This window comes from Canis lupus, chromosome 8 (genome assembly GCF_011100685.1).
Source record: "Canis lupus familiaris isolate Mischka breed German Shepherd chromosome 8, alternate assembly UU_Cfam_GSD_1.0, whole genome shotgun sequence".
Lineage (NCBI taxonomy): Eukaryota > Metazoa > Chordata > Mammalia > Carnivora > Canidae > Canis > Canis lupus.
In genome coordinates this window covers 59563034-59707212 of record NC_049229.1, presented here as the reverse complement: position 1 = coordinate 59707212, position 144179 = coordinate 59563034, and the positions used below count along the sequence as shown (strand labels likewise).

The 144179-nt window shown below is 40.2% G+C and overlaps 2 protein-coding genes, 5 long non-coding RNA genes and 1 pseudogene across 13 annotated transcripts in view; 2 read left to right on the top strand and 6 right to left on the bottom strand.

The window, feature by feature from the left end:
- LOC102154975 overlaps nt 1-10754 on the bottom strand; it is an 18612-nt gene extending 7858 nt beyond the window's left edge. For 2 of the 3 annotated variants that reach the window (XR_005363649.1, XR_005363650.1), the window contains exons 1-2: nt 10693-10754; nt 2979-3104 (exon numbers count right to left, since the gene is read on the bottom strand). This is a non-coding gene — a long non-coding RNA (uncharacterized LOC102154975). Of the gene's footprint in view, nt 1-2974; nt 3105-10692 lie in introns of all 3 variants that reach the window. The other variant, XR_005363651.1, reaches the window with a different exon arrangement.
- Nucleotides 10755-14678: 3924 nt separating this feature from the next.
- Nucleotides 14679-17207, top strand: LOC102155033. The gene is made up of 3 exons (XR_005363648.1): nt 14679-14857; nt 16236-16382; nt 16854-17207. It is a non-coding gene; the product is annotated as an uncharacterized LOC102155033 (long non-coding RNA).
- Nucleotides 17208-29292: 12085 nt separating this feature from the next.
- Nucleotides 29293-45780, bottom strand: GPR65 (G protein-coupled receptor 65). 5 transcript variants are annotated; one of them, XM_038545491.1, is made up of 3 exons: nt 45762-45780; nt 40618-40694; nt 29293-30948 (listed from the first exon to the last, which is right to left on the bottom strand). In XM_038545491.1, exon 3 carries the CDS (start codon nt 30491-30493, stop codon nt 29468-29470), a length of 1026 nt encoding a protein of 341 aa, XP_038401419.1. In that variant the 5' UTR covers nt 30494-30948; nt 40618-40694; nt 45762-45780; the 3' UTR covers nt 29293-29467. The 5 variants fall into 5 exon arrangements, with proteins under 5 accessions (XP_038401419.1, XP_038401418.1, XP_038401420.1 ...); XM_038545490.1 differs by lacking the exon at nt 45762-45780 and adding an exon at nt 44787-45091; XM_038545492.1 differs by lacking the exons at nt 40618-40694; nt 45762-45780 and adding an exon at nt 38354-38426.
- A 77-nt stretch (nt 45781-45857) lies between these two features.
- On the bottom strand, nt 45858-49726 carry LOC111097131. The gene is made up of 3 exons (XR_005363653.1): nt 49567-49726; nt 46453-46738; nt 45858-45914 (listed from the first exon to the last, which is right to left on the bottom strand). It is a non-coding gene; the product is annotated as an uncharacterized LOC111097131 (long non-coding RNA).
- A 1906-nt stretch (nt 49727-51632) lies between these two features.
- Nucleotides 51633-55247, bottom strand: LOC102154577. Its single transcript, XR_005363652.1, has 2 exons — nt 52381-55247; nt 51633-52098 (listed from the first exon to the last, which is right to left on the bottom strand). It is a non-coding gene; the product is annotated as an uncharacterized LOC102154577 (long non-coding RNA).
- Nucleotides 55248-55522: 275 nt separating this feature from the next.
- GALC (galactosylceramidase) lies at nt 55523-112546 on the top strand. Its single transcript, NM_001003238.1, is given in 17 exon segments — nt 55523-55669; nt 64689-64757; nt 65001-65064; nt 66476-66589; nt 68500-68639; nt 71230-71268; nt 73898-74028; nt 85698-85853; nt 88049-88173; nt 90050-90177; nt 97052-97141; nt 97894-97980; nt 100126-100276; nt 102288-102468; nt 106431-106594; nt 107946-108022; nt 111767-112546. Coding segments are annotated over 17 exon segments (2010 nt in total). The 3' UTR covers nt 111914-112546.
- LOC610833 lies at nt 76748-77880 on the bottom strand (annotated as a pseudogene).
- A 16132-nt stretch (nt 112547-128678) lies between the features above and the next one.
- Nucleotides 128679-137309, bottom strand: LOC119873017. Its single transcript, XR_005362936.1, has 4 exons — nt 137159-137309; nt 136051-136112; nt 129983-130075; nt 128679-128860 (listed from the first exon to the last, which is right to left on the bottom strand). It is a non-coding gene; the product is annotated as an uncharacterized LOC119873017 (long non-coding RNA).
- Nucleotides 137310-144179: the final 6870 nt, after the last annotated feature.

Below are 144179 nucleotides of genomic sequence, written 5' to 3'. Positions count from 1 at the left end.
TCCTCTGCAAGTCAGGGAAACAGTTGGGCAGAAAAAGTAGAGCCAACAGGTCTAGTAAGGGCTTTAATGAGACCTTGATGGGAGTAGCATAGGAAGCCATTGGAGAGCTTTGACCACAAGAGTAGTGTGAGCTAACTTGGGTTTTAAAAGGATTGCTCTGGCTGAGGCTCTGGGGAGAATAGTTTATAAAGGAACAAGAGCAGAAGGAGAGGAAATATCAGGAGGCATATTGGTTGGGATGAAGTTTAGCAGTGACAATATTGCCCAAAGAACAAGTAGCTTTAAATAGAAGTCAGTTTCTCTCTCACTCTTAAGTCCAGAGCTTGAATTTCGATGTAGATGGTAGTTGTTTACCAAGTCCTCAGCAACTGGAAAACTTTCCAACTCATTGCTCTAAGGACTCAAGAATGCAGATAGAAAAGAGTAAGTATAAGGGTGCTTCTCTATGGGCTAAGGAGTCATCTGTGTACCAGAAAGTAGGGTGAGGACAAGATAAAGAAGCTACAAAGGGTATCTTACAACTACCTCTTAAGAAGGTTCCCAGAAATTCCATAGACATTTCTGCTTACATACCCTTGGCTACTCCAAGTTCTAAGGAAGGTTAGAAAATCTAAATCTGGAAGACCAGGTGCCTGGCTAAAAATTCTACTAGTATAAGGGGACGGGAGGAAGATATACATATTGGGAGGCAATGAGCAGTTTTGACCATAGGGCACTATTGCAGTAATCTAGGCGAGAGATGATGGTGATGGAGGTCGGGAGAAGTGGTCAAATTCTGGAAATAATTTGAACTAGAGGCAAGAGGAAATACTGATGCACTACCTTTAGGGTGTTAGGGAAAGAGAATAGTCAAGGATGATAAAGGTTTTGGCTTAAGCAGCTGAAAAATGGAACTAGGCTTAAGGATATTCTGAGTAAGCTTAAGGATAATCACAAGCTTGATTTTTGGGAAAGTTAGTTTTGACACTCAAGTGGAGATGTCAGGAAAGCAGTTGGATATACAAGCCTGGAGTTATAGAGAGACATCTGGCTTAGAAATAGAAATTTGTGATCTGTCTGCATAGATATGGTATTAAAAGCCATGATAACAAAAATCATCTAAGAATGAGTGTAGATAGGAAAGAGTAAACATAAGATACTGTGCCCAAGGCACTCCAAAATTTAGAGGTTGGGAAGACAAAGAAATGACCAGTAAAAAAGGCATAGAATCAAGACAGAAGACTCCCTAGAAGCTTAAGAGAGTAAGTATTACAAAAAAGAATAATACACTGTATCAAATTCTTATTGAGTAAGAAGAAGATTAATAACTGACCATTGGTTTTAACAACATGAAGCTTTTTGGTGATCTTGATGTGAACTGTTTCGATGAAAGAGTGAGGAAGAGAGCCTGCATGGAGTGGATTCAAGAGAGAAGGAAATTAGAGAAAGAAAGAGAGTGGGGCATCTGGGTGGCTTAGCGGTTAAGCATCTGCCTTTGGCTCAGGTCGTGATCCCAGGGTCCTGGGATTGAGCCCCACATCAGGCTCTCTGTATGGAGGCTGCTTCTCCCTCTGCATATGTCTCTACCTCTCTCTGTGTCTCTTATGAATAAATAAATAAAATGAGAGAGAGAGAGAGAGAGAGAGAGAGAGAGAGGAATCGGGCAAATACAGATGATTCTTTTTCCCCTGGGAGATACCTGTAAACATGAGCAAAGAAATGAGATAGTAGCTGGAGGAGGGCATGGAGTTTTTTTCCCCCCTTTTAAAAATGAGCTATATTGCAGCATGTTCTGTATGTTGATGGGAAAGATCCAGTGTGGAGGGAAATTTTGAAGACACAGGAGAGAAGGGAAAAAGTTGGACTAAATTCCCCAAGTAGATAAGAGGAGACAGTGCCCAGTGCACAGATGGAGGTTTTGGCTTCAGAAAGGAGCACAGACAATTCACCCAGGAGGGAAGGCAAATTACATGGGAACAGATGCAGGTAGGCAGTAGAGGCGGTATTGGGATCTAATGGAAATTCTCCCCTGATGGCTTCTGTTTTGTTGTTGAAATAGAATTCACACTCATCAGCTGAGAGTGAGGAGGAGGGCTGAGGAACTGGAGGTTTGTGGAGAGAACAGAAAATATGAAATAGCTCTGTGAGAGACTGGTCTGGTGAATGGACTATTGAAATATGATGGGATCCATGGGGCAGCTCTGTGGACCTGTGTTACGTCAGTGGTCATGAATTGAGTTTGTGAGTGTGGGAGGAGGTAGAGGTGGATGTCAGCAGAGTTGAGGATAAGCCGGGTTGGGGGCGGGGAGAGGGAGAAAGGAGTGGTTGGAGAGAGAGAAGAAGAGAGGTAAGAGTACATTGATTGAAGGGAATCATAAGGAAGAAGAGACCATACAATGTAATTCGGTCATGGGGTCCCTTGATAGGATGGGGGTAAGGGACAGTGGAATAAAGGTCTTGGATTCAATGGATCAACCATTGCCTTTCTTTGAAAAGTTGGCAAATCGTGCAAAATAGACATTGCTACTTTTTGACATCATGTGTTAGACTATTGTTGGATTGCAATGAAAATAATCCCCCAAATTTCAGTGGCTTAAAAAAACACAAAACCATTATGATAACATTCAAGTTAATGGCAGCTTTCCTTTAGATAGTCATTTAATGACCCAAGTTGATGAAGGCTCTGCCAACTCCAACATATGACATCTGAGGGGCGTCTCACACCTTGCCACATCGGGCAGACAGTAGTGAAAAAGAGCATAGAGGCACAGGTGTGAGGGGATTTGTGAGCCATGCTTGGAAGTGGCATGTATCACTTCAATTGGATTCCACTAAAGATGACTTAGTCACTTCTCTGGAGGAGGCACAGAGAAATGAGGTCTAGCTGTGTTCCCAGAAAGAAGGGGAGAGTGATTTTTGCAGATAATTCCTTTTGTAGCTAGCAATCCCTGTCATTAGCCCCTTTGGCCAGCATAATCCATTACGTGAAACGTACTCACATACTCCTGAAGAAGGAAAACCCAAAATTTTATACAGTTGTCACGTCAATTTCAATGTCTAGGATTCTCAGGAGATGCTCAGATCTTTCCTTTAGGTCCACATATGGTTCTTCGAGTTCTAGCATCCTTCGAATTAAAAGACAAGTCAACTGTACTCCATCTGCCCTCCCAGTATAAAAAAGTAGAGAGAATAACCACAATAAACACCCCCAAAGCAGTGCCTGATGCACAGCAATGATGTAATCCTACTGGGGAGATATTGGAAAGACCTTCCACCCCTATCAATAAAATGATTTGATAGACTCTGGGTTGGTCCTCTACACAGAACTTTCTTGTCCACTGTTCTCGGTGGCCCTGGGTGCGCATCTGCCCTTCTGGAGAATATTCTTGTTCATTTTCCCCATGTTCACATATGGAGTGGATATTGCTGAGTATGTTATTAGAAGCTGTACACCTTTCAGAACCCACTTTCTGCTGGTGCATGAGAGTAGTTTTATAAACATAAGCTTGTGGTTTCTAAGCAATAGAGTTTGTTCAAAAACTTGACAGGCTTCTGACCTGTTTCCAGTCAATTTCATGTGGTAGTAAATAAGCCCCCGGTTGTCTTCCAGACCTGACCTGAAGTCTCCTTTTCTTTCTCAGCACATCTCTCCTGCCCTTGTGGAATCTACACTGATGTCTGAAAGAGGCTATGGTGGCAAGGCCACATCCTCAATAACCTCTTTGCCACTGGAGCTGAGCCTCAATCTCCTTTTTCTTCTCTCTGTCTTTCTCTCTCTCTCCCTTGATCCACAAATCTTATTTTCTAGTATCTGGGGGTACAGAAACCATCAGTTATCTTAGCCCTCAGAAGCTCTGAATTTTGGAAGTCTTTTTATTCAATTCCACTTCAGCTGGAAAATAGTCCATTCTTGCCCAAGTTCTTTTTTTTTAAGATTATTTATTTATTTATTCATCACACACACACACACACACACACACACACACACGCACACACACACACAGGCAGAGGGAGAAGCAGGCTCCATGCAGGGAGCCTGATGTGGGACTCGATCCTGGGTCTCCAGGACCACACCCTGGGCTGAAAGCGGCGCTAAACCGCTGAGCCACCTGGGCTGCCCATTCTTGCCCATCATCTCTTTTTTGCGATACTTTGCTAAAAGTGAAAAATAGCAGCCAACATACACTAATATTAATTCTCTTTCCAACTGTTTTCCTTAGAGCTACAGACTTAATAGGCTTTTGGTCTGCCTTTCAAGTTATCATAGATGATAGTTTTACTTATTTTCCCCTGTGGATAACATAGGGCTTTAACTTTCCAGCTTTTGATATACATTTTCTTCCTTCAGTCTGAATGCTAAGCCATACTATACATTTCAGGTGTTTGTTATGGCACTCGTTTTTTTTCTGATTTCCATATTGATTGGGAAATATAGTAAACAAATAGACCCCTAACATTTGGTAGCTTAAACAAAAATGTGTTCCCCTCCGATGACAAGAGTTTAGGTCAGCAACAGTGGCATAATTTCCCAGGGATTCTTCAGGTGTGATAGTGAGTCTGCTATTTTTCACACTTGGCTGGCAAGGTAACGTGTCAGATAGCTATGGAGATGAATTCATGTAGACAAGACCAGATGAGTTTGTGATTCTTTCTCCTATTAGTTTTCAAGATAATGAGGTCTCCCAAATCCTTCTCCAAATACAACAAATTATTTGATAAGAATAACTATATGGATTTAAACATATCTGATATAGTAGGAATCTATTGTAGTTAATATGTTCCTTAAAAGTTAATATCTTTAGTTTTGATCTTGGGGAGCCTCTTCAAGTTGTTTCCTTTTAACGTGGGGTAACAACACGTTCCAGGATCATCTTGTGTATTTCTTGATGTTGTCCTGAGATTAGTCACATCTCCAAGAAGCCCTCATTTCAAATGAGTATTAGGGATGCTCAGTGCTAGTGGCTTGCGTTGTTTTTTTTTCCCAGAAATTTTCAGTGGCCAGATCTAGGACCAACTCATTGACACTGAATATCCTGTATACCCAGATTGTGATCCTGAAATGAGGGTTTCTTAAATATACATGCATATATATTCATAAGTATAACTTTGAATTATATCAGTATAAATTTATTCAATTCAAATTCAGGACAATTGAATTTTTATGTAACTTCTTCTAGCTTACATTTGTTTCTTCCTTCCTCTGTACTAAGCATACCTGTTATCTAGAACACAGGGAATGATAGAATTAATAGATCATAATTACTAACTTTGTTTTATCCTACATCATACACAATGTTTGTCCCACGATACTGATATCAATACAACTCCACCAAAGGATTATTGAAAAAATTTTAAAAAAAATTTGTGTATGCTCATTCCACTCCTCCCTCTACCATTTTTTAGTTATACTGTAATCACACTGTCAGAGCATCTAAATATTATACACTCTAATCTTGCATTATTAACTTTTTTATAAGTAATCTTTATGCCCAATGTTGGCTCATGAGCCCCACTGCCTATTTTCATTTCAACTTAGTTCTATAAGCAACAGTATACCAGCATTTATACTGATGTCTCTAGACATGTTGTTGTGTCTGAAGTTTGTTCTCCAGTAGATTTAGGAAAGGGACAAGGGAATTCCTTGAATTCTTAGAGGTTGCTAATAGTTTGTTTAGAGCCTTTGATATTGAAACTCAATTTGGCTACTTACAAAACCTGTGCCTACAATCTTTTTCCTTGAATGTCTTAAATACCTTTCATTTTCTTCTAGACCATTGTTTTTGAAGAGTCTGACAGCAGTCTAGTTTCATTTTCCTTATAAATCACTTGGTCATCTTCTCTAGATTTTTACAAATAAGTTTTGTTACACACAAGAGCCTGTTCCTAGCTCTACTTTGGGAATTATAAGAAAGGGTCATGTCCAAGTGTGGAGGGAATCTGAAAAGGTTATGAAATACATTAGGAGGTGAAGGGGGATATACTTGGCTTTGGAAAAGCAGTGGTCCAGAGCATAGGCTACAGGAGCAAGTGAGTGGCCCACCAACAAAGAGTCATTTACATCAATATCTTCCATGGAGTTGCCTGAAAATCTGTTGGAGAGTTAAACCCTGGGGAAGCATAGATTTCTGACAGTCCATGCAATCAGTAATCACTAGTAATCACTGTCTTGAGTACCAAAGAAAATAAAATATTATTTTGTAGTCATAGACTGCTGAGTCTGGTAATATGTTGGGTACATTTTCAGGAGTTTAGCAAAGTGATTAGAAATGAATGCAAGGATGCCTCCTCCTTTATATCAGTGTTGACCATCAAGATTATATAATAAAACAGAGGTCTCATGCACAATAGAGGAAAAAAAAATTAAAAAATACTCCAAGACTCTGATTCTAGAAAGCTGACGGATCAAGTTAATAACAAAAACTTCCATAACATGTAGACAGGATATTGTATATAACATATAGCAGGTTTTCAAAATATGCTTGTTGGCCTCATCATGAAAGGAAGAAAATCTGCAGGGGAACAAAGTCAACAAGGAATGAAAAAACAGAACTATCTATAGGGCCTGGTGACATTACAGCCAAGTTCTAACAATTCAAAAAACAACTAATTCTCACCCTATCCAAACTGGTCTAGAAGATTGCAAAGGAGGGAAAAATCTTCATCACATATTATGCCATATGCTAAGCTCTATAGATGCAAAGAAAGCATTCATAATACCAATCATAATTATAATGTTAATACTAATTCATAATGGAAGTTTATGACAAATTTCTTTAACCTGAGAAAGGAAATCATAAAAAGGCCAAGAGCAAATATTAAACTTAATGGTAAAACTTGACAAGGATGTCTGTTGTGCCCAGTTTTATTTGACATTATTCTGGAAGTCCTAGTTAGCACGATAATGTTTGGAAATAGTACAAATGAAAAGCCTAGGTAAAGAAAAACCAAACATTCATTATTTGTGGGCAAAATTAATATCTAGATAAAAATGAACACAATTTAAAGACAAACAACAGAATTAACAAAAGACCTCAAAGTTGCTAATACTAGATATCTTATATAAAATTAATTCAATGTTGTGCATCAACAACAAGCAATTAAAGGATAAAATTTTTCCCCAAGTTTTTATTTAAATTCCAGTTGGTTAACATATAGTGTAATATTAGTTTCAAGAGTAGGATTTAGTGATTCATCACTTATATACAACATCCAGTGCTTATCACTCTCTAATCCCCATCACGTGTTAAAATCATCCCTCTACCAAGCTCCCCTCTGATGACCATCAGTTTGTTCTCTATAGTTAAGACTGTTTCTTGGTTTGCCTCTCTTTTTTTTTTCTCCCCATGTTCATTTGTTTTGTTTCTTAAATTCCACATATGAGTGAAATTATATGGTACTTGTCTTTTCTCTGACTTTTTTCACTTAGCATAATACTCTCAAGCTCCACCATGTCATTGCAAATGGCAAGATTTCATTCTTTTTTATGGCTGAGTAATATTCCATTGTATGTATATACACACCACATCTTCTTTGTCCATTCATCAGTCAATGGACATTTGGGTTCTTTCCATAGTTTTGCTATTGTTGATAATGTTGCTATAAACATCAGGGTGCAGGTATCCCTTGAATTAGTATTTTTGTTTCCTCTGGGTAAATACCCAGTAGTGCAATTGCTGGGTTGTAGGGTAATTCTACTTCTAACATTTTGAGGAACCTCCATACTGTTTTCCAGAGTGGCTGCACCAGTTTGCATTCCCACTATCAGTGTATGAGGGTTTCCATTTCCCCACATTCTGGCCAACATCTATTGTTCCCTGTATTGTTAACTTAACCATTCTGACAGGTGGGAGGTAATATCTCATTGTAGTTTTGATTTGCATTTCCCTGATGATAAGTAATGTTGAGCATCTTTTCATGTGTTTGTTAGTCATCTGTATGTCTTCTTTGGAAAAATGTCTATTCATGTGTTCTGACTATTTTTTAACTGAATTATTTGTGTTTTGTGTTTTGAGTTTTATAATTTCTTTATATATTTTGGATACTAATCCTTAAAGGATAAATTTTTAAGAATACTATTTACGGTATCAAAAATCCACAAGTGACAAAATCTGGAAGCAGCCTAGCGATAAATCTAAATAGATGCTTAAGATCTTTGTGGAGAATATTATAAAACTTTATTGAAGGGCATAAAGGAAGATTTACATGAAATAGAAACATATGCTATGAAAATTCAGAAATATCTAAAATTTCCCAAAATTTATCTGCAAAATTCAATGGAGTTCTAATCAATATCTCAAAAAAGTTTTCTAAAAAAACTTGATAAATTGATCCTAAAAGTCCAATGGAAGTGTAAAGAGCTAAAAAGAAAGTATTTTTGAAAAAGAAAGATTAATAAGGAGAGGAGGGCTCTCTTTACCAGATACAAAAAAATTTATTATATTTTTGTATATATTGTATACAAAATGTATTATAAAAAATAAATAAAAATTTATTATAAAGTTACATGGTAATTAACACAGTGTGGTAATGTTGCAGAAATAGACACAGAAGCTCAATGGAAGAAAAGAGTATATATACAAACTTAAATGCAAATTGGTTTTAAGAAATACAGGGAAAGTGGCATTCATAGTGAGGGAGGGATGGCCATTCAAGAAATGGTGTCAAAAAATTTGCTTCCTGTTGAAAGAATATAAAATGTAAAAGTATAACTAGAGTGTGACCACACACACATACAGCATTTATTAAAATAAATTTCAGATAGTGTTCTAAATATTGATCATATACTCCCCAACCTAAGGAAGTGACATACTTGTAACCTACATGAAGATTTGTAACCAGTGAAGTAAAGAAATGGGGGCAAAGAGGGTCTCAGGCTGGAGGACCAGCATATGTCTGTTGCAGAAAGCAGCAAGGCATGGATGGCAGAGGAGACCACTGGGATGGAAGTTTTGGGAAGGGGGGTAAATAGCCAGAGTTAAGATTTGATGTGGTGTCAGGATTACTTCAGACTATAAGCTCTCTTGGGCCATGTTATAAGTTTTGGAATCCACCCTAAGAGCAATTGAAGCCAAGAGAGTTTTCAGTGGGACAAGTCCTGATCAGACTTCTGAAAGATCTCTCTAGTTGCTGTGTGAATAATGGGTAGGAAGGGGCAGGAATTGACATAGAGAGATCACACTAGAGGTTATATCAAGTATTAGGAGGGCTTGAATTATGGAGGTATGGTATTGTGAGAGAGACATTTTAGAAGGAGATATCTAAAATGGGAAAAGGTCTCATGAGAAAAAGTGTATTTTATTATAGTTATTTCTGTAACTTCACACAGGAAAACTGAAGCTCAAAATGCAATGAGCCTTTCAAACATTGCTGAGGCTAACAAAAGTGGTCTGCTTCTTTATGTTCAGAGCTGAAGGATCAAGGAGGCACACAGGCCTGTTTCATTAAAAGAGAGTTGAGATGAAGGAGAGAATGCTAGAATCCCTGGGAGAGCTCTGTCTATATTATATATACTCTGGCCACTCCAACCTTCTAATTCAGACAGAAGACATTTTATTTGGGGGACAAAGTTAGGTGAATTATTGAGAATTTAATATGGTAAAATCCAATCATATTGTTGTCTTACTACTTCTAAGAAAGGGTATGGTGACCATTCTTGGGTGATGGGACAAAGCTTGTTGCACTTATAAAGGCTGAGCTCTTCACAACCCCCAGAAAAACATTTTCTCTCTTGGGAGATCTCCAGTAGTCCATGATGAAGTAACAGGCAGAGGGAAGGAAGGTGGCAAACTTTAAGTCAGGGACAGCGGCAGGTGTGCTGGTGAGGACTGAGCAGGAAGACAGGGTGATAGCCTGGCCCCATAAAGGGCAGGAGCATCACGGCTAGACATTCAAGTGAAGGGTCAGAGCTGGTCAGCAACATCATGTGGGACTCAGGGCCTGGACCTCTCACCATTTTCCCGGCATCCTGTGGAGTAAAATGAGTCCCAAGAATGTTTTCTCAAACTGAGCATCCCTCTGTCCTTATCCCAGGCCTGCTGAGAGCATCATGGCTGTAGAAAATTCTGGAGCCTCTTTCTTAAGAAGGGAACTTTCCTAAAGAGGCCCCTTTTGGTAGGTTCTGAGTTTTAACATTTTCTCTAGGAACTTTGGAATGGCTTACATTTATTATCCAGTACACCTTCTATATTCAATCTGGAAGACTTCCATCCAGGCTCATCAAATCCTCACTTCACAGATGAGAAAGCTCAGCATTTGGCCAAAGTCACCTAGCAAGAATATGGCTTCACTGGGACTAGAATTCAGGTCTCCCATCTCCTACTGAATAACTACATCCATCAGACACTTTCCACTTCAGTAAAGGTAACTTGATCTGGAAGCACAATTTATTTCTAACCCCCTGCTGTTAAAATGTTAACTGCTTCTGAGTTTTCATTCAACTTATGGAATCACATCATGACTGTACAATGGGAGAAACTCGGCAGGATGAATTCTTTACTTTGGGTTCCCTACTGTTTTCACATATATTACTACAACTCCCAATAGGGAATTGGAGTTTCGAGGAGCCAGTGAAATAAATCCTACAGAGTCATTACATCATGTACAACCACTGGAGGATAAACATCTACAGAATACATTATGCATCTGCCAGGTTAACAGCTTATTTTGCAAGAGGTTTATTTCTAGCAAAAGATATTTAAAGGATAAACAACTTACTTTTATTTTTGATTGAAAAAGAAGGCAATTTAAAATGTGTTAGCGATGGGCAGCCCTGGTGGCTCAGCGGTTGAGCGCTGCCTTCAGCCCAGGGTGTGATCCTGGAGATCCAGGATTGAGTCCCACGTGGGGCTCCCTGCGTGGAGCCTGCTTCTCCCTCTGCCGGTGTCTCTGCCTCTCTCTCTCTCCTTGTCTCTCATGAATGAATGAATAAAATCTTAAAAAATAATTTTAAAAAATGCGTTAGCGAGTGTCCTTATGTACTTAGGCCTGGTCTCTTCTTGCAAAAAACATCAATGTGTTACCAGTCATTTGTATCTAGGTCTGTAGTGATGTCTCCCAAATGACTCTCAGGGAGTTTGGGTCTTGAGACATTTCATGAAAACATGCACAGAAAGTGACAGCCTATTCCTCCCTCTTGGGGTATCACTGCACCCATTTAGCATACTGAAGGCTTTGGAGATCCTTTTATTTAGTCCATTTGCAAGACATCCTTGGCCATGGAACCCTTGTTAAGTTTTTGCACTTAATATCCTTAGAACTCAATTTCCACAGAGCACTCTTCAGAAAGTGATGGTTCATGATTACTTTCCAGGAGCTTAGCCCTCTGGAGGGGCATTTTGGGTCATAATGGCTCTTTGTGGGGTCCCATAAATGTAGCTCTAGCTGTGAGCCTAACACCAAGGTGAACATCAGTAGACTCTCTTACATCACAATGCGACAACATCTTTCAATATCTTTTTCCAATTCCTGTATATCTACATTATTCTCAGTGAATATTAACCATTAATGACAGTTGAGACCCAGACCTCAGCAGGGACATTCCTGACCCTCCAGCTCCCGCTTTGATACTGACTATGTCACCTGGGCAGAAACCTTCATATTTATTCTGTGTCAACAAAGTGTCCTTACCCCAAGTACCAGGAGTTCAGTCCATGGAAGATTTGGATGCTTTACTCTTCATTCTTTTTTATCCCTCTTCATTCTCCTCTCCAACCCTTCAAAGGACATCTAATTTCTCTCTTTGTCATATGCATGCAATTTTGGAAACTACTTTGTTTTGAGCATGCCTTTTGGGAGGACTCCTCTTTTACTCTAAGCATCAAATACTTAACAAAGTGTTTCTACCAAACTGATGGAATTCTGATTACATTTTCCCATAACCTCATTATTGAAACTGCATGGATATTAAAAGAGAGGGAAGAGGCCAATAATAGTGCTTGCTCAATACATGCAAGTTCCTCTCTCCCTTCCTCTATCTTTTGGTCTAGAAGTGTCAAGCATCAACTCTGGCGGCACATTACAACCATGTGACAAGCTTTTAAAATATAGACATCTGGGCTCGACTTGTAGGGGTTTTGATTTAAATAATGGAGTCCACGCATCAGTTTTTAAAGCTCCCCCCAGGCTATTCAATTGTAGGTATCCAGGTAGTGTTTCACTGATTTGGAACATGAAATCGATGAAGGCGAAAAAGGCCATCACTTACTAAATTATCAGAAAAAAGGAAACACTGAAATATTTCACAGGCCACTAATATACCTGGTCACTTGCAGCATCTATTGAGCTATCTACCTGGCATTAATAGCTCTCCAGATACAGCTTTCCTACCAGATGCTCACAAGTGTGTGACAACATAGTGATTTACCTCTGTTTTTGTCCATTGAGCTCCAATCTAGCGAGAAAGAGAAAATAAATCTAGAACATTGGGGGCACTTTCCTGATAGCTGTCATTATTATGGTTTTACAGTTAAAATTTTACAGGCTGGGATGAATATTCAACCAATTCTTATGCACCCACTGCAGGGCACTAGTGACTACCACTCACAATATAGCTTGAAAATCCCATCCTGATGGTGGATTTTTAGGGCTACTCCTTATACCAACTATTTTAACCTGAGCTTCCTTGGAAGAACAACTTAACACAAAGGGCTTGCATATAATCCCGGAGATCATGAGTGAAGGACATGAAGAAAGTAGAAGGAACATGTGGAGAGCTAATATGAGGATTTGTTAACAAGCAGGTTGCCACTAGGTGTGATAATTGCTTAATTCTTACCCAGTAGGAAATTGATGAGCAGAAAACTTGATTATCCATTTTGTATGGATGACTGGTCTAGAGTCTGGAAGGCGCAGGACTGGAAAACTAGGGATAGAGTCTGGGAAGAGGTACGTAGACTCGCCCAGAGGAGTGGGCACAAAGTATGGAGCTAATTGCCCACAGAAAACATATGCTGCAAAGGGGTATCTCAACATCCCGAGGGCAAGGTTGATTCATCCTGGGTATATGAGGTAGTTTCTCTTGTCAGTTTGTCTCTGTGCTGGACAAAGGGCCCAGGAGCAGAGTGGTTATGTGGCAGAGACAGAGGCTTGCACAGGCTCCGTCTGACCGAGCTAATGCTACTCTTGCATGCCTAACCTGCTAGCAGCAGAGACCAAGGAGATCAGCCAACTTTTTAGGGTAGATGGATTATAATGGACATTCTGAGGGGGAAAAATTCCATTCTGAGGGGGAAAAATTGTCTTTACTGGAATTGATATTTAATATGAACATGAGTCTGCCATATGTAGAGTTTAATGGGCAAGATAAATCAGGGCTCAGCCTCCTCAGAGATGAAGGTCAATGTCATCTCACCAGCTCATCAACCCACACCAGGGTCCTCTTGGACAGTGAGGCAAGAGTAATTTCCTAAAGCACAATTTTGATCATGTCATTCACTTGCTTAAAACTTTTTGATGGCTGTTTATTGACCTTACCAAAAAAGTCCAAATTATTTATCTTAGTTAAGAGACTGTCTAAGATTTAACTTCTACTTCTTTCCCATCTTTATCTTTTGCCACTTCCTTCCTTGCAGTCAGTTCCAACAACACTGAACTACTTTCATTTCCTTAAAATGGAGCCAGGCTTTTCTATGTGCTGCCCCTCAGCCTGAAATACCCTCTACCAGTTGATTAGTGCCTACTCAGCTACCAGATCTCAGAGGAGGCAGCAAATGTTCTTGGACATTTTCCTGGATGCTGCAAGATTGAGCTAGCATCAGTCAAGCCCACCCACACTTCTTAGCCCCTACTGTAACACTCACTATGTTGTAGTGCATATCCCTGGATCCCCTATTAGACTAGAAGCTTTCCTATACTCCCAGCAGCTAGCAAAAATTAGGCATTTGACAAAAATATTGAAAGGATTAATAAATGACTCAAGTGTTTTTTCCTTCCTATTAAATTGTTCACTATCCTTATGATGTCATTTAAAACAAGAGCGTACTCTTTTTTTCCTCATACAGTTCTCCAAAGTACTTAAGAAGTAAATGAAAGTGCGAACAGCATGAAATTGAATGGGAACATAACCAGGAGTAAATTTTATATCATTGGGGTTAACCTCTTAGAGTCATTATGTAGGAAAAATAGGCTAAATTGCATATACGGACTAAATGCAGTTAGTCAGCAGAGAATGACATATGATTTCACTTGCTGTGGAATCTAAAAAACAAAACAAAATTTTTAAGTAGGTGATATAAATACAGAGAACAAACTGACGGTTATCAGAGGGAGAAAGGGGTGGGGGATGGGCTAAATGGGTGAAGGGAAGTAGGGGATATAGGCTTCTAGTTGTGGAATGAATAGGTCATGAGGATGAAAGGTACAACACAGCAGATATAGTTCATGGCATTGTAATCGTGTCATATGGTGACAGATGGTAGCTATATTTGCAGTAAGATGGTGTAATACATACACTTATTGAATCACTATGTTGTACACCTAAAATTAATGTTACATTCATTGTGCGGCAGTTATACCCCAATAAAAAATAACTTTCATAGATTCCTAACCATTTAGCATTCTCTTTTGTTTTTATTTTTAAAAATCCTGTGTTATATTTTTGTCATAATAGTGATTGTGAAGCTATTCTGCTGCCTCTTGACCATTTACCTCACTTACGGCCTTGAACTTTATGTGATATCATAATAATTAGAATGTAGACTTCATAGTGATTGACAGAGAACAACAATTCAATATGATTGGTCTCTGCTCTGCTGTCAACGTGGGGTCCTCAGGAGATAGTGACCGTTTCTTTCCCAGTAAAGTAACTGCACTGTATCAGTAACGCATACGCAAGTGTCTCCTGAAATTAGAGGAAGAAAATTTCTCCTGACTCCTGACCCTAGTGAGACCCATTTCTCAATAGTGATCAATCAGGTTTACAAAGAGAGAGAGAAGGAAAAAGAAACTGCTGGAACAAAATGGAAACAAAGTCTATCCAGTATGGTGGTTAGAGTCACAGGCTTTAGACTTAGATATTTGAGTTCAAGTCTTGTTCTGCCTTTAGCCTCTCCAAACTTTAGCTCTTTTATGTACAATGGACATAATCTATTTCATAGGACTGTGGTGGGGGGGCATTAAGTAAAATATCTGACATAGAGTTCTCAACACATGTATAACCTTGCTGTTCTCATGGAGGATATCACTGCTGAATTCCCAAAAAACTAGGACAATAAATTAATCTGATCAAAAGAGTCTTAGGAACCAGAATATTTAGAGAGGGATGAATGGGGTTGGGGGGTGAAGAGAAGGAAGGGGTGAGACAGGGTGAGGGGAATGGGGCCATTTTCTCTAATTTTTATCAAACCACCATTTCCAATCTGGGGTTTAGAAATCTAGGCAATCATCCCAGGAGCCCGTAGCGCAGAAATGAATTGTGATAAGCTCAGCTATATTATGGAAATCATTCTCAGCGAACTGCAGGGGAGAGATAGGAGAAGATCCATGGCCAATGTGCTGTTCTTAAAGGACTTTCATAATTCACTGGGACACATGGGGATGTTTTGTGCTTTTGCTTTGCTCGTAAATACATAATAAGCACAGTGACTCACTTGTCAGGCAGAAAACTTTAACTTTTATAGTAAATCATCTCGTTACTGCAAGTCTGGAGTAAATTGGAGGTTAATCTTTCATTATTCATTTCAACTTTCACATGGTAAAAAATACTGCCACATATGGAAAAGAGTCAAATGGGCTTTGGAACTTTTCCTGGTGTAAGAATTATAAAAATTCATACTCATAAATAAAACACATTAATATATTTCTTATGTTCGCATATAAATATTGAAATAATCAATATAAAATTAGTATTTCACCATTCTCCAAATCCTTTCATATCCAATTTTTCATTTGTACTGAGTAGCAGATATCATTAGATGGGCAGGGGAAATGTTATCTCCATATTAAAAATGAGGAAACTCCACCTCTGAGGGGTTATCTGGTTTGTTCAAGGTTTCATGGGGCTAGTAAATGAAGGAACAAAAACTATAACCCCAAACCAAGATGACACCTCAGTGGACGTCACAGATGCTGCTGTCACGTAGGTTCACAATCCCATTTACTTCAGGAGGTTTTTATTACAGATGTCTGGCAGGCAATGTTGCAGTATAGGAATTTAGACAATGGCATATGTTCTGACATCTCATGGATATTTCCCTCATTTGTCTCATGAATAGAATGTAAATATAATTGAGAAATGAAATACTTGTCTGTTCCTCTTTCAGATCCACTTTTCATCCTTCACCCAACTTTGCACTCCAGAAGCTGACCTTATGAGCTACAACGAGATTCCTTACCTCTGGCTTCCTGGAGGTTCATCAAATAGGGAGCTTCTGCAGAAAACCCGCAGGAGGGAGAAGAGGAAGTTTTGGGTATTTGTTCCTTACCCAGATCATATTTTCAGCCTATGTCCCTAATAAAGATCACAGCCTCAGTCTAGCCTCCTTCTGTGCCTCCAGGTTTGGGACTCATTCCCTGCCCTTGCCCCTTCAGGTCCAGGCATGGTGTATGAAAACCGAACACCATATACCTCTAACCATAGCTACTGCTTTAAAGTAGGGAACAAGGACAGGACAACCAGAATCATAACTTTTGCCAAAAGTATCAGGAAAGAGACTTTCTTCACATTGGAATTTTTAAGCTAAGGATCCTAAGCCTGGGGGTTCCAGGAGCCATCTTTGACATAATATAAAAGCTAGAATACAAACTGCAGAATGGGAAGATGGTGAGAATGTGTTCCTGGAAACATGAATTGAGCATTTATTTGAAGTAGGCCATACCTGAAATTGCCCCTGGACTTTTCTTCTCTGGACCAATAATCTTTTTTTTTTTTTTTCTCTCAGACAGTCTGATTTGTCATGGGCCTCCAGAAGAATCTGCAGTAAAGGAAAAACTCCTCACCTGGAAGACATGAAACTTACTCTAGTCTCTTTCAAGTAGAAATTGTGGGACCTTTGGTGAATTATTTTACCTTCCTGGGCTCAGATCCCTTATCCAAAACAGAAGAAATCTGATTTAGATGTTCTTCAAATGCCGTTCTAGAGTTGAATATGGAGGAGGTGAACAGTGGCCAATCTTCCAACTCGGGTAGAACGAGGAAGTAAGTTCTACTTACTTCTCATTCTCTGTTCCTGGCACTTTCAGGCTAGCAAATGGGCAGCCCTGTCCTCGACATAATAAAAGCTATTGCAGAAAAAGACCATGCTTAGACCTGGTTAGCCACATTGATATTCCTAAGAGATAGCATCTCATCTTCCCCACTTCAATTAAATCAACCAAATACACCACATAATTTTCATATCTCTCTTCAAATCTAATCAACATATCAAGTGACCAAATAAATATTCAGCACCTACTATAAGCAAGATGTGGTGCTAGGTATTGTGATTATTAGCATTCTGTTTTTATGCATATCCTCCTTAGAAGGGGCTTGAATTCATTCTCATCAAATGAATGCCAGAGAAACAGATAAGCTTTGCAGTAAAGAGGAAGGAAGTTTTGAAAAGTACTTAATCCTCCTTATTATCCACCCACCCATTCTTCTAGCACCTAATGACCAGGATATTGTTTCTGAGCTGTTGACAGTAATTCTATTTTCTGCTATTGTTTCCCAAAGGATGAAACTTCAGTTTAAGTAAGCTAGACTTATGTAAAAGTGAATGTAACAGCATAATCCCACACAATTTGCCAAACATTTGTTGAGTTGTGAGGTCACATTTTTACATACTACACTTGCATGTGGGAAAGAAGCTTATTCTCATGTCCCAGAAACTCAATTCCCACTGACGGTGGAGAAAAAACACTTAAATTCATACAAGGTATTTCAGTCTCTGCTGGCTTACATAGTCTCTTAAAGACTTAGGTAGTTATTTTTTTGGATGAATACACAGTCAAATGCAAGACTCACACTGCCTTAAGGAGTCTTCTTAGATGTCCATAAAATAGTGCCTTCCATGAGATGGTGCTTGGGTGGAAAGGAAAGCTTACCTGTTCTCTTTGCAGTGAGGAAAGTGGTGATGTCTACCTGCTGGTCTTGGTACTGTCCTCCTGGTCCTCTTTGGCCTTTGAGAAGATGTCCTGCCTATTCATTTGGCATCCCCTTGTAGGAGAAGCTGATCTCCAGTCAGCATGACTTATGATCTAGTGACTTAGTGGAGGTCTAGTGTTTCCCTTACCTGTGTCTTCACTAGAGCTGCAGATACTCTAAGGTCTCAGTTGCCTGCTCCACCCTGCCCCAGTTCTAGGTCCACCTACAGCCTCTGCCACAGGAATCACAGTTCCCCCACAATGATCCATGTTAGGCCCACTGGCTCTCCTCCCTCTTCCTTACCCTCTTACTTCTGGGAACATGTGAGAATGCTTGAATACCTTCCATGCCCCACATGAACAGACTAATCACCACATCTATTTGTTGCATAAGCATAGCATGCCCCATCTCTATTTTTCTGTTTCTTGCCATTTTTCCATTTTGTGTTTGGAGTTTCTTGAAGGTGGTCCCCTCCCTGGGTCCCAAACAGGGTATGGAGCAAAATCCCTCTCTGCTTCTGGCTTTTCTCATTGGCCACTCTAGGTTTGACCCCAGGGACGTGTCCTCTCTCTTGCTCTAGCTTTCTCCATCCCGTGACTTTCTTCTAGAATCAGAAGGTATATCTACTTCATCTTTCTGCCCAGTGAAGCATCACAAAGTAATATTTTCTTTGGGCATCTGTTGGTTGAGCATCCACTTTCAGCTCACTCAGGTCATGACCTCAGGGTCTTGGGATTGAGCCCCGCATCAGACTCCCTGCTCAGCGGGGAGTCTGCTTCTTCCTCTCCCTTCGCCACTACCCCCTGTTCTGGCTGTCTCTCAAATAAATAAAATAAAATCTTAAAAAAAAAAAAAACAACAAAGCAAGATCTTTTCATAAAATATGACTTTTGATACCCCTCATTTTTCCTGGGCAATAAACTGGCCTTTAATGATGGACAAGCATTGAGAGAAGGCCACTTATATGAGAATAAAAAGTGTAATCATTTTAATATCTTCTAAATATGATTCCTTTTTTACATCTAGACTATACAGAACTCTGTGCTTGCTTCCAGGAAGGGAGCCAAGCATGGGCTTGGAGGCCATACAGAAACAAATAAAACATGGTTTCTGCTCTCAAATAGCTTTTGACCTAGTGGAAAGGATATAGGTGGACACCGCTGGGAAAGGTGTGGCCAAGAACCACATGTAGCCTGCCCCACAGTGCCATGAGGTCAGAGAGGTAAAGGGCTATCCAGCTCCCTTAATCTGGCAGCTTTCAGTATAATTGTTTCTTATCAATTCTGCGAGCTGGAGACCACAGTCAGAAATCTTATTGGTCACGGTTTTTGAGCCTTGATGATTTCTGTCTCTTAGCAACCACAGGTTAGGACTGAACTTGACAGTGGAAGGGATCCACAAATACACTCCTTGCCTGTGGGCTGTATACCAGTTGTATCCACACTGTGGAAGAGGCTGTACCTTTTTCCCTGGTAGGGATAATTGATAAAGAAGAGCCTGGGATAAGGTTGCATTAGATTAGAGCAGGAATTCTCAAAGTATGGCCTACCCACATCAGTTACGGGGGAACTTGTTAGAAGTACCCCTACCCATTCCCACTGGATCATGGGGGTGGGAATGGGAAGCTCTGGGAATGGGGCTGTAAAGGAAAAACCTACTCAGTTTTTCCCTACAGTGTATGTCCCTTTTTTAATACTCACACAAAAGATTCTACTTCTGACACTTCAGTTCCTAGATATGTGAGGGTTTTTCCCTTCACAACAAGCTGTTCTGCAACATCAGCTCAGGATCCCACAATTTAGCACCATTCTGATGCCTTCTACTCAGATATAGGGTTCAATCCCACTGGTTGAGGACTCAGTTCCACATGACTGTCCCCAATCCACTTCAGATGCCATTTTAAGTAGTAGATTCGAGTTACTCACAACTTCTGTTCGATTTGGCTACAAAGGAGGTTCCTATCATCCCTTCTTGGGTTCCACTAATTTGCTAGGGCTGCTCACAGAACTCTAGGAAACACTTACTTACATGGACCAGTTTATTAATTTATTTATTTAGAGATTTTATTTATTTATTTGAGAGAGAGAGAGAGAACCAGGCGGGGTGGGGGGGGGGGCACAGGGAGAGGATGAGGGAGAAGCAGACTCCTTACTGAGGGCAGAGCCTGGTGACACTCGTCTCCACCCCAGGACCCTGAGATCATGACCTGAGCCAAAGTCAGACACTTAGCTGACCGAGGCACCCAGATGCCCCTACATGGACCAGTTTATTAAAGGATATGCTAAAGGATACAGATGAACAGCCAGATGAAGAGATTCATAGGGTAAGGGCTGGGAGATCCCAAGTGCAGGAATGCCTGTCCCCGTGAAGTTGGGGTGCATAATCCTCTCAGTGTGAATAGGTTTGCCTACCTGAAAGCTCTACTTGGAGATTTTTAGGGAGGCTTCCTCAGGTAGGCACAATCAATCAATAACTCCACTTTCAACCCTTTTCTTAAGAGAATGAGGGTGGGGCTGAAAATTCTAAACTTCTAATCATGTCTTTTTACCTCCAGTGACCAGCATTGTCTATGCCCCCATCTAGGAGCCCACCCTGTCCCCTCATTAAAACAAAAGACACTCCTATCACTTAGGAATTTACAAGGCTTTCAGGAGCCCTGTGCCACAGGGATGGGGTCAAAGATCAAATATCAGAACCAGAGATGCTAGTGCTTTTGTCACTCAGGAAATCCCAAGGGTTTTAGGAACTCTGTGTCAGAAACGGGGAAGAGGCCAGCTGTGTATGTCTTTTAGGAATCACAACATTGTAGAGGCATAGCTCTCCATTTTAACAAGCCTTCCAGATGATTCTATTACATGCAGAAGTCTGAGAACCATGGCTCTAGTGTCCAAAACTGCAATTCAACACCTGGACCCAGGGCCTGGCAGCGTCCACATCACCTGAGAATTTGTTAGACATGCAGCATTTCGGTGTCTGCCTCGGAATTATTGAACAAAGGTCTTTTAAACTAAACTAAGATTCCCAGGTGATTCTTATAAACATTGGAGTTTGAGAACCACTGCTCTAGTGATGGGACCTATACTCAACCTGGCTTGTAAGTCACAGGTAGGTAAGATTCCAGAAAAGCAGGTTTCCTTCTCTCTCTGTTCCAGCAGTCCCCCTCCAGTCAGAGCCTCGACACCTGAGAGGCAAGGCTCACACAACTACTCAATTGTGTACAGAAAAAGTAGCTTTATTTTTTTGTAACTAGTCTCTTCTTCCTTCTGTGTCATTAACCTGCTGGGTAGCAGGTTACAAAAAAATTATTGTGAATTAAAAATATGTCCCTTTCTTCCTACATAAAGTATCTAATTAGTTTAACTTAGCTAGTTTGGGGTAAACACTTAGTTTTTCAGAGAGATTTCACATATTCTAGCTCCACCCACAATGGCTCTGGAGTGGAAGAGGTTTACAGGACCTTGTGGTGGCAGGGGTGAGGCAAGGTTAAACTGTTCACACGGCAGTCTGTGCAAATTAGAAAAAAAAAATCCATCTTCCTTAAGACACTTTGCTTCCTGTCACGCTAATTTTGTTAGAAAACTTTGTGCCAATGCTCTGAAGCTGCCATGATACATGCACAAATCTACAATGTCTGTGAAATGAATGACGTTCCTTAGATATGGGTTTCTTGTGCGGTACTCAACCTGCACAACTGTATGCTAATCTCTATTTTTGCACCACATTGATATGCCTCAGAGTGAATATGGAGTTTCTCCCAGGGGCTTGTAGCTGTCTTTAGGGGAAGCAAGTCAAGAGCATTGACTATTCTCCTCCACTCACTCTGGAAGTTGCTACTACTCCTCAGGTCATGAGGTTGAACATTTGTCTCTAATGTATTTATTCTAATTCGTGTCTCCTCCCTATAGTCCACTGGGGTCAAGAGGCTAGGCTTTTCATTTTCTTGCATAACAAGAGCTTCATTTATATCCTGTGTCCTCACTTTCCTTGGCTTATCTAAGATTCCAAGTTTAAGTCACCTATTCTGGCATTTCATATGAAATGGGTGCCGAAGGGGTTTTAAAGATTCTTTTCTTTCTCCATAATGCCTAGCTTTTGAGACTTTGCTCACCAATGACTCACAAATAATATTGACTTATTTTTTCTAGCTGAAATTTACCCTTTTCCTGAAGCATGAAAACACACTGTGTCAGTGAATGGGCCCCTCAGGGTTGCAGTATTTACTAGATTTGAAAATATATCAGAAAAGGTCTCACAAAAATTGAATTATTTTACCTTTCTCTTGTGGAACCTTACTGAAGCTTGTAAAGAAAAGCTCAAAGACACCAATGTCTTTTTTTATTTTTAGCAATTCCCTGATGTGAGAGCCTTGGTAGGCATTTTCTGAGTCCCAGATTATAGCAAGAAACAGTTGAAACAGTTATTTAGGGGGCACCTGGGTGGCTCAGTCAGTTAGATGTCTGCCTTTGGCTCAGGTCACGATCCCGGAGTCCCAGATGGAGCCCAGCATTGGGCTCCCTGTTCAATGAAGAGTCTGCTTCTCCCTCTGCCCCTCCCCCTGCCCTTCTCTTTTCCTCTTTCTCAGATAAATAAATAAAGTCTTAAAAAAAATAGTTATTTTGCTAACCTTTTACTAACAGGGGTTGCTAACTTCACCAGCTGGATGTGTCCTCACACATCCCTCTCCATCATACCTCCTCAGCCCAGCTATTCAACAATCTTACATTATCCTCACTTCCATGTTCTAAATTCCATTTAGGACCCTTTGAGGTTTTAAAAAGGGAAACAAAAACAAAAACACCTGACTCAGCTGATTTGAAATACAAGGAGGCTTATTTGTTTCAGGTAGCTGCAATGTGCAGAGACTCATCACATCATGGGTCCCTGTTCCAGGGCTCTACGATTCCCTGAATTCTTCTTTCTTCCATGTGATGGTTATTTCATAACTACATGATGGCCACTGAGATTCCAGTACCTCATCTGCCGAGTACATCATCCAGAGCAAAAGCAAGAGCCTTTGTTCCAGTATTACAAGCAGGATAGGTCACATGCCCACCACTCAATGCATCATTGGTCCAGGGCATTGGGCTGCTTTGATTGGCTTAATTCAGGTGCATGCTCTACTCAGAAAGCCAAGAACACATGGATTTTGAAGGGAATGCCAGTCAACCTGATGCATAGGCATCCTCTCCTCAGCCTTGTCAATGAGTCCTGTGCCCCAGGATAGTGAGGCAGCCAGGATAGTGAGGTGCAAAGGACCATGATGACTTAAGAGAATGTCCTTGGTGATTGTTAGAGATTGGAAACCAAAGGCCCCTCCTCTATTTTCTTAGCATTGTAAACTTCCCCGATTCTGGTATGAACCTGAAAGAGGAGGGCAGCCCAGGAATGACTGTGATGGAATTTCCTATAGCTTGGTGGTATCTGGGCTGGGAGTTACAATTAAATGGACTTAAAGAAAAGGCAGTGATATTTTTTTCTAGTGCTGAATCAGTGAACAGACTCATGCCATTGTATAGTCTGCAATAAGATCAAGTCAATTTTTTAAAAAGATTTTTTTATTTATTAATGAGAGACACAGAGAGAGGCAGAGACACAGGCAGAGGGAGAAGCAGACTCCCTGAAGGGAGCTGATGTGGGACCTGATCTGGGATCATGCCCTGAGCCAAAGGCAGACACTCAACCACTGAGCCACCCAGGTGCCCCTATCTATATTTTTAAAAACACTAATAGAACCTAATAGATCTGGTACTCATGTGCAGATTTCTAAAGGCTCATAGTATACTTCTCTGTGGCATTTCTATAGAGACATTTTTTAGTCCATGATTTTAATCCTTTGATGTGATATAATTAACTGTGAAATGAAATCAGGGTTTCCAAGTTAATTCATTTGTTAGTAAGTGTCAATAGTCTGGAGCCAAGACCAGAAATTTAACAATAATTTCAAAAAGGATTCTTTTAGAAGGATGTTGTTGAGTTCAATTACATGTCCAAGAAGGATCAATGAAACGCCGAGAGCTCACGTTAATATTTTTCACAGCACTGGCAAGTCAAATCATCATAGAGCAAGATTTCTTGATTGTATTTGATTTGAAATTAATTGAGCACACATTTCCTAGATAACAAAATTTATATTTTTATTCTCAAGCTTACACTGAACAATATGGAGACTTCCTGAGCTCGTTTCTTTATTGGCTTGCTTTTTGAACACATAATTGCAACACCATTTGAGGAATCATAACCTATTCCCTAAATGCATAAAAATCCACTGGTGTTTCATAAAGGACTTAAGAAAATTATAGGCAAAAGAAACAGATTACAGGCCACTATATATTTAATGGTATGCAAATGCTGTTAAATTATGACTGTATTACTGTTCTTTGGAGAGGAACAGATTCAAACAACTCAAAATAACAGATACATTTGTAGTGCTGAGAGATAACAAAAATAAATTTGAAGTTGAAAATCATACATATATTGAATTGCACCTTGAATTTCATAGACAATAATTTTATCATAGTAGACAAAATTGCAAACTTCTGATAGCTCAAAAGTTTTGTTTCTACTTATGTTAAAGGCGGTATTTTCTTAAATGGGTAAGATAACTGAATAAGAACACATTATCCATGTTATAGCCACATCCTTCAGAAATTATGCAATTATGTTCTCTTACCTGTGGACTGATCAATTTTGAGCAGCTGAAAAAAATAGTACTAAAATGATACATTGAGGTTAAATCAAGTGAAATTATCTGATGATTACTGAGTTTTCCAGAAAGCAGAGAAACAAATGATGCAAACCGAATGTCAACATTTCCCCCCTTCATTTTCAATTTATAGGGGATATTTCTTGTTTCTTGGGTAGAGGAATATCACATTACTCTACTCTGCTCCTTGGGAGTGGCAGTTAGCCTGGGAAGTACAAGGTTCTAAACAGAACATGATGGACACCTAGTGGCCACCGGCAAGGCATCTGTGTGATTTTTCTTGGCCAGCAACAAATGATGTAGCGAAAACAAAGATTTTTGGAGGAGGAGGAATCTAAACACCCACATGGCTTCCTTCTCCCTTACCCAAGTTTAAACCCATTTTGCCATTGTCTGCTTATTCCTGCAAACAAGGGGCATTCAGTCCATGCAACTAAATAACATGAACTTAATCACCTTGTGCTTCATCTTTAAACTGTATGAAATACCAAAGAGTAAAAGGAATGAATGGTCAATTTTTTTTTTAAAGTTGAATCCAGTCAGGTGTTTCTATTATGAACAAAGAACAAAACAGGACATTTCTGCTTTCTTTTAGATTAACCTCTTGTCATCCTCCCCCATAGGTGTGTCTGCCTAGAAGATGTAAATGAAACAACCCAGTCGGAACTGGATTTTTCCAGAATAGTCCTTGGCAGCCACTTCTGGTTGAGGGAAAGAGAAAGAAGTAGGGATGGGCATGGAGGATCTCAACAATGTCCCCTCCACCACCCTGACTCCCGCCGACTGCTAATCTAGTAAACAAGAAAATGAAAACACCCACATGGTGCATTATTTCAGAAATTAAGGAGGTAATGTGTGTTCTAGATGGTATTAGATGTCTTACGCAATAATGCAAACATGTGCTGAAAGATCCCAGGAATTTTTGTTTTTTGACAGGGGGGAAGGTTGTTTGTATCTGTGAGTATGCGTTAATTTGTGTGTGGGTGTGTCTGTTGGAGGAATAGCCTACCGATCCATGGCAGGGTGACCCAATGGACCTAGAGAAAGAAATCTACCATCACAAAGGCCTTCTTGGGTCACGACGCTACAGTAGCTGCTGTGTTTCCATAGCAACCTGTGGATGAGTTTAGCCAGAAAAGAACAGAGGCCCCATGCATAAGTGACAGAAGGATGACAGTGTGGCTGGACTAAAGGAAGCCCAGGGCAAGATAAAAGTGTTGGAAAACAGAAATGCTTACATGCATGCACCACAGGTTCTATTTTAAAATTGGTCCTGCGTGATTCAAAATAAGTAAGTTGAATTCACAAAGTCAACAGAGGCAATTAGTAAATAATTGTTTACTTGATTTTAACATTACAGAATGGAACATTATGTTTTGGGGAGAATTTATGGCTTAAAGTGCAAAGAGAAAATGGAATCAATGGAATTAATGAGGTTGGGGAAGCAGATTTGCTTGGGTTGCCCCTAAGGAGATGATGCTATATCATTTGATACAAACGAGGTGGTTATTTCTGATGTGTTTTCACTTCCCCTTCTCCCATGAAGCTTCTTCAGACTAGGTAGGAAAGATGGAGATTTTAAAAATCTGTATTCAGTTGCCTCACTGGCCTATCTAATATGTCTAGCTAGTTCATTAGAATAAAAAGTAGGGGTGCCTGGGTGCTGCAGTCAGTTAAGCATCTGATTGTTTTTTTTTTTTTTTTTTAACATTTTGTTTATTTATTTGAGAGAGAGCAAGAGGGAGCATAAGCAGTGGGGAGAGAAGCAGGCTCTCCATCGAGCAGAAAGCCCAATGTGGGGCTCGATCCCGACACCCCAGGATCCTTATCCCAGCCAAAGGCAGATGCTTAACCGCAGTATCTGACTCTTGATTTCAGCGCTATGAGATCAAACCACATGTCAGGTTCCCTGCTCTGTATCAGGGAGCCCCTTCCCTCTGCCCCTCCTCCCAGCACATGTGCTCTCTCTCTCTTTCTCTCTCTCTAAAATAAACAAATCTTAAAAAAAAAATTCTGAAGAAGGAAATAAAAATCCAGAAAATATGAACAAATTAAAAAGGAGTGTCCACCCCTCTGTTCATTGTGATGTCCACAGTGGATCTCTCCTCAGCACTGTGACCCCTAGGAGCAGGCAGGATTGAGAACGTGCCACAGAGCCAGGAACTACCATCACCCCTAACTTACCTTCACAGTTGTGTTTATCCACCCCGGAAGAAGAAACCACAGCCGCGGTGTGCTGCAGCCAGCTGCCATCAGCTCATGTTGCCACATTTCTACCCCAATGTCCTGGGGACTTTTCTATCTCTTGGGTAGCTGTCCACTAATCCTGATAAAGATGAAAATAACTAATAATGAACATCTAGAAATCTCACCAACGTTTACAGTGGTTTTCACACCTACTTGTTAAAAGCTAGTATTGCTGTTGCCCCTGCAGCGTATAGAAACTGAGCCTTAGGGAAAACACCAAACTCTTTAAGGTCAGACAGTGGGTGGTCAGTGGTGTTCTAGTCTAGGTCTTCTACGAACCAAGTCCCAGGTGATAATAGCTACAGGGTCTTTCTCCTTCCAGATATACTTTCAGTTTAATGGAGGACTGTAGTTAGGAGCTTAAAAAGCTTTTCAAAACTGAAGGATTAACTTTCCAATGTCAAGACTGTAGAAAATTTTAGATCATATCTAGAGTGCTTTGTCCTAAAATTATGAGAGCATCCCGCCACTGGGGATTCTCTGAGGCCGGGCCTGCTCAGTCAGGATGGTGAGGCTGCTCGAAGATTTTGGAGGTCTGGTTCATTTTTAACTTATCCTACAGCATTCTGAACGAATGAGTCTGCTGTTAATCACGTAGGGCATTGTTATTAAGGGTGCCATGAATTTGTATGCTGCATCTCTTTATATAACCAACTGAGGCAAACTGCCTAACCAGTTCTTTGTAACAGATGAGCTTAGGTACTACCCGCATGATTTATTATGGTCCCAGAGGCATTCATTAATAAAATAACTCTCCTTTCCCCCCTTATCTTGATCTAAAGATCAAGATCAAGATCATGACTCTCCTGAACAACTCTTCATGCCTCTAAATCTTTTGCATCCCTAAAGAAAGAAATGATTGAAATGTTAAAAACAAACAAACAAATAAACATGAAGGAGGAAAAGTAACTCTAGAGGGTAGTCTGGATCTGGGGGTTCAAACCTGACCCTGCTTCCAACTTACTGTGTCATCTTGGACAGGATAATCAGCATTTTGGGTTTTCATATGTGGGTAAAATTGTTTTTGGATCTCTTGGTTTTACAAGTATTCAACTTATAGGTTGCCAATAACTTATCAATAATTAATCAAACGGCCTAAACTGTTTTAATTACTCTTCATTTTAATGGCATATCTTTAGCCTTTAAGCATACGTAAATGTATCTCAGTGTGACAAAACAGAATCTACTAAGTCTCCAAAAATTTTATGATCATAAAAATACAAAGAACAGGGTATACACATGACCTCAAAGCAAGGTGGTTTTCTCTTGTGTACCCAAACCATCACAAAAAAGTGTAATAGAAAATTTAGTCTGTTTGTGCACTCACTGGTTTTTCAGTGTGTGTCTATAAATTTATTACTGAAAAGATACAGTCTTTCTTGTTCCCAGGATGTTTGTTTTCTAATGTGAGGGCACCAAATGGTACCAGGACATTTGCTATCAGATCATTTTGCAGGGAGGGGGAGTAGAAGGAACAGATAAGAAACAGACAGGAAAGAGAAATAAGGAGAAGTGCATTATAAAAAAATTTTTTTTTAATCTGGAAAAATACTTTGGTTCACAAAAACATTTATCTAATGAATGCCTACTTAAAACTAGGCAGAGTAATTTCTACAAGTAATTATAAACATAAAAGAATGCATTATATCAACATTCTCTAAATATGTTAAGTCCAAAAAGAAGTCTCTGACTCTAAGATTTAATAGAATATGTGTCTTTGTTGTCTTTAATATAGCTTTTTGTCTAAACATTAAGCTTCTGGTAACTTTAGCTATGTTGTACTCAACTGTAAATTTTTTAAAAAAATTATGATTTTGAAGAAACTAAAGAATGTCTCTGAGTAGCTGAAAGAACATTCACGTAGCCCATAGCTTTATATCATGGAAGAGGCCTTCAGACTCCTATTTACTTTCTTTATAAAAAGCCTTACAAGCCCAATGACTAGGTTTCCAAACTGATGTAAGCTTCATCTGACTTCATGAGACCATTTCTTTTGTAACCCCAGTACTTAACACAAAGCTTAGTACATAGAGGGGGCTTAATAAATTTTTGTTACCTAATGAGAAGATTAGAAGCGATATTTAGGAGTTGGGGTTGTTGGAGATAGGTAACTACTTTTGGGAAAAGTGATAGTTGATGGTCTGAAATCCATAGAAAGAGTGACAAAAATCATGAAAACCAGACACAAATCTCACTGATTTAAGGACACGGAGTTCTGTACATCTACTAACTTCTGAAAGGTTATAGCATAGATTAAAAAAAAAAAAGATTTGCTATCGATAATAATGATCTTGAGTCATTAGGATTATATTAAACTTTGTTTAATATTCAATTTAACAAAAGTCAGGGAACTATACACCATGCTTCTAAAAGATTAAAATACTCAGTTGGAACACTTAGTCCTCTCCCATGTTTGATTTCCTCTTCAAAATATCATCTTGATGATACGCTACTGTGTACCTTATAAACATTATTTGCTCCTACTCCAAGATGTCTAATTCCATGGTATCTCTTGTAGACATAGAAAGTATCCTTTTTCTTTGTCCTTGTGAGTTATTAAGCTTCCCAGTACAGAATTTTAGTATATTCCACATATCAGATCTTCCTGTTTCAGTTACAAAACAGTACAGAATTGGATCTGCCACACAATTTAAACTTGTTAATGCAACTGTGATTCTGTACATTTTGTAAGTCTGCCTCCCAGACTTGTTGTGGTCAAAGATATGTTCATTGAAGTCCACATCATGCTCTAAGATGCTGCGAATCAGCAGCATCACATGAAACGGAGTAAAACACAAGACAAAAGTCAATGTGATACTCATAAGCAGTTTTATGATTCTCTTCTTTTCACCGTCTTCCGTGGCTTGATTATGCTGCACAGCTTGGTAGACTTTCTGGTTGCAAATCATTATAATGACCAATGGTATTGCATAGCCTGTACATGTCCTAAACAAGTTCAAACTGATTTGCCACTTCTCTAGGGGGTATTTGTCATAGCATAAAGTAAAATTAGACTTTTTGGCGTCACAATATTCTATAGCTGTTTCATCTTCCCACAGAATGACGCCATTGAACATGGTTTCCAATACCCAGATGGACAGGCTGGCCACGAATGCAAACCTTCTTGTTCTTACAAAAGAAAACTTCAAAGGGTGGACCACCGCTAAGTACCGATCAATGGCGATACAGGTGAGGAACGCTGTGCTGCTGTAAAAGTTCATGTACATGAAGAAAGCACTGCTCTTGCACAAGGCAGGAGAGAAAGTCCAGTTGTCGTTATTCAAAGTGTAATCAATCCATAGAGGGAGAGTTAACGTGTAGAGCAGATCTGATAGTGATAAACTGAAGAGGTAAATTCCTAGTTCATTCTCCTTCTTTGCTTGCAGAAAAGACACACACAGAGACCCGATGTTGGCTGGAACACTGGCTATGACCACAAAGATGTAAACGACTGGAAACAAGTAGTGATCCAGGTAGTGTTGTTCTTCAATACACGTGCTGTTCATTTTTTCCTATTAACGTGGCAACTACATTTGTTCTTAGAGGGTAAATTGTAAGTTAAGTCTTGCCTCCTTCTAGTTTGTATTTAACAACTCCTTTGTTTTACTAAAATTTGTCAATTTTTCTTTGCTTTCAAAAGTTCTGACTGATTCATCAGTGCTTTTAAAGGGTGGATGTAGACCGATTTTCACAAAGATACCAATGGTTGGAAGTCAGAATCCAGTCTCCTGGCAGTTAGCCTCAATGGTCAGTGGATTTTAATGGGCAGAAGTCCACATTCTATTATCACAGAATGCTGATGAAGAACTCTCAGGGACTAACTGGGTCATCCCTCAGGGTCCACAGAGTGTTGTCCGCATTTTGTTTTTCCTTCACAAAATTCAGGAGACTGGTGTACACGTGAATACAGACGACTTTGTTTTCACAGATATTAGCATCTCTTTTTTAAATGCCTTTGTTCCTGTAATGAAAGATGAACTAGAATTGTTTAGATGTTTAGCAGATGCATCATGATTTTGAAACAACCTTCTTTTATTTCATTTCTTGAAGTTATCAAAAATGTATTAAATTACAACGAAGTTGTTTAAAAAGGGAAATTATTTAGTTGACTTTGGTGAATGAAATCAGGCTGAGAATTTTTTCTCTGTTTCAAACAAGAATTATCCACAGGGTAATAGATTAGAGACAACTCTATTTCTCACTGGACCTGATCACAAAACTAAAGTTACAATGTTGCTTTTGGAGCTAATAAAAATGGCAAATGTAGTGATTTGTTTGTAATCAGTAGATGCTTTTGAGCCATGGTGAACCATATAGGTATATGATTTCAAATGTTTAATTTCACATGCAGCCTAGGTATGAAGCACTTTCAATGTTAGCTTATCAGCTAAGAAGATATTGTCACAAGAAATTTAATAAAGTGAAATATTTCAAAATATAGTGGCTTGCTCAATCTTATAAATAATTAGACAATGCTGCCTCTTATGTTTTCCCTTTACTTCCTTTGTGTGGGTACTTTTTTTTCCTCATACTTTTGTGAAAAAGAGGGCAGAATGTTCTCATCATCTGTGTCTACCTTTGTACCCAATAGTCTATTAGCTTAGTTTCTTTCTAAAGGTCTGATGTTATGGATTCTCATAGGAACAGAGACCCCACTCTTCTCTTCAGAGTGGAGTAGAGAAACACTTCTGTCTATTTTCCTTTGCTAGTGAGGCCTATTAGTGCTTTGGATGATTTATGTGATGGGGAGCTTCACAGAACACTTTGTAGAGTCACTATGGAAGGAAAGGAAGATTGGCCTTCTTGTGTGATATGGGGCCTCAATGACACCAAAATTCTTTCCAAGTATCAGTGGGCCCTGAGAACAGCAGAGGCCTTGCCACCACAAGTCACGAGGGTTCTGCTAGCACAATAAACCATATTCAGAGTACCTATTTATATGTCATTCTTAAAACAAAGTGGAGAACGAAAATTCCTGAAATCTTCTTGTTTTGCCACACCTAGAAATAGGAACAAAATGTGAAAAAACAACGTTTTAAGTCAAAAGGTGAAACTTCCAGAGAGGGGCAAAAATTGTTATGGAAAAAAAAAGAAGTGGGAGCTGAGATCAGGAGCATAAGTGAGCAGAAAACTCTGGATGTCCTGAAGGCCTATGTGGATCAGAAGAACTGATTAGAGCCTCTAATGCAGAGAAGCTAGAGACAGAGCACAAACTCTCACAGGCAGAAAGTGATTCGCAGCCATCCCAAATGTGTGTGAATGCTAGAGCCTTTGCCCTCATGACAAAGGTGAACTAGAAAATAAACATAATAAAACAACAAACTGGACAGCTACTTGTAGACAGCAGGGGAAAGTTGGCAAGTTCCCTGTCTCAGCTTTGCTTCTGTGAGGAGCTATGACGAAAATCCCTGAGTGTTCATGGCCTTTGGCTGGTCCTCACTTAGGAATGGGGCCTGAGTCTATACTCTTAGTTTAGTTCTGCAAGCTGCAGGCCAGCTACAAACTAGTACTGATCTATGTGCTCCACTTTATCAGTCATCAAGGAAATAAACTAAAACCACAATGAGACACAAGTACACACCCACCAGAATAAATAAAATGAAAAAGACAGAAAATGCCAAGCTGTGGTGAGGATGTAGAGCACCTGAGACTCTTATATACTGTTGAATGGAAAATTGTTTTGACATTTATGTATATACCATGTGGTTCAGTAATGCCACTTCCAGGTATATGATCAACAGAAATACATACATATGCTTCCCTAAAGACATGTGGTAGAAATAGAATATTGACAGTAGCATTATTTGTAGTATTTCCCAAGTGGAATGACCACCTGCAATAGAATAGATAAGTAAATTGTGACATGTTGACACAATTGAAATCTGTACATCTTTGAAAATGAAAAAATTATTGCTGTGTACAAGAACACACTTGAAGCTCTGAAACATAATGTGGGCCAATAGAAAAAGGCAGGCACAAAAGAATATACACTATCTGATTAAAAAGGAGGTAAAGTTAATCTATTCTGTAAGAAATCAGAGTAGCAGTCCATTTATTAAAGGCTTTCTATGTGCTAGGCACCATATTAAATGACATGCATACTTGTTTTAATTTATGTATTATGTATTATAATTTATGTATTAATTATGTATTATTAATTCTGTGCTATTTATTATAAGCTTATTTTTTAAAATTTTATTTAAATTCGATTAGCCAACACATAGTACAACATTAGTTTCAGATGTAGTATGCAATGATTTATCAGTTGTGTATAATACCCAGTGGTCATCACATTACATGCCCTCCTTAATGCTCATCACCCAGTTACGCTATCCACCCCCCTCCACCTCCCTTCTAAGAACTCTCAGTTTGTTTCCTATAGTTAAGAGTTTCTCATGGTTTTTCTCCTTCTCTGATGGCTTCCTATTCAGTTTTCCTTCCCTTCTTCTATGACTCTCTGCACTGTTTCTTATATTCCACATATGAGTGATACCATATAATTGTCTTTCTCTGATTGACTTATTTCACTCAGCATTATACCCTCCAGTTCCAACCACACTGACATAAATGGTAAGTATTTTTCCTTTCTGATGGCTGAGTAATATTCCATTGTGTGTGTGTGTATATATATATATATATATATATATATATTACATCTTTAACCATTCATCTATCAATAGACATCTTGGCTCTTTTCACAGTTTGGCTATGAACATTGGTGTGCAGGTGTCCCTTCGGATCACTACATTGGTATCTTTGGGGTAGCCATGAAAAGTCAGCTGTACCATAAAACAAAATAATATTAGAATTATTGGGGTCCTTGAGAAAGAAGAGAGAGAGAGGAGCAGAAAGTATATTTGAGCAAATTATAACTGAGAATTTCCCTAATCTGGGGAAGGAAACAAGCATTCAAGTCCAAGAAGTAGAGAGGACCCCTCCAAAAATCAATAAAAATAGATCAACACCCTGACATATAATAGGGAAGACTGCAAGTTTCAGAGATAAAGAGAAAATCTTGAAAGCAGATCAAGACAAGAGGTTCTTAACCTACAGGAGTAGACACATTAGACTGGTAACAGACCTATCCACAAAGACCTGGCAGGCCAGAAAGGGCTGGCATGATATATTCAGTGTACTAAGAGAAAAACATGCAGGCAAGAATACTTTATTCAGCAAGGCTGTCATTCAAAATGGAAGGAGAGATAAAAATCTTCTAAAACAAACAAACAAACAAACAAACAAAACTAAAACAATATGTGACCACTAAACCAGCCTTGCAAGAAATATTAAAGGGGATCCCATAAGTGAAGAGAGAGCCCAAAGGTAACATAGACCATAAACAAACAGAGACAATCTACAGAAACAAGGACTTATTATAATCTTCTATTACAAGCAAAGAATTGAGCCACATATTAAGCCATTAGCCCCCAAATACCTATATAATCTTTGGTAGAATTTAGCCACAATCCTAGGTTGGAATGCTAAATAAAGCCTCTTGACTCTTAACTATTTTGCCTTTTGCTTTTGACATAAAAAGCCCTAGAAAGCTGATGTATTTTTGCAGCAATGCAGACAAGCTTTATTGAGAAAGAATAGAATACGTTCTATTTTCTACTGAAATAGTAGCACCAATAGATTAGTACAAGTCTTCTAGCCATAAATAACAGATCTAATTAAAGAAAATAATTTATGAATAATAATTTATGTAAATTAGGAAGTGACCTCATGTTTTCTAGAAAACATAACATTCATATTGTATTATACTACAGGGGCTTCAAATAAACTTATAAAAATTATCTCACATCATGTCCTCCCTCTTAGTAATGATACATTATGAGCCTATAGATTTCAAGTGTTTCTTTTCCAAAGTGGATAATGTAGCAGATTTACTTAGGTTTTTATTTTTCCTGCCCTTGATTTGAGAAGTAGACGGCTAAAAGGAGCAAATACCCTGCTACCACACTCCAAACAATCCCCTAGTTCTTAAGAGTCATGAAGCTGAGTTTTGAAATCTATTGTTGAATTCAGAAATCCTCTGTGAATTATTTCAAAGTTGAAATTAATATCATCTTTCACCACTCAATAATGTAGTAAGGAAAAAAACATAAATAAGACCAATTGTGAGATTGAGATATATGTAGCATGATACTTCTACATTGTTGCCAAAATCATGTGGAGTTGAAGCCAGAATCCATCTTGTCAGTTCAGATGCAAGAATGAACCCTAGAGGTTATACCACACCAGTCATGGCTAGACAGACTAGGGAACCTGTAGGAATGTAACCCCACTAGCTTACAAGTAGTTAATCAACACTACCTTAAAAATATAATTACCAAATGTACCCAATACAATCTCTCACAGAAAGAATAAACATATTTTTCAGAATCTAAGGCTCTTGAAATGGAAAACACTTCAGGGGGCCAGATGAAGCAGAATCAGAGCACCTGTTAGCATGACCTCATGAGCCTCCATTCAACAGTGTCCATCTTCTCAGGAGACCTCTGCTAGCATGACTCCATGTACCCCCCCCCCCCCACTCAACAATGTCCACCTTCTCAGGAGACCTTCTAGCATTACTTTATGGCCCTCCACTCAATAATATCTGCCTTCTCAGGAGATCTCTGCTTGCATTACCTCATGGACCTCCACTCAATGATGTCCACTTCCTCAGGAGACCCTTGCCTAAATTTTGCCCTTCAATGCTCTCACTTGCAAGCCATTGGGGAATTCAGGACTATAGAGTATTAGCTTCCCATTCTCCTGGGTAGTGCCACACCAATAAAGAGCCTATCTCTCTTCACTGCAAAAGCTCAGTGACAGTTTTTACTGGCTTGCTGGACATTAGGTGGACAAATTCTTGTATGATTTGGTTATAGAGTATCATGTTAAACATTTAAATGTCAGGAGAAAAAAAAGAAGTCAGATAGTGGTTACCTTGAGGGAGGGGCTGAGTAATGACTGAAAGTGGGCATGAGAGGGACTTCTGAGAATTGGTAATGTTCTGGTTTTGCTATGAATGTTGATTCCATGTTTAATAAAGTTCAGTTTGTAGACACTCATCAAGCTGTACATCTAAGACATGTGCATTTTTCTGCATGGATGTTATGTTGCAAATAAAAAGTTAAAAAGTGGCATCAGTGGCTATGTGGGATGAGATATAAAGAATCTTGACAACCAACCAACATCTATATTACCTGCAGATGGAGTATATAGGCCTTCCTAAGAACAGATATGATTTAACTTCTTTTCTCGTATATAAAAGGTAATTCATAGAAACCAAAACAAAGAATAAATAATTTAAACAATATGAAAATGAATTCACCAAAAATGAAAGTTTGCTATATGAAAAAACAAATATTATGGACACCTAGAAGTAAATACAAATCATCCCTTGAGGAAAGTTCTCTCAACCTAAGCTTCAAAGAATTCTCAGAGAAAAAACAAATGGTTGCCAGGAGGGATGGAGCACGAGGATGAACAAACTGGGTGAAGGAGAGTAGAAGATACAGGCTTCCGGTAATGGAATGAATAAGTCATGGGCATGAAAGGTACAGCATAAGGAATAGAGTTAGTGGAATTATATTGCATTGTGTAGTGGTGACAGAGGGTAGGTATACTTGCAGCAAGCATAGAATAAGGTATAGAGTTATCGAATCATTATGTTGTCCACCGGAAACTAATATAACATTGTGTGTCAACTAAAAGACCCCGAATAGTCAGAGGAATATCGAAAAAGAAAACTAATGCCTGGGGCATCACAATGCCGGATTTCAAGCTGTGATTACAAAGCTGTGATCATCAAGACAGTATGGTACTGGCACAAAAAACAGACACATAGATCACTGGAACAGAATAAAGAACCCAGAACTGGACACTCAACTCTATGGTCAACTAATATTCGACAAAACAGGAATGAATATCCACTGGAAAAAGGACAGTTTCTTCAATAAGTGGTGTTAGGAAAATTGGACAGCCACATGCAGAAGAATGAAACTGGACCATTCTCTTTCAACATACACAAAGATAAACTCAGAATGGTTGAAAGATCTAAATGTGAGACAAGAATCCATCAAAATCCTAGAGAAGAACACAGGCAGCAACCTCTGTGATCTCGGCCCTAGAAACTTCTTGCTAGATACATATATGAAGGCCAGGGAAACAAAAGCAAAAATGAACTATTGGGACTTCATCAGGACAAAAAGCTTCTGCACCGCAAAAGAAACAATCAACAAAACTAAAAGACAACATACAGAATGGGAGAAGATATTTGCAAATGACATATCAGATAAAGGGCTAGTATCCAAGATCTATAAAGAACTTATCAAACTCAACATCCAAGAAACAAACAATCCAATCATGAAATGAGCAAAAGACATGAACAGAAATTTCTCCATAGATGACATACACATGGCCAGTAAGCACATGAAAAAATGCTCCATATCACTTACCATCAGGGAAATACAAATCAAAACCACAATGAGATACAACCTCACACCAGTAAGAATGGTGACAATGAACAAGATAGGCAACAACAAATGTTGGAGAGGATGTGGAGACCCTCTTGCACTGTTGGTGGGAATGTGAACTGGTGCAGCCACTCTGGAAAACTGTGTGGAGGTTCCTCAGAGAGTTAAAAATAGAGCTACCCTATGACCTAGCAATTGTAGTCCTGGGGATTTACCCCAAAGATACAGATGCAGTGAAATGCCAGGACACCTGCACCCCAATGTTGATAGCAGCAATGTCCACAATAGCCAAATTGTGGAAGGAGACTTGATGTCCATCGACAGATGAATGGATAAAGAAGATGTGATATATATATAAAATGGAATATTACTCAGCCATCAGAAAGGATGAATACCCACCATTTGCTTCACCATGGATGGAACTGGAAGGTATTATGCTGAGTGAAATAAGTCAGTAGAAGGACAATCATCATATGATTTCACTCATACATGGAATATAAGAAATAGTGGAAGGGATTACAAGGGAAAGGAGGGGGAATTGAGCGGGAAAAATTAGAGAGGGAGACAGATCATGAGAGACTCCTAACTCTGGGAAACAAACAAAGGGTTGCCGAAGGGGAGGTGGGTGGGGGAATGGGGTAACTGGGTGAGAGGCATTGAGGAGGGCACTTTATGAGATGAGCACTGGGTGTTATACTATATGTTGGTAAATTGAATTTAAATTAAAAAATGTAAAAAAAAGAATATATTAAATAAAAAAAGGATTCTCACAGAATTCTAACAAATAAAAGCCCATTAACATACACACACATACACACATAAATTAACCACTATCGTTGAGATTTATCAAAAGTGAGAAAGATGGGGGCACCTGGGTGGCTCAGTCGGTTAAATGTCTACCTTCAGTCAGGTCATGATCCTGGGGTCCTGGGATTAAGCCTGGAGCTGGGCTCCCTGCTCAGCGGGGAGCCTCCTTCTCCCTCTCCCTCAGCCTTCCCTCAGCTTGTGCTCTTTCTCTCTGTTGAATAAATAAAATCTTTTAAAAAAATGGATAAGATGAATAGCAGATCCATAAAAGCTCTAGAGATAAAATCAATAGAGGTAGAACACAAAACAAGTATGTTTAATAAGAAATAAAGGAAGGAATTTCAACACATAAATGAGGAACAAGAGACCACAAAAGACAAATTGTCATATTTTTAATAAGATTGAAGTAAGCTGTTCAGAAATTTAAAAAAACGTAATCATTTAAATGAAAAAAAATCACAGGGAGTATCCCACTGATTAGCTTCTGCTGAAGAGAAAATTAATATACTGCAAGATAGATGTAAAGCAATAATATGAAACCATCAGAAGATTAAGGAGATGGGAAAAAAACAAAGAGTCATGGAGGATAAAGTGAAGAGGTCAGCATATGTTTAACTGGAGTTCCATAAGGAACAGAAAAGAGAAAACCGGGAAGCGGCATTGTTTGGAGAGAGAATGACTCACAACTGTCTAGGACGGATGAAGGACATGGAATCCTCAGATTTACGAAGCCTGGCAAATCTCAAATAGGTTTAAAAACAAACAAAGATGAAAATCTACATCCACTTAGACACACTGCAATGAAGCTGCTGATCTAAGACTAAGAAAAAAGGGGCCAAAGAGAAAAAATGGAGTGCCTACAAAAAATGAAATTTAGAGTGACAAAAGACTTCACAGAGAGAATAACAGAAACCGGGAGACAGTGGGTTTCTATTTCCAAATGACCATGAAAATCTATGTCATCTTATAATTATATACACAACAGAACTAAATGTTAAAACTGGAGCAAAATTAGGAACAATTTAAGATAAAGTTCCACGGAGAAAATTTACCCCCCAAATCCTCATTAAAGAGATCTCTAAAGGATAAAAGTGAAGATAGAAAACGACACTAGAAAAAAAGTCTGAGATGCACAAAGTACTGAACAAGTCACTGAGGACGGAACTCTACTCTGATGGCTGCACTGGTCCCACCTATCACTAGGCTCACGTGTCTGGGGAGAATACCTCAACTGTGAAAATATCCTTCCTGGTTTTCACAGCTAAAGTTAACACCTACTTTATAGAGTTATCGTGACAGTGAAATGAGGACGCACATAAAGTTCCTGGCACATGAGGGGACTTCACTATGTATTAGATAATAGTAATGTTTGAATGACACACTGCTAGTCTGTAGATGTCCTTGTGCTGTCCCCTATGTGTCCTGAGAGGAGGTCATCTCTGACTGTCTATCCAGAGCATAGCAGAGACGCCAGGGGTTCTCAGAGTGTAATTTGTACAGCAAATTTCACATATGATACCAAGCTCTGCAGATGATAGTTGTTGAATTAATTTGTGTGACTCTGAGATTTTTTTTGTTTCTGAGATTTTAATCAAACCCATAGTTCTTATTGTTCACACATCTTTTCAGATATCATTTTTACAGCCTTAATAAATTTTAAACAATGTTGTTTTTAGAACCAGTGCTGAGAAATTTGGGTAAGTTTCTAATATTGACTTGAATTTTTACCAAATGCCAAAAGAAGATAACTCTCAGTGTATTAAAAAATACCTATTATTCACTGGGTCCTCAAAATAGTACAAGTCATTGATGACAAAGATCAAAAGATAAAATGTTTTCCTACAGGTTATAGGAAACACTTGCCTTTCCTTCATTGTTCAGTTTAATAGCTGTTTATTAAGACTACTACCTGCCAGACACTGATAGCCACTTGTTAAGTAAGAGTTATTACTTAATAATACTGGAAATGCTATTTTCAAATTTCACATTATTTCTGATGACATAAAAAGTATCACGAGACCAATGTACCAATGAGGAAATGGCACGGGATGGCTCTATAGCCAGAAGCTGGTAGATTTCTTCACAAACACTTAATTCCATTTGCCTATATGATATTTCCTGAAAAGGATATGCCTCTTCTAAATATTGGTAGTTTTACCTGTTTCTAAATGGCAATTTTGACATTTCTACTCGGAGAAGAGGAAACCATGTGTCAACCTCATTTCTCTCTCTCAAGTTCTGCTTTATCACATTCATATAGCCTAAATTCAATAAAAGGTTGTGAACATTACTGACAATCACGCCAAAGTATGTTATCTACACAAAAATCTTATTGTATTGTTTAATCTTACACTTACCCGTGTTTCTCGGGGTGATGATCTTGTCCGTTGAGGAGCCGGATAAATCTACTTAACACCAAGATGAGAAACCGACCCTAGTGAAGGGACAGGAAATTGCACTCATATTTCATCACAAAACAATGAGGAAGCAGCCTCTTAATGAGAATTTACATTATCCATGTTTGAACAAAAGAAGTCTCCTAAATATTTTAAAAGATGTTTTTGCTTATTAGCTACTGTAGTATAATTTTTTTTGTAGTATAATTTTTATGATTCGCTTTCCTCTTTGCATCTTAATTATGATGCATACTGATATTACATGTGTTTTACTTAATAGAATATGTACTAGAATTTCAAGTAATTACTCATTTATTCTTTCAACACATATATCTCTTATATTCTTAGGGTACTGTGCTGGGAGTGCTATCGGATCTGGCTATGGTGCATGAGGAGCTCATCACCCAGTGAGAGAGAAAGGCGTGTTCAGTAATAACCATAATACAAGGGCAAAAATGGATAACTACGCCAAGACATGTCCAAAAAAAGAAAGAAGGAAGAAAAAAGAAAAGATGAATCATTGGATGTATGACGTGGAGGAGGATGGTCTGCATGGATTCGGCGTGATGAATTTCCTAGGAGAAAAGCAGCTGAGGAAGAATGGGTGTTGGGTGTACAATGAGCATGTTTCCTTGCTTATTGGTGGCAACTTTGTGAAGTCTTCTTCTTCTTCTTCTTCTTCTTCTTCTTCTTCTTCTTCTTCTCTTCTTCTTTTTTTTTTTTTTTTTTTTTTTTTTTTGAGGGACCAACAGGATTAGCAGATTTTTGCAGATCATTTTCTCCTTTGGTTACCCTCTCAGAAAGAGAGCAGAGGGTGCTAAAAACAATGCTAAAACCAGGTGACCTAACTGACTTAGGCAAGTCAATAAAATAATTCTTTGAAACTTGAAAATTTATTTGAGAAAGAATTGTTTTAATGAAAATTCATGTACTTTAACATGTGGACTGTTGCTGCCAAATCTACAAATGGTTTAATACAAAGTGAAATGAACTCCCAGAACTTTTGAGATATAAAAAAGCCGAGACATCACATTTCGGCGGGGCCCTTGTGGACTTTTATTCCAAATGAGGGGGAAAAATTGTAAATACAGAATTAATGTTGAATTTGACTTAAATTTAAAAATTGTAATCAGGAAAATCTGAGTCTATTTTTGTAAAAGGACATTAGAGGATGTTGTTGGTAGGATTTTTAAAAATTTCTACACAGAAGTAGAAGAGATGATCTTGTAATATAACCAAGACCTTTAGTCTTGGAGTTATTCAGGATGTAACATGAGTGTAACGGGTTTTCTCTATTTCCTTTGTGGGTTTTTCATGGAGCATAATAAAAGTAAGAACTCACATTTATAAAGTACATGAGAGTTTGCAAAATAGTTTAGCATACAGTACCTTAAAAATTCAGACTACTTTATATTTTTATTGAAGTAATGAAATATTTAAGTATGATGTGGAAAGTTAATAATAAAACCCTTAAGACTTCACAAAAGTGAAAATAATAATTTTGTTTTACTTGTGACTCTAATACAAAATTCTCACTTTTGTGAGGTTTTTCACAACCACTTATCTGTGGCTTCTATGCATAGGTATTTCATGACTCCCACAGTCTCTTATTTTACCTAAATAGACTAGACTTCTGCTTTTAGGGAAAAGGTATATTTATACTCATATCAAAATATGTATTTTGTTCTTCAGAAAAAAAAGGATGTAGTTACAAGACACAAGAAACCCAATCAAACTTTCACTTCTGATTAAATAGGAGAAAACCTGTGGGGCCACCTATACTAAAACTTGGCCAATTCTATACCATAAGACATTTAACAACCAATAGTAAATTTGCTTTTGTTTTTTTCTTTAAAGATTTTATTTATTTATCTGAGAAAGAGAGAGAGAGCATGAGCATGAAGAGAGGCAGGGGGAGAGGGAGAAGTTGACTCCCTGCTGAGCAGGGAGCCTCACCCCAGGACCCCGAGATCATGACCTGAGCCAACAGCAGACGGTTAACCAACTGAGCCCCCCAGGGGACCCCTACTTCTTATGTAGTCCAGAATATGTGACAATACTGTGTTTTCAACCAATTTCAACAGTTGGAAATTTCAGGGCATTGAATCTCTGTTAACAGCTTCAAGATGAGAAAAAAAACACTTGATTATTCAGAACACTGCCTGAAGGGGCTGTTGCTGCTAATGTGCCCATTATTTGCTCTTCTGAGGCCAGCACTAGCCAGTGGCAGGGCACTTGGTCCATCCGTGGGGACAAGGGGAAAAGAATGTGGTTCTGTCTTACTCTAACTTCTCCATGGGTGAGGCAGTACAAGAGCCTAATCTGTCAATGAGGGGTCATGTGCAAGGCCATGTGGCCCGTTTGGTGCACTTTCACTAGCTAAAGCAGCAAGGAGCCACGGCAGGGTACGTTCTGAAATATGGATGTATTTCCTTTTCTCACTCTCACCCAGGGCAATTCGTTCTTTTGCATGTCTTGCATCAGAAGAGGAATTCTTGGCAGAAGAATGGATGGGGTAGATGGGAGGGAGAAGACAGTCCAAATTTGGGTTTCAAGTTTGGTTTCAACCCAAACAAGTTTGGGTTTCAAAAAGTGCCTGCAGCACAGGAGAGTGGAAATGACTGAAGCACAGACAGTCTGCTTGGGAGAGAACCTGTAGAGACAAAGCAGAGCTTCTTGCCCACAAGAGCAGGAAAGGGGTTCTCTTGCCTGGTGGGGGTGGGACTCAAGGTTGTGAGAGAGGAAGTTATGAGAGTTCAGATGTGGCATCTGAGATGAGGACTTGGCATCCTGACTGCTCGCACCCCCCTTCCCAGCAAGCCCTGTGGTAAGGTGGGGAAGCCATGACTTCAGAGGAGGTGTATGATCTGGGGAGGAGAGTGGACCTGTGGCTCAGGCCCAGGTTGAAGTTCAGGTGCTTGAGACTCAAGGTTGTGTGTGGGAGAGGCCAGAGATAGCCTCAGCATGATCCCCTGTGCTTAGCACAGCACAGAGGAACTAGAATCATTTCTGGAAGGCCATACAGGCACATAGAAGTGATGGAAGGCCTCAGGCCACATCACGGTGCCACCAGTGGCCCAGCACATCACACAAGCAGCCACGCAGCCATCGATGGGGAACGGATCAAATGAGTCCTGAATGGGCTAATTCCTGAAGATGAAGGGAATCCCAGGAGGGAATGAGAGCATCTCAGGAGAGGCCAGCATTGAGAGAGGGTCACCCTGAGATCTGAGGGTTCAGCTACTCCCCTCCAGCACTAACGACATGAAAACTCCCTGGATTTTGGGCTGCACTGTGACTCTCCACCCTTCTGCCAAAACTCATACACTGACATCCTAACCTCTACTACCTCACAATGCAACTGTATTTGGAGACAGGGCTTTTAAAGAGGTGATTAAGTTATAATGAAGGGCCCTAATCCATCATGGCTGTGTCCTTATCAGAAGGGGGGATTTGGACACGAAAAGACACCAGGGATGCACACTCATAGGCGGAGACCCAGGGAGAAGTTGGCCATCTGTGATCACAGAGAGAGGCCTCAGAAGAAGCTAAACCTGCCACCACTTTGATCTTAGACTACGTAGCCTCTGGGACTGTGAGAAAATTAATTTCTATGGTTTAAGCCACCGGTCTGGAGTGCTTGATTATGGTAACCCTAGCACAACGAGTACAGGTGGGATCCAGAGGAAGGAGAAGTTGGACCCTGAATGAACAGCGATTAAGTTTCCACCACCCTGGCAGAATGAGGGATTAAAATGCAATTTTAGCTGAGTTACAGAAAGGTAAAGAATATTCTATTTCTTGCAGCTGTGGTTCTGGCCTGAGATTGGAATCATGTACAGCCTTGGTTCTCCAGGTGTGGTTTTTGGATTAGCAGCATCGATGTCACGTGATTCAAGTCACAGTTGAGAGCTGTGATTGCCCCATCTCTCCCCAGGTGTAGGGTGTCAGAAGCTCAGGTGGGAATGTGGTGTGATCTGTGTGTTCTAATCACTCCAAGTGGCTCTGAAGTTCCTAAGTTTGAGAATAACTGGTGTCCAGGATGGGTGCCTGGGTGAGAGATTGTGAGGAGGAGAACACAACCCCTGAAAAGACAGGAGTGAAGAAATGTCCTCTGTTGGAGTTCTTACCTTTGGGTGCTTTTCCCATCGTCCATCGGTGATTCGATTCCGTTTTGCACCATTATACCATTAGTTTATTGGCTCCAGCATTTTTCAAAAACTTGAGCTAATACAGCCTGTCATTTCAGATTTGGAAATGTTCTTGACTTCAGCGTCAAGTCAGATCAGTTAAGTGTAGGAATAGTTAAAAGGGGGACACCTGGGTGGCTCAGTGGTTGAGCGTCTGCCTTTGATTCAGATTGTGATCCCAGGATCCTGGGATCGAGTCTCACATCAGGCTCACTGCAGGGAGCCTTCTTCTTCCTCTGCCTGGGTCTCTGCCTCTCTCTGTGTCTCTCGTAAATAAATAAAATAAAAAGGAATAGTTAAAAGGAAGATAGGTTATCAAACTAAAGACTAGAGGCTTTAATATGCTAAATACCTTTTTAGGAGATCTAATATGTATTTCTGGATGTCTATAAATTACATAAATAACTTTTAATGGCCTTTATTCTGTCTGTCAATATTAAGAAGGAATATTAGCTCCAGATAGTTTCCTCCGATGTACTATAGGTGTACAGACTGCTGATTGACTTAATTTTTGAAGTAAGGAGAATAAGTGTAACATCCTTGTAGAAGAATCTGTTCCGTTGAGTCTGCTTATGGTAGGGACAGCCAGCTAACAGATTAAGATTTAAAATCCAAAAAGTATTTCATGAATCCAGGCTTATCAAAGGTAAATACGTGATAATATCTAAGGAAGTTCAATACAAAGGATAGCGCAGAGAAGTCCAGATGATGGGGAAAAAAAAAATTGGGGGAGCTGGGGCAGAGGGGCTTAGGAACGGACAGAAGGGAGGATGTGGAGCCAACTTGATTAGTGTGGGCTCTGTGGTATCAGGACTGGTGAAGATAGGCTTTGTTACTCAGAGCTGTGGTTAACAAAAAATCCATAGAATGGGCAGAGCAGAGATTATGGTGAAAATACAAGAATGATAGAAATACCTGCAATCTGGGCAGCCCTGGTGGCTCAGCGGTTTAGTGCTGCCTTCAGCCTGGGGTGTGATCCTGGAGACCCAGGATCGAGTCCCAAGTCGGGCTCCCTGCATGGAGCCTGCTTCTCCCTCTGCCTGTGTCTGCCTCTCTCTCTCTCTCTGTCTGTAATAAATAAATAAAATATTTTTTTAAAAAAGAAATACCTGCAATTTTAGGAGCCCCTGGGTGATGCAGTTGGTTAAACATCTGACTCTTGATTTTGGCTCAGCTAGTGATCTCAGAGTTGTGAGATCGAGCTCTGCATGGGGCTCCGTGCTGAGCACAGAATCAGCTTAAGATTCTTTTTCCTTCTGCCCCTCCCAACCCCTGTGCGCTCTCTCTCTAAAATACATTAAAAAATATTTTTTTTGAAAAAGAAAAACCTTCAATTTTACAGAAAATAATGTGAGAGTATTAATTCTTCCTGTCACCTTTTCAGAGGATGGTAAAATATCTTTGCGAATGTGCAGTCATTGAGCACATTTCTTATGGTGTTTCATAATAGTTTACTGCAATATTTAATAGTGTATCATATGAGTGGTTTTCTGAAATGCATCATGAATATGTATAGTGATTTTAAAATATGTTCACACACTCTTCCTTTCAAGAGGTAAAGCCTAATTTTCCTCCCCTTTAGTGTGAGCTAGACATGGAAACTCACCCCTGGTGAATAGAATAAAGCAGAAGTGATGGTGTGCTATTTTGGAGACGAGGTCAGAAAGATCTCGTGACTTCCCCATCACTTTTTTTTCTTTGGTCTGAGGGAAGCCAGCTGTCATGCCACGAGAAAAGGTCCACATCATGAGCCTCCGAGTGTGCCATCTTGAAAGTGGATCTTTAAACCTTCAGATAATTACAGTTTCTTCTAACATCATTACTGTGACCCCATGACAAATCCTGAGTTAGGACCATCCAGCTAAGGTGCTCCTGAATTCCTGACACAGAAACTGAGAGACAAGAAATATTTGTTGTTTTAAGCTACTGATTTTCAGATAATCTATTACACAACAGCAGATAACTAATTCAGTGTATATATCGTTGAGTCCATCTGAATGTTGTAACACGGAGAATAGGTGCCAGTAGTCCGATGTAGGAGGAAATTATGAAATCAGGATTAATTCAGGCAAGTGTCAATATTTGAGAAATTTTCTCTTTTTATAACCTAAATACTTTGTTAACTCCCTGGGTTTATGGCATGTTTTAAGTCATTTGAAACTGAAGTTTCTAATAATCATAATTCCTTACTGCTGATTAAAAAATATCATATGTTAAAAAAAGAAATTTCAATCCCATGGTTTGGACATGCAAGAAGTGTAGATGGGAGGTGTTTTAGTCGCACAGCTCAGGCTGCTGTGATGAAATACTGTAGAGTAGGAGGCTTAAATGGATTTTCTTATAGTTCAGGAGGCTGAAGTTCAAGTGCAAGGTGTCTGCTACTCAGTTTCTGGTAGGGGCTCTTTTTCTCTCTTGTAGACAGCTGCCTTCTTGCTATGTCTTTACCTGATGTGGATGGGGAATAGAGAGGAGAGGAGAGAGAGTGAGTGCACTTGTGTAAGTGCAAGTGTGCTAGTGTGAGCACTCTGGTATCTCTTCTTATTAGGACACTAATCTTATTGTATCAAGACCCTACTCTTATGATCACACTTAACCTTAATTATCTCCTTATAGGCCCTATCTCTAAATACAGTCACAATGGCGGAGAGGCTAGGGCTTCAACATATGAATTTTGGGGAAGACAATTCAGTCCATAGTATTAGGCGTTAAAGTCTGAGATGGGGATGGGAAAGCATATTGTTGTCCAAATTCTCCTTTCCTGATGTTGGGAAGTGGGGCAGTAAGTGGTAGAAGGAACCCAAATAGCATTTGAGGCTTCTATGGGGCTTCCATTATCCAAAACTGTTTGTGTCAAAGCAGTTAAACAAAATGGGGAGCCACGGCTGCTCAAGTAGCTGTAAGTTGAGGTGCAAGGCCAAAACCAATATTGACAGCAAGAGTATGGAGTCAGGGATCTAAAATCTAGGGAACAAGGTCAGAGGGCAGGAAGAGAGAATGAATGCTGCAGGTAGTTCTTGCAAATAGGCATAAGCATGAATAATGGGCTTATTTTTGCTGCAGGCTGGTACATGGGAGGACTGGCTACTCCGATGGTCTGTTTCTACTCACGCTGAACACTTCTGGTACCAAATATGTGGGATTTCCCCTTTCACTAATATTGGACACCAATTGTCCAACATTCCAGACACCAGCCAGATGTCCTACAACTTTGTTACTAATTACCTGGAGTTAGATCCCACAGGTAAGGGCTCAGTCCCACAAGACTACCCCCATTTCAGATGCCAGTCAAGAGTCCTGGACTACCATTACTTCTGACCAACCAACAATAAATAAGCATTCCTACAACTCCTTCCTCAGACTCAATAATTGGCTGGAATGGCTCCCAGGACCCAAGAAAGCATTCTACTCACATTTATCAGTTTATTATGAGGGATATTTATATAAAAGATTATGTAAGGATATTTTCAATGGATATAGATGAATGGCCAGATGAAAAGGTACATAGGGAAAGTCTAGAAGCATCCTGAGCTCAAGAGCTTTTGTCCTGTGGAACTGGGGCACTCTACTTTCCCAGTACATGGTTGTATTTACTGGCTCAGAAACTCGCCAAACCCCAGAGCTTATGTTTTTTTTTTTTTTTTAAATGGGGATTTCATTACATACATATGGTGTTTTGATAGCTCATTGGCCAATTAGTGATCAATTCAATTTCCATCCTTTCTCCCCTTCCAGGAGGTCAGGAAGTTGAAATAAAAGTTCTAATCCTCTAGGCATGCCTTGGTCTTTCTGGTGATCACCCTGAAGCTCTCCAGGGGCCATAAGCCACCAATCATCTCATTAGGATAAAAAGGGATACCCATCACTCTGAAGATGCCAAGGGTTCTGTAAGCTCTATCAGGAACCAGGGATTAAGGCCAAATATTATAACCAAAGATGCTTCTATCACCTCTATCACCCATGAAATTATGAGGGTTTTAGGAAGTCTGTGCCAGGAACTGGGGGCCAAATATATATTTTGTACTATATCACAATACCCCAACCACATTAAATGGGACAGATATGGAGTGGATAGTAATTCTAACGATGAGAGCAGGACTCAAGGTGGCAGGCAGAGAAAGAAGGATCTAGCCTGGCTCCTGAGTAGGCAACAGCTAGGGAACATGTCAGGCCTAGGTCAATGCCCTGTGGTTGGGCTAAACTCTAATTGCACCCCTGGCACCTAGAATTACAGATATAAAACAGACAGAAGCCAAGGCCCAGGCCAAGTCAGTAGGATTAGACAAGAGTCATTTCCAATAGTTCGTTTTTTCATAGGGTCTTTGTTCTGACCAGGGTACACTCTCAATATAGTGAAAAAAATTGGTTAAGCATCTTAGTTCTATTGTTTTCCATTCCTTCCCTGCCTCTCTCAGATGTTCTGGACCTACTTGTTTTATTCCTTCCTCCTGCAACCCAAATATGATCTCCTGAAAGATTCTATGGCTAATGGATTCTAACAACATCTGAAACACAAGGGCTGAATCCCCCAGGGTGGAGTTTTGGCAGCAAGTTAAAGAGGTATTATTTTGAACCTTCAGAGTAAATATTCTCTCAGCAAATCTTTCCACAAATATTTATCAACACTTGTTAGGTATCTACGATGAACAGACACTGTCTGTGCCATAGCATAACACTGCGCTGCTGCAATAGAAATTATAATGAATTATAATTGGGACTTAACCTTTGTCCAACTGGAGAGTCTTATGAAGAAGACGCATGGGATCCCTGGGTGGCTCAGCGGTTTAGCGCCTGCCTTTGGCCCAGGGCGCGATCCTGGAGTCCTGGGATTGAGTCCCGCGTCGGGCTCCCGGCATGGAGCCTGCTTCTCCCTCCTCCTGTGTCTCTGCTTCTCTCTCTCTCTCTCTCTCATGAATAAATAAATAAATCTTTACATCTTTAAAAAAAAAAAAGAAGACGCATGAGAGATTAGAGGAAGGGAAGGTTGCTTTAAACAGAGCAGTCAAGGAAAATGTAAGAAGCAGGTAGTGTTCAGCTGTAGCTTTAAAAATGAAAAGACTTGGGTGCCTGGGTGGCTCAGTTGGTTGGGCATCTGCCTTAAACTTGGGTCGTGATCCCGGAGTCTTGGGACTGAGCCCCACATTGAGCTCCTGCTCTGCGGGGAGCCTGCTTCTCCCTTTCCCTCTGCCTGGTGCTCCTCATGCTTGTGCTCTCTCTCTCTCTCTCTCTGTCAAATAAATAAAAAAATTAATGAAAAGACCTTAGATATTTAGATATGGAAGGAAGGATATTTCCAAACCACAACAGCACTACGTAAGTCATACAAAAGAGCACCTGTCAGGTGTGCCTTGGGAGGAGCAGGATAGTCTATAAAAAGAAATGGGGAACTATTCTTTCCTACTTCCAGTCTTATGTAACTTATGTGTGCACAGTCGTGAATTCTCAAAATACACAGTGGTATGTTGTTTGTGCAACAGATTTTTCCCTTGGACACCAAATTATATATTTTTCTTTTTTTAAGATTTTATTTCAGATAGAAAAAGAGAGAGAGGGAGTACAAGTGGGGCGGGGTGGGTGGGGGAGGAGGAACAGAAGGAGAAGGAGAAGCAGACTCCCCGCAGAGCAGGAAGCCTGATGTGATGTGGGGCTCCAGCCCAGGACCCTGAGACCATGACTGAGACCATGACTGGACCAGCTCCATGACTGGAGCTGAAGGCAGACGCTTAACCGACTAAGCCACCCAGCACCCCACATTTAAGTTTTCTGAGGAAAATTCTAAACTCTTTTGATGACTTTGATTGTAAGTTTATTGATCAGAGATCAGCCATATACTCAATGGTGCTTTATTGTTGAGCAATGGGGTCATACTTACCCAACCTTGCAGACTGTACAAGCTGAAACGTGTCCCCCTCAAATTTGTATATTTAAGCCCTAACACCCAGTGCCTTAGAATGTGACTATTTGGAAGTGATTATTTAAAGAGGGGGTTAAATTACAGTGAAACTGTTAGCATGGGCCTTCGTCCAATCTGACTGGTGTCCTTATAAGAAGAGATTTGGATGCACAAAGAGACACCATTGACTTGTAAGCACAGAGGAAAGATCACATGAGGACACAGAGAAATGTGACCACCTGCAACCCAAGGAGAGACGCCTCAGAAGAAACAAAATCTCCTGTCATCTTGATCTTGAACTTCAGAATCCTGAGAAAAGAAGTTTCTGTTGTTTAAGCCACCATTTGTTGTATTTTGTTATGGGGACTCTAGCAAAGAGTAGATATACTTCAGCCTCATCTTTAGCCACAGAGGTAGACATTCACTGAGTGTACCTAGCCCAGGGCCCAGCATACACTAGATCTGGTCTGTCCAATACAGGAGCTGCTGACCACATGTGCGCTTAAAATGTAGCAAATACAGAGATGTGATGTACATGTAAAATACACAATGGGTAAACCCAAAAATGGGCTTTTGGAGACTTCATATGAAAAAAAGAACACAAAATGTTTATTAATATATTTTATATTGATTACATATTTGATCATACGTGGGTATTTGGGATTAAATAAAGGATATTGTTAAAATTGATCCCATCTGCTTTTCAATGTTTTAATTTTTAGTTTTTTAAAGATTTCATTTATTTATTTGACACAGAGAGAGCAAGAGAGACTGCAAGCAGGAGGAGCAGCAGGCAGAGGGAGAGGGAGAAGCCAACTCCCCGTTGAGCAGAGAGCTAGATGTGGGGCTTCATCCCAGGATCCCGAGGTCACACTTGAGCCACCTAAACACCCCTCATCTGCTTTTTTTTTTTTTAATGTGCTACAGGAAATTTCAAATTACATATGTGCTTTGCCTTATATTTGTTGGAAAGTATTGCACTAGATGTTTGAAAAAAAATATTTTGAGGGGTGGAAACTGTCATTTTCTTCATGCTTTGGATTTGGGATTAGGAGGATTCTAAAATTCTTCCCCTGGCAACAGTGCAAAAAAAGATCCCAAGACGAACAGCTGAATCAAGGGTGTAACATAGAGGAGAGCCAAACTTTCTGGATTTCTTTGATTTGAGCAAATCCACGCAGTAACAATGACCAATGGAAGAACGAGAGGTGGCAAAGATAGTGTTTTAAAGCCGGAGGTCGGAGGGGTAGGGAATGCAGACACAGGAGGCTGAGAATTCTTTTCCGTGATTGCCTCTGCTCCTGACGGCAGCCTGGTGTATTGCACAGGGTTCTCTGCTGAGGACAACAGCACCACCTGTAGCTGATTTGAGCAGAAAGTGAATGACTTTGAAATCAGGATAGGGCACAGAACTGCTGCTGAAGTGCCCAACCAGGCTTGTTTGTGAAACAGGCCAGAGCCAGAGGAGCAGAAAGGCAGCCCAGGTCACCATGCCTGAGCCATAGTTTAGGATGGCACTTCTGACCCTGCTGTTCCAGGCGCTCAGGGCTCCTCTGAGGGAGCCTTGGTGCTGGTGCTTCTCTGGACTCTGACATGCATGGTTCCAGGGTGCTCTCTTTGTGGCCCATATATCCATCTAGTTACCTTTACATGATCAAAGTCGCAGGTTCAAGGAACTGGCTTGTGGGAGACTGGTCACTGCCACACCCCCTGCTGCTGGGAGCTGCAATTGGGATGATCTGGCTCCTTCACTCCTGAAGCAGTGGCATCTGCCTCCCACCAAGACCTGCACCCTGGGGAATCAGCCACATGTGTCATGGGCTTGAATGACTGTAGATAACAAAATCGGAAAAAAAAAAAAAATTCAGATTAGGATGAAGACACGAATAATCTTTTCCGCCAGAATTGTCCTAATTTGTGGAGAGCAGTCAAGTAGGCTGGGACTCCAGGACTAATTCTTACTCTATACCACATTGCTCGTTGCTATAGCAGTTTTTATCTGAGTTCTACTTAAGACCATGTTTAGTAAGCAGTATGTAATTTATTCCATTACGTGGATCCTGCCCTCAGAACTATCGTCATTGTTTTTAGATAAGGTCCTGAATTAACAGAATCCCTACATGTATTTTATAAGTCACTGAACAGAGTGACATTAACAATTGCAATGAAGCAACTATCTAAGTTGAAAAAAATGAGATAAACAGCAGATGTTACAGGATAGTTCATGAAGGTATATACTTTGTACTCTTTTATGCAGAGGAGATTCTACTTTTAAGAAGTGTTTCTACTTTCTATTGTAAATAAAACCTTTTTCCTTACCCCCTCATAGGATATTCAGTGATTTTTTAAAATTAAACTTCTATTTTTCTGTATCGAGATATTAAGTCATTATTTAGACCTCCAAGTTTACAGGAATTTACCCATGTTTTGTATTAGAAATTGTCAGGTTTCATATTTTACATTTAGAGCTCTATCCATTTGCAGTTTGTGTGGTATGAAGCACAGATCCAAAATTTGATCTTTTTCCAAACAGTCATCCAGATGTCTTCATAGGTTTTAAAAGTTCCATTCTTACCCCAGTGATTTGAGGCATCATTTTTACAGGCAATTTTTTTTTTTTTTGAGTTAAGTTCAACTGATATGTATGGAGTACCTACTGCAGTTTGGACACTCCACTTGGGAAGTATACAGAGGAAAAAGACTTGGCCTCTGCCCTTGTGAGGGCTGAATTCAGATTTCTAAAAGTTGAGCCATTTTCTCGAGATGACAGACTACAATCAGACTGTATCAGTAATTTTCATTAAAAGGAAAGATCTTTCATCTTTCTCAGGAGACCATCCGATTTTTTTAAAAAGATTTTATTTATTTATGAGAGACACAGAGAGAGGCAGAGACACAGGCAGAGGGAGAAACAGGCTCCCTGCGGGGAACCTGATGTGGGACTCCATTCCCGTCTTCAGGATCACGCCCTGGACCAAAGGCAGGCAGTAAACTGCTGAGCCACCCAGGCTGCCCAGACCATCCGATTTTAATATTTTTCACTTTGGGAAAATGAGAAATTTGCTGTGGCTCAAGTGCAATACTCAGACACACTGCTCCTTTAAGACTTGTCTTTACGTTCAAAACTCATCTGAAATTTGAGCACTGAGAAGCACTCCTTTTCTTGTTTCTATCACACCCCAATCCACAGAAGCAAAGGAAGCTGAACGCATGATTACTTGTCTGATAACTGCTATTTGCCTTCATCTCACCTCTTGAGCAAATCTGATTCCTGCGTTCAACAGTTCACAGATCTCTCTTCCTCCACTTATATTTAGTTCCCTTTCTCCTAGAAACTTTCTTTTTTAATGGTTTCCTGAACATAGATTAAAAATTTGAAACTAGGTGTTTTCTGCATAAGGAATTAACTTTATATATGAACTAATAGGAACTAGTTCTAGGGAATAGGAATATGTTCTAGGGATGAGAACATTTTTTTTTCCGTTAAGTATTCTGTGTTTCCTCTTCTATAGAGATCACAAGGTATGCAAATATTTGTGGTATGCCTTTCAAATACAGGTACAATGACGTGTTATAGGATGACGTACGCTGGGTACTGGTTTCAACCTCTCAGTTTCTTGCGTACGGTATTTTTTTTTTTTTTTTCTATTTCCACCCTGGTACCTTCCCTTCTCGTTACCTTATTACGCATGTTATATACATATCACAGATATAAAAATCTCAGAATTGGTAGGGGGTTTAGCATTCATTTACCATTTGTGGATTATACCCACTGGTTCTCAAATTCTGGCTTAAGTTATTATTAGATCATTATTAGAAGGGATGGATCAGAGTGAGTTCTGGAAAGATAAATCTATCCAACCTGCATGGTTACTGACTTGCATCATGGAACAGTGGTGGTAGAGAAGATAAGAGTTCAGACATGTGCTGTACTGGAAGAAGAAGCAATGGAAGAAAAAGTGGCCCATATACAGGGAACTACATAACTTACCACCCAAGCCAGAACACTTTTTGAGGGTGAAAGGAGCACTATTTATAATTTATATTAGAACAATAGACATAATAAGCTGGGACTGTCTTTGGTCAACCAAAATAGATCTATAGTAATTTAAGAGGAGAAAAAGCAAGCATAGCTATTGTATATTAGGAACACAGGGATAACAGAAGGGCTTGAGAACCTCCTTTTTTTGGGACTGCACAGATGGGAGACTTTTCCTCCTAGGATTACTGTGATCCTGAAACTTATATTTAGGTTTGTAGTTAAGGGACAAAACAATCTGATTCCAAATAGGGCTCTGAAGGTGAAAACTCGTGTGTCCTATAGCCTTTGGGTCTTCTCTTTGCCATTTTGGGGTCTCCAAGGTTGCATAGACACCAAAAACCGAATCCCACGGGCCTGCAAAGAAAGATTTTTGGGACCAGAAATGCCTTCTCAGCAGCCACTTCCTTCGCTCACGTGCTCCAGCACGTAGGCCTGAAAAGCAGCACAAAAGTGACTTCATTTGAAGACACCACCCCGCCCCCCCACCCGCGCCACCCGCGCCACCCGCGCCAAAGTCGCGACCCGAAAAACCTCCCTCGGCCACCCCCACCGCACTACATCACTACTGCGGCTGCGCCGGCGACGTGTGGCCCGCAACCAAGATGGCAGCCCCGGCGTCAGCGCCCTCCTGCCCTTTCCCATCATGGCGGCAGCCGGACCCGCCTCCCTGGGCACCGGAGTCATGTGACCCACACAATGGCCGAGCGCCCACTGCAGGCTTCCCGGCAACGCCGAGGGAAAGCCATGACGGCCGCCGCGGGTTCGGCGGGCCACGCCGCGGTGCCCCTACTGCTGTGCGCGCTGCTGGTGCCCGGCGGCGCGTACGTGCTGGACGACTCCGACGGGCTGGGCCGGGAGTTCGACGGCGTCGGGGCAGTCAGCGGCGGCGGGGTGAGCGGCGGGCGGCGGGCCGCGCGGCGGTGGCCGTGGGGGGCGTCCCAGAAGCCCCCGCGGCGGTGGCCGGGGGGCGGGGGCGTCCCAGAAGCCCCCGCGGCGCTCTCCAGTCGCGGCCCGCGCCAGAAGCGCGCTCTGGACGGGCCGATGGACGCAGTTAGTTTTAATAGAGGATGCGGAGGCCCGCCGAGCAAGTGACAGGTGTAGCTCGTCCCTTCACCCGGGAGCCGCCTCCCTTTGCCGCAGAGACGGCATTCCTCAGGGTCGCTCCAGAAATGGCCAGGGAGCCGGGGAGCATCACTCCTCCCGGGAGGACGCCCCCTCCCCCCGCAGAGGGTCGGGCAGGTGGGGGTGGGGGTCGGGAGCCCTGGACCACTACTGCAGGGTGCGGTTGGCTGACTTCAGAGGGGCCAGTGCACAGCAGGTACTTGTTTGGGGGCGCGACAGGTGCCTCAGGGCATCTTTAGGAAGGTAAGAGGCCACGTGGGACTCCCCCCCCCCCCCCCGTTCCTTTGTTTTTAATGGCAGGCTACATTAGGATCAACCGGTAGTCTAGGATGGTGCACTGTTTCTTGGGAGTCATTAAGGCCCAAGGTGGGGCGAGTTGCTCCCTCCCCCCCCAAAAGGTTGGTGCCTCTGTGTCAAATTGGTGGCAGTGTCTGTGTGCAGGGAGGGGGAGACACCTGGTCAGCAGCCCAGGTGTCTCGCCACCACCCTTGGGGGGCATGAGCATCACCTGGTATGCTTGGTAAACTGCACGCCTCATTCAGACTGTAGTTCCGGATCGGGGGCCTGAGAACTTGCATTTTGACAAATAACACCAGTTGATTCTCATACTAAGTAGGGAGAGACCTTTTTCTACTACGTAAACTTAATTTTAGAGTAGTTTTAGATTTACAGAAAAGTTTCCAAGATAATACAGAGTTCCCATACACCCTGCAGCCCCTTTTCTGTTATCAGCATCCCCCATCCCATAGGTAAGGTACCTTATACCTTTGTCACAACCAGGATTAATAACATATGGAAATCCACACTTCGTATTTCCTTCGTAGTTACCTAATGCCCATTTTCTGTTCCAGGATGTCATCTAGAATACCAACTGCATTTAATTGGCATATCTTAGTTCTCTCTTGGCTGTGATAGTTGGGGGGGTGGGCGGAGGGGGGAGGAATGAGTTCATGTTACCTGGGCATTCTGTAAGATTTAAGTGAAGGGAGACATGAAGACCATTTCCAGCTTTGTGTAAAATTGTGTGGGCACAGCTGGTAGTTGTCTAAGTTTCCTAGTCATGTTGACAGGTGGCCTCTAGGCCTGGGAGCTTGCTTTAGTAGTAGCATGATTCTTCTTGGCTCTAACAAAATTTATTTGCTTCTATCACATGCCCACGGTGACCTTTTTCCTGTCTTTGTTTCCCCCCCCCTTCCGTTGTACCCCAAATCACAACCAGAGCTAATTTTCTATGATGTTAAGGCCTAACTCTTGAATGAATTGTTTGTTAGGTTGAGTCAGACGGAGCTTGTATATTCAGATGCATTTCAGAACTAGCTTGACTGCTTGGTTGCTGAATGGATGTTGTGTGCTGATCTCAGCCTACCATAACCCGTGTTGTGGCTCGATTGGCCCTTATGGTTCTTAAATTATGGTCGTAAGATGTCCTCAGCAATAACCACCGGGAAACTTTGAAAAAAAAAAAAAGTTTATTATTCACAGATCCTGACAAGCACATGGCACACCTTGGGTTACACAGCAAGGTTGTGGGGAAAAGGAGGAAGAGAGCAGGAGCTCCAGTGTGCAAGCCCCTGAGGTCCTGTTTTTTTAATGCAGGCTCACTCACTGGTGACTTTAAAAACGTAAAAAGGGGAATTTAAACTGCAGGAAGAGGAAAAACAAGCAACCTAAATGGTCAGTTACTGAAATCAACCAAGGTCTTTAAAATAAAGAAGGCTGGGTATCCCCCTGTGGGCAGCCTTGTTCTTGGTCTAGGTGTGTGGCTGGCATTGTGTTTCTTTGACATAGCCATCTTTGAAGTGGATACCTTTTTTGAAGTCTGCCCTCAGGCACTTGCATTACAAAAAAGGAAAAAAACTGTCAGGGTTTCCACTACAATCCACCTCTGATGTTAGGCATCAGAGTCAGTGCTGACCCTGGATATGGATAGGTTAAAAGCCAGGGGTAAGGCATGTTGTAACACAGAAAATACACATCTAAGTAGGATTAGATAGCACTCCTATAATAATTATACAGACGATAGTCTGAAATCTAGTCTGTAGCCATTGTACCAAGCTTAAAGGGTCCTGCCATGAAACCAGGTCAGTGATCCTGGGGCTCAAGAATGCGTTCAAAGATTTGGGTAATATTGTGAAATATTTAAACATCTTTGGCCATCTCATTTAAACTGGTTTGATCAGATAGGCTTTTCTAAGTGCGCTTTGCTGGATTTTTTTTTTTTTTTTTCCACAAGGAATCTCAGATTGGACTCTCAAAGTCTCTCAGGGCTGGGCAGTCAGGCCAAGGACTTGCCTTCAGACTTCACCTACAATACCTGCAGATATGAGTGAATTCCTTTCTTAAGGTCTCCCAAATATCCTGACATTTTTGGGCCTCCCAAAAAGTGGCCTTTCTTAACTCACCTGGTAAGGCTGCCAGGAAAACTTAAAGGCTTAGAAATAGCCACATTAAACACCTGATGGGAGTTCATTACAATGGAATTGGCGAGGATCTTTGGTTATTTCTGTGACATATAACATTCTAGATAATAACTACAATTATAAGTGACAATATTATACCAGGGGCATAGTAGGTATCTAGGAATTTCATATGATTTCTGGAACACTTACATCAATCACACATATCCACACAAATTAACCTAAAAAAGATTTCTCATTACTTATTTGACAAGGCTTTCCATATAGTTTAACATATCAGATAAGCCTAATCAGTCTGTGATCTCTCTTTTAATAAGAAGGAGCAAATCATTTGAGATGGTCCAGGACCCTCTGGAATATCCCAAAATTAGTTCAAGTTTAAAAAGACTTCATTTAGAATTTGATTCTGGATGTTTGTCAGAAATATCAAAAGGCTTTAAAATACTTGATTATGTAGAATCATAGATCACTGTGAAATACTAGTTATCTATTTAAATAACTTTCACCAAAATTACAATTAGAGACTTCATAGGCAAATACAGAAAGTTATATAATTTATTAAGAAAAGAATGAACCTTAGCTCTTTAAATAGAGAAGACTCGTTTTCTTAAGTAATCAAAGCTTGAAAAATAGGAAGTTATTTTGGTGAAATACAGAATCTTATTTCCTAGGCAAATTACTTAAAAACCTTACAGTCTTATCAAGAACAGACCAATAGTCTAAGAAAACTGTCCTTTTAGCAGATGAAAGAAAACTAAGCTTTAGTTTTTAGAAGTACACTATTTATTAAAGCTTATTTTAAAAAGTTTATAATAAATTATTTTTAGCTAGCTTGCCTACACAAGATAAAATTCTCTCTCCCTCTCTTATTTTTTTTCCTTTTCTATATCCATTTAATTTGTCTATTTTAGGACAAAATTACTTTATTTGCCTTAACAAAAATGCATCTCCATACCTCATACCTTAGCTAAAATACATCCTACTTTCCTTGCCTAGAGTTGTTTCTCTTATTTCTTGTGTGTTTAATTACATATATTGTTAGAATCCTTAAGTCTTAGAAACGTTAATTTCTAGTGAAAACTAGTGAGTAAGCAGTTGTAAACTATTTACTAGCACTTTGTATATTGGCGAATTTATGAATACATTTCATAATTTCTAGAGGGATATGCCTCTATTTAAAAAAATAGTAACAGTTTTTCAGTATAGCGCAGGACGTGTTTACTAACAGATCCAGATATCTTTACCTTCTGTTACAAGAAACCAAAAGTAGATAAACTTGTGTTCAGTAATTAATGTTTCAACATTTTATATTTGGTAGAGATATCTACATATTTAATGACTTTCTATCATTGAACTTGGCAAAACTCTAGGGTTTCAAGTTAGCAAAATGATTTGGGTAACTTTTTAAGTATACATACCATAAAACATAATTACTGTTGAAAAGTGGATGCCTTGGCAATCAACGCTTAAGTCCTACATTTGCATTACTAAAAGAAAAAGGCAACCATTGTAGCTTAGGCTAGAATGGATGACCTAGTCTGTAGCTGCTCTGACCTGCTTTGTGGGGTGGAGGGCGTTTTAGAGTGGGGAGAGGCACAACTTTTCCTTAACTCAACTTATTCTTCTTGATTTTTATGCTTTTATTTTCTGATGTTGCAACTTTACTCATAGGTACTGGAGTATATTTCAGGGTAACGTGGACTAATTGGTCAGTGTGTGTGTGTGTGTGTGTGTGTGTGTGTGTGTGTGTTTACTACAGTCATTCTTTTTATTATTGTGGTTTAAACCTAGACTAGCCAGTGTATCATTAAATGAGGACCCATCTGTCCTAGTATCTTTACTTGTGGCATTAAATCCAATATTTAAACTTGCTGAAAAATGGAGGTCTTCATTATTTTTTATTTATTTATTTTTTCCTTATTTTATATTTATTAACTCCATTTAAGATTATTTAAATGAGAAGAATGTTGCATGACTCAGTAGGATACTCATCCATTTGATAGTGTCCCTGTGCATAGTGCGTTCCTCATCTTAGAAGCTTCATAAATATTGATTGAATGAAAATGGTTGCAAAATTATATTTGCACGTCACTTTAGACTTATTTGTGGAGTCCTTCGTATGTTGTACACTTTGTGGCAGTAGGTTTGGAATGTTCTTACTTTATCCTCCAATCTGATAGGGAAGGCAGTATGGGACAGTAGTTAAGAATGTGGGTTTAAGAGCAGATTGTCAGGGGTCCCATCTGGGCCCTGCCATTCACTGTACAGCCATGGGCAGGTTATTTAATCTCTCAGTGTCTCAGTTTCTTTTCTGAGGAGACCTTGAAACCTGGTGGGAGCATCAGGAGGATAGATGTAAAGTGCTTGGGATGGCATCTGGCACATGATTATTTTGGTTAATATCATCCTGTTTCATCAGAAGTAAGTTGCATGAAAAACATACTTGGGTATAAAATGTCTGCCATTTATTGAGAATTTACTGTGTGTCAGCCCTTGTGCTACAGCTTCTTCCTGGGCTGTTTGGAAATAGCTCCAGGCCTTTTTCAAGGAGGGTGACTGGTAATTTGTTACTCCTTGCTGGTGCATTTCAACATTTGGCTATACTACTCTGAACTATTGCTATTGACTAATGCTTTTGCATTGGGAATGACATAGGCTTGCATAGGCTTGCAGTAGCACAATGATGTGGTGTGTTTGCTCAAAGTTTGCATGTTCTGTGTTAAGGATAAGAGTGCGTGGAGGCAAAATAACCCCCAAACAGCCAAACGTATTGTTCTAATGGCATACTTCAGGGTGGGAAGCATTGTTTCTCTTTGATCAAGGCTGAGTTATTGTGCATATACAGTGTTCACTCACTTACAGAGTGTCTAATGTTTGAGCCTCCACCAGTCTGTAAGCTCTTTGAGAATGGTGACTGTATTTTTTTTTAAATTTTTATTTATTTATGATAGTCACAGAGAGAGAGAGAGAGAGGCAGAGACACAGGCAGAGGGAGAAGCAGGCTCCATGCACCAGGAGCCTGACGTGGGATTCGATCCCAGGTCTCCAGGATCACGCCCTGGGCCAAAGGCAGGCGCCAAACCGCTGCGCCACCCAGGGATCCCGGTGACTGTATTTTTAAAGACAATTTGTACAATGCGTGTCATTTAATGAGAGCTCACTGTGTGCCAGCTACTGTGCTATGTCCTTTACATACATCTTACCTTAGCCTTAGAACAGCTGAAGGAGTTCTAAGGAGTGGGAAAGCCTACTTTACAACAAATCACCTAGCTTGGTCACCTGGCTCGTAAATGATGCAATTGGGATGCAAGCTCCTTCTGACTCAAAGCCTCCTCTGTTATTTTGTCTGTGTCTATTATTTTGTCTATGCAACAAACAATACCATAAAAGATATTTAATGTTGACTGAATAAGAGAAGAAATGGGGGTATGAACTTGAGTAAGACATAGTTCTTGTCCTCAAGGAACTCAGAGTTGAGACAGAGAAGTGGGGTGGTGAGTAGGGTGCAAGGTTAGAAGAGTTACAGTAGAGTTGTAGATTGGAAGCCAGGGGAGTGCACAGGAGAGCCACCTACAACAAATATAGGGGAGGAGCAGAAGGGGACCTTCCCTGAAGAGGATGCTTTGGAGTTGGCCACATAAGTGTGTAGAGTGCACTCCAGACAGAAGAAAGAGAAAAAGTAGTTTGATATATCTAGATAGAAGGCATGAGAGTGGTACTGAGTAACGTGTAAGAGTTACTATCCAAATAGTTAAAGATTTGGGTATAAAAGGGAGCAATTTGAACTTTATCCTGAAAACTCTTGGCAGAGGAGCAGTCTTGGCAGGTTTATACAGAGTGCCTTTGTGTTTAGATTTGTGTTTTTGGAAGATTAATCTGGCAAGGAGTGTGGAGGATAGATTACAGGGAGGCAGATGGGAGGCCCTGAGACCATTTAATGGTCTCAGAGTAATGACTGAAGGGGACCTGCTGAAGGAAGTAGGGTTGAAGTGAGGAGATGGATTTGAGAGATATTAAGGAGGTCTTGGTGACTGAAGATGAATGGGAATTGGATATCCTGGTTCTGTGGGCTCCGTGGCAATGAATTCTTCTGTGAAGTGGATGAAGACTACATCTAGGATAAATTCAATCTCCCTAGACTCAATGAACAGGTGCCTCACTATCGACAAGCTCTAGACATGATCTTTGACCTGGAGCCTGATGAAGAGCTGGAACAACCCCAACCAGAACGACCTGATTGAGCAGGCAGCTGAGATGCTTTATGAATTGATCCACGCCTGCTATATCCTCACCAACTTAGCATCGCCCAGATATTGGAAAAGTACCAGCAGGGAGACTTTGGCTACTGTCCCTGTGTGTACTGTTAGAACCAGCCAATGCTTCTCATCGGCCTTTCGGACATCCCAGGTGAGGCCATGGTGAAGCTCTACTGCCCCAAGTGCATGGATGTGTACACACTCAAGTCATCGAGGTACTGTCATGTGGATGGCGCCTTCTTTGGCACCGGTTTCCCTCACATGCTCTTCATGGTGCACCCTGAGTACTGGCCAAAGCGGCCCGTGAACCAGTTTGTGTCCAGGCTCTACAGTTTTAAGATCCATCCAGTGGCCTACCAGCTGCTGCTCCAAGCCACCAGCAACTTCAAGAGCCTGGTTAAGACAATTTGCTGATTCCCCACCCCACCTGTCCCTCAGTCTTTGACATCTCCGATCCTTTGCTGCCACCCTTTCCGGAACCCTCTATGGTTTTTAGTTTATTTTTTTATTTTTTATTTTTTTTTAAATATTTTATTTATTATTTATTTACTTAAGTCACAGACAGAGAGAGAGAGGCAGAGACACAGGCAGAGAGAGAAGCAGGCTCCATGCACCAGGAGCCCGATGTGGGATTCGATCCCGGGTCTCCAGGATCGCGCCCTGGGCCAAAGGCAGGTGCCAAACCGCTGCGCCACCCAGGGATCCCTGGTTTTTAGTTTAAATTAAAGGAATCATTATTGTGGTGAGAATATGAAATAAAGTGGAAGAAAAGGCCAAAAAAAAAAAAACCCACCCCCCAAAACCCATAAACCTATGTTTATGGTTTAGGCAGATGCTGTTCTTTACTAAGATAACAAATGCAGGAGAAGGAACAGACTTAGGAAAAAGTGCCATGTTTGATTGGGGATTTGTTGAACTTGAAAGGAGGAGAGGGTAGCTCCATGGGTCTGTGTCTCAGTGGCAGGGGCTGGGAAGATTGTAGGTGTGAGGGAGATAGATAAGGTGCCATTAGAATTCAGTGGTAGCATATGTGAGAGTGGGAAACAGAACATGGAGCCCCATAAGAGTTGGGTGTCTTACCCTCAGTGTCAGTGCTTTGAACATAGGGCTGTCTGGCTTCTAAGCCAAGGGACATGCTGCTGATTCAAGTTAAAACCTATTTCCTTTTTATTTTTAAGAGATTTTATTGATTTATTCATGAAAGACACAAAGAGAGAAAGGCAGAGACACAGGCAGAGAGAGAAGCAGGCTCCATGCAGGGAGCCCGATTGAGACTCACTGGGAATCCAGGATCATGCCCTGAGCCAAAGGCAGATAGATGCTCAACTACTAAGCCACCCAGGCATCCCAAAACCTATTTCTTTTATTCCTTTTGTGCATAGTGCTCCCCAGAAGATATATTATTGGTCCACTGTTGGTTTTGTGATTTCTTTGTTGAAGCAGTCGTCGGCCATGGGTTAGGTGTGATCACGTATTGGTCTCTGCAACCTGCCCCCTCTGTCTTTTCATGCATTCTGATGCCAATGTGAGGTTTCCTTAGAACAGCTTGGCCTGGGGGTAATTGTGTACTCATGCTTAATAGTAACAGAACTTAGAAATCTCTAGTAAAGATGGGGAGAGTAGTGATTCCTTTTGGTATTGCTGCTTGTAATAATTTCTTGCAAGATAATGAGTGAAAAAAATTACCTGATATTAATCCTTTCCGTCCTGGCCCCCAGATATTATAGTTATCAAATGGTCTTAAGATAGAGAACCTGAGTTTCATTTCTTCTAATAACCACTCTCTGAGTTCAGGTCCCCAGGACAAATCTGTGATCATGAGGTTCATTAATAGACTTGCTTGGCTTACTTACTGCCCAGTCAACCCTCATCTCAGTAGAAGAGAAAACTGCTGAGGCTTGGATCCTGTGTTTTAGCTTTTGGACAGACAACAGCCTTATTTGCCCAATGATGGACAAAATAAAGGCTGGTAAAAAAATAACCTGGGAAACGACTTTTCACCACTCAACTTTGCCTAAGAGCTGGTTAAACATGGGCATGTTGTGTGGTGTGCATCAGCACTATGAAAACATGTTCATGATTGGATTTATTTGTACTTCTGAACTTTTTTTTTAGGCAACCTCCCGACTTCTAGTAAATTATCCAGAGCCCTATCGTTCTCAAATATTGGATTATCTCTTTAAGGTAATGAGAAAATAATTATTTAATGGCACCTGTGATATTTTTGATAAACTATGGTGAATTTCAGTGGTAGAATTGATCACCTTCCCAATTCTAGCATTACAAAAACAAACGGCAAATTACTTTTGGAAGAAGTTGCTATTTATTCGAAATTTAAAACTAAAGACAGTAATTAGTAATTGTCTTAATGTACTTTGTTGTTCATCTGGTGAATTACAGTATTAATACTCCTGCTTCTTTCCCCAGCCAAACTTTGGTGCCTCTTTGCATATTCTAAAAGTCGAAATAGGTGGTGATGGGCAGACAACAGGTAGGAGATTTGGGAAATGGGATTGTTTTCCTTCAGTGTTTTAATCTATACCTAAATTTAAGGACTATGAATCCGAATATAAGTGATACCAACATTTTTGATGTTGATTATTGCTTATGGATAGTTTCTTATTGTTCTTTTTTTACTCTATTAAAAATTTTATATCAAAATCCTCATTTTTCTTCTCGTAAAATAGTATTTGGACTTTAGATTGCTTATTTAATGGATTAATCTGCAGCAAACCCACAGGTTTTAAAAAAATTATATTCAGTAGGAAGCATAGAGACAGTTTGGAATTTTTATTGAGAAGTTCCAAAAAGAACTTTTAACGTAGAAAACATGTAAAATGTTATTATGTTACTAGTTTTAAATAAAATGTGTGGCAAAAATATAAGTTGTCATCAGTATTTCAGATGTACAGCTTTTTTTCTTTTAAAAACAAAGTTATTTTTAACCATTAAATTTTCAATCTTCACTATCACCATTTTGATTGGCTTTGTGTCGTCCATGTAGTCAGTTGATGCACAGGAAGAAAAAAATTCAGTGATAATAGAGCTTATTATTTATAGGCCAGATTCCATTTTAGTGAACTTTACAGTATACAGCATGTTCTTGTTGGTGACTTGGGAATAATTTTGGTTAAAAAGCTATGTCTGCATGGTGGTGTTAATGTTTAATTAGTAATGAAAGAATGAAATGAAATAGAATATTTCATGAAATGAAATAGAATATTTCATGAAATGAAATAGAAATGAAAAGAAAAGGGCAAGGCCCCCTCCTTGTGAGGCCCTTCCAAACAAGGGCAGATGTTTGTGAAGTGTGGTAACACGTGAGGACTGGTATCAGCTACCTTGACACACCTTGGAAGTTAGGATAGGATTTTTTATAGAGGAGATGTGCAGTTGTATACTCTTCCCTTTTTTCTCTCAAAGCTCTGTTGTCTTGGTTTAATGAAGCATGTTATAGGCTCAAGGCCGGGGATATGAGAATGGGTCTTAGGGGCCCGGGGATTCACAACTAGGATTGAGAAGCTGGAAGTTGAAGGTGATCTGAAGTCAGTGTTGGACATGGGGATTTGAAGACCCAGAGAGACCAGACCAAAGCCTGGGAGAATGTGGTTCTAGGACTTTTTAATTACATGAATTGATAACACTTCTCTCAATACTGCTTATAATAGAAAGTTGTGGTTTTGCTTTTCAAGACCTTTATGATACTTCGAGTAATGAAAAACATGAAATAATATGCTTTGATCATCCATCCTCTAGTGATATAAGATCATTCTTATTTGCTCCATGTTAGGACTGGAACTGGAATGCGTCTTCTTTGAAATGTGTATATGTATAGGGGAGAGCGGTCCTATGAAATACCATTAATGGATGGTTTCCTTTCTCTTTTGCTCTCTCCCATGCAGATGGTACTGAACCCTCCCACATGCACTATGCATTAGATGAGAATTTTTTCCGAGGATATGAGTGGTGGTTAATGAAGGAAGCTAAGAAGCGGAACCCTAATATTATACTCATGGGTAAGAAGTGAAGTTTGCCATGCTTTTGCATTCCATTTAACTTTTAAATTCTGAATTCTGTTTGTGGAGTCATTATTAATACTGAGGTACTAATAATGTTGTTAATACTACCATCATCCTAGCAGCAGCAAAGCATGTGCCAGGGTTGATCCTTTCTTTGCCCTTATATTATGTCTGCTCTTTATATATAATAACTTTGGAGTGAGGCATTACTCTTCCCATTTTATAGAAGCAGAAGAGGCTTAGGTTTTGCCACCTTGACTTAAGGTGAGATAATTAGTAAATGGCAAAATCAGATATAGAACCTAATTGTATTTTGGTTGTTTTTGTGATGTTAAACTATTACTCTCAACAAAATTTCTTATCAAAATTTGTAAAAGGGCAATACTATCTAGAAAATTGTATATTAGGTGTAGTAGTGTATCCCAACTGTTTGTATAATTATGCATTACATGAAGTCATAGACCCCATTTATATAAGAGGTTCCCATGAAAGTGTTTGTTTGAACCTCAGCAATGTGTTGGTCATTGTTCTAGGCATTAGGGATACCAAACAATCCAGCCCCCAATTCCTGCCCTTGTGGAGTTTAAGTTCTAGTGGCAGGATCATTGGATTTCTCAAATAGGACTACTATGTTCATTTTATAGTTCTCGTGTAGCAGTGTGCAGAACTGTAAGATACTGCAAACATACACAGTGATGGCATACAGTTGTCATTTGAAATGAATTTGATTTTTTGAAACAAGCTCACACATCTAGTCTGTATGAGATCAATGAGATCCATTTAATAGGCTTGATTTCAAGTTATTTTAAAAATCATTTTTAACAAAGGACAAACATAAGTTTTTCTAAATTAAAAAAATGAGGAGTTAGTGTGTTCTTTATAAATGGTCTTTTGTAAGAGATTCCAGGAAATATTTTAAGCAGTAAAAAAAAAGAAGCATCATTGACTTCAGCACATACTCACCCATTGGGCTGTTTTCAAGGTCAGTTCTCATTTAAATGTAGAAAATCTGGCATGCTGAATCATGTTCTAACAAAGACTTACACATGGTGGTTCTGTAGAATGCATTTCATTGTTATAAAATGTTCCAGTATTTTAATGTCACATTTCTTATGGGATATACACTTAGACATTCCTCCCAAATTTAGAAAAATAAGCATTTTGTTCTTTTGTTCATTATGGTTTTTTTCAGTGGTGAGTTAGATTGGTAATACATATTAACAGTTGAGGAATTTAACTGTTGAGCTTATTTTAACATATTAGTAACAGAATCAGGATTTAGAATTGTAATTAGTGCTTCTCTACTATTCTCATTTTCTTACTTAAAAATAATAGAGTGTTGGAAGAATGTGGATTATTTGATCTATATCATACCGCAAAGATGTATTTTCCTGTTGAGTCATTGGGATTTATATTGATATGATGACAAACTAGCTTTGCTGAATTTGATTATCTGAATAGTTTTTTAAGAAGCCTTAAGTTTTAAGAAGATGTACTAGTGAATGAGGAATTTGTATTATACTCAACCTGTAAGTTAGGCATAAGCTTTTCAGAACTCTTTGATTTGACTTCAGAGGAAAGAAATTGAATATCAAGTATCCCTGTAGCAGGTGGTGGTCTTGTCAAGTTAAATTGTATGTTACATTTCTTTCTATTGGCAAGTATCTTTGAGAGAGCCTTTGTGTTTTTATTTCTTGAAAGAACATTTGGAATTATTGAGGCTGACTTTAGGGATCATTAAGGAGTTGCAGAGTTCATAAATGGGAAGAGATTTTGGAGTTTGTGCATGGCATATAATCTTGAGTAAGATCTGTATTGGCTTTTTGCTTAGCGTGAGTTCTTTTGCCTTGTTTTCACTGTGCCAGCACTGTTACACTCACTCCACCTTTACCTTTTCCTTTCTGCAGGGTTGCCATGGTCATTTCCTGGATGGATAGGAAAAGGTTTCAACTGGCCTTACGTGAATCTTCAGCTGACTGCCTACTATATCATGACCTGGATTGTGGGTGCCAAGCATTATCATGATTTGGACATTGATTATATCGGGGTTAGTAATATATGTAAAGCTGATTAACTTTTGGACATTTATTTGTAATTTCTTAAAGTAATTTGATTCTTTGGCATTTTGTTGACCAACCATTTTGGGTCATGAGACTAATTTATTCTATTGGCATCTGATAACAAAGTAACTACATGTGACCTTTTATTCCTCCTCTTTGCCCATCCAAATTCTAACATCTTTTGAAAACTGTGCTAAATGTGTACCTTCTCTGAACTTTTTTTTTTTTTTTTTAATTTTGACTTTTGGTTGGGCAGCCCCGGTGGCTCAGTGGTTTAGTGCTGCCTTCTGCCCAGGGCGTGATCCTGGAGACTCGGGATCGAGTCCTATGTCGGCTCCCTGCATGGAGCCTGCTTCTCCCTCTGCCTGTTTCTTAAAAATTTTTTTTTTGATTTTTGGTACCACCCTAGCTCATGTTCTCCTTAAAAGCTTTCCCTAGTTTCTCTGGTCATACAAGAATACTATATTTACCATACAGTCCGATGATTAATTTCATTTTGCTCTATGAATCTTCTGTTGTCCAAAATCAGGGGGTGGCACACTTTTTCTTAGTGGGTTAGAGTGTAAATACTTTGTGGGTCAAAAGGCAACATGAAGGATATTATGTAGGTAATTACATAGCCATTTAAAACATAACCATTTAAAACCATAAAAACCAATTTCAGCTCTCAGGTTGTAAAAAAATACAAATAGTGGGTAGGCTGGATTTGGCAGGATGGCTAAAATCTGCCTACCCTTGTCTTAAACTGTTATTTAACGCCTTTTAATGATTGAAAAAATGTAAAATATGACGTCTTTCCAGCTGGTCTGTTGGCAGGCTGGAGGCACCATACCTCACAGAACCTCACAACAAATACATGGTGGTCTCCACACATGTTTGCTTATTAATATGCCATCTGTCAAAACTGATTTAAAAAGTGTTCTTGCAATTAGCCAACAATTATTGAGCTCCTCCTATGTTGCAGGCACTGGGACTGTTATATTCTAGGGATACCAAGATTAATAAGTCCTTAAGGAGTTTAGTGAGAGAGATAGGAACTGGGATAGATTAAACTGTAAAATCACAGGAGGAGAGAGGACCTGAGGATGGGCCAAGGGCTGTAGGCAGCCAGGAGCAAGAATATACTTTTTAAAAAAATTTTTTTCTCCAAATTCTAATCGAAAATTAGTTTGTATTTGAGAACTTTCATATGTCAGGGTATTTTTAACCTATAGTGAAACTAAATGTAGGTTTCGATCTAAATAGCATTTTATTACAGTAAAGTCACACTCAGAAAATGTTTCTGGTAAAGAGTGGGTAATTCACACTCTTTTAGACTCACATGCTGTGGTGAGGAGCTTCTTTGATACGAAATACTTTCCTGTATCTCTAGAGTAAAGTGAGTGATAGTGCCTGGACTCTAGGCCATCTGTGTCATTAACAGTTTTCTCGGCGGCAAAACTAATGTCATGGAAATTCTCTTTCATTTCTAAAACCTCATCCCTCATGATTCTAAACCATCGAGAGCTGTGCAATTTCCCTTTATCTGTCCTCATTAAGAATTTGCCTTTGTGATATAGCATATTGTGTGATCTTGTGTATGCTTAAAAAAATTACTTCTACAGGATACTTTATTTTTTTAAAAGATTTTGTATATTTATTAGAGAAAAAGAGAGAGAGAGAGAGTATGAGTGGGGGAGGAGGAGGAGAGGGACAAGCAGATTCCCCACTGAGGGGCAGCCTAACATGGGGCTCGATCTCAGGACCTTCGGGTCATCTCCTGAGCTTAAGGCAGCCACTTAACCGACTGAGCCACTCAAGCGTCCCCTACAGTGTACTTATTTATATTGGCCTTAAATGTGATGGTAAGATCTTATAAAAATTATTATTATTATTTTTAAAGAATTTATGTATTTACTCATGAGATAGAGAGACAGAGACACAGGCAGAGGGAGAGGCAGGCTCCATGCAGAGCCTGATGTGGGACTCGATCCAGGGACTCCAGGATCATGCCCTGGGCTGAAGGCAGGCACTAAACCGCTGAGTCACCCAGGGATCCAGATCTTATAAAAATTATTACAACACTCCTGTCTGCTGGGTCTCCAGTGCCTGACAGAGTCCGTGGCACACCTTACATTGTCAGTGTTTGTTGAATGATTGAATGGATATTCTAGTTTTAGAAATCACTGGAATAGGGTGCCTGGGGGGGGGGGGGCTCAGTCATTTAAGTATCCAACTCTTGATTTTAGCTCAGGTTGTGATCTCTGGATCCTGGGATTGAGCCCCATGTCAGTCTACTTGCTCAATGTGGAGTCTGCTTGAGGGTTTCTCATCATGGAAATGAGTGACTATTTGAAAAATACCCACCAAACATTCCAAATATATGTTTTAAAAATAATATTCTAATTTAAAAAATAATAATTTAAAAAAGTTATGTTGTCTTCTAAATATCTATAAATGCAAAAACAGGATATTCCATAAAGTAAAGAACATTGCATTTTAGATGATATGAAAGATAATGAGAGCAGTGGCATCTTAACAGTAATGTCTACTTTCTGACAACTTTCAATTCAGGCTCTTTGACTTTCTGTTTTACAGATTTGGAATGAGAGGTCATTTGACATCAATTATATCAAGGTCTGTACAACTTTAAAATCTTTTTATCTTGAAGTTACTAGTAAATAATTCCCTTATGGTTCCATAGAAATTAGTATAGTAGGAACATTGTGTTTTTTTATAACACAGATATTTGTTTTGCTAGTTGTGACATAAAATTCAGGCAAAAGCTTAATCATATTTAAATTCCTGATTAAAGCATAGGTAATTCCTAATGAACCCCAGATTTCCTTTGTCTGAAGAGTTGTGTTGAATTTTCCTATCTTAAAATTCATTATTTATGGAATTATGATAGTCGTTATAAAAAAACTGCATCATGTTGGACTTTTAGGACTTAAAGAAATGTAGCTTTTCTTTTTTTCATTGTCAACAGGAAAGGAGGCAAAACTGAAAAAGAACAAAGACCATTATTTGTGGTGTCAGAATTGCAACTTAGGGAGCACAGATTCTGAAGTAACCAAAAAAAGTGTCCTGCTTCTGCGGGGAGGGCAAGGGATAATTACATGATGTAGATAAAGAAGAGAAAAGGAAGCACTGCTAATTTGGGGCTGACCATTTAAGCCATTTCTGATTACTATCTCATTGATTATTTTATTGTTCCTGGAACGTATTAACTTTAGGGTCCTCATATGACCTGAATGCCAGTTGTTCTGCTGAAATATTAGGAGCAACTACTTATAAAACTGTTGCCACCTCTGGCCCAGTTCAGGAGTTCATCAGTTGCAAAGGAAAATGGAGCTTGAAAATGGAGTCTCTTTTGGCCAGAAATTTTGTACAGTTTTACATCTTATATCAGAATATCTAGTGTATAGCCTCACTGTTATTTTCTTTGGAATGCCTATTACATTGGAATGTTCTATATGTTTCTACCTGTTATTAGCAAATAGGTAGCAACTAACATTTGCCAAGTGTGCTTTTTCTTTAAAGATTTTTGATTTATTCATTTGAGAGAGAGAAAGGCAGAGAGAGAACATAAGCAGGGGGGAAAGGGAGAATGAGAAGGAGAAGCAGAAGCAGACTTCCCACAGAGCAGGGAGCCCCATGTGGGACTTCATCCCAGCACCTGGAGATCATGACCTGAGGTGAAGGCAGATGCTTAACGCCACCTAGACACTCCTGCTCCTGTGTTTTATTGGGTTGCTTTTCCTAGTTATTTATCTCCCTTTCGTTCTTACTAGCCCCCTTATGAGGTAACTACTATTGTTGCTGTTTTTCAGGAAAGGATAAAGTGAGACTAATAACCCTTCTGTCCCTGGGAAACTAGTGGCAGTTTTAACTTTTCAGGTGGAGGTATTCTCTGGTTTATTTTCAGTTCCATTTGACTTGTGTTTCCTCTAAGAAACATAGTTTTGTGGTTATATTTTGTTTCAGTTCTTAAAAGAATTTCTTTAAGTGTATTATGTTTTTAGGTGGGTAATATCCACTAAATTTCTTTCATTTATTTATTCATTAATTCTACCAACAAGTATTAACTCAACACCAGGTTTGTCAGGCATTCCATATATGCTTAGAAGACGATACAAAATACTGATGCTGCCCAAAGGAATTCCCATTTGAGGGCTATAGAGCTCTGTATGGACAACTAAAAGAGCAGTCATCATTTCTCTAGCAGAATAATGACCATGCAGCATTGTTAGAAGGGGCAGGGAGGAGATGACCCTTCTGCCTGGGTGGATTAGGGCAGGTGACATGTGGTTGGAATCTTCAAGATGGGATGGTTAGGAACTCCCCTTGTTGCTAGGGCAGGGGCAGGACACCGCAAAGAAATGATGATTAAATGTAAAGGGATTGGGGGGAAGTGCAAGAGTGAAAGAGTAGACAAGGGGGGACTGAGCCTTGAGTAGGCTGATGTGTTCACTAGGGGAACAGCACACTTTCATGTGTAGCTGTGGGACTTGATGGGGTGGCTTGCAGCCAGGGCTGGGTAAGTCAGAGTCACCTTACCTCCAGGCTGCATGCATTATCAGTGAAGTGGTGAGAGTGTGGTGGAGGGGGCATTGTGGGGCTGTGGGAAGTGGGGCAGCAGAGCTGGTATACGATGGAAGCACAGGGTTGGTGTGGAACGTGTGGCTTCTTTGAGCACAAGGCTGATGAGAGCAGCAAGAGCCCAGAGTGGAAGCCAAGTTAATGCATGCGCTCTGTGTGACCCCAAGGCTGGGCACGGCCTCATGATAGGGTCTCAACAGTGAAGATGAGGAGCTTGTATCTACCCAGATGTGACATTTCACAGCTTATTTTTTTTCCCCTGTGATTACACATGTGCCTCTGTAGTTGTGTTCATTTGAAGGAACCATAGAATCTGGTTAGTCTGGTTTCCTTTTTCTTTTAAACTATGCAGCTGTGGTGGTAGTTTTTTTATATTTTTACTATTATGAATCTGTTTTTGATTCCCTTAAAGTTAGAGGGAAAATCCCTTGAAAGGATTTTTACCTCTTTTTTTTTTTTTTTTTTTTTACATTCCTATGAAGTAGATTATCTTCATAATAATGCCTTTTATTTTCCATAGAAGGCATGTTTCTATTGAGGAAATAATATTGATAGTATTATCCAAGATGCTGATTTTCAAAGATACTTCAGCTATTGTGGTTGTAATTCAATAGCTAAAGTCTCGTTTGTAAACTTTCCTGCGTTCTGTTTATCTCTCCTAAAGGTGTTAAGAAGAATGCTGAACTATCAAGGTCTTGATCGAGTGAAAATCATAGCGAGTGACAATCTCTGGGAGCCCATTTCTGCTTCTATGTTGCTTGACTCTGAGCTTTTGAAAGTGATTGATGTTATAGGGTAAGAAAGATTTTCCTAAAAAAAAAAAAAAAAAAAAAAGAAAGATTTTGCTTTGAAAGATTAACAATTTCTGATTGCTGGCTTTCCATACTTGACTATACCTTTGTTTTTGCTTTACCTTCCCACTTGATCACATTTTCAGAGGCAGCTTTCTTGTATTTATATAACTAAAGCATGTATGACTGATGTTTCATTCCTTCCTCTTTGAAAAGTATGTACAGTTGACCCTTGAACAGCACAGGTATGAACTAAGCCAGTCCACTTATGTGTGGAATTTTTATGATACTGTATAAATGTATTTTTCTTCCTTGTGATTTTCTTGATAATATTTTCTTTTCTCTAGCTTCCTTTATTGTAAGAATATAGTATATAATACATAGAACAAACAAAATATGTGTTAATCAGTTGTTTATATTGTCAGTCTTTTCTGGTCAACAGGCTATTTATTAGTAGTTAAGTTTTTGGGGAGTCCAAGAATATATTCAGGTTGTCAAATGCACGTGGTTGGGGGGTTGGCATATTGTTAAAGGGTCGCCTGTACTTTGGGATCTTTTTATGCCAATGAAATGTATTGGTGCTTTTCAAAAATTATGTTAACCTTTGGAGTAATAAAACATGACTTTGCTTAGATTAAGGGACAGGGTAGTTAAATTTTGGAAATTACAAAAGGCACACCTCCCAGGTTGGGAATTATTCTGTAAATGAACACTTATGTAAATGGTATGGCATGGTCACTGACCATGGCTTTTGTCATGTTTCCTTAGCAGCGTGGCTTTGACCCTGCTGTTTAGTCCAGCTCTGCCATTCAGCCTTCCTGAGTTCCAGTAAATTTTTTTTGTCTGATTTTTTTCCAGTTTTAATTGATATAATTGTATATCAATTATTTGAGAAATTTGACTTTTCTCATCTATTTCTCAAATAATTGATATACATTACTCTGTAAGTTTAAGGTATATGCCATGATGACTTAATTTACATAAGAGATGATTACCATGAGATGATTTCCGTGATAGGTTTAGTTAATGTTCATCCTCTCATATAGATACAGTCGAAAGAGAAGGGAAAATAATGTTTCCTTATGATGAGAGCTCTTAGGATCTACTTTCTTACAATTTTATTATATACCACACAGCAGTATTAATTATAGTCATCATGCTGTACATTATATCCTTAGTACTTATTTATCTTATAGCTGGAATTTTGTACCTTTTGACCACTTTCCTCCAGTTCCCCCTTCTTCTACTCCCCACCTAGCAGTATTTTTTAAGTCAATTTTTATTTTGTCTATTGTGATAACATATATAAATGTTTGAAAAATAGAATACACATACACGTGGAATGTGTTTTTTATTCAGTGAAGATTGCTTGGTCAACATGTGCCTTTTTTTTAAGTGAAGCATTTTGAATGTGCACAAAGGAGGCAGAATAATATGAATATCCATGTTCCCATCACTCAACCTCAACTATGACTCCCTGGTTAGTTCTCCATCTGCATACTTATCCATTCTGTCATCTGTTGCCTGAAACTAGGTTCGCCACTTGGTGCCTATGGACCCAAAAGACACAACCAAGCCAAAGAAAAAGAAAAGGAAGGGTTTTACTTGCAACAAGTAAAGGAGAACCCTGGGAATGTTTCCCAAAGCAGTGTTTCCTCGAACAACCAAACTGGGGAAGCTTTAGGCTAAGGGTGCGTATATTCACAAAAGGGCTTTCACAGTGGGGCATTGCATAGAATTGGGGCAGAAGTTATCTTAAGGTGACAGAGTCCAGGTCACGAGGGTCAGCATCATCAATTTTGGTACCTGAGTGCTCAAAACATTTCAGATCCTGCAAAGATAGCTCGAGAGTGTGTGTCAGGTCAATCCTTAATTTTGAACCAGCGCTGCAAGATTTACAAACTGATTTGTTGTTCCCTGATATGATTAGGTTATCTCCTGGCCTGGTAGTGGCAGTTTGTTCTTAAATTTTTTTGTTGCCTTAAAATTGTTATCTGCTAAGATCTGTTCTTCTGCAATTTCAACATATCTCAGGAAGTTCTGCAAGAAATGTGCTTTGGGCAAGTAGTGCCATTCACACATAGATCACAAGATGGCTGGGGGCCTAAGGTGACTTTTCTCATGTCAAGAAAGCTTGGCTTGTCTTTCTTTTTCCAGGGACCCCTAGCTCTATATGCTTACAGTTTCTCTTCTTCCACATTATTTTGAAGCAAATCCCACACATTATATTATTTCTTCCATAAACATTTTCCCATGTATCTTTTAAGATAAGGATTCTTTTTTTTTTTTACCATAAACAATACCGTTATTACATCTAAAAATGTAACAGTTTTTTGATACTATCAAATATCTGTAACTGTCATTTTATAGTTTTATCTGAGTGAATCTAGATCCAGTTTAGATTCATACATTGTGATTTTTTTTTTCATTTCATATTTAATACTTAAGTCCTAAAAATGATAGAAACTGTTTCTCTTTCTTAGTGAAAACAGGTGACTGTAAAAGTAAAAAAATATCAGTGTCCCTTTGATCCCATCCTAGATTTTCCTGCTGTCAGGTGGATCCATCATAAACAGTGAAGGATGTATCTCTGAACTCCAGGTATTTGAAAGTAGAAGACACGATTGCATATATAATAATTAGCAGCACAACCTAAAGAGTTTATCTCACTCTGAACAGCTGTTTCCTCCAGACTCAGGGCCAATATTAAGAGAAAGTCAACATATTTAAAAACAAGATTTAATAATGCTCACAAGAATAGAATTTTCCCCCAAATAGGGAAACTACACATTGTTTCAAAAGGTTATAAATGCAGTGCCTGAAAAATCCATCAGGAAAGCAGCAGGACTAAGAGTCTGTTTTTGGAATGGTCTGCTAGCAAATAGAACAGAAGCAAACTTCTGTTCAAGAAGCATTTCGTCAAGGGAGTATGGGAGGGACAGCACTATTTACATCCCAGTCTGCAACTTCTCCCTTCTCCCACCCTTAGTACCGTCTGTTCATCTTCTTGAACTTCTCATAGTGATAGTCGTCAGTGGCCTTCTCATTAGCAGGATGCTTGCGGTTAGGAGGGGACCGCTCAGGCTCTGGCTTCTCCGTGTCACCCACTCTCAAGGGTCGGGCTTTGGGCTCATCTTTGTTTCTCCGTACGGGGACATTGAGCTCCTTATGATAAAATCGGTTGTGCTGCACATAATTCATGGCTATGTTGGTGGGCACGAAAGATGTCTCACTGTCTTTCTTCTTGTTCTGCTGCTCTGCCAGCAGACGGGCCTTGGCATCCTCCGTGGAAATGATATTTTTTATTTTAGCATCGATGCCCAGGTCCACCTCGGGGATGCCGCTCAGCATCTGGTTGGAGAGCATCTCTTCCGTCTTCTTTGCTGAGGAAACACGGATGTTTTCTGGAAGTTTGTAGAGACAGTCCTCTGCATTCTTCGGCTTGACTTTCTGTTCTTCATGTTCCACAATCCCTTTCCTCTTTTTCAGCTCTGTCTCAATGTACTTCATCATGTCGGCATCCTCATCCCTTCTGTTGGTTTCTGCGGAAAATGACGTCCCCAGATGGAGGTCTTCCTCTTCACTGATCTTATCTTTGCCTCTTTCCTTCAGTTTCTTCATGTCCACCATACCACCTGTCTTCATCTGAAAGGGATCATCCACTAGGGTGGTCTCTTCTTGTACCTTCTCTCCTACCAGCAGGGCCACAGCACTCACCCCGTTGGGCCTCTTCCTCAAGTTTTGCACCTCGCGAGTCTCTTCCAGTTTTAATCGAACCTCCTCTGAGTCCTGCTCATCTTCCTCCGACTCTGAGTCGGCCCGGAGCTGGCGGAAACTCTTGCCGGTGACTGGCATGGTAGCGCCGGCCCCGCGGTCCACCATACATTGTGATTGATGGATATTTAAGTCTCTTCTCATTTTTTGGTTCCTGCCCCATCTTTTTATTCCCTTTCATTTGTCAAAGAAACCGGATGGTTTGTCCTGTAAAGCATCTCATAGTCTGGGAGTTTATAGGTTTCATCCTTGCAGTTTGGTTTAACCTGCCCATCTGTCCTGTTTCATGTTGGAAATTGACAGAGGAATGATTAGTTTAGTTTTAGGCTTGCTCATTTATTTATTTTTGGCAAGAAAAGTAAGATGTATTTAAACGTTTCATATATTGAAATTAGAATATAATTTTTGCCTTTATTTGTTAAAACTTTCATAAATAGCTCAGGTCTTTGAGGTCTTACAAAGTTGTATTGATTTTGAATTTATTTGACTAGGAAAAAATATTTAAATGAAGGTATGGGTTTTGCTGTGTCTTCATGAAAAAGTGTTGGATGTTTAATTCATTTTATCTTTATTGATGTGGGCATCTAATGGCAGCAAATATTTCTTTGAACGCTGCTTTAGCTCGGTTTTTTTATTTTCTCATTTCATTGTGCTGTGATCATTTAATGCTGAATGTATTTAAAATTTTTTTTTCAAAACCTTTCCCAGGAGCTTCTGTCTTATTACATTACAGTATATTTTCTATCACGATATAAGGGTTGAGTGTGTAGTATCTACCTTAGTGATTGCGTTGTTTAGGTATCCTGTATCCTAATTAGTTTGTTCACTGGAACTATCCAGGGTTTCTGAGACCATGAATTTCCTCTCACTAGTGGGTTTCAGTTTCATGCAGTTTGTGCTTTTGAAAGTTGCTCATAGATATTAATGTCTTATCTTCATTGTTATTTTGTGACTGTTGACTTTAGAAAATGTCATTCTTTGCCTCATTATGCTTCTTGGTATGAATTCTGCTTTGCCTGTGACTGAGATAGAGACTTCTGTTTTCTTTTCATTTATATTTGCCTGATCTTTGCCCACATTTTCATTCTTTACTTCTCGAGGTCATTTTGTTCTAGGTGTGTTGCTTGCATATAGCATAGATTTAGGTTTTGCTTTTTTCACTGCTCTAAAAATCTTCAGATTTCAATGATTGATTTAAACTCATTTATACTTAACAATATAACTGAAACCATATATACTTAATGATATAATGATAAACTCTATTCTGTATTGTTATTTAATCATTTACACTATATATATACTAATATACTAATATGTTGGTATATGATTTGTTTTCTTTGCTCTTTTTAAGGAGGTATCTTTTTTGTTATTTAGCAAGGTTTGATTTTTGGTTCTACTGATTGCATTTATACGATACTTCTATACCAGTCATTCTCAGCTGGGTATAATTTTGCCCCCCAGGGGACATTTGGTAATGCCTGGAAATATTTATGATTGATACTGGCATGGTAGGTGGAGGCCAGAGATGTTTCTAAATACCCTTCCCACAGGATAACTTCCCCACAATAAATAATGAATTATTCAGCCAAGATGTCCACAGTGAAGTTGAGAAACTGTTTATACTAATACTCTTAGTTCTTTTTCTGTTTAGTTTTTATGTATCATTTTATTATAAGCAATGTGAAACTTATTTCATAACTTCCTCTTTCTTGCTCCTACAATGGAATTTTAATTACCCGAATTTCTTAATCTTAATCTTTGCATTCTTACATGACCTTAAGCTTCTACTATCTTGATTTGTCAGCTGCAAGCTGTAACCTTTAACTCCCAGGCAATTGGCAAACTTCGTTTACATTTCATTTTCTTTCCTCCTCCTCCGATTTTGCATTTGCCGTATTAGTTACACATTATCAGAACACACAACATTTATGTACTAAATTACTCTGTTAGTCTAGTACTACCATTAAGCATATGCAGTGTTCACCTTCAAGTCTTTTGCTGGTTTCTTCTTTAGATTCTTGGGTGTCAGGGCTTAATATTTACCATATTTTTCAGGAAGTGCTAATGGGGGCGATATTTCTTGATCTCTTACATGTTTATTGACTCTTTATCTGTGGCCTTTATACTTGAAGGACAGTTTGGCTACATAAAAACTCTCTGACTCACATATTCTTAATCCTTTAACATCATAAAATTTACTCCATTGGTTACTTAAAATGTTGCTGCTAGGAATTCTGATGCCAGACTTCTTTTCTTTCTTTTTTTTGTTCTTTCCCCCTTCGTGGACCTCTCACTTAACCTCATGCAGAAGAAGCTGCTGGTGGTCTACCCAAACCTATCCTATTCTTTGTGGGCTCAAGGCAAGACTCTCTGCATTCTTTGGAGTTAAGATATATCAATACAGTTAAGTTCCTGGTGATGAAATGAGAGCACAACTGATAAGTAACACCTGAGAGTTTATACTCTAGGATCCTAGGTACATTATCTTCTACCCCTTTTCCTTCCTACTGGCTAGAATCGGAGGCCTCCATTTGACCAAAGAGCAGATTTAAGAGCTGCTTCCACCAACCTTAACTCTCAACTTGGGTAATTATATAGAAGTAAAATAAACTCTTTTTCTTTAAACCACTATGTTCTCTGTAGTCTGAGGCCTCTAAACAATATTTCTTATTTTTGTGCAGACATTCTATTTTGTTCCTGGAATTCCATATCTTTGCAGAATGGAGATAATAAAAAAACCTTGTATTTGTCAATGGAACTATCTATAAGAATAGCAAATATTCTTTTGTAGATGTGCTTATTTTATGTTCCAGTATAATGAATTAGTTCTATTTCCATGGTGGGATAATTGTAATTATAGCCTGGCCTCCTGGATCACTAACTATGTCAGACATCTCCATCTCTAGCTTCCATGTGTTAGGATATCATTTAAATTATTCTAATTGTTTTCATGTGGTTTAAACAAGATAGATGCTTATTTCTTGAGAAAAGTGCAGAACAGTATATGGGAGGATAGAGCGACTCTGTTCTATAAGTGCTCTTCGGTCTTGTGGTTCTGCCATTCTAGAGTGTATTATCCTTGTTTAGACTTCTTTTTTCTTCGTTATAAATTCCTGTATATCCAAAGAATATTTTTCCTTAACTTTAAAGCTTAGTAGTTGTACACTATTTACCATTGCCAGGTATATAGCATATGCCTTTTCAATATCTGTATTTAAGTGTTTTCTAATTTCAATAAGATTTATTTAAATTTTAACTTAAATAATTATTCTACTCCATTACTTTGGTTTTCTTTTTAGGAGACCCAGTTATGCATTTTGGATCTTGTTTGAATATTGCCTTTATTCTGTATTTTTCTCAAACCATCTTTATTTCTTTATTTCTGTTTGGTTCTCTAATTTTATCCTCTATTTTCCTCATTGTGTTTTCCATAGTATCTATCCTATCTTGTGTTTCTTTTTCTTGTCTTCATTTCTAAAATGTGTTTTTTTCTGATAATTCTATAATTCTCTCATTTTAGTTTTATATACCTCTGTTGTCTAAAAATTGTTAAAATTTTGTTAAAATTTTTTAACAAAGTATAACATACACACATACACTCATACATAAAAGTACATAAATCATAAGAATATGGCATAATGAATTGTCACAAAGTGAATGTACCTACATAACCACCACTGAGGTCAAGAAATAAAAAATTATCAGTATCTTAGCAGCTCTTCCCTTGGAAATCTTTCTAATCATTAGCTTCTCCCCTGGTCCCAAAGGCAACTACTGATGTTAGCCCTAACACCATAAACTAATTATGCTTGTTTAAAAACTTTATTAAGAGGGCATGTGATGTGATGAACACTGGGTGTTATGTGCAGCTGATGAACTACTGAACTCTATCTGAAACTAGTGATGTACTATATGTTGGCTAATTGATTTTAAATTAAAAAAAAAAACCTTTATTTTATTTCAGTGGCATCTTAGAGTATCTATTATTTTGGTCAACATTGTAGTTTTAAGATTAACTCATATTGCCAGGTAGAGACTTGGTTCATTTTAATTGCTCTTTTGCATTCAGTTGTAGGAATGTGGCATGATTTTTCTATCTGTTCTTTGTCAACAGTCATTTGAATTGTTTCCAAATTTAGGCTATTGTGGTATAATGAGATTTTGTTCAGGTATTATTTTTTGGCTGCCAACTCCGTTGGAAGAGTGGATCTCTCTGCCCCATTAATGTTGTACTTGGCCTGCACCGTGTAAGTTCTTATTTTGCAGTCACAGGGCTTTCTGGGTTCTGCTCCTTCTGGGCCCTGTTCTCCCTACTGCCTGAATGTTGTCTCTCCCTCACCCTGAGTGTTCCTGCCTTAATCAATTTGGATTCTCATCAAGTAGCTTATTCTCATAGGGAGGCTCTCCCACTCCAGACAGGATTGTTTGCTACCTATTACTGAAATTGCTAAGGGTTTAAACCTGTATTGTCCAGTCTGGTAGCCACTAGCCACGGTTAACTATGCGACATTGAAATGTGGCTCATTTGAATTTAGGTGTGTTGTATGTAAAATAAACCTTGGCTTTTAAAGATTTGATATTTTTAAAAATGTAAAATACTATTCATAATTTTTTAGGTTGATTGCATGTTGAATGACAATATTTGGTGAATATTGGGTTAAAGTATATCAGGAAAATTTCCCTTTTGCTTTTTTTAAATGCAGCTGCTACAAAACTTCAAATTATACACATATTGCTCACCTCATATTTCTTTTGGTTTAAACTGTCAACAGTATTAGATCTCTTAATGAATTCACTGTTTTCCATTCACCCCCAACTTTATTCACCCCCAACTGAATGACTTCAGCCTGTGAAGATATTCCCAGTTTCACCCACTGTTCTCTTATGCTTTCACTCAGAGTAACTGCCTGCTGGTCCCATTTCCCTTCCAGTTTCCACATCATATCTGGTGATCCTGGGCTAGTTCTGATGCTTCAAGAAGACTCCTGGGTATTCCATCACCTAGTCTTGATGAGGATATTGTCTGTAGGTTTTCCCTTTCCTGTATTTAGTAGATCTGTGTGGTTTTAAGAGGAATATTGGTGATTGTCAGAAACTGGGTTGCTACCATGATCCACTTTGTCCTTAAGTGCTAATTTTCTTTTATTATGAACATGTTCCTCTGTTAGGATAACTTTGGTTACTTTCAATAATCTTAATTTAATTTGTCATTTAAATTTGGAGAATCATGCTGTAAAATGATAGGTTTTGTCTAGTTATACATATATAAAAAATTATATTCTTAAGGAGCCTTTGCATTTTTTGTTGAATTAGTGGTGGGACTGGACATTGAGAGAGATCCAGATTTTAGTGTCAGTTTTACCCTTCTTTGCTCAGATCATTTAATAATCACTCAGTTTTAACATAACAGTTAATGTTTTCTGAATGAGGGACATAATGCCTGTTTATGTAACTTTAAAAGGGATATTTTTTCAGATTATAAAAATAATCCATGATTATAGCAAATTTGGAAAATGTAGAAATCTATTAAGATAGAACTTACTCAGAATCCTAACATCTAGAGATCATTAGTAACACAATAGCATATTACTTTCCAGGCTTTTCCTTGAAAAAAAAAAAAACAGATTTATTTATTTATGTGAGAGAGAGACACACACACACACACACACACACACACAGGGGCAGGGAGGGGCAGAAGGAGAGGGAGAAAGAGTATCAAGCTGACTCTGGGCTGAGTGCAGAGCCTATCATGGGCTTGATCCCACAATCCTGAGGTCACAACCTGAGCCAAAACTGAGAGTTGCACGCTTAACTATTCTACCCCGGTGTCCCCAGGCAAAGTTTACTTTTTTCTACAAGTATATTTTGAGCAGAGATACACCAAGCATACATTTGTCTGAGTAACAGCTGGATGAGTCTTAATATTAGTATGTGGCTGAATATCATGATCATAGAATGAAGTTCTTGGATATAAGAATGAATCTAAAATGGAAAAATTTTAAAAATATTGTTACAAAGATTAGTAACAGACTTCACATGTTGGACACTGTAGTGCCAGAGTAATAATTTTTTAACCCTGTTAGGTGTTAGCTTGCTTTGAGGTCTCTGTAGTGTATGTTTACACTACTGAATTAGAGGCCTATTTTTAGCTGAGTTCAGTGATGCTACAACATCTTGATGGTGCCTCATTTTTCTCAAATACTTCTTTTTTATGTCCTCTATTATGGGTTTCATATTTTTTCTTTCTCATGAAATCCTGAAATGCCAGATTGATGCTGTGCCCTAATTCATCTTCATGAGGTACAATGAATTCCCAAAGTAGGACTTTTTCTTTAAAGATTCATGACCTAAGTGGGATTAAATAATTAAAAACCAAAATAGGTCATCATAATCATTGTTTTAAAGATTTTATCTATTTATTTGAGAGAGAAAGAGAGAGCGAGTGAGCATGAACAGGGTGAGGGGCAGAGGGAGAAGCTGACTCCCCACTGAGCAGGGAGCCCAAAGTGGGGCTCCATCCTAGGAACCTAGGATCCTGACCTGAGCTGAAGGCAGACGCTTAACCTACTGAGTCACCCAGGCGCCCCATAAATAATTGTTTTTTTTTTTTTTTTTCATTTATTTATGATAGTCACACAGAGAGAGAGAGAGAGAGAGGCAGAGACATAGGCAGAGGGAGAAGCAGGCTCCATGCACCGGGAGCCTGACGTGGGATTCGATCCCGGATCTCCAGGATCGCGCCCTGGGCCAAAGGCAGGTGCTAAACCGCTGCGCCACCCAGGGATCCCAAATAATTGTTTTAATGTAATGAATACTATGACACCAAACTGCAAAGTTTGGAGTTATGATGTAATCCAGTCCCCATCGTTCTGCTTGTATTGTTATTAAAATTTTTGTAAATAATTGTGTCTTAGAAAGTATACACTCGTGTTCCTAAAGTTACTTAGCTAATGTACTCTCTTATTCCTGTGTTAACTGTCCATCTATTTTCTATTTCACATTAGAAATTTCTTAAAAACTGTCAGTAACTTCTAAAATCATAAAAAAAGACAAAAAATCATCACTGAGGTAGTGTTTTACTATTAGAATAATAAATATACATTTATACTTTGACTTTTCTTAAATAATGGTATAATGTAGGAGTTCTCAACCTTTGTACTTTTGATATTTTCACTGGATAATCTTTGGTGAGGACCTGCCTTTTGCATTGTAGGATGTTTGGAAGCCTCTCTGGCCTCTGCTCACTCACTGGATGCCAGTAGCAAATCCTGCCTTAACCCAGAGTTAACCACTACTGCTTTGGGATAGTGATTTGTAGTTAACCAAGGTAGTTTCTTCTTTTTACTCAAGGAAGAACTCTCTGGGTTTTTGGTTTTTTGACTTTTTGTTTTTGCCTGGGAATAAATACCAAGCTGTCTTTCTCTGTGTCTACTCAGGGGTAGGTAGGAGTGGGGGAGCAAATACTACTTTATATAATAGATTCATTAGTCTTATTTTTGGCTTCCTTCATACTCCTTCTTTTCTACTGTCTGAGCTCTCTGCTTCCCCTGGAAAGTCTGAATTCTGTCTCCTAGGGTGTTCTAGGCTGTGGCCTTCTCTGCCATCTCCAACTGTCAGTGTGCTTCCATCCATTTTATGGTTTCTGGAAACAGAAATCTCATCCACTGATGATCTTCCTTCCTATTTTGTGTGTTGGTATATGTAGGCTTATTGCATCTTAACGGGCATCCTGAGACAAGAATGGGAAGCAGAAGCTTCTAGTTGGTGTGACATCTACCCACAAGCTGCCCATTGTTTCAAAATAGAAAACACTGGTGAAGATATACGTGTTTATTGACTCAACAAATAGATAAAAGTGGCACGTCTGCCTTTTCCTATTTCCACCCTTTGTTTTCCTAGAGCTCATTATCCTGGGACCCATACAGTAAAGGATGCGAAGTTGACTAAGAAGAAACTTTGGTCTTCTGAAGATTTTAGCACTTTAAATAGTGATGTGGGTGCAGGCTGCTTGGGCCGCATATTGAACCAGAATTATGTCAATGGCTACATGACTGCGTAAGTTACTGAAAACTTTTGAAGGTTTTTATTTTTTTTCTTAAAAGCTTTGAGAAGCTTTAACTGTAATTAGATTCAGATTTGCTTTCTAAAACAATAATAAATAGAACAAGAGTAAGCCAATATGTATTTTTGTGATGTTAATGTGAACTGATACATTCTTTTTTTATAGTCTTTGTTCTTTTTCTTCCCTTTTTAAAAGAAAAGGGAATCATGGAGAGTTTGGTTCTAATAACTTAATTTGGTATTAAAAGTAATGCATACTCATGACAGAGAATTTAGTAACTGCCTATACATACAAAGAAGGAAACAAAATCACCCATATTTTTGCCATCTAGGGGTAACAATCCCTAAAAATATTGGTGTGTGTCCTCCCATTTATATTTATATGCATAAAATTTTAATATAGAATCAAGATCATACTATATAATGTTTAGTAAATAAGCTGCTTTTCACTTAAGATATTATGAACTTTTTTTCATATTTAAGTGTACTTATTTTTCATCATTTTTAGTGCTTATGTATATTGTTACATAGAACTTGGTTTCCCAAACTTGCCTTGTCTCAAGAAGCACCTGAGACACTTGTTGTATTGATTCCTTGGCAGCTGTCCAGATCTGCTGAATCTTCAGAAGGCTGTGGAGACTCAGGTGGTGTTATCAGTGCCCCAGCTGATTCTGATGCCACACAAGTTTGGGAAGCACTGATGTAGAAAATGTGTTATATTTCATTGAGTGTTCTTCTCTTCCAGAAATGGAGGTTGCTTCTATTTTAAGTTAACAGCTTTGTATACGTTGAAATGATCAGTTGTATACAGATATCTTTGTACACATCTAGAATTATTTCCTTAGGGTATATTCTTAACGGGAATATGTATCTGAGTTTGAGGTATATTTTAAAGACCTCTGTGTCTATAACAAAATGCCCATCAGGTAGTTTTGGTTTATTCTTCTATCTCTGGCCAGATAAGATACTATGCATCTTATAAACCAGGGGTAAAATCATAGGAACTCTTAAAGTTTTCACTGGTAGAAAGGAGTTTTGAAAATTGGAGCTATTGGGCAGCCCGGGTGGCTCAGTGGTTTAGCGCCATCTTCAGCCCAGGGTGTGGTCCTGGAGACTCGGGATTGAGTCCCACGTGGGGTTCTCTGCATGGAGCCTGCTTCTCCCTCTGCCTGTGTCTCTACTTTTCTCTCTCTTTCTCTCTCTCTTCTGTGTCTCTCATGAATAAATGAATAAAATCTTTTTTAAAAGATTTTAAAGATTTTATTATTTCTATGCTGTGTTGTCAGAATTGGATGGCTTTGATTTTTCCTAAGACAGTCATTTTATGTTGGGTGAAGACTTGTAAGAAAAAGTGAATTCTGTGGGTAAGCTCTGGGTTTTTGTTATTTTTTTAAGCTGTGAGAAACCAAGCAGTCCTAGGGTCCAGAGCTTTCCTTTTCCCCTTGGGTGTTCCTGTAAATCACAGAGTCACTATTTCAGGGTTCAGTATAGAACCCTGAATTCTGAAAGAATATAGAATTCTGAAAGAATGGGCTAAAATGCAGACCAGCAAGTTGCCCCATTAGTAGATGAGACAGACCGTGTTCTATATACTTCATAGGCATTAATGCAGTGACTCCTGACAATAATCACGTGAGCTAGGTTCAGTTATTATCCTCGTTTTACAGATGAGGAAACTGAGGTCCAGAGAGGTTAAGTGGTGGAACCATGATTTGAATGCAGGCAGTCTGACTCTAAGAGTTCTCAATTAAAAACTTTGCAGCAGCTCAGAGTCCAGTTCATAAACTTATGTCATGAAACTGGGGCATTAAGAAGGCTGACTGTCAAAAGGAAAGCAGGTATGGATAAAGCCTTTATTTGTATATGACGCAAATCTGTGGCATGTCTGGTACTGGTAGGGCTACACCACTGTTCAGCAAAAATTATATACCCCATATACATTTGTGTTTTTTAATTACGCAATTCACCATTAGAAATACCTAGATGGATCTAGTGTTAGAGTTTTCAAAATGTGAACGAACTTGGGTGACTTAACATTTTCTTGTTTTGGGTGGTCATCTTTTGGTCCTTTACATCTACTAATGTAAATTCTAATAAGGTTTGTTTATTTATTTACTATAGTTTTCTAGACATTTACATTTTGATCACAAGCTGTTTGGTATTTCTCTTTTATCATGCCAACCTTTTAGCACAATTGCTTGGAATTTGGTGGCTAGTTACTATGAACAGTTGCCTTATGGACGATGTGGATTGATGACTGCTCAGGAGCCATGGAGTGGGCACTATGTAGTAGAGTCTCCTATCTGGGTATCAGGTATGGTTCAGATTCCATCTCTCACTCTTCAAATTTCTCTCTAGGAGAAAAATGCAGAAAACAAGAGGGGATTATACTATGTGTGTATGCGTGTCCAAGTGCATGTATATGTGTGTCGTATGTAAGTTCCAAGTTTGTGTCTCTGTTGTAAGCAAGATTTGCCATAGTGTTCCATAAGAGCCTTTTGGGTAAACTAGATACTTTCTGAATGGAATGAATTCCATTCTTGGTTATTCTAAGAGCGGGCTCTTAGAAAAGAAAGGGAAAGAGGGAAGAGAGTAGGGAGAAGGATTATTGTCTCGTGATGTTTGATAAATGTATAATTTTAAATTATACTTGTTATTAAAATGATATATTTGTAAAGATTTATTACAATTCAAGAATATCTACAAGTCTTAACATTAGTCTTGGAGACATTTTATTTTTTTATATTAATATAGGTATGTTGAGAATAGTGTACTAACAAAATCAAATGAATTATTAAATGAATAAGGAAATGTAAAAGCTATGTGAAATGTTGTAGCTTTATAGGTGATGCATATTGTTACAGATAATTTTAAGAAAAATATAAAATCATGACTCCATACACATAAAAATGAACACATGTTGAAGAGTTTATATTACTCATGATACGTAGGAATGAGGCAGGTGAATCAACCACCTCAAAGGAAAAATCAGAACAGTACAAATTTATTTAGAGTAAAGGGATGTGAGATAAATTGCAAATGGAGAGAGATTGGGTTTCCCATAGCAGGGAGGGGAGGAAATCAATTAAATCCTTACCAGATAGGAGATAATCTACTATCCATCAGTTACCTACAATTTACAGAGTTTCAAAATAGTTTAAAGATAATAAGTATCAGTCATTAGTCACAAGGGATGTTGAGATCATGCAGACAATGGATGACATTGTACTACTCTTTCATGAATGATGTAACTATACTAAAACTGAATATAATTTAAACAGAATAAAAGCCCTATTGTTGAATAATAATCAAGTTCTTTCTATAGCTTCTTTGGTAAAAACATTAAAATTTATGATCATTTTGTTTTATTATCATAACTACAGTCTTTTAAAAAAATCATTTCTTCAAAGACAGTATGCTTTCATAGGAAAATTCTGAATTTGAAGTGAAGTTGTTTTCATTTTAAACCTTTATTTTGTGGATTTTTTTTTATTTGTTTTCCTCAGATTTGTAGTTATGACATTAGTCATGAAATCTTGACATTATTCTAAACTCTGAATTATACTTCCATAAATATGTAATAGTGAAGTTGCACTTGTATGTCCTCATTGGTTAACACCTTAAATGTCGTAATCATTGGAACCCAATCATTGGTCCCACATTATCTAGGTGAACTAACGTACTCTTTTAATATTGTTGCTGTGTTTTGGGGATGGGATGGGGACATGGAATATATCGCCAACTTTGGAGGTACCCAATAAACAAATATTGTGTAAATAAAACTTGGTTGAAACCATAAAGCTTAGTTTTTGAAATGCAGTATTAATTTTTAGCCTTATTTTTTGTAGCTCTACTAGGATGGGTTAAATAGAGAGGAAGAAAAGTTCAGAAGAGATAACTTTATCTTACCCTTTGGGGATAAAAGAGTTAATACTCTTGAATTGATAGTGTGATTCATTTATTTTATGAGTAATTCTAACTACAGTTACTCCTACTACGATCGTACCATTTAACTGGACTAATTGTTCAAAAATTGAAACATGAGGTTGGCAAATAACTTTCTTCTAAAATAGAAACTAGCTTGTTAGACTCAATCAGACTCAAATCAGTAGACAGCTTTAAAAAAATTTTTTTTTTAAAAGAAACCCTTTTATCACTATTTTATTGGATCTTTCTCTGCCTTTCTATAGCTCATACCACTCAGTTTACCCAACCAGGTTGGTATTACCTGAAGACAGTTGGTCATTTAGAAAAAGGAGGAAGCTACGTGGCCCTGACAGATGGCTTAGGTAACCTCACCATCATCGTTGAAACTATGGTAATTCTTTGTTGTTTGTATAGAATTAACTCACTCTCTTTGTATCAGAAAAACAGTAGAAAACAGAACTAAACACTTTTCTTTTAAAAAGACCACAGCTTTACCAAAGTATAATCGACATATAAACATGTAGAGGAGGAAGAAACTTCTTCCTGTATCCTCTTAGGTTCAGAAGCTGAGGCCCCCCAAATTAAACTGGCAACACTCCAGATTAACAGGAGAAAAGAAAACAGTTTATTTGTGCATGCAACATGCATACATGTGGGAGATGCTCAGTGATGAGCAACTCTGAGAGGTGGAGCACTTAATGGAAAATAAATGACTTTTTGGGAAGATAAACGGGTTTTCAGGAGAACAAACAGGAATGATCATGACCCTGTTCATTTATACTTGAGAGAGGTTTTTCCCTTTCCTTCACGGCTGTAAAAACCCTCTGCAGAAGGGATTTTGGGTAAGTTTTATTCCCATTTCTTCTTTCTGGGAGTAGAACCATCTTAAGGAGGAATTTTTGGCAGTTTTATTTCCCAGAAGTTGCTGCTCTTAGTAAGCTCAAGGAAGCTCAGAGAAGATTTTGTCTCCGTAACTTCTGAATCTCAAATACTTTCAACTTAAAATAATCTTTATACCAAAGTGGCTTATTTTTTGGTGGCATATTATGATCTCCTTCAAACACATACTTAAAATGTGCAACAATATGAATGTTCATATCTTAATAAGCCATTGTCACAATCAAGATAGTGAATGTATCAAGAGCCCCCCAAAGAATACTTATTGTCCTTCCTTAAATATTTTGTCCTACTCCTCCTCATATCCTAGGACTTCCCTGTTCATTGCTTCTAGTCACTGTAGATTAGTTTGCATTTTCTAGAGCTTTGTATCAGTGGAATCATACAGTATGTACTGCTTTTTGTCTTGCTTCTTTCACTCAGTGTAATTATTTTGAGATTCATACATGTTGGGAGACACCTATTGATAAGTAGTATTCCATTGTAAGGACATACCATAGTTTGTTGATCTATTCACTTGTTGTTGATGGACGTTTGGCTTATTTCTCCTTTCTGGCTATTACACTTGAAGCTATGAACATTTGTGCACAGGTTTTATATGGGCATATATTTCTTTTCTCTTGGATAAATACATAGGGATAGATTGGTTGCATAATATGATATGTTCATGTTTGGCTTTTTAGGAAGCTGCCAGACTATTCTCCAGAGATTTTGCTGTTTTAAATTTCCATCAGCAGCATAATTGAAGTTTCAGTTTTTCTTTAGCATTGTGAACACTTGTTATCAGTTAGAAAATTTTATAATGTATAAATGATGTATGTATGATGTAGTGCGTTATTTTGGTTTTGCATTTCCCTACTGACTGATGTTGTTGAGCTTTTCACGTGTTTATGCTTCAGTTATCTTCTTTGGTGAAGTGTGTGTTCAAGTTTTTTGCCCATTTTTTGGTTGGCTTTTTCTTACTGTTGGATTTTGAGAGTTCTTTTTTTTTAAGATTATTTATTTATTTGACAGAGAGAGAGAGAATGAGAGAGAGAGAGAGAACACCAGAGAGCACAAGCAGGGGGAGCAGCAGAGGGAAAGGGAGAAGCAGACTCCCAGCTGAGCAGGGAGCCCAGTGTGGGACTTGATTTCAGGACCCTGGGATCATGACCTGAGCCAAAGGCAGACATTTATTTTATTTTTATTTATTTTAAGATTTTATTTATTTATTCATGAGAGACACAGAGACAGGCAGAGACATAGGGAGAGGGAGAAGCAGGCTCCCTGTGGGGAGTGTGATGTGGGACTCGATCCCTGGACCCTGGGATCATGACCTGAGCCAAAGGCAGATGCTTAACCACTGAGCCACCCAGGTGCCTGAAGGCAGACTTTTAACAGGACTGAGTCACCCATGTGCCTCGAGAGTTCTTTACATATTACATATTCTGGGTACAAGTCCTTTACAGATATGTGCTTTGTGAAGATAATTTCTCAGTCTGTAGCTTTTTTTTTCCTTTTATTAACAGTGTCTTTGGAGGAGCAGGAGTTTTTTTATTTTTATGAAGATCATTTTATTCATCTATACTTTCATGGAACGTGCTCTTGTTATGGTATCTAAGAAGTTTTTGCATATGGGTATCCATCTGTTCTACTACCATTTGAAAGTCTCTTTTTCCCATTGCTTTACCTTTTTACCTTTTATGAAAGTTGTGTCTGGTATCAACACATTCTCTCAGTTTTTATTTATGTGGAAATACATTTTGCCTTTATTTTTTTGAAAGATAATTTTGCTAGATATAGGATTCTTGATTGATAGGGAGGTCTTTTTTTGAGCATTTTGAATATGTTGGTTTTTGTTTTTTCTGATGATAAATCAATTTTTAATGTTACTGAAGCTCCCTTGTGAGTGGTAAGTTGTTTTGCTCTTGCCTTTTTCAGTATTTTCTTCTTTTGAAGAAAGCATTTTTACTGGTGTTTGTGTGTATCCCTTTGCTTTGATTCTTAGAGTTTGTTGAGCTCCATGGGTCTGTAGATTAATGTTTTTCATCAAGTTTGGAAAGTTTTCAGCTATTATATCTTCGAACATTTTTTTCTACTTTCTATTTTCTACTGTCCCATTGTAATATGCTGGTGTATTTAATGCCCTAGAGTTCTATGTGGTCCTACTCATTTTTCTTTATTCTTGTTTTTTTCCCCTGTAGTTATTCAGGTTGTGCAATCTCTATCAGTATGTTTTCACATTCTCTAATTCTTCTGCCAGGTCAGATCTACCGTTGATCTCTCTAGTGAATTTTTTGTCAGTTGTTGAATTTTTCAACTTCAGAATTTCCATTTGGCTTTTTAAAGAAGTTCTATCACTTTATTGATACTGTCCATTTAATGAGACATTATGATGATACTTCCCTTTATTTTTCTTATTTAAGCCTTGTTTCCATTAGTTTTTTAAACATATTTAAATTGGCCTGACTTTGAAGTCTTTGTTAAATCCAAAATTGATCTCACAGCCACTTTCTGTTGCCTTTTTTATGTATGGGTCACATTTTTGTTTGTTTGTTTCTTTGAATGTCTCATAATTTTATTTTGAAAGCCAGATCTTTTATATAATACAAAGTAGCAACTCTGGGTACTGATCTCTTCCCCACAGGTTTGATGTTGTTTGTTTGCTTGTTGTGAAGTTTATCCCCCCACCCTCCTCACCTGCCCTGTGAAGCCCCAGATTTTGCTTCCTCGAGGGGGCAGCTCTGGGCATGTGCACAATCACCCCGGGCCCTCTTTGTCTCTTTCCTTTTTCATACCTCTCTGTTAATTGCTGGCAGATTGCACTTTTGTTTTCAGTAGTGCCATGTGACTTAGATTGCTCCACAGACTGATCCAGTTAAATTCCAGCTTATTTGCAGAGGTGGTTTCTGAGGTTGGTGTTTAGATTTCATCTGATCTCAGGAGGGCTCTTCTTCTGTTTTTGTGGCTTTTGATGGCAAACTAGCTGGACTGTGGTTTAGCTTATGTATCTAAAGAAGCCACCAGTCTCTTCTTATTTGCTTTTCACCAGAACCCCATTATTTTTGAGAGCAACCTTACTCTTGAACTTCCTCCTGCTCTGTGTTAAATATGGTCAACTTGTTTGGGGCGAGTTGCTAAGTTCTCTGTTTTATAGCCTGTCTCTATCCTGGACAAAAATCTCTGAGCTGAAGCCGAGAGCTGGGACAAAGACAAAGAGTGTTTCTTTCTTAGTAACACCTTTGATTTAGGAGTGCAGGATGATGGGTTGGGCTTTGTGACCCCAATATTCTCAGTATTCCAAGGTGAACCCATGGATAGGAGCTGGCAGAGGAGCCTCCTAGTCAGCTGCTTCTTAGCGTTGGCCTCAATTATCTGAGGGGGTAAAGGATGAGAAATCCTGAAATCCTGCTTCTCCCAGGAAGCTACTGCAGCCTTCAGCTGCAAGCTGGGAGGAGGGAGCCCTGTGTTCTTGGCTGCACCTACCTGGCATGCAGTTTCTGCCACTTGGGTAGGAGAGACAGGGATGGAGTAGATTGTGGTTTAAATGCCACTGGCTCTTGCTCTTTTTAATTGATTTTCTTGAATAAATGTTTATTTGTTGCATGCCCTTAGGTCATTTCCATTTTTTAAAAAAAGATTTTATTTATTTATTTATTTATTTATTTATTTATTTATTTATTTATTTAAGAGAGAGAGAGAGAGAATATGGGGGAAGAACAGAGGGGAAGGGAGAGGGAAAGAATTTCAAGCAGACTCTGCATCCAGCATGGAGCCCAGTGTGGGACTTGATCTCAGGACCTTGGGATCATGACCTGAACCAAAACCGAGAGTTGAATGCTCAACCAACTGAGCCACCAAGGTACCCTGGATCATTTCCATTTCTAAAAAAATAATTTTCAACAGTTTTGAGAGGTGCAGCGTCATGGAGCTCCTCACATTGTCGTTCTGGAAGTACAACTCTACTTCAGTTTTTTATGTGTGATTTCCTTTGAACATATTTAAATACTTGATTTAATGTTTTTGTCTCATGAGCCTAATATATGGCAAGTAATGCCTGGCTTTCTCAGACATGGTTTCTGTTGACCGCTTTTATTCCTGTGTATGGATGCCGCTCTCCTGTTTTGTTTTGCAAATCTTATAATTTATTTGTTGAAAGCTATATCTATTACATAATGTATTGTGGCAGCTTTGGAGGTCAGATTTTCTCCCCTGTCTAGCATTTGTGTTGCTCTTTATTGGCTCACTGACCTTCTTGAACAGATTCTGTACTTTGTCAGCTTTATCATGTGTGGCCACTGAAGCCCCTGCTTAGTTACCTTAGTAGTAAGCTCATGACTGTTACAGAGGTTTCCTTATGTTTGGAACTGGCAGGTCTCCTGGCCTTGGCCCACAGGCTGTGTTTCATGTTGGGGTGTATGTCAGTGCTCAGGAAATGTACAGCTAGCTCTGTGGGAGCTTTTACTTCATGTTCGAGCAAAGCTTCAAGGTTGACCTGAATTTCCCAATATAGCCATAAGGGGTATTCAGATTATCCACGTCTTCTTTAGTGACCTTTGGGGTTTTGTGTCTTTTTTTTTTTTTAAAAAGAGTGAAGGAGGGCAGAGGGTGAGATAGAATCCCAAGCAGGCTCTATACCCAGTATAGAGCCCAATGTGGGGTTCAGTCTCACGATCCTGAGATCATGACCTGAGCTGAAATCAAGAGTCAGATGCATAACTGACTGAGCCACCCAGGTGCCCCTCGTTTTTGTGTCTTTCTAAAGGTTTTTCCATTTTATTCAAGTTGTTCAATTTTTGGACATACAGTTTTTGGTGTTATTCTCTATTATTCCTCTACTATCTATATAATTTGTTCTGATGTCACCTTTCTTAGTGTTGATAATGACAAGTTGTGTTTCCTTTCTTTTTACCATGATTTCCTGATTAGTCTAGCTAGAAGTTTATCAATTTTATTGATGTTCTCAAAGAATCAGCTTGTGGTTTCTTGATTATTCTCATTTTTCTGGGTTTTGTTTAGTTGATTTTTCCTTTGATCTTTATTTTTTTTCCTTCTGCTTACTTTTGTTTTATTTTTTATTTTATTATTATTATTTTTAAGGTTTTATTTATTTATTCATGAGAGACACAGATAGAGGCAGACACAGGAAGAGGGAGAAGCAGGCTCCATGTAGGGAGCCCGATGTGGGACTCGATTCCTGGACTCCAGGATCACTCCCTGGCCGAAGGCAGGCGCCAAACCACTAAGCCACCCGGGGATCCCCCTGCTTATTTCTGTTTTAAATTTGCTCTTCTTGTCCTAGTATCTCCAGGTAGAAGCTGAAGTCTCATATCTTTCTTCTCTGATCAGTGTTCAGTGCTGTAAATTTGCTCCTAAGTACTGCTTTTATGGCATCCCACAAATCCTACATTGTATTTTTATTTTGATACAACTCAAAATTCTTTCTGATTTCCCTTTTTATTTTTCTTTGAGTCATAGATTATTTAGAAATTTGTTATTTAGTTTCTATATATTTTGGAATTTTTCTAGTGGTTTTTCTGTTATTTATCTCTGATTTAATTATCTTGGGTCAGAGGACATCCATTGTCTGACTTGGATCTTAAATGTTCTTTTATGGCTAAGAATAGTGTTCCTTGGAAAAATGTTGCTTGTGTACTTGAAAAGAATGTACATCTGCTGTTGCTGGGTGAGGTGATCTATAGATGTCAATCCTGGCAAGCTGTGTGCTAGCATTGTGCAAATCGCCTCTACCCTTGTCAATTTTCTGTCTAGTTGTACATCATTTACTGAGGATGAGGAATTGGAATCTCTAACTACAACTGTAGTTTTTTAATGTCCACAAAGCCTGTTACAGAGGCTCTGAGATCAGTGCTCTGAGATCATTGAATCCCCTGAAGTAGGGATTATGTCTCATAATTCTTTTGGTCCCAGTCCATGGTAGTAACTATTTAGTAAAAAATTATGTTGTCAGTGTGAGAACTGTTATATGTACTTACTGACTTTAGTTGTATATGAAGGTTATATTTAGATGAGATGCCTTTTCAGTGAAAACATACAAGCATTTGCATCTTATTCGATGTATTTTACTTGGAAAAGAATTATATAAAAATTAATCTGTGTGCCATAAATGACTCTAGTTTAGCCATGAATTCAAAATTTAATTCAGTCAAAATGCTGGCGAGCTTTACTTTGACTAGGCATCCATGGTAGATTTTCAATACAGATTATATTAGGAAAAAAGTCTATAAAAATTTTAAATAAACTCATATTTGTCATCTAAGATGCACCATTTCTGTTCATCTTGAGGCCTTAAATGTTTGATTTTCTTTTCCTCAGGTGGCTAGTATCATTTGGATAACTTCAGTGGTTATTTTTTTTTTCTCTCCTAGAGCCATAAACAGTCTGCTTGTATAAGGCCGTTTCTGCCTTACTTCAACGTGTCACGTCAGTTCGCTACCTTTGTTCTTAAGGGTTCTTTTGTAAGTAAATATGTGGGACTTTATTTTGGTTTTGATTCGAGGATTTGTATTTGATTTGAGAATTTATGTATTTTATCAGAGGCCAGCAGTTTATAAGTGAAGTCTTACATTAAGAGCTATTAAGTACTTGCACATAAATGGATAGAAACCCTGGCGTCTTTGATTTGCTGATTGTTCTTAGGAGGCAAAACTCTCCTTGGCTAAAAACTCTCTTGGTGGCTTTGAAGAATACTTAACAAAAGTCACTTGCAACAAAGTTGTTCTTGTTGGTAGAATCATCAGGTATGTAGTCTAGGAAACTTTCAAGCATTGATCTTTTCAGTACTCTGTACAAAAATACCAACAACATAAAAAGATGACCAGTTTTGCTATTTCTACCTATTGTTAGTTTTGAACACAGAAAATACAATGCCTTTTCTTACTACTAGTGGCATAAAAGTTGTTTGTTAATACCAGAAAATTCCTAAAGAGCATTTTACACAGGTACAGTAGTATTTTTGAAGCAAAGGCACTAAAATCTTTTTAAACATTTGCCAAGAGTATGTGGTATTTATAGGAAATAAAGTATTTGCTTGAACAATATCTTCTTACTCTCAGAATGTTGCTATTTAAGATTGGAAGTGGGTCTTTTGGCAAATAGAAATAGAGTGTACATTATCAACAGTTCATTCTTGCTGGTACTAATTTTGGAAATCCTCAGGGGATATGATGAATTACTCAACTATGCCTTTTTCTGTGTATTTTCTCCTCAGAGTGAAATACCAGAGCTACAGGTGTGGTATACGAAGCTTGGAAAACCATCTGAGAGATATCTTTTTAAACAACTGGATTCTCTATGGGTAGTTTTAAAATAAATCCTTACATTTTGAGTATTGCAAGTAGTAAAAGAGAACAGACATTTGGTTAATGAATTGAGAATTTTTAGTTTTATAATTGGTTTTGTGGCAGAAGTATAATAGAGCTAAAGTTGTCCCCAGCTGTTTGTTTTTAAAATAGAAATCCTTCTCAAGGTGTAATAGACATGTGTATGTTTATAGGTATGTTTGCTTTTAGCATTTAGTTTGTAGGGTGAATGGTACCACCAGCCCTTGGCTGCCCAAGTCAGAAAATTGAGTCTCATCTGAGACCATCTTTCCCACCCACCCTATCTTTATACCATCATTGATTAAGTCCAGAGCATTCTATCACTGATGTGTTTTTCTTACACATTCCTTATTTTTGATTCCCACTACTACTGCTTATTTTGGTTCCTTATCATCTCTCTCCTGGATTTTGGAAACTACCTCCTGTTTTTCCAGCCTCCAGTAGGACTCTGTCTGGCCACCCATCACACTGCTACCAGAATGATGTGTCTAAAATGCAGATCTGATTTTTGTTGATCCACTGCTCAAAGATCTCTCAGTGATTTTTCCTGTGAGCTCACATGCCTTAGCATGGCACACAACCCTAGTGACCACCTCATAAAGTAAAAGGCTGCTTCCATTTCTTGATGTGTGTTCTCCTAACATGGCCTGTAATCACAGACCAAACTACTTGCCTCTTTTAGAGCATAGCATGCTACTTCACTCATCTCTGTGACTTTGCACTTGCTTCTTCCTCCTAGAATGCCTTCTCCTCGTGTCTTTGTTGTCTTTCAAGAATCCGCTCAAATGATTCTTGCTGCTTCCACTGAGGCTTTCCTCACTGGTCTCAGCTCACAGCCACTTATGAACAGGTGCTTACCACCTAGTTAAGCACTTTCCCCACTACATTTGGCACCTTGAAGATTGGGGCCCTGCCTGATTTAGGTTTTTATCCCTGGTCCCTGCCATCATGCTTAGCACATGGTAGTTCCTCAGGAAATGTTTCAAAGAATGAATTGATCCAAGTGAATACATTATTTCACCAAATTGACACAAATCTGCTTTTCCTGGGAATTACTCATGTTCTGTGAATCAACTAGTCACTATCAGTGATTAAACATGATTTCTTTATTAAATTCTAAAAAAAGAGCAATTTGCTTTTTGCACAACAAATTGCTAGAAATAGCATATTAAATAAATTTTCCAAAAAAAAAAAAAATAAAAAATAAATAAATAAATAAATAAATAAATTTTCCCCATAAGAAAAATAATACCACGTGGGTGTATTACCTGAGCCAGAACATGGTGTTATGTATTTCAGAGATCTAACAGTTTATTATTAAAGCAAAGATATGGTATAAACCCCTTTAATTCAAAGTAGGAAAAAAACTCTTCAAATTTCATACAATGGGCGTCGCATCCATCTAATGCCTACACTAATTACGCAAAGGATTCTAGTGCCTTCAGAGGCCTACATGTAGCACAGAACAGCTGCGATATAGGGAGTGTTTCTTGAAGGTCATGCACTGAGTGAAGCACTTTATAAACATTACCTGTTTAATACTTGCAACGGCCTTGGGAGGTATATGTTTTTTCCCCTCACTTTATGGAGATGTGGCTTAAAAAGGTTAAGTTGTCAAAAGGATAAATGTGACATAAACCTAACTTGCTAATTGAAATATATATTGAACATGTAAAAAGTAGGACTTTTTTCTTAATAATAATAGGTTTTTAGTGATTAACAGCTGAGTCATCAGTGAGATTTTATGGATTTTTCTACCTTAGTAAAGTCCTAAAAAAAGTAAATAAGCAGATCTCTTATTTATGTATATTGAATATACACAGGCTCTGAGAAGCTTACAGTGTCATGGAAATTGATTCAGTATCATCTTGTTCTCTGTCCCTCCATGGAGGGAAATTCTTTTAATATGCTGTGTACAAAGTATAATTTGATAATGTCTTATAAATAAGAAAAAAGATCCCCGAGGCCTTGATAAGGGGGGGTGGCTTCCAGGAGTGCTTATGAAGTTTTAGCAGAAGTGAGTTTGGCTTTTCTTGAAGTTTGTTTTCCAAAAAGTTATTTTGCTCACAATGAGATGGGCCAGGGCACCTGGCCTTGACCTCTGCATTTTTATTTTCCAGCTCCTCGACAGCAGCAGCACTTTCACCCTGGAGCTTCAGGAGGATGAGATCTTCACACTCACCACTCTCACTGTGGGGAGCAAGGGTAGCTACCCGCTGCCTCCCAAGTCCGAGCCTTTCCCGCAAATTTATGAAGATGATTTCGATGTTGGTAAGTGTGTGTGTGTGTGTGTGTGTGTGTGTGTGTCTGTGTATGTGTACAGTGTGTGTTTACTAAAACTTGGTTTCCCTTTTTAGCACTAGCTGGTAGAAGACCCGTCACACTGGTGTCTTAGAGTGGCTGTACAGTATAGCTGTGCATGTCCACACACTGAGACCTCATTTCTAGGTTACCTCAGGGTGACTCTCAGCTGGAGGACCTTGTATTTTTTAGTAGAGGTCACTGTCAGAATAGAAGCTATAATGCTAACTTGGTTTTGGTGAAGCTTAAGATTTGGGCACTACCACTGCCCTTTTATCCATATGTCACAAAAGCCATTACTGGTGTTCTTGAGCATGGAGGTCAAGGTCCCTCATTTTCCACAGTGCTATCAGACTGAGTGCTGGGGGCAGTTACACTCCCCTCCAGTGCTTTCACCTCCTTATCTACCTAGGAATTTTATACTTTTATACTTCTTATACTAGTTTTATACAGATCTTCTAGGAAAATCTGTCAGAAAAGTTTTTGATTTTAGGTAATTTAGGAAAACCACTTGAAAAATTGGAAGGCGGCACAGTCATTGTGGTTATAGCCCTAGATCACTTAGTAAGCGACAGAACTTGTTGACCAGGAGATGCACAGCTTCTGGAGCTCTAGACAGGGTCCCGTGGGTCTCTTTTTTGCTCCTAAAATCCATAGCTGTAGGAGAGAAGCAGGGAGGGGGATTGCCATTGAGAGTGCGTTGAACCCCTTGTTTGCAAGGCTGCTCTTTCCAGGACGATGGGTTGCGGACTCCTACTCCCTCCTTCTGGTCACAGTCATGGCTGCCGGGTCTCAGCTCCCTTTTCCCAGGAGGTGATATCTGGGTTCATGGCAGTGCAAGGCCCCTTGGACTGTGTACTGGAGTCCGCTCAGTTACTTGCATAACACAGATGACAGGGACCAGACACGGACCCTCAGAGTTGCTTGGTGGCTTGTTTCCTTGCAATTCTCTGAAGTAGCCTCTTAGATGAATCCATGAATTACGCCACCAGGAATGTCTTTGCAATCTGTTGCTCACTTCCCTCTGTTGCCAAAGGTAACTCTTCTTGTCTCCAATGGAGAAGTCTGTGTGGGATATGGCCTAGTTAACAAGGGGGAAGTTCCCCAAACACCATAATTATTTATTCTGTGACACGAAGACCGAAAGACAATTCTAAAGTTTCAAATCCAGAATGTAGTGCTTTACTGACTACAAAATAAACTAAAAACTGTAAGTCAGGCTGTAGCACTACTTTATGTGGCTCTTAATTTCTCAAATGATGAGTATGAAAACACTTAGAAAAGCATGAAGTGTGAAATTAGCTGTAAGATTATTACTAAAATTGCCCTTCATTAGCCTTTGCTGTTGTAAGACTGTAATTTAATTTAATAAACTTAAAAAAAGATTGATAGCTTAGGCCCAGCTGGTTTTGCTTCATTTTAGAAATAGAAGAAATTTGGAATTTGTAAATTCTGTAGTTGATATAGTGAGGCTTTTCTAATCTTCTATCAGCTGATGGCTGTATCTCTTGACAAATACTAGAAATAACAAAACTATCTCTTACTGAGCCCTTGCTAGGTGCTGGTTTATGTACACACTGAACATACTGTCATTTAATTCTCTTATCCTCATGCTCACTTAGAAAGGAGGATACTTGAGATGCAGGGCAGTTAAACAACTTGGCCATGGGGACGGACTGAGCTAGAACTTAAACCTTGGGTCTGCCTTTCTCTAAAACCCATGATCTTTCCTCTTGTGCAGTTGCCTGGATTAAATATGTAAAGTCTACTTATCAGACCGACCATATGGGTGTTGAATCATAACGGTGATATGAAAATTAATCTCTTCATTAACCTAAGCCCTAAACTTCCACTCATTATTAGTATCATTTACTTATTTAGGACTTTTCAAAAGTGTTTCAAAATGTGCCATAAAATACCAGAGAGGAGAGGTTCTGTCAGAATTTTATACTAACTAGAGAATTTATTGTGTTCCTAACAGATTACCCATTTTTTAGTGAAGCTCCGAATTTCGCTGATCAGACTGGCGTCTTTGAATACTTTACGAACATTGAAGACCCTGGAGAGCATCGTTTCACACTGCGCCAAGTTCTCAATCAGCGGCCCATTACTTGGGCTGCTGATGCATACAATACCGTCAGTATTATAGGAGATTACAAATGGTATATAAAACTGGTGTCCTAACATAGATCTAGCCGAAGTAACCTTGTAATGTTGTCAGGTATATTCTGAGGCAGAGACTTTTCAGTGGTCTTCCTTGTGCAAGAGCCTAATAGGTGTGATCACTGGTGAATATCATGGCCATAAGCCAGCATGTAGTTATAATGCCTCCGTGTCCTTCCCTCAGAGTTGCCCTATTTAATAGTGATGGTTGCAGGAGCCAATTGATTTTAATATAAAAGTTAAGGACTTGTGGATCTAGTTATAATTTAAGATTTACTTATAAACAGACTTTGTGATTTGTGTGTTTTTGTTTTTTGCTGGCCAGTTGATTTGTTGATCTGTTGTTGCCACCTGCTGGATCCATTCTAGACTTACACTGTTTAAGCTTTTGTAGAAAATCTATTCACCAGGTGACGGTAGATGGCAATAGTGAAAAGCAAATCAACTTTTACTTGGTGAATTTAACTCTCTTCTTTAGGCATTTGTTAAAGAGATAAGTTGTATTTTTTCTACACTTAAAACATAACGACCAAACCAAAACTTCGCCTCCCCTCTTAAGTCAGTTGTGGGATTCTAATGTACCAACTTATTCTACCTGTTTTAGTTGTTTCTTTTCTGTTTTTTTTTAAGCTATTATAATTCTGTGAAACAAAACTCAAGCATTCCAGGTTTAGTGTTAATAACTACTAATACCAAGTCACCAAGCAGCCATATCTATTACTTGGAAATTGGACAGGGCAAGAAAGATAAATCTGAAAAGAGCCTTGATTATCAGTGGAATGCTGAAAAAAGTTTTTATCCTGTCTCTATTGCCTTACTCCCTGTTAGAAATCCCAATTTTGTTCTAAGCTCTGCAGTAGGTCTTGAGAAATTTTTAGCTACCCAGTTTCCAGAACCCGTACAGCACCATGGAGTTATTAGGGGTGGGGGTGAGGGTGGGGTCCAGTGAAGAATGCTTGCCTAATTTAGGCTAACTTTGGTGGCTTGTCTTTTTATATAACAAAAATGCCATTTGTCCCACATCTCTGTAGTAGACACTTTACCTGGATTTTCCGATTGTGCCAGTAGGGTGTTTGATTTTTTTTTCATTTGTTACCCGTGATCTTATTATAGGACGGGTGACTAGGTTCACTTGTCTAAGGGCTGGGCCCCATTATTTTGATTACCAGTTTGGAAGCCAGCCACCGTAGAAAACCTTTAACTTTCTGCAACAACTGTTATCCTCCTTGCTCATGAGTACTACAGAAGAGTTGCTCTTCCTGAACCCAAACTCTTACTTCTGGCTGGGACTCTAGAAAACTGGAAAGACTCTCTAATTATAATAGAGAGATGGATAGAGTACCATCCATCCAAAGAGTTACCAAATGTCTTCATAACTCTGAAAATTTTGCAGTATTTAAATAGCAGTGCACATCTTTACTGCTGCACTGGGTAAGGAGGTGAAGAGAGGAAGGAGGGGGAAGGCAGGGGGAGAGAGAAAGAGGGAAAGAGGGACAGAGTTTGAATGAGAAAGAATGAGGAAAGGGCAGTGATGCCTTTCGAGAAGGGACTGTTTTCATCCTTCTTAGCCTGCTTTCATTGTGCAAACCCCCTGGCTTGGGAATATGCAGTGACTCTCTCCAGCAACCCAATCAGACCTACACGTTTGTGCCTGACTTCCAAGACCCTTTCAAATTTGGGCTCATCCTATTTATTATGTGCCATTTCCCAATGTTTCCTCCTGGATTCAAGGTAGTCAGATCTGTTCAGATCTGTTCATGTGCCATGCTCATTTCTGTTTTCTGGCTGCAATGCCCTTACTGTAAGGAAAGGAGGGAGTGAAAACTCAGTCATAGTACATATGGATATGAGCTTTCCACAACTACTGATGGTAGAGGTGTCATCCTCCCCACCTTGTGGATTGGGAAGCCAAAGCTTCCGGGTAAGATTAACCCAAGATCCCATACTTTTCAGTTCTAGAACTAGGGTGAGACACCAGGACTGTTTGGTGCTGGAGCCTATGCTCTTTGGAGCATACCTCACAGCTTTGTTTTAATCATTGTCTTCTTCCTAAGAGTAGGAGAGAGAGAATGAGTGTCGTTTACCTATAGTGCTATGTTAGTAAGTCTGCTCTGAATGTGTACACGCTGTCATTAGTTCTTAGGATGTGTTCGCAGGGGGACTTCCTCTGTCATCCTTAGATTTAGTTAAGTACCAGCACAGTAATTGGACTGTAGAGGGTAGACTTTCTGAAAGCTGCTTAGGATGTCCTCCTTGTTAGTAAGCTTCGGTGGGGACCCGAGGACAACCACAAAATTACTGTCTACTGCACATGTCCAAAGTTTGCATCTCTTTGGTTAAATTTTCTTTATGTCCTGGCCAGTGTTTGTGCTCTTGGCACAACCAAGAAATTATGGCTGTGGAACACTAGACCTCACTTTTATTCTGTTTCATTCATTGTCTGAAAATTGCCTGCAAGTTCCCATGAGGAATCTTTATTCTGGAATGTGATGTAAAAAAAAAAGGAAATTAGATCTTCTCCCACCCTTGACTGTAAATAAAGGAAGTTTATGGTGCTGACCCTTTCACGCTTCTGATGAACCAGAACACAGGTAGGGGATGTATGGAGCAATGCTGATCCCTCGTGCTTTCCTGCTGGCAACAGTCTACAGAGAGAAAAGCTCCTGCTACTTGGGAGGATGTACAAGACAGCCTGGGCTTTAGTTAACTTTGCATTTGATTTTTCCTGTAAAGTGGCCCAGCTTTGATTAGATGATTTCCGTGTGGATTTTCCTGATTGTTGCGTGCCTGTTGTAGCTACTTTTTTTCTATATTTTCCTTTATAGAGCAAAATTTTATTGTGTGAAATTCACTGATAAGGAACTGAGAATATAAAAGCCACATAATTCTAGATCTAATTTGCCCCCATTTCCAAAATATATTTCTTGGTATTCTTAGATTTATTTTAGGTAAATTGCTTGCTTTATTACTTGGCTTTGTGAAGCCTTTGAGTAGGCGGTAGATTATTTTCAGAGATTGTGTTGGTTTGGGATGGTTGTATCACTGCAGAAGGCATCTAGTAGCATTTACAAAAGAAGCCTGGGGACAGAGCTCACCGGCAAAGCTCTAGTAGTTCCTGGTTGTCTGAAGGTTCCCCCTCCTTTGATATACCCCTGTCGATGAGTAATGGCAGGCAGGGTTTTACTGCCCCTATATAGACAGATATGGTCTGTAGGAGAAAATGGCTCTCAAAATAGGATTCCCAGACTGGTGGCAGCAACATCACCTGGGAACTTGCTAGGTGATTCAAGAGCCCCATCCCAAACCTACTGAATCTGTGGTTTCAGATACTGTGGGGCGGGGCTAACAGGCTGAATTTAATAAGCCCTCCAGGTGATGTCAGTGCTGTTCAAATTTTAAAATCCCTGCTGTAGAGTCAACATAAAGTTGACTCTGTTTTCAGAGAACTAATTTGAGATCTTCTGGAGTTTTTAAGTCTTGGTAGGTTTAAAGGTAAAAATTAGGCCCGAAGTAGCTTATGTTCTCTTAGAGACTCCTAGGTTTGCCTTCACTGCTTCTCTTAGCTGATGGAAATTTAATAAACCTTTTTTGTTTAGAACTGTTTGGACCTTCTTTGTATTCCTAGGAAAAAAGGCTTCTTTTAACGTTATATTCTTAGGATGAGAAGTTTTATTATAGAAAGACAAGAAATGTGTTCTTAAGAGACTTAAAAACAATAAATATTATTTTCAGGTAATATTAAAAGAGGCAATGAAATGACTTTAGCGACATAAAACTATCAATGAAGATTTTTTTTTTTCATCAATGAAGATTCTTGAAGCCCATCCCTGCTACAAGCACAGACTTAGCAAATCACTTACCTCAATTAGAAGTCTGGAAGTGTGTGGCTGTGAAGTGACACATTTATGCTGCATCCTGAGTGGCATAATTAAAAGCGCTAACTAACAGTTTCATTCTGCAGGTCCAATCTGACTGTAAGGTGTGATGTTTACATAGAGACTCCTGAGAAGGGAGGCGTGTTCATTGCCGGAAGAGTAAATAAAGGTGGTATCCTGATTAGAAGTGCCAGAGGAATTTTCTTCTGGATTTTTGCAAATGGAACCTACAGAGTTACAGGTGATCTAGGTAAGTGACTTCTTCTGGAGCACGTGACTTACTAGGAAATAAGCTACAGTGAGCTTGTTACTCACTGAGTGATGAGAGAGCTTTTCCTCAAAGTGCTTGGACATCTAACTGAAGAGATGCAACACATGTAAGCAAATACCAAATGATTCAAAATTAGAGTTAATTAGAAAGGCAGCTGTGTTACAGGAAATTGTTCAGAGCTTCTTCAGGCAGAACTGAGTTAGGCTGTCAGGGTAGGATTTGCATAGACTAGGGTCAGGTAGACATGGTAGGGAGACCCTGTAAGTAAAAGCAAGATTCCAAGAAGGTGCCAGTGTGCTTATGGAACTACAAGGAGAGGGATTGGCCTGCTTAAAATGGAGAAATCGTATTTCCCACTTTATTTAATAATTTGAAAACAGCTTGACTTTTTAAATTCATCTTAAGCAACCCTTGTTTTATGCAGAATAGTATTTTTTCCAGGATCAGTGCTTAGAATATGTCTTTGTTGGATTCTGTCTCATTCCCTTTGGTATCAGTACACCCTCCCCACCCCCTGTATTGAAACAGACCGTCTTGGTGCTGCGTCTTCCTGACTCCCTGTCTTGACTTCCTCTTACATTAGTAAAAAAAATCTTCCCTCCTCTAGTTTGCTATTCTCTGCCTCTTCCTAAGGAGGAAAGGGCTCCACAAGTAAAAAAGAGTGGGTTGTATAGACACTAGAGTAGGACTGCAAAATCATAGCATGACCCATCTAGAACATTCCTCGCAGGTTGTCGAGTCCAAAGCAGAGAGATTAATTGATTTGCCCAAAGTCTGAATATGAGTTAGTAGCAGAACTAGAACTAACAATTCACATCCAGCTTTTTAATCCCCACTGTTCTTGTGTTTTAAACTGCCCACTCAACATCCCATTCTGGTTTCTCCCAGGCATTCAAATATAATATAATCCCAAAATTAACTCATTATTTTCTCTAATTCTCAGTTCATGCTGTGCTGTTCCCATGAAACCAGTTATACCAGGTGGAAATCTTATGGTGACCTTTGACCACTACTCATTTTTTTTTTTTTATAGCAAATCCAATTGAGTATAAATCTGTACCTGAAGCTAACACATTATACTGTGTTTTTTAAGTTTATTTCACTGGTTCTCCTGTGAGCTCACATATGACTCCGTAGGATCCCAGTACATGCTTCTGGAATGCATGCCTGAATGAAGGATGTTTTGTTTTAAATCATTGGTAGATCTGGAAATGTAGATTTTTATTAAGGCTCACTCTATATACAAATGCTGCCTGAGAACCCTAACTGAGCTATGTGATTCTGTGATTTAGATCTTAAAAATATATCAATTAATCTTTTTGTGTTGCAGCTGGATGGGTCATATATGCTTTAGGACGTGTTGACGTTACAGCAAAAAAATGGTATACGCTCACGTTAATTATTAAGGTAAGTACTGCTGATCAGAATGCCTGGAGGTAAAATATTCTTTTTTTGTGTCTTTCTAGCATTTTTTGTTATCAAATGAGAGGAGAAAAGTGTGATAAATACAGTAATGGAAATAGGCAGAGAATCTGCTAGGACACCAACAAGCCAGCAGACCCTAGGGTGGTAGTGTATGTCAGGATGAACCTGCATGAGAACCACCAGCTATTGAGTTTAATCACTCTGCAATTTTTTAAAGTTCTGGTTTTGTTTCTTAAACTCAGGAGCCCTTGGTAGATAGTCAATAACTGAATTATTTTTTCTAAGTTGGCTGAACCAAGATTATAAATTGGAGCCTATAAATTTATTTTTGGTGGTTGAGGATAATTTGGTTTTCAGTGATAAGTACAATTTTTTAAGAAGTTGGTTTCCATGAATACTTTTTTCAGAGAAGATACTAGATCAATCATAGGATTGTGGCTTCTAAAAATATTTGTCAAAATCACTGGGTGATCATGAGTTATGGGTGGACATGCATCCAAGGGGTACTGTGTAGAAACTTCTGTGTAATATACTGCCACTGCCCGGCAGTGTGGTTCTGCTGTAAGTTGGTTTCGGTTATGACAGCAGTTAAATACGGAATTCAGAGTACTTTTTCAAATTGTTCTCATTTCTTACCCAACCACCCAAAATGACAATACACATTTTTCAGGCACTAACAATACATTTTGAGCATCTGGTTTGGGTGTGGCATTGTTTATTTCATTCTGCTACACTCGATGGGCGCAGCTTTGTTCCCAGTTCTTCCCTTTCATGGTGAATGGGGACGATCTGGGCTGGCTTTACTTGCAGGTGGAGAGGAGAGTCTTCTACGTGTGCCTCTCAGGGTGCACATGTGCTGGGATTTGATTAGGCTGGTATTTAGAAATGGAATTGCATTTTAAATTTTGACAGATACTGCCCTATTGCTAGCCAAGCTGTGTCCGTTTTTATAGCAGTTATAATTGTATTTGATATTACCTATTTGTAAGGGTTATTTTTCAAGCTAATTGGCATGATTTATATTTCCTTGATAATTAAGGAGCTTGCACCCCCCTATTTTCTGATTTTGTTTTCTTTTTCTGATGGCTTCATATGAATTTATTATATATTCTGAGTACTGTGAGGTATGTCACAAATATTTTCTTCTGTCTTGTGTATTTTAATTTTGCTTATGGTATGTTCCATGAAGAGAAGTTTTAAATTTTGGTTCTGTCAAACATTTCACTTTTTTTTTCATTGCTTTTATGTTTTATTTAGGAAGACCTTCACCTTTCTCAAGGGTAGGAACATTTTTTTCTCTAAAGTTTAGGATTTTTTTATGCTGAAGTCTTTTTTTTTTTTTTTTAAGATTTTATTTATTTTGGAGTGGGGGCAGAGGAGCAGAGGCAGAGGGAGAAAGAGAATCCCAAGCAGACTCCCTGCTGAGCATGGAGCCCCACATGAGGCTCAATCCCAAGACCCTGAGATCATGACCTGAGCCAAAACCAAGAGTCAGATACTTAACTGACTGAGCCACCCCGGCACCCTTATTTTGAAGTCTTTACTACATCTGGAATTTACTTGTGAATCATAAGGGGGAAAAGCCCAGTATAATTCTTTAAACAAATGAATAGCCATCATCCCTTATCACACAAGACTGTCCTTTTGTGAATGATTTAAAGTCCTCCTTTTTGAGGTAACAAATCATCACATGCACATAGGCTTATTTCTGAACTTTGTTCTTTATATTGCTTTTGTCTTTATTTTCTAGCATCACACTTTAAAGTGTATTAACTTTCCAAAATATTTAATTACATAGTTTACCCTCTTCCTTCAGGTTCTTTCCTGACCACCTTGTATCAAACCATCTCCCTTAGTGTCCCTCCTCCCTCAGTGAATGAAGTGAGCGCTCTTAGCAGCAGCACGTTTGAACCAGACAGAGCTGCATGTGTACTGCCTTGATGGCACCTGCTGACTCCCTGCAAGTTATTCACCTCTTTGAGCTTCTGTTTCTTTGTCTGTAAAAGGGAGATACCTTCTAGAAGGTAGCTTTAGGGTTAAATGGTTTTTATTCTTTCATCCAATGCATTTCTATTAAGCACCTTTCATGTGTACTTTCCTCGGTGCTGGGGATACGGCAGTGAACAAGACACATGAGGTTCCCACTCTCCTAGAGCCTGTATTCTTCTAGGACACGGGTTGGCAAAGTCTTCCTGTAAAGGGCCGGATAATAAATATTTTAGGCCTTGTGAGCCAACTGGTCTGTGGCACTTTACTCACCTCTGCTTGCATAGTGAGAAAGCAGCCATGGTCAGTAGGTAAATGAATGCGTGGTGCTGTGATTCCAGTAACATTTTAGTTATAAAAATAGGTGGCTGGCCTGTGGGCCATAGTTGGCTGCCTCCTATTTTAAGACCATAAGAAAACCCCAAATCAGTCAGTCAGTCAAATTGTGAAGAAAAAATGGGACAGTGAGATAAAGTAGCTCCCCTGTCTGGATTCTCTCGATAGAGAGACCCGACAAGAGCCTTGGACTTGGTGCTCTGTGAGCTGAGACCTGGCCGGTGGGAAGAGCACTGTGAGCCCTGGACGCTGCTGGTGGCTGGCCTTGTGTGAGGGGCAGCCCGGAGGACAGGGGGCCGGCGTGAGGAGGGGACAAGTTTAGACTGTGTGCCCAGGTGCTGGCTCCGTGTTCATATTCACTGTTGGCTCCACAGGGGGAGGTGAGCACTTGGGGTGCCGCAGAGAGCTGTGCACGTTGGTGGCAGCAGGAATGTGGCTGTTCCTGGATATGGAGTTGGACAACTCAGAATCACACTCTAGCTCTGGCTGGTGAATCTGTGATTGTGACTTTTAGTGTCACGTCTCAGGGTCTCCCTTCTGGAAGCTGAAAGAATGAAGTTAAGGCCCATAGCATTATAATTCTGTGACTTAAAAACAACTTTTATTTTGGTCCTTAGTCTAGTGCTTTGGATCTTTAGCCCTTCACCCCTTGATACTAGCTACTTTTAAATGTTTAGCTGCAGTTGATATGCTGTGAATATATGCTCATAAATGTGCTGTAATAACGATAGCAAGAGCCAGTGTTCATTATCTGCTGTGTGCTGGGCACTTGGCTCTGTGGGAATGGCAGCTGTCTGAGGAAATTATTTTTATCTTTCTCTGTCAGTGCCCAGTAAGTCATTTCTATGGATATTTCCCTTCTTACCCCCACTACCCCCCGGCCTGCCCATTCCAATTACCAGTTTAGCTGATGGCCACTGTTTTTCTGAAGGGTGGGCTCTTCATATGACTTTGAAGTGATACTCTGTACACGGGGACAAAAAGGACTTAAATGGATGCTTTGGCTCCAGTAGTCACGTCTGAAGAGCTGGTGGCTGTTAGCCGCACTGCACGTGCACACAAGTACTTGTAAATCACCAGTGTTTGTTTATTTTCGTGAGCTTCTGTCTAAAACCTTGTAATGTTAAGTAAGGAAAGCTTTATAGTGTTTATTTGGGATCCAAGGAAATACTAAGGTATCCCTTGCACCTTGGAAACTATGTAGGATGAGTAGATAAGAATTTCCTCTGAGAGGATCTTTCCTATGTTTCAAACTTGGACTCACGCTTGTGCAGTTGTGTTTGGCCGTGGCTTAAGTGAGAAGGACGTTTGCTCCTTTGAGTAGACTGGCCGCACGTATTAAGAAACAAGCCCCCGAGGACCATTTTCATACATCTTCAAGGGGTGCGTTTGTCTTTCCTCCAGGGCCGGCTGTCCTCTGGCATGCTGAACGGCAAGACTGTCTGGAAGAACATCTCTGTGAGTTTTCCGAAGAACGGCTGGGCCGCCATTGGAACTCACTCCTTTGAATTTGCACAGTTTGACAACTTTCATGTGGAAGCCACGAGATAATATTCACAGAGTACCCTAGAGCCACTCTTTGGATTTTCTTTCTTTCTTTTTGGTTTTGATTCAGAGCCAATTCTTTTGGTGGATCAATGTGTGAGCCTCTTGGAGGCCAACAATAGTGAAGAGTAAATGGGGAGAGAACTATATCTTTGTTTGATCTTCTGGAAGATATTCTTAGAAGTAATGCCCAGGGGAACCAGATGGATCTTAAAGATTACCCGATATGTCCCCTAGAATTCAAGCTGTGCAGTGGTCCTATTGTTAGAAGAGTGGTTTGGGTGGTTCCCACCTCGAAGCCTTGGCATTCATGCTGAGATGGCTCTCTTCCTCGTACGTGCAAGGGATTGTGCTGACTGCAGGAACTTGATCATCACAGGAACGGACTGTGTGACTGAGTGAGCAGATGGCCTCATCCCGAGGTAATGCCACACTATAGGGAGCTGAAGAACACTGGAAGTGCTGCTTTTTGAAAACCACTTAAACACAATAATCTTACACTCTAGAGAGTATTTTTTCTTTTCCTTTATATGATGATGCTTTTAAATTATAAATATGATGAGTGGATGATTTAGAAAATGCCTCATTAATAAACTACCTCTCAAGCTATTTCTGCAGTAATAAATATGAGCAGATTAATTTGGTTATCTGCAATTTTTAATTCTTTTAGATCCAACCTTTAGTCTTGTAACCCTTAAAACTCTGTGAACATTTTCCCAGGTGGCTGGAAGGAGGAAGAAAATCCCATGTAGCCAGCACTGTACGTGGGTCTTAAAATGAAGCTATAAGCAGTTTTCTTGTCTCATTTTGTTGTGCCTTTTGCAGCCTGTCTTCTTGAATGCCACTGGTAACAGACTACAGCTAACAAATTCTTTAATCTTTGTGCTCAGAAGATGAGGAACACTTAGGTTCTGCTAGCTCATAGAATTGGATCATTCTGTAATAATCTCTGATTAGATGCATTTATTTCATGAAAGTTTATACTTAAGTGTGGGGAGTATATATCTCACGCAGTATGATTTATATCTAAGCATTAGTGGACCTCCTAGAAACAACTCAGTTGTTCATGTTGATACAGTAAATTCTGGAATTCTCTCTAAGGAAAGTTCAAAACTTCACTGGACTAATTCTATAATTTTGAAATTTGTAATTATTTAACATAGACTAAACTGACATGAAGTTTTGTATTTCTATTAAATTCAAGAAACTAACTATTAGAATATATCAGACTATAGAAAAAAATTTTAAATTAAATCCAAGTCTAAGTGATTTCCACTTAAGGTCTCTACAGATTTTTTTAAGTTAACTTTATTGTATAATTTACATACAATAAAACGTTCCCATTTAAAGTATACAATTCAGTGAGTCTTGATGAGTAGATACACCCACAAAACCAACACTCCAACCAAGATATAGAACATTTCCATATGCCCTAGAAAGTTCTTATGTGAACGTGTGCAGTTACATCTCTCACCTGCCCCCATATCAGGCAACCTTCTATCGGATTTCTGTTGCTGCCGATAAGTTTTCTTTGTTCTAAAACATTATAAAAGTGGCATCCTACACTATGTACTCTTTTGTGAATGGTTTCTTTCATTCAGCATAATGCTTTTGAGATTTGTTTATGTTGCTATGTAATGTATATTAATGATTTACTTCCTATTTCAAAGAATATTCCATTGTATGGTTATACCACAATTTGTTGTCCTTCTCCCTAACTTTTTGGAATCACAAATAAACCTGTTATGAACATTTGTGTACAAGTCTTTGTGTGGCCATATGTTATCATTTCTTTTTTTTTTTTTTAAGATTTATTTATTTTAGAGAGAAAGTCAGGAGAGCAGAGGGAAAGGGAGAGAGAGAGAGAATCTCAAGCAGATTCCCTGCTGAGCACAAAGCTTGACTTCGGGCTCAATCTCACAACTCCAAGGTCATGACCTGAACCAAAATCAAGAGTTATACACTTAACCAACTGCACCACCCAGGTGCCCCTGTTTTCATTTCTTAATGCCAAAGAGTGAAACTGCTGGATCTTTAGGGAAGTGTATGAATAACTTTACAAGAAAGTGCCAAACTGGTTTCCAAATCAGTTGTATGATCTTGTACCCCCATCAGTGGTGTTTGAGAGTCCCAGTTGTTCTACATTCTCGTCAATGCTTCATATTGTTATTCTTTCTGATTTTAAGTGTGTGGGTGTGTTAGTAGGTGCATGAGATGTTGAGAATCTTTTCATGGACCTAATCATTGCTCATATTTTCTCTTGTAAAATGTTCACATTCTTTGCTCACTTAAAAAATTGGGTTTTGTGTCTTACTACTGAGTTGTAAGGGCTCTGTATATATTTCAGATGCAATTTTTTTAAAAAAAATATTTATTTGAAAGAGAGGGAACAAACAGATGAATGAGGTGAGGAGGTGCCGAGGGGGAGGGAGAGGAAAAGGCAGAGAATCCCAAGGATACTGAGAGTGGAGCCCCTCAAAAAGGGTGTGAACCATTTGGCATTACTTTTTGGATGTGCTGAGAGGTAAGGGTTGAGGTTCTTTTTTTCCCCTAAATACATAGGAAATAGAAAAATATATATATATATATATATTTGCATATATATGTATGTATATATATATACATTTTGAGTATCCTTTGTTGAAAAGACCATCCTTTGTCAAAAAATCAATTGACTATGTATGTGTACATCCAGAAGTAAACACTGTATTCTATTCTATGGATTTATATGTCTATCCTTAAGCAAATACCACACTGTTTTTATTTCCGTAGCTTTATAGTCAATGTCGAGCTCAGTTTAAATGCTCTCAACTTGTTCTTCAAAATTGTTTTGGCTAATAAAGGTAAACATAAAGTGTCCATATAAATTTTAGACTCACCTTATATATTTCTGCAAAGAGCTTCTAGAATTTTTATTTGGGATTACATTAAAATTACAGTTCAATATGGAGAGAATGGATATCTTACTGGTGTCAACCCTTCTTCAATCCATGAACATGTTCCACCTCCACAGTTTTAGGCATTCCATACTTTTAGCCATTTCTGTAGTTTTCTGTGGGGACCAGGTTTTGCATTTATTTAAAAAAAGTTTTTAAATTTATCATTAAATATTTTATGGTTTTTTGATCCTGTTGTAAATAATATTTTTTTAAAATTTCCCCTTTGAATGTATACATAGAAACAGTTGCTTTTCTTCTGTTGACATGTTAATACCATTGCTCGTCCCAGCCTTCGTGGGAGGGGTGCACCACTGAGTGTACCAAATGCTTCTAGCGACCACACACCACTGGAGCCAGGAGGAAAAGCCCCCTGGGACAAGGATGGCAAGCTCCCATCTCCTGCAGTGGCACCTCCAGTACCCCTGTGCTACCTGGCAAAAGAGAAACGTTCATAGATCCCAGCTCCAGTATCACAGAGCAGGTCAAAACAGGGTTGGGGGCTGGCAAACTGGAACAGAAATGGTGCCATTCCAATTTCTACATTTCTTGTGTTAGTTTTGGCCATTTGTGTCTTTTAAGAAATTTGTCCATTTCATATAAATTGTCTAATTTATTGGCATAAACTTGTTCATGATATTTCCTTATTGTCTATAAGATGTTCCTCATATGGCCAATTTGTGCTTACTCTCTTTTCATCTTCATTAGTAAGACTTGTCAATTTTATTTATCTTTGAAAGAACCAGATTTAGGTTTCTTAAATTTTTTTCCCTATTGTTTCTTTGTTTCATTGATTGCTGCTTGTACCTCTATTTTCTTCTATTTACTTTGGGTTTAATTTGCTCATTTTCTAGCTTCTTAAGATGTAAGCTTAGATGTTTGGGTTGCAATTTCTCTCTTTTTTTTTGTTTAGATATAGACATTTAACACTATAAAATTTAACACTATAAAATTTTGCTCAGTAAAATACTGAGCAGCATCTCACATATTTTGATATGTCACGATGTCTCTTTTTTATTTGGTTGAAAATGTTTTCAATATCTTTTTTATTTTTAGTTTTGACATTTGTGCTAATTAGAAGTGCATAATTTCCAAATACTTGAGGATTTTCCAGATTTTTTGTTATACTTAATTCTGTTGTGGTCAGAGAATATGCTCTGTTGGATTTCAATTATTTTAAATGTATCTAGACTTGTTTTATGACCCAATTTATCTTAGCCAATGTACCCTTGAAAAAGGTACACCTTTTGCCGTGATTGGCTGTAATGTTTTACAAATATTAATTAAGTCATATTGGTTGATTGTGTTGCTTAAGAATTCTGTGTGTTTACTGATTTTCTGTCTGCTTGTTATATCAATTACCAAGAGCAGAGCATTAAAGCCTCCAGATACAATTGCATGTTTTTTATTTCTCCTTCAGTTTGGACAGTTTGATTCTTCTGGAGCTTTTAGGGCTTTCCTAGGGCCGGGAGAGCAGCCTTTCCTCCAGGTATAGAAAGGCCCTATTCCTAAGTCAGAGAATTCTCTTGGGGTGGAATGAGTTCTCTCCATGAGAGCTGTTCCCATTTTGACCATCCCCCAGCCCTGTGAGAATCCTGCTAGTTGTATAGCTAACAGGACTCCAGTAACTGTTCTTTCCCTATTGATTCTTTGCCTAGCTCATGGAGTTTCATGCTATGAATACATAGCTTAGTCTTGAGCCAAAGACACACACACGGAGCCCTCTGAAGGTTTCTGGACCTCTTTTTCTGTAGAGCTCCTTTCTTTCAGGTGCTGCATTGCATATCTCAGCCTCCTTGAACTCATATTTTATCTTCACAGCTCTACAAGCTCATGCTCTATATTTACCCCTGTGCACTGGAATTTGGTAAATGCCTCTAGACAGAAATTGGGGGTCACAGTGTTTACCTCTTTCATTTTCCTTCTTTCAAGGATCACAGTCCTGGGGTGCCTATTCTCTAACTCCCTGAAAGAGTTTCTCAGGAAGGGCCAGTCCTGTTCCAGTTGTTACTCTCTTGTGGCTGGAGATGGAACTCTGAACCCATTCAATTTAATATTTAGTCTTCATGGGCCTTTTCTGGAATCCTTTAACGCTAGTAATTTGAGCCATATCTCATTATGACTTTGATGCTGTTTCAGGTGGTATCTTGCTCTTCTCAAGTAGCTTGTAGCTCTTTGGGTATAGACTTTGAACGTGTCTCCTACTTCTACATTCCCTGTTTGGGTGCTCAGCGAGGACTTGACTTCTGACCAGGTTGACTTGAAACCCTAGATTTATGTGTGGTTACTTGTAGCCATGAGTTGTATTTATTGAAGCAGACCCAACGAGGCCTTTAGATTAGAGCGCTTGGTAAACTGCCAGACTTATTTCCCACATTGTCTTAGTCCTTTCAGGCTGCCCTAATAAAATACTGCAGCCTGAGTAGCTTATCAACAACAGAAACTTCTCACTGTGTCCTCACCGGAGGGGGCTAGGGACCTCTTTGAGTCCTCAAAGAGCACTCATCCTATTCATGAGGGCTCTCCCTCATGACCTAAGCACCCCTGAGGGCCCCACTTACCTCCCCGTTCCATCCGAGCGAGCATAAGGATTTCAACATGGAACTTGGACACCCATTCAGAGCACAGCACACACCTACCTGTCCTGCCTGGGGGAGCAGCCTGTACTGAATTTGAGTCCTAAGGCTGGAGTTGCATGCCAGCTCTGCTACTAACTTAATTTTGGCTGAATCACTTAAGCCTTCTAGAAAGAAGCAAAGATCCTAGGCTGGCCCTAAGACACCTTCCAGCCCTTACTCTATACTTCTGTAACTTGCAAAGCTGCATTTCTTTGTTTAATTCAAATATTGCTTACTGAAGATGTAACTTTTTTTTCCCAAATCGATAATGTTTGCCACTCATTGTTTTTCAGACTTGAAGATGATCATACAAGGCCCCGTATGTTTTTGCTCTGGCAAAATGGTTTCATCAAGTGAAATCATTGTGCGAATGGTATTTTACTTCATTTTAAAGTAATATGGATAAACCTTATTGCAGACTCCATTCTTAAAGACATGTGATCTGCATAAGAAGGACTCTTTATCACTCTTGTAGAACTATTCTTAATATTCATAAGCCTTCATGGTGTCCAAACAAGAGGTAATCAAGAGGCATAGTTTGGAAACCAATGTTCTGGTTTTTGCTTATAGGTAGATTCTTCCTAACACTTGATTTTTTTTCCTTTGTCTTGTTAATATTTTACTTTGACTTGGAAGAAAGCTTGCATTTTTTGGTATGTCAGAAGTATTAGAACTTGATCATAATGTTCTAAAAATAGCCTTTTTTTTTTCTTAATTCAAGCCCATGACTGATTCGAAACTGCTCTAAAATACATTTTCCTCCTCCCCTCCCTCTTTCTTTTCCTTGTCTTTCTTCCGTCCTCTCCTCCTCCTCCACCAACTTCTCTTCTTCACTAGCCGCCCCCCCTTCACCAATAAAATAGAACTTGATGCTCCAGAGAATTGATAATTTTTACTTAACTGGGAAAAAAATGCAACCACTTTGAGGGATTGTAGGGGGCGGTTGGAACAAGAAATTTGAAATGATTTTGTTCCAAGATATTTATAGTTTTCACATTCCTGGGGGTGGAAAACATTATAGAAGTGATTTGAAGATTATACTGAAAAGACAGTTTATTACTCTCTGCATCTGTTTAACAGATTGCACTGATTAATGTTTTTGAATTGTGTGGTATGTATTTAACACAATGTGGGAAGTGTTTTTAAGCCCATATTAAAGATTTTATATGCAAGGTGGTACCATGTGCTTTGGGAATCAGCATGGATTTTGGGAATCGTGATATCGCTGCAATGGATTTACTGCTCTGTTTGATAACAAACAGGCTGTCAGTCACTCAACTGGAAGACCCCACTAGACACAGCCAGAGGATACAACTTCCTTTAATGTAGGTAAATGGTGCTAAATCTTAACCGTGTATGGGTAGCCCAGTGTGGGCACACAGGGGTGTCCTGCCAGGTAGGGTTGTTCGATATCTAGCCCTGAAGGCTCACAAGATTTCTCACCTACTTCTAATACTGTCTGATGGGGATGGGAATTGGTCAGGTTGTCTGCAAATGGGAAGATTCAGGATGTCTCTACCCACCCACCTCTTCCCAATTGCTTTGCTAGCTATATGCATGGCCGCCCCCTAGGTGTTGCGGGTAACAAGCTCAGAACAATTTGAGAATTCCCTGCAGGACTAGGTGAGTTGAAGGTCAACTCAAGGTCAAGCATAGACTCCTCTCTGTCTGGGTTGCAGAACCTTTAGAGATCTCTTTCCACACACCCACTGTGACAGATTTACATAAACTGTGATTATTTTTGCAAATACAACTACCTGAGATGCTGTGAAAATTAATTTTATGTGCCAACCTGGATGGGCCATGTACTCAGTTGGTCAAATATTATTCTAGATGTTTCTGTGAAAGTATTTTTATAGGTGAGATTAACATTTAAGTCAGTAAACTAAATAAAGCAGATTACCCTCCATCATGATGTGGGTGGGCCTTATCTGATCAGTTGAAAGCCTCCATTTTAAAAAAATAAATAAAAAATAAAAATTTTTCCTGGAAGAAGAGGAAAAACTGCTAGTACTACATTTGGACTCAAACTGCGACTCTTCCCCGGGTCTCTAGCCTGCCAGCCCATTCTGCAGATTCTGGACTTGCCAAGCCTCTGTAACAGCGTGAGCCAATTCCTTAAAATAAATCTATTACATATAACCTACTGGTTCTGTGTCTCTGGAGAGCCCTGACTAATATAGATGGTCTGATCCTGAAAGTGCACCTTGGTATTCTTAAATTAAAGTAGGTAAAGATTTCTATTTGGGGTACTTACTACATTACATTTTCTGATAAAATATTACTTAGAACATGAGGATTTTGGTCTGTTTTTCATTGGGTATTGAGGAGAACATTAGAAATTTTCAATAATTGCAAACATTTGTGAATGAATGTTGAACGGAAAGCTTACAGTTAGTCTAACCGTGATGACATTTTTCCCTCTGGCAGGTATAAAGAGTGTAGGAGCCATTAACTTAATCCTCTAAAAAGAATGTGTATGGTTTGCTTGCTGGGTTATGGTGATATTTAAGTCAAAAGTTTGTTAAAAAATTGACTTTTGAAAATTCCCCTTTTTCGTGTCTCGGTAGCATTTTACTCCCACACATTCCTTTTTGCTCATTGCTGCTCAGGAGAGGGAAAAAAGCACCCGACCCCTCCCTTTGCAGAAGATGTACTGGAAAGACCAAGTTACATGTCTTTGAACAGAATTCGGTAAAATTCCAACTGGAGTCACAAGACAGGCTGGGAAGCAGGGCTTTTCACTGGGCACCTTGAGCCTTCAAATGAAATTGGGGTTCAGTTACTAAGAATAAAAAGGGACAGCAATGTCGGGGCAGGTAATGAACAACCTTTGGCACAGGTGCCTATTTTTATTAATTTATTTTTATTTTATTAATTTATTTTATTAAAAGCTCAATCTGGGGGCTCCTGAGTGACTCAGTCATTTAATTGTCTGACTCTTGATTTCATCTCAGGTCATGATCTCAGGGTTCTGAGATTGAGCCCCACATGGGGCTTCACACTGAGCAGAGAATCTGCTTGGGATTCTCTCTCCCTCTCCATCTGCCCATTCTCTCTCTCCCTCTCTTAAAAAAATTAAAAAAAAAATTAAAATCTTAAAAGCTCGGTCTGTGGAAGAACATTTTGCCTAGTTATTTTCAGTACTACTATCTTAAAGCCAGCAGACAGGAATCATCATTTTAGGGGGGAGCCCCCCCTCCCGCCCACACTTGTTCTTACTGGGAAATGTTAGAACTGTCAGGGGCCCGAGACATCACCTGGCAAAGCTTCTTCATTTTGCAGTGCATCTTGGTATTCTTAAATGACAGTAGATAACATTTTCTATTTGGGGTACTTGCTGCATTTTGCAGCAAGAGACAGCAAAAGCCCAGCGTGACAGTGGCCTGGGAAGGCTTCCTGGATGGGGCAGGGGGCCGTCTCAGGCTGTGTCTACGCAAACTCTAATCCCTGTCATTGAGAGTTTAATCCAAGTCAGAAAGTGGTCCGGCCCTTTGGTGCTGCATGGTTTTCTCCCCCAGGAAACCTAACTACAAATACCTGCCCTTTGGGAATCGCAAGCCTGGTAAAAGGCTGCAGATTCACTCTATCTATCTATCTATCTATCTATCTATCTATCTATCTATCTATCTATCTAGCAGGGCAAGGATCGTTCCCATTCTCAAAAGGCTGCAGATTCACACTATTTATTTATTTATTTAGCAGGGCAAGGATCGTTCCCATTCTCAGCATCATGAAATAATAACAGCTGGTATCTATTGAGAATTAGTCTGTGAGCTCCATGGAAGCAGGGACCAGGTTTGATTGTACGCCTCACTGTGTCCGTGGTGCCTCCACAGTCCTCGATTCCGAATGTAGAATACAACAGATAGACACCTGCCGGGTGAGCGGAGGTCGTGCTTCCAGGGTGGCAGACCCTGCCCTAAGCGCTTTGTGTGGAGCGTCTCATTGCATCCCGATCCCCATCCGCTGGGCAAAGCAATACTTGAAACTAAACTTTGCAAATGTGCCCGAGGACACAAACATAGTAAGTGCCAGTGCCCACACTAGTCTGCCTGACTCCAGCTAGAATTACGAGGGAAGCTGGAGGATTTGGGGTTGCCCTCGATTATCACGTGAAGTGTGTAAAACTGTTAGATTAAATGCGGGGGCCTTTAAAGGACTGATCTGTTGACCAGCACTAAAGATAAGTTACTTAACCTTATAAAAAATGGAAGAGTACAACAGGAAAAGGCCGACCAGTTGGATTAGCCAAAGATAATTTGGGTATTTTCTGGAGGGTGGGGTGAGGTGGAGAATAGTTACTCAATAAGTGTCTACTCTATGTTGTTGGAAACTTCGAGAGACTTTCTTCTGAGCCATACATTCAATTTGAAAATGCCACCCCATGGTGTCATCACATCTAGATCACAGATGAGAGGCACTGAGATCTTATTCCCAGGATCCATTTCCATGCTGCTGTTTTAAAAATGGCTTGGGGAATTTGTGCAGGAGGAGGGCCAAGAGCTCCAGGAGCTGTCTCTCTGAGGTCTCCATGTCTCGGGTACTGCTTCTCCCCCTCACTGGGAAGAGAGTTTCTGTATTTTTGTGTATGAGGTTTTTTGTTTTCCTTTCTGTTTTGCTGGAGGTGTTTCTAGTGCCAGAAACCTGTGTTTGGTGAATATAGGATCCTGTTTCTCAGACCTGTACAGAGAGACTCGAGCCATTGTGTCTGGAGCAGAATCCCTCAAGCGGACCTGGGGGACTGACATGGTCTAGGGGTCAGGTCTTTGTGTGGTGGATTGTGGTGGATGTGGGTTGGTGGCCACATGGCTGCATGCCTTCCAAGGTTTTGTTTTTTTCTCTCCCTCTCTATTTCTAGAGCCTCATCGTGCTTAGCCGTGGGTGCACAGTGGAGTCATCAGAAGAGGCCTAAGCTACTGATGCCCAGATTCCCCCTCAAAAGATCGGATTTAGTTGGCTTAGGGAGGGGTCTGACATGGGTACTTTATTTTAGAAGCATCCAGGTGATTCTGAATGTGTGGTCAGAGCTGAGAGTCATTCTTATGGCTCCCAAGACGCCTGCCCTGGCAACCTCTTGGTTTTCTTTGCCTTTTCCTGCTTTCTGTGTTCTGACCCATCTAGCACAGGGGTGCTGATGATATTGGAGACATTTCCAAGACTATCAAAGACTGCATTTGATTGGGGTTGGGAAGGGTTGGGGGAGAACGCTTTCTACGAAAAGCCCAGAGTGAGGTGTAGGTAACAAGGGACTATTTTTCTTCTTAATTAGAAATTAATGAATGAACCTAAGGAAAGAAAAAATAAAAACCAAACAAGTGTGAACTAGAAGAATTTTATAGTTTTTCTGTAACCAGTAAATCTGAGTGCAGATTACCTCGTAACAAATGGGAAAATGAGGCCCAATGAATGCTTTCCTAACAAAAGACGTTCATAAAACTGACTCAAAAGGAACTGAAAACAAGAGAATGACCAATTATCACGAAGGAAATGGAACCATTTGCCACGAAACATCAGGTGCAAACCATTTCCCGTTGGATAATTTTAAATTATTGAGTCTCTGATGGTTCTTAGGCTTGTTTAAAGTGTTCTAGAGCAGACAAAACTAAAGAAGTAAAGCTTCTGAATTATCTTTAGGAAACAAGCACAACTTTGGCATAAAATAAGGGGTGAAAGTAGCCCTTAAAAACAGCTATGAATCTAATCTTCCGTAAGAACATTGATAAGAAAATTCCATCTCAAGTGTAAGCAAATAGAATCCAGCAGACAGCACCGTGGTCAAGTGAGGCTCGTTTTAACAAATCAAAGGTGGATCAAGAGGGGAAATCTGCTAACGTAACTCTCTCTTTCGGTGGGTAAAGGAGGTGGGGGGAAGGATGTTGATTCTAATAGAAATGGCCAGGGCACTTGACATGACTTCATGATGTTCGGGATACATAAAACAGTAAAATGGTAATAGATACTATTAGGGAAATTTCCACGAGTTACTTTCACTATGCTTGGTGCTAAAATGCTAGAACCAGCTTCTAAAGTTAGCAGTGGATGGGACGCCCACAGCAGCAACCACTCTGATCTAGCAGATGTAACAAGAAGTTTAGAGCATTTACTGTGTTCCCTTGGCAAGTCATCTCATCCTCCCCAAACCCTGCAGGGCAGATGCTATTATTCCTGTTTTCCTGATGAGACAAATAGACACACAGAGAAGTAACTTGCCCAAAGTCACCCCATCGGGAAGTGACTGAGCTAGAAGTCACATCTATGCCCTTCCAGGAAGGAAGTCCTCCACAACAGGTGACTCTGTGCATACCTGGAGATTGGAAGATAATTTTGTAAAGATGGCATTCCCGTCAAGTATGTTTGTGAATTAAGCTACAGTCCAATGATAATTCCAATAAGGTTTGCTCAACTTGAGAGAAGGATTCTAAAGTTCCTCTGGAGGAATAGGTATTCAAGGATAGCAATAAAAAAACAAAACAAAACCCCACTCCATAAAGAAGTAATAATGAGAAAGGAATTAAAGTAATAATGCTGTGAGCATGGTAATGATGGCCCCAGATGCAAGTGAATGGAGGATGTGGAGCAGGTGCCAGGAAACTGGGGCCAGCAGGCCAGATACGGCCATGCCCACCCCGGCTCAGTGGCAGAGACCACTAGTTACCACAGAGACCACAGGGCCAGGACAGCCAAAAGTATTCACAGTCTGTTCCTTTACAGAAAAGGTTTACCCCCCTCCGCCTTGGTGCCGAATGAAGTCCACACCCCAGTGTCTGTGGAAGGCATTTCAAAATCAGTGGGACTAGTTGATCATGGCAGTTGTCTTATTCTGGTGCAGCCCCCCTCCCCACTACACACATATGAAGTGTAAATAGTAATAATTGGACTGAATGAAAGAAAAGTAACCTTTTTCTTGATGTGAGAAAAGATAACTCTCCTGCATCCAGAAATTCAGACAACCTCTCTAAAGGGCAGAGCCAACCCCTTGACTTAGCAATCTTACTTCGAGAGGCATCAGAGGCACCTGGGTGGCTCATTGGGTGAGCGTCGGCCTTCGGCTCAGGGCGTGATCCCTGGTCCTGGGATCCAGTCCTGCATTGGGCTCCCTGCAGGGAGCCTGCTTCTCCCTCTGCCTGTGCCTCTGCCTCTCTCTCTGTGTCTCTCACAAATAAAGAAATTTAAGAAATTTTTAAAAAAGATTTTATTTATTTATTCGTGAGAGACACACAGAGAGAGGCAGAGACACAGGCAGAGGGAGAAGCAGGCTCCCTGCAGGAAGCCCGACGTGGGACTCGATCCCGGGACTCCAGGATCAGGCCCTGGGCTGAAGGTGGCACTAAACCGCTGAGCCTGCGGGCTGCCCAATTTAAGAAAAATTTGAAAAAAGAAGTATCAGCCGAGGATGGAGATAATCTCACAAAGTTACCAGGAGGCATATTGAAGCCTCAAGGTATTGCTACCAAGGTATTGCTCGTAATTGGAAAATATTGCAAACAATCCAAATGCCCATCAGACCGGGACTGAGGAAACAGACGGTGGTACGTTTAGACCATGAAATGCCATAGCGCCTTTCAAAAAGAGGGGTCTTGCTCAGGGACAGAGTCACGTGGAGATTAAGTCCACAGGCTTTGACACCAGAGTGCGGGGCTCCGAACCCCGACATTTAGCATTTTTAGCAGCGGCGCGATCTTGGAGGATCGTCAGTTTGCCATTTGGGAAACAGCTAATAATGGCAAAGCAGGCGTGACACATAATAACCTTCGTGGCTGGGGTTTTATGAGAATTAAATGAGTTCATACGAGGCCTCCTTTTCCGCTCTCTGAATATTAGACGTTATGTTTGTTGCTCAAGATCAATGGCCATGACGTGACATTTTTAAGTGGTAAATTAAGGTTTTGAAAGATCAAGTACGTAACGATCTATTTTATATAGAAAGCAGCGTGAGTGTGAGCACGCACACATGTAAAAGTTAGAAGCAACCGTAGAATTTTCCATTGTGTTCAAGATATTGACAAAAGTCCCCTTTGAACGAGATTTCAGTGATTTTTGTGTTACTTGCTCGGTCTTATTGGTGTGTGCATATGAGTGTATGTTTACAATGTACCAATGTACCACATAGCTTTTTTTTTTTTTTTAAGATTTTATTTATTTATTCATGAGAGACACAGAGCGAGAGAGGCAGAGACACAGGCAGAGACAGAAGCAGGCTCCACGCAGGGAGCCCGACGTGGGACTCGATCCCAGGACCCCAGGATCAAGCCCTGCTGAGCCACCCAGGCAACCCCACATAGCAGTTTTAAAAGAGCTATTTAAAACACCCAAAGAGCTAGGGTTTAGACTCTCTCCTTTTATTATTTTGACTAAAATAAGACACAGCCCACTCCTGGCAGATGGGGCGCCAAGGTCCCCGAAGAGAAGCTGGGAGTGTCAGCCCCGCTTGGAGACACGCTGGACCGTGGCAGGGAGCTGGGGTCTCCTAGCAGGAGCCTGGCACCAGCTCACATCACCATGGCAACCACAATGGAAAGTTGGAAAAGTACTTTGGAGGGGACAAAGCACCTTTCTTTATCATTAGGGGCATAAAAATAAGAAGCTTATAATTTTTATATTTTTGACAGCAAACTTTCCTCCATCACCAAAGGCCCAGGGCAAGAACGCCAGTCCCTTGACACAGGCTCAGATGACTGGTGAATGATGAGGCAGGTGAGCTCCTTGGACAAACAGTCCTCTTTGGCAGGTTTTTCCTGTTCCTTTTTTTTTTTTTAATAAATAATTTTTTTAATTTTAAAAAAGGTTTTATTTATTCACGAGAGACACACACAGAGAGAAGCTGAGACACAGGCAAAGGGAGAAGCAGGCTCCCTGCAAGAGCCCGAAGTGGGACTCGATCCTGCGACTCTGGCATCATGCCCTGAGCCAAAGGTGCTCAACCACCGAGTCACCCAGGCGTCTCAGGTTTTTCCTGTTCTGATGACCTGTGGACTCTGGAGATGATTGTTTAATATGCATGTTGGAAACGAGGCTTCTAAATGAATGGTGCTCTCTTTGAGATAGAATTAGCCAATCTTTGAGCTACTTAGCAGGGGCATGGGTGGGAGGGGAACCCCATTTCTGCAGCTCTGACCCCATGATGGTTTTGCTGCAGCTCGGCCCCTCCGCTGGCAGGTATCCCTTCGTGTCTTTATTGTAGGGAAGTTATAATCACAGGAAATGAGTTTGAGTCTCAAAGCTGCCTTTCTTGAACTTCCATTAACTGATCTGAATTCTAGGTCAGCCTTAACTCCCCGGAAGTCTAATTCTTGTTCTGCTTTAAAGCTCCTCAAGGAGACGGAGGTCACTGTCATGGACTGCTTTGGAAGGGGCTATTTATTGTCTCTGGTTAGGTACTTGAGAAGCTTTTAGGTTCCAGGGATGTGAAGATAGAGCAACCGCACGTCTCTTTACAGTCTTGTTTGAGAAGCTGATGAAGGCTCTCCACGTTGCCCCCAACACGTTCCTTTTGATGTAGCTTTGCTTCAAAAATCAGGACAAATGTTATACCTTTGAGAAGGTTCTCCAGTTCTCTGGGGGAGTTGCCTGCCCCTGCCGCGGCTCCTTTCCCCAGGGGAGAGGTCTTGCTTTCAGATCTGTCTCCTCTGTTGGACAGACAGCCACTCGAGGCCGCCTCTGGCTCCCAAGTGCTTGTCCTACATCCTACTCTGGGATGAGCTTGCCATATGGTGGGTACTGAGGACAGGGAGACAAAGCCCCTATAGCAGGTTCCCTTCTAGAACAGCCCAAGGCGGCAGTCCCCTCTTGCTCTCTTAGTTGTCAGAGAGCATGTGGTTCAGCTGCTGGCAGATGAGTTTCCTCTTCCACCAACTGAGGTGCCCCAGAGTTTTGAGAGCTCCGGCCAGGGGACACGAGGGCCCTCCCTTGGGCTTCACTCCTCCTTCCAGCGAGACAGCTTTGTTGAATTTGCATGTTCTCACCCACTTTGGTCTTGACCGGCTCATGTGTTACAGGCTGGGGTTGGGTGTGGAGTGGATCAGCTTTCCCTAGAGGTGCCAGCAGAGACCCAGAGATGCTAAGGCCCCATGTGCCAAAGTCAGAGAACTGCGAGCAGTTGGGACCCAGTCCCTCCCCACAGAGCTTCCTGAGAACTGGCTCCATCCTGATGGAGGAAGGCTGAGGTGAGGGACTCTTGGTGTGTGTGTGTGTGTGTGTGTGTGTGTGTGTGTGTGTATGTGTGTGTGTGTGTGTGAAGAGAGACTATTCCTTTTCCTCTCTTCTTCACATTAAGGGATGGGAGGCTCCCACAGCTGCGGAGAGTGTGACCCATCCCTCTTCCCCGTAGCCTGGGAGCTGACGGGCACTGTGTTTGCTCTGCCCAAGTCCTGGTGCTGTTGGAGGGTGGAGACAAGGCTGAAGGAAGAAGATAGGGCCCAGATGCAGCCGGGGTAAAGCTGCCTGTACTTCTCCCACGGGGGTGGGAAGGATGTACACACATGCCACAGTTGTGGAGCATGCCCCAGAAGGGGTGGCTGCTGCCTCATAGGTCTCCCTGCAAGAGGGTTGCCTCCTGGAAGGAAGCCCCTGCGGTCTCCTCTGGGGTGCTAAGGGAGGTGAGTGCAGGATCCACCCAGCAGGACTTCCCATAAGAAGTGACCCTGAAGACTCCTCTCCCGCACGAGAATCCACAAATGCATTCCTGAGAGTCCATTCTGAAGCCTTCCCCCCCCATGAAGGAAACGGATATCTTACACAGGTATCAGTTACACAGAGAAAACAGAAGCAGCCAAGAGACAGGAGCTGGCACTTGGTCATAGGCGGCTGGTGGACACCTGGGCCTCCTCGCCTTCTTCGTGCCCTGACACCACAGCAGAAGGAGGTGGAGCAAGAGGCTAGAGGGAGTGTGTGCCAGCATCAGGGCCACAGGTCTGGCCTGGCCTGCAGGGAAGGCTTGGAATCAAGTCAGAATTTGAAGAGTCAAAATGAAGAGCATGTCTTCAAAAACAGGAATTACATTGTTCTAAAAATCGCAAGTGATCACCAAGTGAGGGCACTGGGCTGCGATATTACTGAGAGCCTCTCCTCTCCAGCAGGGAGGGTGCAGAGCAGATCCTCTGGGCAGGGCAGGTGCTGACCAGATCGAGTGTACCCCACGTTTATACCACCCATGAGTGAGACTGCTGGAGACTCCATCGGTTTCTCAGGGTATGCTGCTTGCAAACAGCCGGTGTTTACTGGACCACCATGAGGCTGCCAGGAGGCTGGGTCACCTTCCCATTTTTAGAAAGTCACCAAGAAGTCACCTGGTCTGGTGAACGGGGTTGTGAAGAGACAGCTCTCTCCTTACGGCAGGTGTGTGGTGCAGCGATTGTGTGGAGCAGGCCTGAGGGGTTGCAACGAGGGGGGTCCATTTCCTGACCAAAGGAAAGATATTCTTAGGACTGCAAGATCGAGTTGCCCAGCCCGCCATCTGTGACTGAATGAGGCAAGTCTCTTAGACCAGAAAATCATAGTAGATTGGATCAATTTAGGAGTGTGGGAAGTTGGAAAACCCATTCTTCCTTCCTTCCTTCCTTCCTTCCTTCCTTCCTTCCCTTCCTTCCTTCCTTCCTTCCTTCCTTCCTTCCTCCTTCCTTCCTTCCTTCCTCCTTCCTTCCTTCCTTCCTTCCTTCCTTCCTTCCTTCCTTCCTTCCTTCCTTCCTTCCTTCCTTCCTTCCTTCCTTCCTTCTTCTCTCTTTCTCACTCTGTCTCTCTCTCTTTCCCTCCCTTTCTATTTTCCTCCCTGTGTCTCCTTTGTAAAATTTATAGCAAATGCACAAATGTCCATTTAATTTCTGTTTATTGTCTGCCTTCCCACTAGTCCCTAGGATTTGGAGACCACAGCAGGTCTGTTATGCTCAGCATTCTGTTTCCATCACCAGCCCAATGATGGGCACGTGGCAGGCACTCAATCAATATTTACTAAATAAATGAGTACATGAACATTCATCGGTGGTCATTAAAATAATGTTCTTTAAATGGATGGTTTTATTGTAAGCTAAATGTCCTGGTCTTCCTAGGCTGTGATCCAACCTAAGATCACGGTTCGCTTCTAAGTATCTGCATCGTCATGTTCTGCACTGTCTTGACCACGGGAGTCCCCTCCCCAGTGGGACTCTGGGAATTGTCGGAGACGCTGCTACCTGTGTTCAGGACAACGGGGCCAGCATTCTCTGTTAATCCCCAGCCTCTGGGACGTGCTCATTCTCCTGCCCCAGCTTCTGGTGACCCTTCCCAGTGGGCATGGCTCCCTGTGTTGCTGTCCCTCTCCAGCACCTCCATTCTGGCCTCAAGGGAGCATGGACTGCTCTCTCCTCTCTGCCTTTCCGTGTTTGCCTGGGCCTAGCTCTGCCTCTAATTCCCAGGAGCACATGAGAGACCCCCACCCCCAAACCACAGAGAATAGCTTAAAACCACCACTAGAGTCAGTATTCACAAACTGCCTAGCCCGGCCCTGTCTTCAGATGGCTCCTCCCAGGGAGTATTCCCCACCTTACCTCCTGGTGGCCAGTCTCCAGGCAGCAGGGGCAGCACTGGTCCGGCCCCAAGCATCCCCCTTCCTCAGGGTCCAGGGCAAGCTTCCTTGGCATCTAAAGAGAAAAGGGATCGTGTGGTTGTTTGCCTTCCATCTAACATCTAACATCTCCACTGAAAGACACACTCTGTTTGCCTTATTAAGCGCAGCAGTCTCGAACATCAACGTTTACTTTACTCCACTGTACACATGTTTTTTTCTGGGGCAACAGGTGGGATCCGGCTAATACATATTTCTCTAAACCAAAACGTAGTTTTTTTTTTTTAAAGATTTTATTTATTTATTCATGAGAGACACACAGTGAGAGGCAGAGACACAGGCAGAGGGAGAAGCAGGCTCCCTGAGGGAAGCGTGATGTGGGACTCAATCCCAGAACCCTGGAGTCACCACCTGAACTGAAGGAGACGCTCAACCTCTGAGCCACCCGGGTGCCCCAACATATAGTCTGTCTTGAAAGTAAATTGAAGACTCCTCTCTTAGGAGGCAGATACATTTTGCAGCATCCAAACATTTTGGATCTCTTTGCAGTGAAGTCTACCCCGATTATCTTATTATTACAATTATTGTTTTTTGCAGGACCACACTCATTTGTCTGTCCCATTCTAATCCTTCGTTGGAACCCCAGGCACTACTTTGCACTTACATCTGTTTATTATTTATCCAAAAAAATTGATTGAACATTTACAAAATCCCTGTTTCCATGCTGTAGAGCAGGGATCAGCACATTTTTTCCTGTAAATGGTCAGATAATAAATATTTCAGGCTTTGTGGGCCAGTTTAGCACTAAAGCAGCCGTAGACAAGATAATAAATGAACAGATATGGCTCCCTCCGATAGAAGTTTATTTACAAAACAGGTGGCTGGTCTGGGTGCTTGTAGTTTGCCGACTCCTATTCTAAGCAATAAAACAGATATATAATATGGCAGGTATGACTAAGTGCTAAAAATAAAAACAAGACATGGTGAACAGCAGAGGACAGATCGTGCAGGAATTTATGCCGAGTGAGATTGGAAATCCTCAGAAGATTTGAACAGAGAAATGGTCAGATCTGAGTCCTAGCTCCAGCAGAGCAAAGAGCAGAAAGAGTAGACATGTGGGGACCGGCTGGGTGGTATTGCAATGGTCCAGATGCAAAGGGATGGTGGATGGTACCAGGATAGGAGTGATGAGGTGGTCAGAAGTGGTTGCATTCTGGATAGATGTAGATCTGAGAAAAAGGAAGGTCAAGGGTGACACCAAGACTTTATTTAGTCTGAGTAGTTGAAAGAATGGCTTTTCCATCAGCTGAGCTGGGTAAGAGAGAAGGAGGGGCAGGTATAGGGCAGAAGGTGGAGAGTCTCATCTGGGACCTGTTATATTTGAAGTGCCTGTCTGACATCCAAGTGAAGTTGTTGGGTAGGTGATTGGATATATGTGTCTGGGATGGGGGTGGGGAGCTGGGGTCACAAAATTTTTTTTTAAGATTTTATTTATTTATTCATGACGAGAGAGAGAGAGAGAGGCAGAGACACAGGTAGAGGGAGAAGCAGGTTCCAAGCAGGGAGCCTGACATGGGGCTCGATCCGGGGTCTCCAGGATCACACCCCGGGCTGAAGGCGGCGCCAAACCGCTGGGCCATCGGGGCTGCCCTGGGGTCACAGATTTGAGAGTCACCAGCGTGTGGGTGGTCCTTGTGGAATCAGCGAGAAAATGAGAATTGTTGTAGAAAGCAGGTCCCGGGATTGAGCCCTATAGTGTCCTGGTGCTTGGAGGTCAGGGAGAGGAGAGAGCAGCCCGGGAGAAAGTAGGAGTGCGCAGTGTGGCCGGAGAGAGGCAGGGAGAGTGGGTTCAGGCTGAGAGCACGATGGGCCAGGGAGATGCTACTGGTGGGGAGACAGGGGTGTGGGCTGAGAGCTGAGAGCCCGAGGTTAGATGCTGGGGCTCAGCAGGAGAGCCCTTCTCCAACCATGCTTTGCATCTCCCTTGGTGGATCCCTGCTGGGGGAGGACGGAGGGACTCCATGGCCATCACCATTTCTTGGTCCCTTTATTGCCAGACAAGTTGCATTTTCTTTGTGACTTGGCAACTTGGCAGGCAAATGGCACCTCCCAAATTGCCCATAATCCTTGGCTAAGCTGCTCTCATTGTACTGGAAAAAGAAGCCAGCCAAGTCAGAGAATGATTTCTGGAATGAAGAGGAAAAAATTTTGACCAAAGTACAGGACATCATATTGGCTCTCGCCCCCATCCTCGTGCCCCAGGGTGGGATGGAACCTCCTTGCCAAATTAGCGTTATCCTCTCAACAGGGTGAGAATGCAGCCACCCCAGAAGGGTGTGGGCAGCATTCTGCTTTTCCCGTGAAGGCAACAGCACCAGGAATGATCTTCCATGTGTGGGCCAGAGCGTGGGTTGAAGGGTAAATACAGGGTAGAAAGAGGATGGGCAGAGAGGTGAGAGAATGTTCTGGGAGTCTGAGGAGACTAGCAGAAGGAGAAAGACCAATGCAGAACTGGTGGCCATGGAGTGGGCTTTTTGTGATGCATCATCTAGAGTGTCTTTGACCCAGATCTGGCCCCATGTTTGAGGTCATGGATTCAGGAGATTGGTCCTTTCCTTCCTCTCTCCTTTTTTTGTCACAGCAAAGATGACATCTGGCACTCTAGGATCACATCTGCTCATGCCTTTGTTCTTTTTTTTTTTTTTTTCTATTCTGTTCAATTTGGGTGTTTGGCATGATGGACGGAGGTTTGAAAGCCACACTCCAGCTGTCCTCTCCATGCCCACTCCTACTGAATTATCTTGAAATCCCTCCTGCTTGGCATGGCTTTCCATGGTCCCTGCTAAGCAGAGTCTTGGGCAAAGCCTCTGTTTTGACATGGACTCATGCACTTGGCACCTCCCCCCAACAATCTTGTTGGATTATTGAACATCTGTCTTCTAGGCTTCTGATCTTGTGGTTGATGGATGACCAGCTGTCCCTGAATAGAGCTGAGAGCCATGGAACCAATGGGGCCTCTGCATGGTTTGGACCCCAAGCCAAGAGATATACAGGTCTGCCCTCTGTTTAACATGTCTCTGGCCAGGCACGTCCTTTAGATTAGTGGGCTATCCATGACAATGGGGCTATTTTGAAGTGACTTAATGTTTCTTTTTGTTACCAGGCTTTATCAAATCCAGAATGCAACCTTTGCTTATTGTCCTGGCTACCCAGGTAGCTAGTCAAGAAAAATGCAAGCAGAGGAGAAGGAAGTGAACAGGGAGGTGATAGAAGAATGCATTGTTTTGCCATCTGTTATCAGAAATATCCCCAAGAAGGGACTTATTGTATGAAAGTATCTTGACAAGGCGATAGAAGGGGAGCCCCGAGGGCCTTGAGGAGTTGAGACAACCAAAGGAACTTTGAAAGTGCTTTGCATGGGATATTAAGACTTGGGGAGAAAGAGAAGAGGGGAGAGGGGGGAAGAGACCTGTGGAGTGTGAATGCCCCCCTTGTATCAGTCAGGGGTCCCCTGGGATTCAGACCAATAGGATATGGACATACACATAAATGCATGAGAATGTGTATATCTATCTATCCTCTATCTATCATCTATCTATCATCTATCAGTTTACCTAGCTACCTACCTACCTACCTATCTGTGACAGGATTTACTATAAGGAACTGGCTCATGCAATTGTGGAGGCTGAGCAGCCCCATGATCTGCTATTTGCAGGCAGAGCAGGTGCTAGAGTTCAAAGGCCCAAGATCCAGAGAGCAAATGGTATAGATTCCAGATCTGAAAGTTAAAAACCAGGAGCACCAAACACAGGGGAAGATCAGTGTCTCAGCTCAAACAGTCCAGCTGAATTAATCCAACCTTCTTCCACTTTTTATTGTATTCAGGTACTCACGATGAGCAGGTGTACCAGTCCACGGATTCAAAAACCCTCTCATAGACAGGGCCAAGAGTAATATTTAACTAGAAATATGAACATCTCCTGGCCAATGAGGTTGCCATACAAGATTAATCATCCCAGTGCCCCTGTTGGTAAGGAACTCCAGGGATTTTCTGCATAGATTTACTTTGAAGGGGCTGCATTTTAGGAATGCCGGCCTCCCAGTGTGCTGAAATCCGTGGTCAAGTGGGTTGTGCACACAAGTACATATCTTTTCTAAGTTGTGTGCCTGTGTGTGTTTGTATGTAAGCTTGTGTGTATATATGTGAGACGTAGAAAGACAGAGAGATAGAGACAGAGTCATGTGTGTAGATGGGAGGACCTGAGGCTCCAGTGATGGTTGCTGCCATTGCAGAACAGAGTTGGATGAGGTGATAATCCAGAGATTAGTGAATTTAGAAGCAAAACTCCAAAGTACCAGTGGTAGAAAGATGTGAATAGCCAGGAAACTTTTGGATGGTTGAAGTGGAATGGGGGTTCGGGCCACCCTAGTCTACAGGGCATGGAGGCTCTGGCGATGAGCCTCAGATGTGTTCTGGAGGCTCCATTAACTCTTGCTAAAACAGCAAAGCCGGAGGCTAATAGATTTGAAGTCCCACTATTGCTGCCCTCTACTCTCAACAAAGCAAAATATCTGGAGTGTGCCTCTACTTTATTCTTCCCTCTTCTTGTCATCCTGTAACCGAATCAATGTGAGCTTGCCCCTTGGTGAGTCACAAGTAGAAACTACACCAGGTGAGTTGTTGCACAAGAGAAACTTTATTTGCAGAGAAAAAAGAGAGAGATTATGGGGAGTAACTTTCATCAGAGGGTTCCTTTTGTTTAGGGTTAGGATGAATTTTTAGATAGGGAAACCTTGTCACTGTATGTAGAGGCAGGTCTAGGATCACACATATGCCTTAAGGAAACATGCCTAGACATACATTGTATGTTGTGTAAATGTGGCTTCTGCTCCTCCTTGGGCAGAGATTTTGGTATTACAATGAGATAAAGGTCACTGTGGGTCATTCCATGGGTCAACCAGGGTCCATCTGCACAGGTGTGTATTGGGGGTTAAGTTCAAACTAGGCTGGGTGGTCTGGTCCAGAGGGAGCTCTTTATCTGGGCAGGGCAGTCATTATTGCCTGAAGGGTATTTCGAATTTCCAGGATGGGATGCTATTCCCCAGGGGTCTTCTGCCTGAGTTAAGAGATCAGTGGAAAAGTAGAGCTTAAAACTGTGGGACAAAGGTCAGTGGGTACAAGCAGGTGGGAGTAAAGATCAGGTCCTGGGGTCTAGCTGGTGACAATCTTTCTATCTCCTTTATCAAAGGTACTTGGGCACATTTTAGCAGACATAATTGCAAAGGGTGAGGGTGTAAGTCTTCTGCAGTGGCTTGGGCTAGAGGGCCCTTCCAATAGGATTTTTATTCAGGGGCTTAAGGGAATAATTCAGGAAAGGCCACTTGGTTTGCACAGAATTTCTAGGACGCTGGCTGCATAAGACGGATGATATTTTCATGCAAGTCTCTGAATGGCCAAGTGACAAAACACAACTGTTGTTTTCCTGAAGCCTTAAATGGCTTTGCAGACATGAACTGATCTGCGATATCACAAAGTACTGTCTTTGGCGAGCATCGGCACTAAGCCCCTCCCTAGTCCTCCGGAGGGGACCGCATCATTACTCTGTGTCAGCTGCCGTGTTTGAGTCATCAAACTCTAATCAGATAAGAAATGTATTAGCAGGGGATCATAGAAATTGTATTTTCAGAGCAGGGGGTGGTGGTGGTGGGGAAGACAGTGCAAATGTTAAATTCACCGTGAAGCTGTCCCAGCTGTTTAGGATGCAGGAAAAGTCCATTTTAATAAGTATCACATAGTTTACCTGTACCTATTAAGTGTATTTCAGAGATAGGCAAAATGAAAAGCGTAATCTGCTTTTAAGCATTTTCCACTAATATAAATTCCCCGAATGAAGTGTCTGGGCATGCTTGCCCTGCTAAGTGAGGCAAAGACTTTACCAAACTTAATGTTAGTAAGACCTCTTACGTGTTTGGCTCTGTTAGGAATGAATCACGCAATGTACGTGAAAATCCTTCCACAGGGTTTGGAAGCCAAAGGGACCACCCTCTCACCTCTGTCTCTTTGTAGTTCTCTGTCCCTGGGCAACCACTTCCCTTCTCTAGGCTGCAGGTTCCTTAGGTGTAAACAAAACAAAACAAAAACTAGGTTAATTAATCCTCCGAGTGTTGTTATTCAGTTAAATTAGATAACACATACATAGAATTTAGCTCACGAATGCATACACTTAGTACTCCATAAATGATAGCTATTTTTATTATAAGCTTGTCGTATTTAACTCAAGGCTATTATTTTTGGAATCCAAAGCTCTATTTATTTAAGCCTTTAAGATGGAAATTTAAATTTTTTTAAAAAATTTGCTCTCCCTGCCTGTTAGGCTGAATTTTATTGTTATAAGAACATATTATGACAATGGAAAAGGGTACATTATAACAACAGAAATTTAGAAACTAAAAATAATTTACTCATTGTCCTCATAGCCTAACAAAACATTGCTTTTCCTATTTTTGGATTCCCTTGCCCGTTGTGTAGGCACATTTTGGCGTGATGGTAATCAGTGTTCCTGGCACTCTTCTGCAGTCTACATTTTCACAAAATGTACTGTACTAATTTTTTGTATGGTCTCCATAATTGTAATTTTGGTAGCCATGTAACTAACATTCGGTTGAGTTTGTCTCCCCCCCCCCCCCTTTTTTTTAGTCATTTTGATAGGTGAGTAGCTTTTGTAAAAGGAGCAGAGAGATTCTAGATGTGGAGACTTGGAAGAAGTGGGGTGTGGGGAGGGATGAATGGATGGTTGGGGTTCTGGCCTGCTTCTGGAGAACCAGCCCACTGAGGGTGAAGTGGGTGGGGTCCCCAGGAGAAAATGTTGCCTAGGTACAGGAGCCGGGCTCAGTCTGTATGGAGAGAGGCAGAGGGGACCCTGAGAGCACCCATCTAGGTTGGCAGGCTCAGTTCTGCAGCCTGGGGAACCACTAGGCAAGGTCCCAAGTTCCTTCTAGTGGGCAGTCCAGTGGGGAGTCATGTATGTTGGAGGCAATCTCTGTGTGAGACTATGATTTATGATGAGAAATACATATTGGTCTTTGTTTCTGTTTCTGGCCTAAAGCTCCTAAAATCCTTGGAATTTCTGAAGGAATGGGAGTGATCAAGGTCTCTTACACTATGCAAGTGAGGTGACTTTTGGAGAGCCCCTAGATCACCTAAGGAAGGGGGCTGGTTACCAGAAGAATCAAGGATTACGACTTTCAGTCCCACAACCCTGGAATGGGAGAGGGGCTGGAGGCTGAATAGTTTGCTGCTGACCCATGGTTTGATCAGTCCTGCCTGTGTAATAAAGCCTCTGTAGAATCCCAAAAGGACAGTGTTCTGAGAGCTTCAGAGTTGGCGGAACAGGGAAATAGGAGAAGGATGTGTTCCGAGAAAGAGCATGGAAGTTGAGTGCTTTCACACCCTGTACACATCGTGTATCTTTACATCTGGCTGCTGATTCACATCCTGCAACACCTTTTGTAATAAATTGATAATCTCGTGAGTGAACTGGTTTCCTGAGTTCTGTGAGCTGCTCTAGTAAGTTAAATGAACTCAAGGAAGGGGTCATGGGAACTTCTGATCTACAGCCAATTGGTCAGAGGTACAGGTGACAACCTGGATTTACAATTGGCATCTAAAGTGGGGAAAACAGTCTTGTGGGACCAATCGATCCCTTCACCTGTGGGATCTGATGCCATCTCTGGGTGGACAGCATCAGAATTGATTTGTAAGGACACCCAGCCGGTGTTTGAAAATTGCTTGCGCATGGTGGCAACACCCCTACTTCCCCACCACACACACATAGCAGTTGGTACCAGAACTGTGCCCTGCTTTGGCTACTTTTTATGAACTCATTGAATCTTATAAAGTACTGTTTACACCATAAACTCAGTTAATATCCCAGTGAAACAGATGGAGAAACTGAGGCATAGTGAGAGGGTGTTAACTGCCCAGGTCAACAGCTGGCATCTTGTTGGCATGCCCAGCTTGGCAGGACTTCCTTGAGCTGAGAGTGCCAGAACTCTGGGGGAGGGGGTCCAGCTGGGAGTCTTGTTAACAGCCTTACACCAGTGAAGGAGCACTTGTGCCCTACAATTAAACCCAAAAGCTGCTTTCCTGGTGTATTGGAGCATTTGCAGAGCAAATAGGGAAATGGCTGCCAGTGGCTTAGCAGGAGGTGATCATATTCTCAGGAGTTTTTCCCTTAAGTGTGACCCTTCCAAGAACATAGCAAACCCGTGTGTGTGCATGCAGAACACTTCTACCCTGGAGGATCCCAGACAGTAGACTTTGTAGCATTTCAAGGTAAGGAACGCTGTTTAGCTGCCATTCTCAACAACTGAGTCAAATTGTTTTGGTGATTACTCTTTGGGACTTGCATTGCTGTAGTTCATTTGAGATGCTAGGAAAATGGATAGCTCAATGAAATAAAAAGACTGCCTCTTTTCACCTATTGCATTAGCAAATATGTATAAATATTTATTATAAATGTTATCTTTTATATTATAGGTAATTTGTAAAACAACATATTGCATTTTTAGAAAAGATTTTATTTATTTATTCATGAGAGACACAGACAGAGGGAGAAGCAGGCTCCATGCCAGGAGTCTGACTCGGGACTTGATCCTGGGACCCCAGGATCACGACCTGAGTTGAAGGCAGACACTCAACCACTGAGACACCCAGGCATCCAATATTGTGTATTTTATGTATTTATAAATATTATGCATGTTTTTTATGGTTAAAATATAGTTTTAGGTACAAATATATGTGTGTAAGGATATTTATTATAGGGATCTTTATAATAGTGAAAAATGAGAAATTACCTAATTGTCCAATGATAGAAACATTGGTAAGGAAGTTACATATACTGATACTATGGAATTGAAGACCTAAAAATATAGGCTTCAAAAAATGTTTAATGACAGGGGACACCGTTCATGATATAATATTGAGTTATTATTTTATTTTTTAAAATTTTATTTATTTATTCATGAAAGACACACAGAGAGAAAGGCAGAGACACAGGTAGAGGGAGAAGCAGGCTCCATGCTGGGAGCCTGATGTGGGACTCAGTCCCGGGTCTCCAGGATCACGACCTGAGCCAGATACTTAACCACTGAGCCACCCAGGCTTCCCTAATATTGAGTTTTTAAAGATGGTATATAAAATAGAACTTATACATTATGTTTCCAGTTTTGCAAAGACAATAAAAAAGTATTTGTAAACAAACACCTAGAAATAAATGTATAAAAATATCAAAGTGAAAATAGTGATTATTTCTGAGATGTCAAAACAGGGAGACACATGTTTTCCTTTTTATGCTTTAAAGTTTACACAGTTTCTTCAATGATTGTGACAAACACTCACACAAAGCCTTTGTGTGTATGAAGCCACTAGAGAAAAAAATCACACCATGTAGATTTTCACAGTTTATCCCAATGGCCAAATTTCACCCTGCTGTCAGATTATGAAATTTCGTGCTGGCTGGGAAATAAGATGCTGTAGAGATTTGGGGATGAGAAAATTCAAGGTTTTTTTGATATGGGTTCCTAATGAGAGGTGGCTGATGAGCTACTGTATGAAGTAAGAGTTCAGGTCAGTCAAGGGGACAGTGGAGGGCAGGCAGGGTGTGGTGGAGGGAGGGCCCTGAGGCTTCAGGTCTGACCTGGCCACAGTGATCTCAGACTTTGCCTGGTATAGGAGCTGGAGGGGCCTAGGGGCAAGTCCATGTCTGAAGTTACCTATGTGACTTAATCTCATGAAATCTCAACCTAATTGTAAAATGACCACCTTGTTGGTCTGTAGTGAGATGTTAATGATATAATGGACATAAATGTGGGAGCAAGGAGTCTGGCCTGTACCAAAGGTGTATAACCCATGCCCAGCTCATGATTTCCCCTGGTCTGCATGTTTACCTGTCAAATCAATGAATTAGAATAGATCATCTCTAAATTGCCATTTCTTTCTAGAACATCTATGGTGTTTAAAAAGCCTTAGGCAAGGAGAATTTAATATTCCCTTAACTTTTATTCGTCCTCCTTTGCCAAAGAGAGAGTTATGGCAGTGCATGCCTGTACATCAAGGAGCCAAGTAGCAGGGTGTGCAATTCAGCAGGGTGAGTAGAGGGGTTTAAAGGAAGCCAGAGTGGGCTGTAGTTCTTAAGGTGATCAATGACAAAGAACAGGGTGGCTGGGTACAGGTGCCTCGGTCCTCTGCCCTTTCTTGCAAAGATACATATCCAAGGGCTCTGTGTTTTGTTTTCTCTGGGGTGGTGGCTCTCAAGCTTTATTGCAAGTGGCAATTGCCTGGAGAGCTTTCAGGCCCTCCCATGGCCCCAGGAGCACCTCACACCAATTAAATCTGGGTAGAACCCAGGGGTCTGTATCGTTAAAGCTCCCAGATGGTTGCAATGTGCACCCCAAGTGAAGACCCATCTGCCTACTGAATGATGGGCCCAGAAACAAGTATAAATCCCACATGTCAATTCTATCCATTGAGAAGCAATGCTTCTCTCCAAGTCTTTCCAGATAACAGCAAGGGCCTGACAGCAACTCAGGAGGATGAATCCAGAGACATCTTGTCATTGTCTTATATGTTTGCAGTCCAGGCAAAGTACTGGCCCTACTCTCAGGGGGCTTAAACTCACATATAGATCTGAATGAGCTTTTGAGGGAAGAGGTACTTTTATCATCCTTTAATGCCACTGCTCATTTGGCAGGGGGAGAAACTGAGGCTCGGGGATGTGAAATGACTCATTCAAGCCTGCAGCTGAGAAAGGAGCCCGGACTCTGCTTTCCCTTCAGTTTCCTCTGTCCTCCTTGGTGTGACCTCAGTGATGCAGCAATTCATGTGAAGGGATGGAAAGTAATATGTCCTTCCAAATAGGAGCATGTTTGTCACACAACAGAATTCATAAATGTCTTGGGACAATAACAAAAAGCAAAAAAAGGGAAATTGTCACCAGTTTGTTGTCTAGTTCTCAAGGACACACCATGGAGCTGAACTAAAGGAAGGCTGTTGCCAGTCCGATGATGCTTCTTTCCAGGGGGACACATTTCCTCTCATGTGGGGAGCTTCTCATTTTTTAAACCAAAGCTGATAACCAAGGTCTATTCCGGCCCACTGAATATGATTGACACATTTGAAAATATCTTTCTACTAAGGCTGGAGAAAGGGATAATGTAAAAAGATACCGACAAATACACCGGGAAATCTATGGAGGAATTCCAAAAATTGGTCCCCTAAAGAAAACTGCAGGCCTGACATGAACCTCAGGACCTGGGTATCCTTTCCTGACATTTCCAGGCAACAGAAGAACCTTCCATTCTGAGGTCTGTCCACAAGATGGCAGCAAGATCTTGGTAAAGCGTCATACTGGCTTGTTCTGGCATAAAAAAGGGGATCTTTTTATGCTACACAGAGGTTGGAACTCAGATGGTTTTATGGATATGAATATGCTGCTAAAATATTCTGAATTATAGTACATACATCTAATATAATTCTTACTATTATTGTGTAAAGTATATTGGCATTCGCGCTACACTTCTTAACCATCATTAATTATATCAGGTGTTACATAAGCAGGTTTAACGTTATGGCTAAAAGTCCTTTGGCTACCCCCACCTTTGGTTGGCCACAACTACATCCTTTAAAGGGCAACGAATGTTTATTTATCAAATGGCTTCGGTCTCTAGCAATAGCCACCCAGCTGTGATCCTGCTAATTATGTGTCTGTCCTGACTTTCACTCAGTTGTGTGATATAGTCAGTTTCTTCTTTTTCTCCCATAAGTTCATATCAACAACAATTTGATTTCTGATATTTTGTGGATGCAATATGTTAAAGCATTATGTTTTTTACTGAGTGCCAGGCCACGTGTGAACTGTTGGCCATGCACAACCAGACTTTCATGGAGGTTGCACACTAGTGGAATATACGTAAGGTACACACGTAAAGTACATTATTTTTTTAAAAATATTTATTTTATTCATGAGAGACACAGAGAGAGAGGCTGAGACAGAGGCAGAGGGAGAAACAGGCTCCCTGTGGGGAGCCCGATGAGGGACTCAATCTCAGGACCCTGGGATCACACCCTGAGCCCAAGGCAGACACTCAACCGCTGAGCCTCCCAGGTGCCCCAGGTACATAGTTTAGTACAAAATGAACTTTCTTTCTCTCTTTCTTTCTTTCTTTCTTTCTTTCTTTCTTTCTTTCTTTCTTTCTTTCTTTCTTTCTTTCTTTCTTCTTTCTTTCTTTCTTCTTTCTTTCTTTCTTTCTTTCTTTCTTTCTTTCTTTCTTTCTTTCTTTCTTTCTTTCTTCTTTCTTTCTTTTCTTTCTTTCTTCTTTCTTTCTTTCTTCTCTTTCTTTTTCTTTCATCCTTTTAAGATTGAGACCCTTATTCTGTTGATCATGGCAAGTTCTTTTGGAAATAGCTGGGTCGATCAGGAAAAGGATTTGGACCTGAGAATATCGGAGGCTGTTTTACCAATTTAAGGATTATCAGGAGATCGATGCCAGACATGTTCGTTGGGGACCAGGGCCATGCTGCAGCTGTCCCCTATTGTCACCATCTGTCGTCTTTAGGACACATCCACATGTCCAAGACAAAGTAGGTTAGAAATATGTAGATGGTCTGATTAATTTAGTTAGCCAAATAAGTGAATACAACACACAGACTGGTCCACAAATAGAACAAGTCATTGTGTGAGGCTTTTCAAAGCACTCGATGGTTGACAAGGCGTGTTCAAATATATTACAGGTGAGTTTAACAACCCTGTGGCTGGAAAATGCAGCCATCTGCCCCAGCAGCCGTAGCTAGCCAGGGAAGAGAGAATTCAGAGGTGGAATGGTAAAACATGTCAGGTGCACGTCGGGGGTACCCGGGAAATTACTAATATACTGTGGCTATTATTTACCGGAAGCCTGACCCTTGGTACCCAGGCACTGCAGTCTTAGATCTTGCTGTTTCCATTTCTGTAATTTATGAGTTGAGATCATCAGGTGATTTGAGAAGTTCCAGCTTTGACTGTGTGTGTGTGATCTTCAAATTCTGCTTCTGGGGTCTTTATGCATCTGCTCCACCTGTGTTTTAGTAAATGGTAGAAGAAGAGAGTGTGCCTTCTTGATATGTGGGCGGCAGGATCCTGTACTGAACGAGCTTTGTTAACCGGGCACACTGGAAATGAAGCAACAGGCCCTTCCTAAGATACAATGTGGAAAGACTGTATACGTCCTCCGATTAGCCTGGAAAAGGGTTTGCAGTGAGCTGGGCCTGGGAGTGCCGCTCATTTATAACCCAGGCAACAGGAGGTCTCATGGTTCATGGCTTTTAAAGAACATCGAAATGTTAAAAGGAAAAGCTGTTGCCCGTAACCTTATAAAATGGGCTTTCTGTTTCCAACAACAACAAAAACAAGCAGACAAACAGAAAAAGAAAACTGTGAGAAAGTCAGAATAGCAAAACGGTGGAAGAGTGTGGGTCGGTATGGGGCAAGGTGCCAGGGTTTCTCGGGCCTGCATTTCCCATAAAGGAACAAATATATTTAGAAAGTGGCAGCACCTTTTGACATTTGCTAAGTGATTTTGATGATTGACTTTTCAATTGGGTTTCTGTAAGTAAGCAGAGGGGGGGTACCAGGAAAAAGCAATTTTCCCAATGGGAGCATAAAATCCTTCTGCCTAATGAAATGTTTTCTCTGGTTTAGAGATAACAACCCACTTTTGGGTTTTATGCCTAATATCGATTCTTTGTGTATTTTTTGTAGAAGCCTTGATGAAATTCAGTTAATTGTATTTTATTAGACCGAGAGATTGTCTTTTTTAATATTGTCTAAACCTCCTCACTCATGACTCTTCATTCCTTCCCCCTGCTCCCTATCAATAGTTTAACTTTGATGGATGGGTTGTGACAGTAAAAAAAAAGAAAAATCAAACTCTCACTCTACCTTTCTGATCTGCTTCCAGTTTGCACAATTGCAAAAGCGCTGAAAAAGCCAAGTTCCTTTAAGCGGCGAGATGCTGAAATATGGTCATTAAATCCTGATGGGTTTTTCATTCTGCATCCCATAATTTTAAGGAGAACCAGTTTCTGAAATGGTTGGATAAATGCAGAAAATACAACAAGGTGGACGGGAGGTCCCAAGGCAGCT

Excerpts from the sequence above, each read along its gene's own strand:
- GPR65 (XM_038545491.1), bottom strand. The coding sequence starts at position 30,493 with ATGAACAGCACGTGTATTGAAGAACAACACTACCTGGATCACTACTTG.